The sequence below is a fragment of the Meleagris gallopavo genome, chromosome 25 (assembly GCF_905368555.1).
Source record: "Meleagris gallopavo chromosome 25, MGAL_WU_HG_1.1, whole genome shotgun sequence".
Lineage (NCBI taxonomy): Eukaryota > Metazoa > Chordata > Aves > Galliformes > Phasianidae > Meleagris > Meleagris gallopavo.
In genome coordinates this window covers 2,347,552-2,485,801 of record NC_139428.1, presented here as the reverse complement: position 1 = coordinate 2,485,801, position 138,250 = coordinate 2,347,552, and the positions used below count along the sequence as shown (strand labels likewise).

The window sequence follows — 138,250 nt, the reverse complement described above, 5'->3', positions numbered from 1 at the left end:
CATGGCAGCAGCTCACACACGTGTGCCATTTCCTGTGGTCAAAGCAAACCGTTCCCACAAACCATCGCTGTGTGGTTTTGGTTCTGGTCCTTTCCTCCTCCTCTCCCCCCTCCAGTGCTGGTGCTAACAACAACACGGGCCTTTTCCCCATGCAGGGCAGTTTGCACCACATCCCCACATCTCCCTTCTACCCATCCCACATCCTCCTGATCCCTGTGCTGGGTGTAAAGCTGTGGCGGGGGAGGGGACAGCATCACCATGTGCCGTAAGAGCTGACTACAATGTGGTCTTGAGCTTGCACCTTCTCCATCCTCCTCCTGGCCGCATAAAGGCCAGTGCAAGACAGTTTGCATCTGCTTATCCTCTCCCTCTGTGCTCTCATGCTGCACTGCAGGTGCACAGGTTGTACTGCAGCCGTGGCCCATTTGCTCCTTAACGCTGTGGGAGTACTTCTGCAGGTGCATTGCATTCCTCCATGCTGAGTGCTGGCTCTGCTGCTGGCACCAGGCGCGGGCATCCGTGTGTCCAGCAGGAGAGATGTGCTCAGAGCAGGAGGGGCTCGTGGTGCTCGGGAGGGATAAGCCGTGCAATGGTGAATTCTTTAATTTTCTGGCAGCTTCAGCTCCTTTCCAAGGTTTGTTTCTGTTATAGGGACAACGCCGGCTCAGATTTGCACCCACCCTAAAAATCCCGGACCAAAAAACATTGGTGCTAAGACTTGTTTTATTTTTTTTCCCCCTTATTTTCTTTTCCTTTTTAATCAGATGTTTATTTCTCCTGTGGTTTTGCTCATCATGCTGGGACTGGGCATCTATTGCTCTCCCTGAGCAAAAGGACAGAGCAGCCCCACACATGGGGAAGGAGAGACCTCAGAGGAAGGGAAGTGCTCTGGGCTCTGGCCAGCAGATGGGATGCAAAGCTGTCAGTGGTGCCATTGATGTTCATTCTGTGCTCCGACTGACCTGGACTCACAGCCCCCAGCGTGACCCACAGCCCTCACTTGGGGACCATGCTGCATTTCCTTCCTGCCCTCGTTTTTCATCTGCAGAGCTGAACCTATTAATACTTTTGTTGGCAAATGCAAAAGAAAAAAAAATAATGTAATCCTCTCCTGTAAAAACAGCTGATTCAGATCCGTGGAATCTTGATGTGGCAGAAAGAAATGAGTTACTGCACGTGGGCTGAGCTGCAACTGGGCTCTGGGTGTTCAGCACTGAGCAGCTGGGATGGAATGGTGCTGGGGTGCCATGGGGCTGTGCTGTAGGGCTGTGCTATGGGGTTGTCCTATGGGGCTGTGCCATTGGGGTTGTGCTGTAGGGCTGTGCCATGGGGTTGTCCTACGGGGCTGTGCCATTGGGGTTGTGCTGTAGGGCTGTGCTATGAGGCTATGGGGCTGTGCTGTGGGGCTGCCAGGAATGGTGCTTGCTGCCCACTGCTGTGCCAGGGAGAAGTCCAAGCCAGGCATCCCAGAAATGATCCCATAATCTCCATTCCTGAACTGGAGGATAGGGAGTAAAGGGTTAAAGCACCTGTGCATTCTCCCAGCCCTCAGACAGCATCAAGGAATGCAGCAAACACTGTGTTTAAGGGGTCAGAATTTGCCCAGGCTGTGCCACGAGTCAAAATGTAAAACAAAGTCCACCTGCAGAGGTGCAGTTGCCGATGTCTCTCCCATCACTGGGTGAGGAGGCTCTTAGAGCCGCCCTCGTGCATCCTCCTCTGCCTTTGGAAATGATCAGGGTCAGAAAGGAGGAGAGGATTCAGGGGAGGTGAGCACCAGCACAACCAGTTGGACAGGCACCAGGTGCTGCACTGCGGTACTGAGCGGGCAGGGATGGGCGATGCTGAGAGCAGATGGAAACGTGGACCCCCAGGTACAGAATGGCTCTAAGGTCCTCCCTGTGCACAATGCGGGTCGATGAGAGTTCTTTTCCTGCCCTGCAAAAGAAAGCAGAGAAGAGCCCCAAGCCATGAGATCCAATGGGGTTTCCATGCAGAGTCTCGAGGGCGGTGGGGGGGAAGCAAACCCGCAGCTCTCTGCAGATAGAGGACGGAGAAGGTGGGGAATATTTTTTAAAAACGTTCCGAAAACATTCCATCCTCTATAGGAATCAAAGCCCCATTGAAGGCCACAGAACCGCTCACATTCGAGGTTTAATGAAAACCAAACTTTTCGTGCCCCTGTGTTTTTCTTTGCGGGGATTTCCAGGGGAACACAACGGAATCGAAGGGGCGGATGGGGGGAACTTGGCTGCCATTCCTAGCATCCTGATAGGGCTCTCACTGTGCTTTTTGTTTCGGGGTTTATAGATAAGGCAGCCCACGGGTTGGGGGTCTGTCGGGGTGCTCTCAGAGCTGGGGGAGCGGGGGTGCGTGGCCAGGGGGGCCCTACAGCACCGCGGACCCCCCCGGGTTTTGCAGCATGTTTAATCCCCTCGTTAACGTCCCCCCATTAGAACAATTCATTCTTTCACTCCGGCTCAAACACCCACCTTGGCTTTACAGCTCATTTCATTTACGACTGAGAAATGAAATCACGGTATCGATTTCGCGGCAGGCAGCGAACAAACCCGGGTGTTCCCAGCTCTGCCGACCTCCAGAAACAGCAAAACCCACCAACGGCGACGGGCAGCGGCCCTCGGTACCCATCCCTGTGCCAAACTCATCTTAAAGAATTACATAGATGTGCTTCCAGGGAGCTGGGGGGGCTTTGCAAGTCGCTCCAATGGAAAGGAAATCCTCTGCTGGGCAGCGCTGGTGAAAATGTTCCTCCTGGAGCAGAGCCAGGGGCTGGATGGGAGCCGGGGAGGGGCCGGAGGTGGTGGGGACACCAACCCGCTCCAGGCTGCAGTTTATCCATCCCCAAAGGGCCACTGGTGTTGTTTCATCCCTCCTGTTTTGCTGCATGATGCAGCCATGGGCACCACCGCTCTGTGCGTTGGGGCCGCTGCCCCACGGTTCCAGCAGGGCTGGGCAGGAGGAGCCACACAATAAGCAGCGATGCCTATAGCTGGATGCACAGCCCTGCGAGAAACCGAGTGCCCAGGAGATGCAGGGCAGTGGCAGAGAGCTGCTGGGGGTGGTGAGGTGGTGGTGCTGCTGGGCACGTGTCCCCTGCCACGTGGACATGCCCCGTCACATGTGTGTGCTCTGCTCACACAGGCAGCTGTGTGCCCACGGGTACCCTTCTGGGCACTGCCTACACGCACACACACACTCCTCGCTGCCCCATCACCTCTCCCTACCCCAGACACTGCCTGCTCTCTCCATGCCTAACATGGGTCACACACCCCGGCTCCCCATCCTGCCCTGCCCTGTCTCTTTGCAGCCGGGATGCTCCCACTGATGGCAATTGAGGAGTCAGCATCCCAACAGTACCATCCCAACCTACAATTGCCTTTGTAGAGCTGAGCCAAGGGTGCAGAGTGCACAGATGTGCAGAGTGAGAGCGTATTTTAATGTAGAGCCTTCTGATCTCCCAGCCCAACCCAAGAGAAAACACCTTCCCCGCGTCCCGCCCTGCTGCTGTCAGGGGATGAACAGTTATGCAGTTGGCTTTGTTTGCATGACTTCAATAAGAAACAGTGTCTGTGATGAAATTGCGGCCCTCGTGTGGAGCGGCACGCTGTGCGCTTCGGGGGAAGCTCAGGCTGCAGTTAATGTGCTCTATGCAGCTGCTGCAGAACCGGTGTGTGCTGCTGCCCAAGGGCTTGGGGTGGCACTGAGACTCACACCCCAGTGACATGGCCCTGTGGGGCAGAATGGGGCTGGGAGGGTGATGGGGATCCAGAGCCATGGGGTTAGGTTTGGGGTCTGGGTAGGTGATGGGGATCCAAGCACATGGGTTTAGGTTTGGGGTCTGGGGAGGTGATGGGGATCCAAGCACATGGGGTTAGGTTTGGGGTCTGAGAGGTGATAGGGATCCAAGCACGTGGGATTAGGTTTGGGGTCTGAGAGGTGATAGGGATCCAAGCACGTGGGGTTAGGTTTGGGGTCTGAGAGGTGATGGGGATCCAGGGATGTGGAATTAGATTTGGGGTCTGGAAGGTGATGGGGAACCAGGGACACTGTATTAGGTTTGGGGTCCGGGGAGGTGATGGGATCCAGGGACATGGGGTTTGGTTTGGCAGTGGGAAAGATGCTGAGCTGCAGGTGTTGGGGGAGTAGTCACCCAGGCATGGTCATGCAGTGGGATCTGTGCTGGAGCCCTGTTTGTAGTACAACACACAATGGGTGATGGGCAATGGGCAGTGGGCGATGGGAGATTAGAGGTGAGTGATGGGTTGTGGGCAGTCACTGGGGTCAATGGGTGGTGGTGGGTGATGGGTGATGGGTGACAGGAAATGGGCAATGAGAGATGGGTGATGGGCAACGGACAATGGGCGATGGGTGATGGGTGATGGTGATGGGTGATGGCACCCAATGGGGGTTGGAGGTCCCAGGGTTCCTCACACCCAGCCCCACTGCTTCAAAGGGACAGGACTGTACTTGTGGGGCACTGGTTGCTGCCCTGCACAAGGCTCATTAATGGTTTGATGAGGGAAAGGTGTGGCCCTGTGGCATGGCACCACGGTGGGCTCCATCCCACCTGCCCTGCATCGCATAAAAGCTTTGGGGAAGCGAAACGATTATTTGCTAAGGAGGGAGACAACGCTGCCATTGAAAGAAGAGCTGGACTCAGGGTTTGGTGTGGAAGAACACAGCGCTGCGGGAGAGGAGTGAGCAGATGGGAGGCACCAGGAACTTGTAACCGTACGTTTATTATTCCACATGGAAAACCATTAAAACGATTACACGGAGGCCTGACAATATAATCATGTACAATGGATAAGAACATCGACACCAATAATGGAAAAGCAGAACTGACCACTTTGCTATGGCTTCGTACCAACGGCGAAGAGGAACCCGGCCATCCTCTGGAAGCCAACGCAGCAGCGACGTCCCCAATGACTTCACCAGGAGCAGCCCCTCCCCACCCCCACCCACCCACCCACCCACCCACCGCCCCCCACCCCAGTGACAAGTGCTACAGGTTAAAAAGATGGGCTACATATTAAATAGAGGGCATTGCCTTCAAGTAGGGCCGGTACGTTACACAACAACCACATTATTTGGTATCGCTAGCATTTCTTTTTAATGTCCATTGTAAGACAACATTAAAGAAAAAAAATCACAACAGCTTTGGCCTTCTTTATCTACAGCGGTCTCTGTTCTCATCTCCTTAGCTCTTCGTTGTCGTTTTACCCTGCATGTACAAGTATTAGAAGCATTCTTAAGAATCGGATCCTTCAACACATTTAAGAATTATATTATTATAACAAATATGACCAAAAATTAGATTTTATAGTTAAATATTCTTTGAGCCGGACAAAGGGGTTCATACTGTACAAGCAATTGTGCATTTTCTTTTTTTTTTTTTTTTTAAAAAAAAAAGCAAATTATAGTGCAAAGCAAAAAACATTGGCCTGTCTCGTGACCATCTGCATATCATAGAGGTGCGTATATTTACGCCTTCACATGACAATATGTCATAAAAACAACACCGTTGCTTTTCTTTTTAATTCACTACGAACAGTCTTAAATTAAGCTAGTCCTACGAATGCCTTGTTTGCTTGTGCTTTCAATCAGTGGTGCGATTGGATGATCAATATAAATGCATCCAAACACAGGCTGCTCCGGTCCAGTTTCTCCAGCTGGGAGCACCCAAAGGTGCCTGCTGTTGCTTAAGGACGTGAAAGTTGCAGTTTTGCTGGGGAAGGGATTTGGGGGTGGGATGAATCTTATAGAAGAGTTGTTTCTCTTGTTGCACGTTTAACTCACAAAGTGGTCATCGCAGCTTTCCGACTAAATGGGGACGCCTTGCTCCCACCTCTACATGGTAGTGCAATTAGAACTGATTGCTGATGAGCTACCAACTGAGATTTGGCAAGAGGTGCTGCTGCCGTAAGGGCATAAATTCAGGAGGGGAGGATGGGAGGGCAGCTGCTGGGTTTATGTTTTCTCTTGCTCGTGCACAAAGAGGCACAGTGCAGGTCGTGGAATCTTTAAGATTGGAGGAGATCTCTGAGGTCATCGTGCCCAACCACCAACCCAGCACTGGTGGGAATGGATGGAACCATGGTGTGCGTTGGGGCTCAGCAGAGCCCCCAATGGTTCCACGGTGACTCTGAGTGCTGATCCTTCAGCTGCTGAGCCAACACCAGCACTACAGGACACCTGGAGGAAAGGAGGGGATGTGGGGTGACAGCTGGCACTGCTTCACGACCTTCCCACCATTAAAGGGGCTGAGTAGGAAGCGCTCCTTTCTCCAGATCTCAGTTGGCGCTTTCAGCACACACTGATAAGATGCCAGTCGTTGCTTAATAAAACAAATCATCGCGTGTCCGTCCACTCCTGGTGAAAACACAGGAAAGAATCACAGCAGAAGGAGGACGCTTTGCCAGCAGCTGTGTGTGCAGGCATTCAGAGAGGATCAAAGGAAGACCCACAGACCCACGGCAGCGCAGTGCCAAAGGTTCCCAGCCCCACAGCAGCTCACGAGCTGGGAAGTGCATCTCACACATCTCGGATTGCCCCCAACACCGCCTTCATGTCACACACCACCATCATCATCGCTGAGATCTGCTAAGGGGAGCAAAGAATTGAACGGTGAGGTCAAGGCGAGAGAGCAAACAAAACACAACGCATCATGTAAAAAGTACATCTCGTATGTAAACATAGAGGAGAGGGGAGGGCCTGCCGGGCACGGGATCAGCCACGCTACTGCTTAAAAAACGACGACAGTGCACAGAAGTGAACAATACAACCTCTGTCGTCAGCAAGGAATAATCACAGCCCCATCACAGCTCCCGTTCGCGTGGCTGATGCCGACCCACGAGGGACACAGCCTGTAACTTGTGCTGTAAACCAGAGCTCTTTGCTGGGCAGCAGCAGCAGCCCTACACTGCTGGGAGGGAATGAGAGGAGACAAAGGTTTCTTTCCTTTTTTTTTTTTTTCCTTTTTTTTTTTTTTTTCCTTTTTTTCAGTTCAGTCTTTGTGCTTCGGCACAGAGATGGCTCGGATGATTTCCTGCTCTTGTCTCTGGAGCGCTTTGCAGAAGGGCGAGCTTTCACTGACTCCTGAATGCTTTGTGTGGGGATGAGGGTGCAAGTGAGATGACCAAGAAGTGTTCGGCAGTAAACAAACATCTGAATCCACGCATCTTTTTTTCCCTATGTACAATCCACATATTAAAACCATATGAAAAGAACCACATCAAGCGACAAATTCAAGCCTTGTGGACGTTCATCTTGAAATGTAACGTAGGTCCCGGCCCAGCTTTGCTTGATGTTTGCCCGTGGTTATTTATGTGTAGAGGATTCCTCCTGCTTTGCTTTTGGTTTGGGAGACTTTGGTTTACCTTTTCCCTCGGCATCATTTCGATGGGAAAGGAGTAACGTCACGGCGGCCGATCCGGTTAAAGCTCTCGGTGCCCAGCTGCCCTCCTCCTTCCTAGTAGGGTCTCCAAACCGACTCGTCCATCCTCCCAGTAGTCGTCATGGTTGTCGGTGAGTTACTGTGGCTCCCGTCCGCATCCACCCCGTCGTTCTGATTGCCCAGGTTGGGGTTCATTAAGTTGTTCCCCGCCGAGGCGCTCGTACACGAAGAGAGCATCCGGGTGGGAGAGCGTTCACCACCCGCCACCATGGAGAACTGATACGAACCCGACGACGTGCCGTAGTACAAATGGTAGGGAGAGGGGTTGGTCTGGAAGGGTCCGCTCTGGTTCTGCGTGGAGCCGGGGTAGGGAGGAGGCAGGTAGGTGTGGTGGAAACGCGTGGTGGTGGGCATGCTGGTCATGCTGATGCCCCCGATGCCCGTGGCTGAAGGGGTTGCGGTGTAGGGGAAGGCGGCTGACATGGCGCCGGGGTAATGCATCCGTGGGTCGGAGAACCTGGTCTCGGTGAGGGTTGGCAGCGTGGGGAAGGAGCGGTCGAACTGCCGTGGGTCCGAGAAGGGGCTCAGCTCTGATGTGCCTGTGGGGTGCACGGAGAGAGCGGGCGGTCAGAGCGCCGTGCTGGCAGCGTGCAGCTGGTGCTGCAGCCACGCTCTGCACGAGGAATTAAAGCCAGAGGGAAAGAACATCTCTAGGATCTGCCGGGGATGAGAACTGGGAGACTTAAATACAAAAATCCCGAACCCATCTTGTTTGAGTCGTTCCCATTTCCTGTCCTGAAATTTGTTGTTTCCCATCCAAGAAGGGACACGACTAAGCTGACTCCTCCAGGGGTCTATTTGTCTCTAGTAGATTAAAAAACAAAACAAAACAAAACCACCACCAACAAAACCCACCTCATAAACAAAGAAAGAAAAAGAAATGTTTAGCCATTACATCAGCTGTGTAGTAAATAGATGGAGGCAGCCCCAGACGGCCGCTCCCCAGATAGCCGTGCTGTGTACACACGCACACACGGAGCCAGGGAGGAAAAGCTGGAGCCCAGACTGGGCTGCTGAGCCTTCTTGTGGGTGGCCTGTTCGTGCTGATACCATCAGGGGATGGAGCTGATAAACACACGGCTGAAAACTCCCAAGCTAGGAGCCACAACATCCCCTCGCTCGCTTTGCTCTGTGTATTTTTCTCCATCCAAGAGGATAAAGAGAGTGAGAAATTCAGGCTTTACTCTGCTGGGGGAAGGGAGCCCTGGGTCAGTGTGGGAGATGCTGCCCAGCTCCCTTCTCGGGGGTATGGATGCACAGTGGGGCACAGCCCGGTGCTGTCGGGTCCTTCATTTGCAGGAAACCCAGAGGGAAGGGGAGCCCACACTGGCAGCTCCTGTTGGGACCTGAGAGGTTTCTGTGCCCACCCCTGCTGCCCTGAGACCATTTCCTTACACAGCCCTCTGTGCAGGGGGCTCTCGAGGCAGAGAGTTTTGCTCTCCAAGGAGAGATGTGAAATCCTGCTCCCCGCAGCTCAGCAGCCCTCACCAAGCTCTGGCAAAGGCTGTGCAGGAGGACACGGCCATAAGGGCCACCAGCGCACTTTCCTCAGCCTTTCCACACCACTCGTGAAACGAAAACCTCCAGGAAGAGCAGTTCCAGCACAGAGAGTGCAGCTGGCACACGGAGCTCAGAGCTGTGGCTGTCTGGAGGCAGCTCTCCCTCACTAAAGGCAGGGAGCTGCACCTTGATGCTTCGGGAGCAGAATGGCCTTTGGTCGTAGCGACTTTTTCTCCACGCTCACCTCCTCCCCGTGCTCTGCAGGACGAGACACGCTCTTCCAAACTACGGGGAAATCCCTGCAGTGTTTCCCCAGGAAAAAAACACCCCAGCTGCTTCCTTCTAGCTGAGCAGAGGCTGCGGCTCAAGCTGGGGGTGCAGATGGGGAGAGATCGGACCTGCACCCATCGTGGTCTGGGTGAGTCCTGCAGCCCTCGCAGAAGCAGGCGGTGCCCGCTTCCCACGCAGGCTCCACGCAGGAGAAAGGAGGAGTGCCTGCGTGGGGAACGTGGCTGCAGCTTTGGTGCGAGATAAGAGAGGAGCAGCTCAAAGCTGTCACGAATTGCAACGCGCTGCCGCCCCTCTGCGCACTGCATTGAGGGCTGTGTGCTTGGGGCCGGCTGGAAAAGCACCCACAAGTGAACAAACCGAGCTGGTTTCACACTCTGGTTTGCCTGCAGGATGCTCTGTCCCAGCGCAAAGCACACGGGCTCCAAATCCCCCAAAAAACGCAGTGATGCTCAGCTGCTGCCCCAGAGCCAATCATGGCCCCCAGCAATCGGACCGTGCCTCTCTGCTGGCTCCCACACACCCGTAAATGATACTCCAGAAAATGGAAATAAAACACGAGTGCTCAGGGCACATTTCCCTTTTGCTCCACCACACTCAAAGGGTCCTTTAAAAGCTCCGTTGTCTTGGCCGCAATTTGCAACACTTGGCAATTGGTACTTGCTGCTAATTGGGACACAAGAGTGTGAGAGCGCTAATCACAGCCGCGTTCTCATCCTCACCTTTGGGCTGAAGAACAAAACTCCATCTCTCTGCTATCCCCCACCCACCCCTACCCCACGAGAACTGCTCCGGGACGCTCGGACAGCGGCAGCCGCGGCCTGTCGGGCTTCTCGGGCTTCCATCCCCGCTGCCCTCCGTCGGTCCCGCGCCGCAGAGCAGGAAGCAGCCACTGCGGTCCGACTGCCGGCAGAGACACGGGGCCGCGATCCGAGGCGGAGGGGCCGCTAGAGGGAGCCGGGCGGCCGCCGGGCGCAGAGAAGCTCCGACCCGCTCCCCACGTCGGGGCTGCGCCGTCGGGGCTGCGCACAGATCCGACAGCCGCCCGAATTCCCCACGTCCGAAAAGGGACTCCTGGGGGAGGGGAGCGCTTAGGGACAACCCCAGGTGGCCGTAATATCCATCGCATCCACTTCACTCAGCAATAAAGCAGCCCTCCGGCTACGCGCTATGCAAACCCCGGAGGAAACTGCGCCCTCGGCCCCTTTGGCATAGCAGACAAAAGTCACGTCGGGTTGTTCCCATCCCCAGGGTTGTCCCCATCCCAGCACAGCCTTGCAGGGCGCACGCAGTGTGCTCTGCTCGCTCGCCATCCAACCCCCATTTGCTTTTTTGGGCCCTGGCAATCCGAGCTTTGAGTATTTCAGTTGTCCAGTTGCCAATCAAAATATTTGAAGGAAATGTTTATTTTCTTCTCGAAATCGCACCAGCTGCTGCACTAACTGAATAAGCCCATTTAGCTGTAAGAATTTAACCATTGTAAGAAGGAATTGAGCCCCCCCAACTACTCCAAAATCTGACCCAATCTATCAGCGGAAATGTCAATGTTTTGGATGGGAGTTTGGGGAAGTGAGGAATGTGTATTAAATAAAAGCCATGTAAAGGTCAAAGCCCTGATTAGTAATGCCACTGTCTCCTCATTAGGGCCGTGCTGCCCAGGGGACCACGGGGCCGGGGCACACCCTGCTATGTAATTGTGCAGCTGCAATATGCACTGTGAGAGGACCCCATATCCCCCCACTCCCAAAGCCCGATGGAAACAGACCCTCAGCCCCTTTGCTGATATCACAACCGCTCTCAGGTGTCACAGCAGCTCTGTTTTCACCTCGGAGGAGATGTGGACTGAGCTGGGTCAGTGCTGGTGGGTGCTTGCAGCAGCTTTGGGAGCCCTCGTGGAGCCAAAGCAATGTGATGCATGGAACCTGAGTGACTCCAAATCCCCCCAGGGACTCTCTAGTCCCTGCTCTGGAGATGTGGAGAAAGTGCAATGGTTTATCCCTTAAGTCAGCAACAAAACAGAGCTTGAGTGTACGCCACGCAGCAGCCACAAATCCACATAGCGTGTGGCACGCAGAGAGAATAAAGGGAATCTAAAGGGAACCTGATAAGGTGGAACTTTCCGTGTGTACAGAACACATAAATACCTGCAGCCTGGCCAAATATCACTGCTTTATTTATATGCATATACGTGCCTTGCAAAATTGTCATGAAAAATTTAGCCCGAGGGAAAGCAAGCTCCTTTCCTGCCTTATGCCATGATGATTGACGACAATGTAAACACTAATGATATTTTATGCTCATGTATATAATACGCAGTCGTGCGCGAGACGGAGCGGGGACAGAAATCCTCTCCCCATCTACACCTCCTGCTCTTTTTTCTCCCATCATTTCTATGATGCTTGGATGGTTTTTTGGCATCTTTCTGACCTCTCTCTGCCTCCTTCCCCTGCTCCCAGGGCTCCATCCCAGCACGATGAGGCAGTGGCCAAGGATGGGGTGAAGCAGCGCTGCAAGGGATGGGGGATGGGGTGCACTGAGCCCCCCGGATCCAGCTCATCTCTAGACAAGCATTGCTCTCCTGCCACCCACACACACAGCCACGCTCCCACGGCTCTGTCACACATGTGAACAAGTTCATTTGTTTCCCAGTCAGAGCCAACTAAAAAAGAAAACGGCCTCTTCCTCTCACCCCGCAGAAAATAGAGCGGGTTTTATTTTGGGGGGAAGGGGGAGGTGTTGAGAAAAAAAGAAAAAAAAAAATGAGGGTGTGAACAGCATCCGTTGTTACACACCCATGGAGCAATTGTTCTGTATCTGATCGAAGCAGAGCACAAACCCGGTGCAAATACTTCCTCTGCAGAGCCTGACAAAAAAAACCTGAACCCAAACACGGCAGCGCACGGCGCTTATCGCCAGGCACCACCTCGAGATCATCCAGCACCTCTGCTTCTTGCTTTTCTAACTGCAAGCCCAGCACCCTGCAGCCCAGCTCTGCTTTCTCTTCCCTCCTCTCCCCCCATTGCTCTATCTGGGGGCAGCCCCCAGTTCCCCCCACCCCACATCTTTTTGAGGTCCATAGGACATTTATACCCCAGCCCACCCCTCACCGCCCTCCCCCTGCCCTCCTCTCCCCCCCCTTTCAGCCCCCCCCGTTCTGTGCCACCACTGCTTACATCAGCTCTCCCCATCCCTGCTGTTTATGCCCTGGATGTATTTACAGAGCAACCCACTCTGCTCCCAGCCTGCCCTACGCTAGACTAAACAAGCCTGCTGCCTGTCCTCCCTGCCCCCCCAGCCCCCCTTTCCTCACCATCCCCGCACTGCCCCGCACGGCTGAGCCACGAGCTAACGAGCTAACAGTGCTAATTGGCAGGGCTGGGTGGGCCGAGCAGGAGCGCAGCCCACACCGCAGACCCCTCAGCAGCTTCCCTGCACTCTGCTCTTTACCTGCATTCAAAGAGTACTAAAAATAATAAAAACCAACCCGACAACAACATTAAAACAAGCCCTGACGACATAAAAGGGAGCAGCAGGATTTACAACCCCCCCCCCCGCACTCAGACCACCGCTCTGCCTGCACCCACAGCACGAGGGATGCTCCCAACCTGAGCCTCTCTGACCACCACCCCCAGCACCCATCACACAACAGGGGAGCTGCGTGGAGATGGGTGCATTTGGAGCCCGGAAGCCATCCTTGCAGTGTTCCTTCCTCCGAGGCTGAAGCCGAATCCCACAATATGTTTTCTTCCCACTAATGCTTGCCTGGCTTCCTTTGGAAACAATTTAGCCTCTGCCCACGGCAGAATGTTTTTATCCATTAAGAAACGGATATTTTAAAGAAACCATAAGTCGATCTGGACAGGGATTAGGAAGCAGCAATTCAGTGTATTTGCTGGGCCCATAATTCAGGACTTAACCTCAGAGCAGCCACGTTGCATTTCGGAAACAATGGGGCACTCGCTGGCTATGCCAAGAAGCTGCTTAAAAGTAATCTAATACTTTAAAATGTATATTTAAAAAGAAAGAAAGGGAGAGAGAGAGAGATTTTACTTGAACTGCATATGAAGTGCTCAGCTGCTGAGCAGCCTGCGTTAAAAAGACTGCATTTGAGAAACGGGTTGTTGAGAAATGGATCACAAACCCAACTGGTTCTACTGGGCAGCGTCCAGATGAGAGCTGAGGGTGTTCACCAGTAGGCACCAAGGCTGGGAGGGGAGGGATGCAGTCTGCAAAAGCATCCAGCAGACGGTGTTTATGGTGCTGTGAGGTCAAGGGAGCTTGGTTTTGCTGCAGCAACATGAAGACGTTCGGTGCATCAGTCACAACAGCTCACTCTATTACTGCAGAGATCATATATAAAATCACTTTGCAATTGGCCCCCTGTACCCAAGGCCCCTCTGTGCTGCTGGACAACGCACACAACTCCTCCTGAGCAATTGGAGATGTTTCCAGCACGAGGCCAGCAGGCAGGAGCCGGCCGCCTGGGCGGTCCTCCTCTGTTGCAATGGGAATAAAGTGGTTCAGATGGAGCTGCTAGAGCACAGGCAGGGCAGCGAGGCTGCAGGGCTGGTCTGGGTGCTCCCAAAGGATGTGCCTGTCAGCAGCCCACTTCCCCAGAGCAAGGGGCCCAAGAAGCAGCCAGCAGCAAGTTCCTTTAACATCTCTCTTCACTTTTGAGAGCTACTTGATTTTTTTTTAATTTTTTTTTTTTTTTAATTTTATTTAAAGCTCGAAGACAACAGTGGCAATGAAGCCAGCACGCAAGGCTCTGGCATCGCGTGCCCCGTAATCAGGAACCATTTTGGGCCGTCCTAATGACAGCATGGTGCCTCACTGCAGAGATGGGAGAGCCAGGATTTCAAAACCTCGGATTTTCCAGACCTCACTGGGGGAAAATTGGGCCAAACCCTCAGTGGATGCCAATGGCTCTGCCCAGCCCACTGGGTTTCTCATTTTCTCTCCCAGCACAGTGGATGTGGCCAATAAACTCGGCGTGTTCAGGGCTGCAGACGTCTGTTCCATCAGAACAGAATGGCTCCCTGCTCAGCTGCGAGGGGCAAGGCAAGGCTGGAGCCTCTGCAATGAACTGACGCTGGGCAGTGGGCACTGCACTGCTGGCACGGCCCTCAGAGCCCATCGGTGCTCTGCTGCTGGGAGGTGCTGCTGGGAGATGCTCAGCAGGAGATATTTATAACCCCCTGGAGCTGCTGCACCCGGAGTCTGCAAATGGCTGAGGGCCAATTCCTTTCCCATTTACACCGGTGCCCCTGCTGTGATCCCACCGCAGCCACAGGGGAGGACAGAGCAAACATCTCCAAAGGACCTCAGTTCATCCAAAAGACAAATCCCATCTCCTGAGCTCCTTTCTGCCTCGCAACCTCCACGTGCCCTGCTTGAGGACCCGGGCTCTGCTTGCCCCTCGGTGGCTGAGGCTGTTCTAAACACTCCAGCTCATCAGTTTGGCCACAAGCAGATTAGGGATCGCTCACACAGTGCGTTGGGTCAGCAGAACCAGGAGGTCACCAGGAGAGGTTACAGGGGATGGGGACAGGAGGACAAGCAGCACCCAGTGAGAGACAGCAGGGACTGACAAACTTCAGCCTGCCCCATCCATCCCTCCTAACCGGTATCTCATTATGCTTTTGCTAATCAGCTTCTCGTGTGTGTTACCTGAGAACGTGCCAAGTCGTGAGAATTACAGGCCTGTTAACTCCCGTGTTGTTCTTGGCATGGGGCAGCCTCCACTTGCTCGGGTAAAAATTACGATCTTTGTGAATAAGCTGTGTGTGTGAGAGCAAGAGAGTTGTTGTTTTTTTTTTTTTATGATTATTATTCTGCTTGGTTATAGCTAGCGCTGTGTCAAAAGGCTGAGATTAAAATCACCGAGTCCATTCTGCTCCTGGTTTTTAAGACGGTTCCTCCAATTTGGAAGCAGCAGAGCTGAGAGCGGAGCGCGCACGAAGCGCAGCTTTGCAGCATTCCTGGTCCTTTGGATGTGCTCTGCAGGAACCATTTGGGATGGGCTAATTCTGTGTGTCTCCACTCCTGCTGTCACTGACATTTGGGAATCTGGCCCAGGCGGTGACTCGTGGCCCGTTCCATTTGTCTTTCTGTATTTGTGTCATCACCTGATTCTTTGCTCCAAATGATGCTCTCTGGGTTTCTGGCACTACAGGGGACTGTGCTAATTTAAACTATTCCCTCCCAGCCTCCTCCAAAGAATCTCTATTGTACAGCCAATGAGATGAGTCTATAAAACTCAGCCTCTCTTTTTTTAAACAAAAATCAAATGATAATCCTACACAAAATGTTCTTCTCGCAAACCGCGCTGCTATCATTGGAAATTCCAAGCACAGACTTCTGATTTCAATGAGAAATAAATTAAACTTTCATTGTAATTTGGAGTTGGGAGGAGTGGGGCAGCTTTTACAATTCAGGTGACATTTTCAAACGTATTTTGGTGCTTCTGCCAACCCCCCCGGCCAACAAAACTGAGGTCATCAAACATCTACATCACTTCTAAAAGCGCAGCACGGGGGCTTTCGAGACTTTCAGCCCCAAACCTTCCGAGGGAGACAATTTCACACCAAAACTCAAAGCGCGCATCGCTTCAATAATACCCCATAGATCTCTGTTTGTACCTCTGCTGATTCTCAAAGGAAAGCAACAGCACGATTAAAAACGCACGGGAAGGAACTCGGGGGTACCGGGCAGATGGGAGAACAGCTCTCTTAATTACAGCGGTGCAGAGCAGTGCAGCAAAGCAGCCAGATCGCTTCGCATGCAATGCCTACACCTTGGGGACGAAACTCCAGCACACAGAATGGGCAGGCTGCAGTCCCAACCTCTTTCCTGGCAGCTGCCAGGCAGACACACGGAGCACCCGAGGGCTCAGTGCCACTGATAGCACTCATGGGAAGAGCAAAGGCTGCGCGTGCGCCCATGCAGGTGTGCATACATGTGGGGAATGAGGCTGGAGCGAGGCGGTGGATTGCTGGGCTTGGCATTCAACACAGCTCAACAAGATAAGAAACCATTTGGATTAGCATGTAAAGTGCAATACACCCTTTATAGTTGATGCTTAACCGTCTGCACAGTGCCTTCATATCAAAGGAGTGACTGGATTCCAAGCACGTTGCTTTGCTCTCCCAGCATTCCGACTGGAACTGCTTGGTTTTACTGGGTGAAACCACTGGAGCGTGCAGCTCGGCAGCCATCTGCTCACCCCATGGGTGTGGGGAGGCTCCCGGGGACAAAATCCCAACCCCAACCTTGGAGATGCACGCCAGCCTTACCTTGGATAGGAGTCTGAGCCTGTGACCCAAAGTGGCTCGGGGTGCTGAGGGATCCACGGGGGCTGGGTGTTGTGGGGGTGACCCTCATGGACTGACGCAGCCGTTCCAATTCCCCGTAGCGGTCGGCGAAGGGTTTGGTTTGGTCTTCTAGCTTTTGTCTGTGCCCTGGAAGGCGATAAGAGAGGATGGTGTCCAACCCATTCCCCTTTGGTAGGTGAAGCACAGCAGGAGCCCCCTGCCTCCACAACAACTGGGAAACCAGTGAGGGAAATGCTTGGTTGTAAGTGTTTTCTATTGCATTTCCTCGGTGCATCCAGGACAGCCCCTTGTCCCACTGCAGCCCCTGCCCAGCTCTGCCCATGGCACGGCTTTGCTTCGCTCCGTTCCTCTTCTCCTAGCCTTAAAGCAGCAGCTAAGGAGCATTTGCAAAGCGCTCCCAGCTCCTTAGGTAGCAGCTGCTGGAACGGGACAATAATAATTATTAAATTTATGCTAATAGGCCTGAGGCAAGAGGTGCACGAAATACACTTGATACATAACTTTCCCATTTTATTACATTAATCATTGCCGAACGGCTTTGCTCTCCCTGGGCTGGATTCCAGCCTCAGTTACAACCGCACGAAGCTGAAGGGCCCCACATCTGCTTGGCGTGAGCACGGTGTCAGCTCATAGCAAAGTCACAGAAGGTCCCCAGACTTTCCTCTCCTTCAGCCTGGCATCTGGTATCTCCCCATCTTGCCTCTGATTGGCTTGGCATGTGCTCCCAGGCTTGTGGAGCCTCTGGGAAGCTCAGCCCTGACTCCAGCATCAGCTCCAGCCCCGCTCTCTGATGTCCCCACGTTGTTCCCATGCACAACTCCAGCCCCAGTGCCAGTGTGCCGATGCCACAGAGCAAGGTGTGCTCCAAAAGGTCTCCGAGCAGAAAGCAAAACCTGGGGGTATTCTGAAAACGCATTTCCCTGCTGCATGAAGTAAACCAAGGAAACCTCGAATCCACACCATAAGAGATCTCTTCTAATCTCCCTGTGCCCCAAAACCTCAGGCATCTCCATGTTACTGGAGGGCCCTGGGAGACATGAGGAACATATGGGGAAGAGATGGGTGTGCAACGAGGTGTCTTGCTTGGGCCACATCTCATCTGAACACACAAGAAGAAAAATAGGTTTAAATAAGTTTTTCCTCTAGCACTTTTCTCAGGCACAACTTTGCAGAGGAGCCAAAAGGGCTGTGAAGACCAAGCTGCACAGAAATTCAATGGAAACGTAATTCTCTGCCCCTACCTCAGCCAAAATCCCATCCTGCAGTAGTATTTGGCACGTGACACAGAAAACCCTGAAGTGTAAATCAAGTGATGTTGTTAATGCATTTAAGTATTATTCAGCTGCACGACCGAACTGAGGGCTTCACACAGCCATGCTGTGCTGCACTGCAGTCCCTGCGCTGCCTCCAGTGCCCCTTGGAACAGGATGGTTTGTGTGCAGGCTCAGCCATTACCAGCAAAAAAAAAAAAAAAACAAACCCAAACCTAAGTCTGTCTTGATAAAAATAATGTAGAGAACTTGATGTGGATGCAAGCCAAAGCAAACACTGGGGTTGGTGTAGGAGGTGAGCAGCAGTGGGGCTCATGCCCTGGCCAGCTTCCCCAAGCCCTCCCCAGTGCATGTTGTCCATGCCTGACTCCATCCATGGGGCTGAGTTGGGACAGCGCTGTGTTGTACAGAAAAAGGAAGCGAATGAGTTAAAAACCAGCAGCCCCACGGACTACCAGCCCTGCTCGGTACAAGCTGTCTCCCCAGCATTTCCTGCTGCTTGTCACTGAGGGCTGGGGACGTCAGACTTTGTCACGCAAGAGAGAATTGCTATTAATGGGTTTCTTTCATCAGAACAACCTGAGCTTTTTTATTTCTGCAGCGGTTGGCTTCATTAAAAGCCCTTCCCCATCTGCCCACAGCTGACATGCAGAGGAAACCAGCGCCGTCAAACGAACAATAGCTCATACCTTAGAGAAAAGGAAGGTGGTTTCGAGCTTAACCCAGGGACTGACTCAAAGGCTCCTGAAATCAGTGGGTGGATTTTCAATTGACTTCAAACAGCGTCAGACCTCAACCCAAGAAATCAGTCAGAGGAGGCTTCAGCTCCCTGAATCATTTAACGCTGATACTCAGCGTGATGACGTGCAAATTCGGGCAGCCCACCTCAAATCCTGGCGTAAGAACGAGATCTGCATCAGCCCAGCAAACAAGCAATCCCATCAAACACCTCCCAGCTGGGAGAGCTGTGACACTTCGGCCAGTAATAGGGTTGCATCCTGCAAGTTTGGGGTTTTTTCTTGGAAAGCTGACAGCAAAAAGCCAGTGCTGCACCGAAGCTCAGGCCCTCAAAGCTGATTTAAAGGCATGCTTCTGCACTGAAAGATTCCAAACACCAAACAGACCCTACTCTTCTTGCCAGCAGAGCAACCTGTCATGGCTGCAGGGGTGTCTGCAGTGCCCAGCAAAGCACCCTGCTTCCCCAGCTGCAAATACAAAGCTGACCAAAAGTAGAAAAGGGACTCCAGGAACTTCATGGTGTGAATGATACCCAACTCTCAGTGCTGTTCAATTGGTTTTGGCCCAGTACAGATGCTGGGGAGCCCAGCCCTGGGTTTCTCTACATGTGGGGGCAGATGGAGCCACGGCCAGGAGAGGCAGGGGCTGGACAGAGTGCAGCCCTGTGCTACCAGAGGAAGGGGAGCAGATGGTGGGAAGTGGCTTGTCCCTCCCCGGGCGTCTTGCTGCGAAGCACTGGCAGCAAGCTGGAGCAAAGGAAGCACAGAGCATTTCAGCTCAGAGTGGGGGCTGTTCATTAACACATGCATTTGCAGATCATTTCCTTTACTCCACTGAGGAGGAGATGAGAAGCAGGAGACAGTAGCATGGCCAGGGCAGAACGCCTCAGCTGGGATGTGCTGTGGTTACTCCAGCTGAGCTCCAGCAGCTGTAGAGCCCACTGTGTGCCCACCAGCACTGCCACCTGCACTGCCAGGCCCAGCACGGCCACCAGCACCCACCTGCTTCCTTCCTCTGCAGCCCAACCAAGGAGCAGCCACGCAGCCTAACAGCTCAGCCTCTACATGTCCACGAGAATGGACTGGAAGAAAGCAATCAGCAGCGGATAAAATTCCATCTCAGTGCACAAAACACCTTCCACATCCCTCCCGAAGCCCTCAAAAGAAGTACTTCAGAGAGATGCTCCAATCCTTTACAGAGGGTTGAATTTTTTCCCAGTCTGAGCCTCAAGTCCCAGCATGAGCTCTGGGAAGGAGCCACACGAGAAGCGCCTGTGCTATGGGAACATCAGGGCTGTCCCTCGCAGCACAGGGCTCAGTGGTTTCATCTTTGCATACCTACAGTGCGGGATGTGAGTGCCCCTCCAGCTCTCCCCACACCTCCAGCTCAAGGCTCGCCATGGGAAATGCCCAGCCAAGAAGCCCACAGTGGGTCCCACAGCCACCAAAGGATGGGAGAAGAGGATGGGGAGCTCTGCAGAGCCCTGGCGAGCAGCAGCACCAGCCCACTGCTAAGAGGAAAAGAGGAAAACGTTCGCAGGGACCATCTCTTCTGCTGCCTAACAAAGTCAAGCACAGATAACTCATTATTCACATGCCTGAAGTCGGCCTGCTTACGCCATTTGGAAAGAGAATCAGTCACGGCGAGGCTCTGCTTTGGTTTCCTCTGGCTTTCATGAGACACTGCTGCTACTGTCTTCCTCCAGCTTTGAGAGCAGGGCAGTGTGTCGCAACGCAGAGGATTTACACCGACTCCAACAACGAAAGGAAAATAATGTTTAAGGGAGAGAATTAAAAAGAAAAAAAAGCTGCTAATTTCTAAAGCTTTTTTAGCCGGTGGTGGTCCGAGATGAATTGGCTGCCTCTAAAAGGCTGAAAATAAATATCCCTCTTTTTGAAGAAAACACGCTGGCTCACAGCCAGCTGGCAGGAAGCACGGAGATACGTTGCATTTACAGTGGGTTTTTACTGTCTGAAGCTGCAGCAGTGGGAGAGATGTTCATTATATGCAGACTGGTATTGATTAGCTGGTTTGCAAGCCCCTAATCTCCTCTCACTTGTGGGTTGGTCCCTTGGCTTCGCCTCTGCCGCTCTCCCTGCCCACCCCATGACAGGAGGCCACGCAAGCACACAGCTTCCGATAAACCCCATCGTGCTTGGAGCCCTGCTGACACCAGCACAGCCCCAAACTCAGCCCTCTGGGAGGAAAACAAATGTTGGATGGGACTTCCAGCAGCTCCTAACGATGCAGGAGCTGTGGCTCACGGTCAGGTTGAAAGGAGCATCACGTCCAAATCTCTGTGCAGGTTTAGTACAGACCCCTGAGGGACACAGGCTCCCCATTCCTAGGATTTCCACAGGACGGCTGATGTCTGGATGTGCAAAGGTATTAAAACACTTTGCCGTGCTGGTAGAACTGGTGGGAATCCCAGCAGCAGATGGAGTAAAGTTCAACAGGTCTTCCCATCCTTAAACACCCCTGAAAAAATCTGGCTCTGGGGCTGCAGGGTGAATCAGGAGGGATTTAAAGGTCTTGACTGAAAACTGAAAACTTCACCCGGCACGTTTGTGGGAAATCCTGCAGCTTTCGTAGCAAGGTGCAAAAAAAACCCACCATCCTCCCTCGCTGCTTCTGCTCCCATTTCCAGGAAGGCAGAGCTCAGCTACGGGCTGCCATCCAGTTCTCACGGAATTAGGCAAAAAAATCCCGATTCAAAGATTTCGAGGCTGGGTGCTGGGGAGGAAGCAGACAGATCTCAAGCACATCCAGCTGGTATTGCCTCAGTCGAGTCTGAGATCAGATTTCCAAGTGCATACATTAGCTGTCAGTGCACAGATCAGTGGAGTTCTGCCAGTTTGCAGCAGGCAGTGAGTTAATGCCTGCTATCTAACAATTCGAAATGGAACCTGCGTGCTACCAGTATAGCTGGTTTTTCCCACCTAATAACCTGTTCCATTAGGGCAAGCGCATCAAATTCCTTTGGGTGACACTGGTTAGGATTAGGATTCTCTGGCCTGGACAGGGAGGATCATCTGCTGGGTTCAAATCCGTGCAAGGAATGTGCAGTGTTACAGCTAATGCATACGAGATGTGCCCGATGCTGCAGGGCCAGGCAGCAGCCAACTGGATGCAGGATCTCCTGCACTCCCAATAACACCACACAGATCAGATCCAAACTTTCCCAAGGTTTGAGGATGCTGAGCCTTGGGTTTCCCCTTTGCCCTAGGACAGAGCTGGAGCAGAGCCCTGACATTTGAATGCTAATATCCCCCAATCCCAGGACTGAACTCTGAGCTCCATCTCCAGAGACTGGCTGGTATGTTGGATAATTACAGCTCCTGTCGAGCTTTGCCAGCACTCTCAATGCAACACCGTGAGAGCCCCAAAGCAACGTTACCTGCGTGGCTCCCTTAATGCTCTGCACAGTGCTCCTCCAGGGAAACAGCAGCAGAGCTGTGTTCCCACACCAGCAGCCCTGACAGGGAAGCACAACGGGATGCAGCCAACATCCCTGGTGCCATGACTTGGAGGCTGCAGCACCAGGGCTGCCCCCCGTTTCTGGTTTGTTGCTCCTCCCTCTCCCACTCAGTGCATAGATTCGCTGGAAAGAGTAAGATAAAAATCATACAAAACAGCATCGAAGCCCCTTCCGCTGCAGGATATGATTTATCTCTGCCAGATTTCAGAACAGGTGATGGGTCAGCGAAGAGTGGGGTCTTAGGAACTCAATTTCATCTCACTCTGAGTCAAATCCTCTTCCTCCCTCTGCCACATCATTGAAGCGATTGGTTGTGCTGATAAACCCTTTGAGAGGGAGAAACGAGACGTGTCCTGACCCGATATCTGATGCGATCTTGTGGTTTTGTTTGATAGTTTGGGTCCTTTAGCTGCTATCTTCCCTGAAACGAAACTTGCCTTTTAGCACCGACTTTCTTTTCAATCGTCGACCCTTTGCGCTGCCCTCCTGAGCTTGTAAATCCTGCCCACGGGGAGCAGGGCTGCACTGTGTCAACAAACACACAGCTCAACCATCCTCACCAACAGCCCCCATGTCCACGCTGTGCTCCCACCCCACTCGCTGCCCTCCGTGCTGTTGGATCCTCTTTACAAATCGCCATCGCACCGAATTGCAAAGCTCACAACATCCTCAATACAAACGTTCCTCTTCGGTCCTCGTGTGTCCCAGCACACACATCCCCTCCTGCCCCATCCCAGCTCATCTCTTAGCATAGACTCACACAGCCACATCCAGCAGAAATGCATTTCACTGTTTATCTGTACAATCCCTGCACGCATCTGAACCACCACCGATCCTTCTGGAAGCATCCATCCCCAGACCTCTGCTCCCCAAACATCCCCCATCCATCGGATGCTCCTTTTGTTCTCCTATAACCTCTTCCAAATGCAATATCGATGGCCTCATCTCCAATCCCAATTCCTTCTGCCTTTTGCAAACCCGGAGCAGAATCAGGTTATGCTCTCCTACAGCCGTACCCTGGGGTTTTCCAAAGCCTTCAAAAGCAGGAGGTGTTGCAACCAATCTCAACAAAGATTCTTTGTACACCAGGAGCAAAAAAATAATTTCCCTGCTCGACCTCCCGATGCTGCTTTGCTTAGAAAATATCGGTCGTTTTTAAGTGAAATGATTTTGCAGTTATTATGCACCGGGTGATTATAAAAGCAGAGGTGGAATGCACTACATGCAGCAAATAAAATAATTAGAGGAGCCAATTTACCGGAGCCCGTATAATTTGGGTTGCTTTGTTATTGCTTCTTTCAAGGCTGGGGTTACAGGAATGGGTGATGCAAACCTGCAGCCGGGGGACATTGCCCTCCTGGGAGGCTCTGAGGTCCATGCAATCCTCTACTCATTGTTTGCCACCCCTCGAGCTGAACCCCGACTCGTGCCTTTGCCCAGAAGGGGTTAACAGGGTAGCAGTGCCTATAAGAAATTAGAGGAGGTAGTTTAACATAATTGCCTGCCATGCATGTATCAACAGCAGTCCCGAACTGCCTCTGCAAGAAAACAATGCCCTGGATGGTCTCAGCAGATACCAAAGGGTTCAGATTTACCCGCTGGGATCAAAACACATTAGCAATGGGAATACAAACAGAGAAACCCTGCTCCACAGCAAGTACTGATCTGCAGGGACTCCTGCATGAACTCGGCAGCTCGGAGCTTTGCACTGGTTCCCTGCACCCCCAGCACAGCCCCAAAGGAGGGGGGCACTGGGAGAGCCTCCGGGACGCACACCGTTGTGCTGCCATCAGCCCAGCGCCTGCTTTCATTTTTCTCCACTTGAAGAGCAAATGGGACACTTCACCAATGCCACAGTGTGCCCAGAGCCCCTTCTGCTTCTCCAGGTTGGGATGGGGTGGGAATAGAGAGCGAAAAAACCCACCATGAATGGAGCAGAGGCAGCACCAGGCGGCCACGCGCCCTGGGCCAGAGTGGAAGCAGGAAATGGTCACTAAGGATTTCCTCCTCTTCCTCCCCAGGGAAGGGGACGGGTCAGGAGAGGTGGGAAATTGGCGTAGTTTAAGCACCGTGCTTGAATTTAGAACAAATTAAAGTGATTTTACAGTAGGCAAATAACTGTCCCAGAAGCGCTGAGGTCATCTATTTTTTTTCCTCTTCTTTTATATTTTCTGTTTTTTCCTTTTTTTTTTTTTTTTTTTTTAAAACAGTTCCCGGATAAACTGGGAAACGTTTGTTTATTTATATCTCGCTAAGGAGAAGCAGAGGAAAAACACAAAAGACCCTCAGAATGCCCCAAACTATCGCCCCATGGGAGCAGTTCAGCAACAAGCCTGGCTGGCAATGCAAGGACAGCTCAAATTCAAGTTTCACGCATCCCCATGAGAAACCCTTTTTGCCAAGATAAAGATCTGCAGTTGTACAACCCAGCTCACAGCCCAGCCTAAACGCAAGCAGAGAAGCAATCTGCATTTCTCAGAGGTAATCAGAACGTTCCTGGATGATCTTTCCCTCTTTTTTTTTTTTTCTCCTGCTTTTCTTTTTTTGCCTCAATAAAGGGAAGTCCCAAAGAGATGCTCTTTGCTAGAGGAACTGCCAAAGAGTCAGAAATTTCGCCAGAAATCATCCATGACTTAAAAAATTAGAAGTCAGCACAGAAACAACCACCTCCACTGTACAATAAATGCAGTTTTGTACTTTTTATGGCATTTAAGCCACGAAGGCATGAAGATAAGGTGCTGCAAAGAGTCAGCTTTGCACAATGCAGCTATGCCCCAGCATAAGGCAACACAAGGGGTGCACCCACAGCCCTAGATCTGGGGGGATAGGGGCTCAGCTTAGGGCAGGACATCCTGTAGGGAACACCTGGCAGCTCCAAGTCGTTACCATCACACTGGGGTCTCTACAGAGAGCTTATTCTGATGAAGAGCATTGCACGGATTTTCCCTTTCCTGAGTCAAGCAGGCTGCTGGTTTTGCTGCCTCTAGATGCAAATCTGACTGCTCTGCAGCTGTGGGGATGGGGTTGGGGGGGGAGGGGGATGTGGGATGGCTGTCCTCACCAGCACAGCCCCAGACACCCTCCTCCTCCCTGCCTCGAACTGGAGGACTCACTGAGAATCAAAAGCAAAACCCCTTAGAACAGATCCACCAGAATCTGGAAAAAAAAAAATAAAAATAAAAAATTCAGATCTTGGGAGACAAAAAAAAAAATAAGAAAAGCACCAAAGAGGCTTCCCAGGGTGGGTTGTGGGTGGTGAATTTGGGGCAGCGTGGTGTGCATTGTTACCATCACTGGAAGAAATGGGGCTGGGGACACCCATTGCCCCTTCAGGCAGATCCTCCCCATTCCCAGCTCAGCCTTTCCTCTATTTTGGGGGGATCTTTTTCCCCACCTCTGCCTGCAACCATGAGCCCCTCAATGCATGGGCTGCTGGAGTACAACCTCACACCCCCAACCCCCTCTCCTGGGGGGAGAGGTGTCACCAACACCTCCACCAACACCTCGCTCAGGCACAGAGAAGGGGCAGGAAGGAGGGTTTCCACCCTCTGCAGACTACAAGCTTTCCATTTCCCAGCTGAGAGCGCGTGGCTGGGCTGCAGCTCAGCCTGACGTCGCACACAGGGGACAGGCGGGGAGGGAAACCCTCAGCCAGGCTCTTGAGAACATCAAAGAAAAACCCAGCGTTCTTGGAAATGGCTCAGAAACGTGGGAGGTGAGAAGCTACGTGCGTGCGGGGTGCTGGGGCTGAGGCTGCAGCCCATCCCTTGTGTTCAGAGCTGTCAGTGCACACATCCAGCATGGCCCCAAAGTGTACTGGGGTCAGTTGGGCGAGGGAACCCCCATGTGTTGCCCTGCCCATCCTTGCTTTCCTTCCCATCAGTGCAGGAGAAGAGAGCATGAAGCTGCAGAGCAAAAGCACGCGGGTCCGTGCCCAGCACCCTGCTCCATCCTTATGTGCTTAAACATAGGGGTTAAATAAAATAATAATAATAATAATAAATAGAACACATCTCCTTCCCCCCAGCTTCTCCTGACCTTCTACCAAGTGGTCCAGCATTCAGCAGGGAAGCAGAGGGCTCTGAGCATCTCCACCTCCCCAGCACTCACAGCCTGAGGGGTGGATGTGCTCCTGGTGACACAGCTGCACACGTTGTGCTGCCCAACGGGGCTGTGGCTGGGTGATCCACTCTGCTTGGGCTCCCCTCACTCCTCACCACGGTGGTCAGAATGGGGTAGGAAGCGAAAGCACGGGGGTTAAGGGCTGAAAGGGCTGTATAAAGCTGGGGGAACGGGTGTTAAGGAAGGCTAAACAGCAGCAAAAAAAAAAAAAAAAAAAAAAAAGAAAAAGAAAAGACACTGAAAGGAAGAAAACAGGAGCTTGCAAAGAGTTCCCAGGAGATGGGCAGAAGGAGAGGGGAGGAGAGGAGGAAGTGGAAAGGGTTGGCAAGAAGTGACAGCAAGGAGGAGGACAGAGCTGTAGGAAGGGGAAAGGGAAGGCAGCCAACAGGGAGGTGTGAGGGGAGGCCCTGGAGATGCTCTCATTTATCCAGGAATAGACTAAACAGCCCTGCATAGCTCCCAGCTATTCCTTTCTCCACGTTCTGCCTCCTGTGGGTGGGAGAGCCTCTGCACGAGGACTGCAGTGCAGCAGTCGGGTTTCTGCTAAATGGAGAGCTGCAGAGAAGGTGGGGGGGGGGGAAGGAAATTCCACAGGAAGCTCAAATATTTTATTACTTCCTGTTTGCACAGAGTATGTCAACACTCGGCACCTGACACGCCATTTGTTTAGAGCTAAGGTGTCAACTTCAAAAAAAATAAAGATGTCCTCTGCAGATCAAACCCGCAGCAAAGCAGAGGGCAATAGAAAGAACGGAGCAAAGGAGCTGCGGGGCCAAGGCAGCGCTGGGAGTTCATCAGGGCTCTGTGGGCTCAGAGCTATGGGTGCCAGTGCCCAGCCTGGTGCCCCCCAGCCCTGCCATGAGCTCCTGCTGCAGCCTGGTTTGCTGTCATTTCTCACCCAACTCAACTCGATCTCCAACTCCTCAGATGTTTTCTGGGCACAGCTTTAGTGAAAAGAGTTGCTCAAGGGCTGAGATGAAGCGATGGGACAGGGGTGGAAGATGAATGAGAAGCTCAGAGGTGGGGCATGGAGAGGAGTCGCAGTTCTGGCCAAAAACCCCACGAGAACATTTGCTGGAAGAATTTCACTGCATCTGAGAAGATGATGCCCAGGGCTTTCCCAGGATCCCAAGACAAATGGCCAATTCTTTCCATATGAAGGATGCTTTTCTGCACAGTCACACCAACCCCAGCCCCAACGTTGCACCCAACACTCACCACGTCCCTCTCATTTGTGACACTGCTGCCAAGAAGGGCCAAAAAAAGCACATTTTCATCTACATGCACACTGCACATCTACACTCGTCTCTGAAGTACCTACACCATACACACACACGTCAAATAACCACAAGCCCTGGTGGCTGCTCTCACCTCCCAAAGCTGAGCAGGGAGGGCAGGGGGAGCCTTGGTGCTCAGCCAAAGCCCTGGGGCTCCTCCAGGTGAGCAGTGCTGAGCAGAGGGTGCTGTGCCAGAGCCCCCCAGTGGCAGCCGGGCCAGAAAACCACCTCTGACATCTCCAGCCCAAACCACTCTGCAGGCAGCAGTTATGCATCGTGGACGCACACACGGATGGATGGGGAGGAAGGGAGGGGCAAAAGGATTTTTTGTTTTAGTTTTAATGGCAGGTTCATTCAAAAATGCAAAGCAGTGAGTATAATGAAGGAGAAAACTACCCCCCATCTCCCCACCATTGATTTTCACCAAACATGGATCAAACTGAACATAGGTAAATTTCCTGCCTACAAATTTACAATCATCTGAAAAGGAGACCAAAAAAAAAAAAAGCTATAAAAAAAGACAATTTAGGCCTAAACTGCTCAGGTCATCGATTTGTGGGGGTACAGGGATGGGGTCCTGTGCAGACTGAGCTCATGGGGGCACCCAGCCCATGGTGGGGGCTGGAACTGGATGATCTCTACAATCAACTCCAACCTCAGCCATTCTATGCATATAACCCACAAGACAAAGGCACAACCGACACGTGAACACCACGCAGACCTCCTTAAGGAGCCGACATCTCCAGTACAGGTATGCAGATCAGAAAAAGCCAAAAGCACAGCAGCAAAGCGCTGACCTTGCATCCCAGGACAGCATCCCTCGGGCAAACCAAGCGAGAGGCAGGGCAGGCTGTTCCATGGCAGGTTTTGGCTAATTGTGCCAAACGAAGGCATGGCACCAACACAAACAGAGCCGGGAGAGCTTGCCCACAGCTCAAACCCACAGCTTAAACCCACAGCTCCTGCCCGGTGTGCCTCCATATCAGAGCCTTTAAATTAAAGATCGGCGGCGGCTGGCCCGTGTGTTGAAATGCAGGAGGAGGAGCAGCTGTGATTCAGCTGGGGTTTGGTGAGCGCGGAGTATCGGTGAAATCAGAGCAAACCAAACGCTAAGAGTAGTAACTATCTTGCCGTGTATTATTATTTATATATTCCCTGTGATGGTGATGATGATTATTATTATTAGAAAGGCAATCTGATGCAGCAGATAAGGGGCTGAGCAGGAGTCAGGAGGCCTGGTTGGTTTCTATTCCTGAGCTGGAGGTGTTGTGTAATTCCACACTGCCTGTCCTCGGGTTCTACAGCACCCACCATGACCTGCAATGCCCTCCACCTGCAGGGCTGTGCTTTGGTTCTAAGAACCAACTGACCCAGACCCAGCAGCGCTGCGTATCCTGGGTGCCAGCTTTGCAAACAAGCATCCCAACCCTGCAGGCTCACACGGACCCTCCAACACCCCAGGCTCCAAAATTAAAAACGAGCAAAGAAAAAAATAATTAAAAGAAAAAAGGAAAAAAGAAAAAGGAGGCATCAGAGGAGGATGAAAAATAAAAATCAAGAAGCAGCAATGCAAATAAAACCCTCTTACAGAGGGAACAGCCTCGACCTGGCCTGACATCAAGGGGTGCCGATGGCCCAGTGACAGCATCAACAGAAAATATTTTCTGAAGCATGTTTAGAAGGATCAAACTGCTTCCCTTCCATTTGGGCACCGACAGCTTTACACGCAAAGTGAATAAACTGTGCTTTATATCCCCGGGGTGGTGCTGGGTGAGCAGGAGGTTGGCGGGGCCAGGATGAGGGCACACAGTGCTGCTCAATCCCAATCCCTCTGAAAGTGGGGAACTCCAACCACCCCGACCCCAGAAATGGAACACACCGGGCTGCCGTCGCAGAGCCCCACTGCCTGCACCCCAATCACACTGCAGTTGAGCTGCCTGCTTGGTTTTTCTCATTCTCCACCGGCGGTTGCTGCCAGCTGTGCAACCCGAAAGTAAAACTGGCAGCGAGCAGCAGATGCCCCACAGGCAGGCAGGAGGCACAGGGCAGCCTGTGGGATCGGGGAGCAGCAATTCCAGCTCAACACCCCCAACCTGCAACACCCTGCACACCCCCAGCTGCACCAGCACCTCGTTAGCTCCGTGCTGCTAACGAAGCTGCGTCCTTCCCCTATGAATGAGGAGAGCTCAGGCTGCTGGCAACCCATCCCCTCTTGCTGTTGAGACCCCCAAATCCCCCCCATGCCAAACAAAGCACAGAACTCACGTCGTGGCTCCCGGGGTCCATCTACAGTGACTTTAATGGCTCGGTGGTACGTAGCGACCTGGGTGGGGTTGGTGAACACTGTGATCGTCAGGGTGAAGCTTTTTCCTAAGCAAAAGTAAAGGGAAAAATAAGAAAAGAGGATATTCGCATGGGTTTGGTTCCTTTGAAAGCAAATCGCTCCTGCTGGAGCGTGCTCAGACATAAATATTCACATACACCAAACTCCAACACTCATTTCATTTCAGGGATGTTATTGCTGAGCTATAAAGCTTGGCTGCCTCTGCCAGGACTCCACCACTGCAACAAAAAGCCCTGGACTGGCTTAGAACAGCCCTGACCTTCCTGGACAGCCCTTTGTCCCCATATCGATCCTCCCACCCACAGCAGCCTACCAGTGCCTCCCCACCCAGACGATTCCTTTTTCCCCCCACAGGAATTCAGCCCCAAAACACAGCACTGGACACTGGACCCTCCCCCCTCCTTCCCCAGGGCCAGATTTGGGTCCTGGTGCCCATGGGACGCTCCTTAGGAGCGATCTGCCAACATGGCACCACTGTAGACTCGACAGATGATGGGTAAAGCCACACCAAACTGCAGCATAAATGGGTGCTGAACCCAGCCCAGCTTCACCCAGCCAGGAGCAGCCCCCCCGTGTGACCCCCAGCCCAGGGGGGGGCTGTCCCTGTGCCCCTCTCCCCATCCCCATGCAGGCAGGGAGCAGGAACCTGCTGCCAGGAGACATTCCACACATCATCACAGGGGGCTGTACTGATGCTATTGAAGCACCAAGCTTGTTACCTTCATTACTGAAAAAATAATAACGATGGGAAAAAATAAATAAATGGGGGGAGGCAAGGAAGAAATGCTCTCCAAAGCCAGGTTCGGGAGTGCAGCCCCAGCAGAATGGGAGGGGATGGGAAGATAGCAGCAGCCATACACCCCCCACCCTGTACACCTTACAGCACTTGCAGCCCTCTGGGTCCGCGGGGGCTGCAAAGGAGCAGCTCCAGCTGAGCCCCCCCCCTCCCCCCCCGAGCACCCACTGCAGGATCACGAAGGCATCGGGTGCTGCAGAGCTGAAGGGTGAGCAGAATTCACCCCAAAGAAGCCACGCATCGCCCTCAGCCCTGCAGGGAGAGCCTTCCCCGCTCCATCTTCCCCTGGTTCAGGTTTCTCAGATCCCAGCCACCATTTGACACTAAGGACGGACCCGAGAACACCCACAGCAAAAAAAAAAAGAAAAAAGAAAAAAAAAGGCTATTTATACAGCTAGGAGGAGATAATAATAATAATAATAATAATAATTTCTCCTTCCATCTATTCTTACTATTATAGCCTTGAGAACACCCTGCAGAAGCGGCTCTGCAAAAACCCCAACCCGCAGAACAGCACCAAGCAGCGCTTTCAGTTCATTCTCTACATAAGAAGGAATTGTGTCGTCGTCCCCCCTCGCGTCCTCCCCACCCCCAGCCCTCACTTCGGACGCGCTCCGCAGCCCCACCGCACCCGCGGAGCGCCGGGATCCGCGCAAACCGCGTCCACAAAAAAGCCGACGGGAGCGGAGCTGTGGAACCCGAGCGCACGGGTGAGGGCTATTAAGGAACATTATTTTAAGAGGTATTTTCACGTGGAGAAGGGCATCGGTTGGTTGCGAGTCCCCGAGCAGAGCTGCAGCTCCTTGCTGGCTCTGCCGGCTCGGATTTATTTATTATTCCTTTTTTTGGTTGTTGTCGTTAAATTGATGCTCCTTCTCCAGGTGATCTTTTCCCCGCATTTTGATGTCCTCTCACACAACGACGGCTGCGACCCTCCTGCCTCTCTACCGGCTCTCAAAAATCCCTCCCACGAATTAAAAACGACCATTATTACTCAGCACCGTTTTGAACTCATTTCTCTCCTTCTCGGGAAACCCGGGCTGACGTTCCTCCTCCTCCTCCTCCATTCACCGCTCCCGGCCCCGACGGCCGCTTCCAGCTCCGTCCCGCACCCCGGCCCCTCAATGGGGCTCCCCGGGGGGCACCGCACCCCCCCCCTACCCCCCCCTCCAACCCCGGCTTTCGTTTGGGCACCACCGTACGAGCAGCAAAGCGGGCTGCTGGAGCACAGCGAACTCCCCCCCCACCCCCCAATGCCCGAGGTCCCCTCCTACTGTTTTACAGATGGAGATGGCGATGGGGAGGGGATGGGGGGGGGCGGGGGGTACGGATCTGCTCCTGCTTCTGCCCCCGGTGCGAACACAACGCCCAGAACCGTTCAGAGATCGCAAATCGAGAATCTCCCGGGGCCGATTTGAGGGCACAGAGCTCGCTGTGACCCCCTGGGCGTGTTTTCACACACACCGCATTTACACGAACGGACACACAGAGCTCTGCTCCAACAAAACACCGGGCAGTAAATTCAGATTTCCATCGATAGAAACAAAGCCGGAGCCGGGCTTGTAGGAATGAAACAGGAAGGTAAGAGCGGCAACCGGGATAAAAACCCAACCGGAACGATTCTGAGCATTAAATACCCCTCAGAGCCCCTCGGTTTGAGGGAAGGCACAGCCCAACCACCGACCAGAACAAGAGAAGAAAACAGCCCCGATCTTTGCTCCTCCTCAAGATGCAATGAGGACCAGAGGGAGGAAGGAGAGATGTGGAAGCTGCTCGCTTCCAACACGGCAGAGCAGAACAGGAAAGTTCCCAGTGCAACCAAAGGCAGAGCTGAGGTTGGGCTGAGTTTGGAAATTTGGGGAAGAAAAAAGAAAAGAAACAACAACAAAAAAACAGAAAGAAAAGAGCCGAAGGGAATAATTGATTGCAGAAATGAAAGCTTAATTCATAAAAGAAAAAACATTTTCCGCCCATCAACCTGCAAGCAGTTAAGCGGGGAGTTTTTAAAGAAACGGCAACTTGGAGAAGGAGCCAACAGGAAAAAGGAAATGTATGAAAGAATGTAAACTATTCAAGTTTCATAAAGAGGAACAAGTAAACAGTTATTACATGCAAATAATTCCTAACATCACTGCTTTTAATTAATGCAGAGAAGTCAAAATATATCCGACATCGTATGTGTACATCCAGAGACTGAGAAAATGCTACCAGATGGCCATTAATGTGTAGCATTCTGCTTTTTTTCCTCTTCGGAGTGAATTAAGTGGCTCAGTCTGCAGTGTTTATTGGTGATGAAATGCTGAAATGCTATTGACGCTGTCGGGAATTCAGGTAGGACGCGGCTGGGAGGGGGGAAGGATTTCCTTCCAGCTGTTTGCAGGGGATTCGTCCTGCTCTGGAGATGGCACAGATTCATTTCCTGGATGGTTTGCTGTCACAAACCATTCCTTGAGATCGGTGCGGGGCTAAATGACAGAGCCAGAAGGTAACATCTCCCTTCTGCTTTCCCATACAGCACGGGGAAAACAAGTGCACCTCTCCCACAGGGCACCGCTCGGCTCCCGCATCTCCCACGGCGTTAAGAACGGATCTCCCCGCAACCCCACCCGCACCGCTCTTCCCAGGAGAACCGCACCGCCCCATTTCCATCAGTCAACAACGAGCGGTCCACTCCTCCGACACCGCATCTCCCTCAATTCCGCAGCACTGAGATCGGGGCTTTCAGCCCCGCACCGGCCAGGGGCTGCTTTAACACACGCGAGCTTCGCAATGGGTTTTTTTTTCTTGCCCCTTCCCCCAACTCCCCCCCGAACATCTCAGAGAGGAGCGGAGCACCGCCGCAGCCCCGAAGGTGCGAACGACCCTCTGAGGAACCACTTTGGTGCCAGGGCTGGGGGGTTCCTCCCTGCACACCCCGCAGCAACACAACCGCCTCCATCGGTTCGCAAGAAAAACGCCGTTAAATAAAAAAAAAAAAAAAAAAAAAAAAAAAAGAGAGAGCTTTCTTCACTCCCCTTCACTCCCTCCCCCTTCTTTCTTCCTTTTTTTTTCCCCCCTGGAAGAAAATAAAACCCGAACAGGATGACCAACCATTCCTCGGCCGACACCTACCTCTGCCGCTTCTCCCGACAAATCGGAGGTCGTTAAACCTCGCCACTTGGTTTTTCATCACGGCAGAGGCGTTGCGGAGCTCCGCGGAGTAGTTCTCGTCGTTCCCCGCCATCACCGTCACCACCGTCCCGTCGGGGACGTCACCGAGAGCCACGACCTGAGGGCAGGACGAGGAGAATTCAGCCTGAGGTGACCGAGGTCTGAGCCGAACCGCTTCACGGCTCTCCTCCCCTCGAGATCGCCTCCCCCTCCCCAAAGACGAAGCAAAACCAAAAGCAATTCGAGTTCCCGAGGATAGATTTAAAAAAAAAAAAAAAAAAAAAAAACGAAGGGGAAGGGAAAAGCGAGCTTAGAATCGAGGTTAGAAAGCAGCGAGGGGCTCCAGAGTGCCGAGGCTCTGCTCTGCAGCAGCGGGGAGCCACTGTCTGGGAGGGGTCGATTCGACAGAACTGCGCTGCGGAACTCGGGGCGCAGCGGAGGAACGTGCCCAGGGCCGGGCCCCGCACTGCAGACTCTCCCTGTCCCGTAGGGTCCCTCGGAACCGCCCCCGAACCCGCTCCTCATCCCCGGCCCGGGCCGACCCGTCCGAAAGCACCGCGGTGCCGTCGCTGCGGCGCTTCGCCCTCCGCTCGCGGCTCGGCTCTCCCGTCCCTGCCTCTCTCTCTCTCTCTCCCGGAAAGGTAATTAACCTCCGCTCTCATTACACTTCAAAGTTGCCTGAGAGCTCCTAACTGTACGAAATATCTAAGATGCCGTGACCGGAGGGCAACGCGGAGACTTGATTAAAAATAATAAGAGCGGTTCTCCTCAAGGTGATGTCAGGAGCGAGTTAAAGCGAGAGGGGCGGAGGGAAAGTGGCCAGAGGGGGGAGCGGCACCCGGAGCCCCCCCAAGAAAGTCGCCCCTTACCTTGAAAGCGACGGGCAGCGTCTTGTTGCACCTCCAGTGGGACGGCAGCACGGAGCACAAGAAGTTGGGGCTGTCGGTGCGCACCAATTCGCCGGCGTGATCCGCCAGCACGTCCACGACGGAGCGCACCTCGGGCCGCGCCCGACCGCCCGCGGCGGCGGCCCCCAGCGCCCCGCTGTTCTCTCCCATCTTACCGCAGGGGAACGCCGTGGAGGGGGGTGTGAAGCGCCTGCTGGTGCTCGGATCTACGGGAATACGCATCACAACGGAGGGCGTCAAGGAGCCGCCGCCGCGGCCGGGGGGAGCGAGGAGAGCGGCGGGGCTCGCCGCGAGCAACCGGGCCCCGTCCCGGTAGATCCCCGTTCTCGGCGGGGCGGTGCGGGGGGCTGCTCGTTCCCGGCCCCAGGGAGCGCCTGCGGCGGCCTCGCCGCTGTCCCGCCCGCCCCGTCCGGGGAACGGCAACACGGAGCCCCGGCAGAGCCACGTCGCGGCCGGGCTGTTGGCTGCTCCCCTCCGCCGGGCGGCCCCGACAGCAACTCCCAGTGCCGCCGCGCCGCCCGGCACCGTATTTACTGCCGGCCCCGGTGGGGGGGCGGGCCGGCCGTGAGTGACGGGGAGTCTCACCAATGGAGGGCCGTTCCCCTGCCCCCCCCGCCCGGTTCCCGGGAGGCAGAGGGGTGTGGGCAGTGCCGAAAGGGGCGTTGCCGCCCATAAAGTGGGCCAGGCCTTACCGAGTCCCGCCCCGTCGGTGCGTACGGGCTGAGGGAGCGCACGTCGGGGTTTCGGGGGCCGCTCACCGGCCGTGCGCCCGCTGTAGCTCAGCCGTCGCGGGGCGGGGAGAGCTGCTGTTCTCCGCCTCCGGACACCGCCTCCACTCTACGGCGGTCCCGGGGCGTCCGCAGCGCTCTGCGGGAGCTGCGGCAGTGGGCACGGCCAGACCCCACCGCAGTCGTTAGCGAAGCGACCGCGTATGCGGGAACGAAATGGAGCCGTCGGTCTCTTCGTGGCAACGCCGAACCGGGAGCAGAAACGCGCCGGAGGCGGATGGGGGGCAGCCCTGGGGGGGACACGGAGCGTCTGCCCCTGTCTGAGGGAGTCCGGCGGGGCGGCCCGCAGCTGTGGACACGTCGGGAGCGGTGCAGAACGCAACTTCCCTTCTTTTTTTTTTTTTTTTCTTTTGAAACTTCTTTCCCTGAGCTCCTCCGTCAACGAATACAACGTTGTTCTCCCCAAACCGCACCGCGTGGAGGGGGCCGAGCCACGCTCCCATCCCGCAGAGCCGAGCAGAGGACAGGAACGAAAACAAAAATAACCCCGTGTTTGCTTTTTTCTGTTTGCCTTTTTTTTTTTTTTTTAAGACGTTCTGTTAATAGGGAGCAGTGCGGGAAGAGCGGAGGTCCCCTCGCCCTTTAAGCCCCGTCCCGCAGCTCTCCTGCCCTTTTTAGGGGAAAGCTCCCCGCGCACCGCTGCGCTCAGCGCTATTTTCTGCCCCCGTTTAGAGGCGGGGGGGAGGGGAACGCTCTCCCTCCTCCCTCCCCTCCCCGAGCCCGGGACACGCTGCGGGAGGGCCGGTCTTGGCCGAAGTTCGGTTCCCCCCCCCGTCCCCGATCCCCGTGGGATTCCCCGGGGGTGGCACGGAGACGGTGTGAGCGTGAGGGGGGGGCACACGGCGCCTGCGCAGTGCCCCGCGGGCGGGCAGCGCTGCAGTGCGGCCGAAGCGCCGCTCGTTGGCGCCGCGGTTCCGCGACGGGGCGGGCGGAGGGGGCAGCGGTCCGGCACGGCGAACCCCCCGCTCGGCTCTCGCTGGCTGCCGTTCACGTCTTACGGCCTTTAGGCGGTGGAACTGCGGTCCTGGGCTTCCCTCAGCCCTCCGTTCCCCTCCACACACCCCTAACGGGCCCATCCCGAGGCTGCGGGTGGAGAGGTGGCACGGAGGTTTCCCACCTGTTCTCCATCACCGGAGCGGTCGGGCAAAGGGAGCAGACGGGACCGACGGAGCCGGTGCAGTGGGGCAAAGGGAACATCGCTGCAGCGAGGCACAGTGCCTGGGGTCAGCACGATGCTCGGTTCCAGGTTTAGTGGCTTTACATTTCCTTCCTTTCCTGTCTCTTTTTTTCCTGTCCTGCTGGGAACCTGCCTTTAAAGTGGCTCTGCCTAAAAGCCCACATCCCTGCACAAGCCGTAGTGCGTCACCTCGGCCCCTTCCTCCCAACCTGCTCCCCACCCGCTTCCCTTCCTCTTCACAGCAGCCACCGAGTGAGAAGATGATCCATCCATGGGTGTCCAGGAAAGGCCTGAGCACCCGATGTGGAGCTGATGTTCTCAAATAGGGCAGGGAGCTCGCATAGGGCAACCCATGTCCTATGGGGCAGCCCCATCCCACAGTGGGTCTCAGCCCTTCTGTACACCCCTGGGAAATCCTCGGGGGTTTCACAGCTGCTGGTGCGGTGACACACGGCTGTGCGCAGGGCTGGCTGAGCGCTGCCCTCCCTAGAAGGCTCTTGCCTTTCATTAAGCTTTATGCAAATGCATTTTGTCTGGCCCAACTCACTGCACCTTTCAGTGAGGAGTGGCGATGCTGTTCAGAGAGAGGACACAACCCTGGGTGCTTCCTTCATTCCATCCAACTGCTGTTCCCTCCTCGCCCAGGTGCGACAGAGATCAGTGCCCACACACAGCCCTGCTGCCCACAAAGTTCTCCAATCCCTTTTTATACCAGTTTCGTCACCTCCGTGTCCTCAAGGTGCTATATAAGTAAATGCCACCCCCAAATACCAGAAGTCGGTCCCCGGGGGGGGAGTATTCCCAGGTGCACAAGTTGCTGCATCCTGCCCATCCCCAGCAGCCACCCTACAGCCACCCTCTGTCCTCCCCCATTGGCTTTTTCCCCTTCAGAGCAATGGAGGTGGACTCACCCCCACAACCCAGTGCTTCATTTTGTGGCCCCACACTTCCTCATGGCACTGATGCTCCCGTTCACATTGCGGGGAGGTCAGCGGCTCTTTAAATCATTACTTGTTAGGATTTGCTTCCCTCACAGCCTCCTCTGTAGTTGGTAATTCATTTGAGCTGCTATTTAGCAGCAGAGCCTCTCGCTTTGACGGGTGCAGGGCCTTATAGGAAGCTTTCTATTAAAAATTCATCGCAAACTCTGTCTCAGGAGCACAGTGCTCAGTAGGGCCATGCGGGTGTCTGGATCTGTTTTGTAGGGAAGGGATGGGGATCTGAGAGCAGCATGCAGGGAGGGAGCGTGCTATTCATTCATAAATCAAACAGCAGATGCTCGATCCAATGGGGTGTGCGATGGTGACAGTTTTAACCCCTGAGTGTCACCGACAAAACGGGTTTCTCTCGAGGCAATTACGGGAGCTGCAACTGGAGGATCTTGCAGGAGGGAAGCTGCGGCGCTCGGGGGAAGAAATAGGGGGAAACTGTGGGGAGAAAAGGCAGCGTCTGCCCCAGACAGAACTCACTGGGAGGGCTGGGACCAGCTGTGTGCCCCGTCCTGCTGATGGCACCAGCGGGGCTGCACCAGGCTCTGCCACGTGGCCGCTGTGCCCTGGGGACAGTGGGTACCCGATGCCTGCAGCACCTGCTGCCACGGCCACAGCTGCCACCAAAACCTGAGCGGGGACATCCATTAACCCCATCACACCTCGCTGTCTGCAGCAGCAGCCTTGGATCAGGCAGGATCCTCACACGGAGCAGCTGGAGGAGGAGGAAGGCAATGCTGGGAGCTTGGGCCCAAAATGCCATCACTTCGGAAATTCAGTGTGAAATTCAATGTGAAATTCAATGTGAAATTCCCTCCACACTGTCCGGGGAGGGTTTTGGTCATTGCTGTGCACTGTGCTGCAGGGTGCAGCCTCAGCAATGCTGCTGCTGTTGGCACAGAGCATGCAATGAGAGCCAGGATGCACTTCTCTCCTTGCACCATCCTGCAGGCGCCATGTGCAGCACCAACACCCACACACCCATGCACACCCAGACAGGATGGGCTGTGATGCACAGAGGAGCACGAGGGCCATTGACGTGAATCCTGTGGTTCTGAAGTCATGAAAGCACCGTTCTACATTGTTCAGAACCACGATTCTCTTCTCCCCACAATGGCAGCAATGAAGAGCGTGTCCGGGGCGCTCATCCTCAGTGCTATTGATAGTGCATGGCAGAGCCTTGTGAGCATGGGTCCCATCTGCCACTTCCACTCCTTCTTTAAAAGATCCTAATGACTGTCAGATCCTTTTAGTTCTTAATTAATTTCAGAGTTCAACTGCAAATAGGAAACAAGACAGCTTTTGCCCTTACGCATATGAATATTACTGTTCCATTTAATGTGGTTACTGGTGGAATGCTGTTATTCATTCCTGCCTGCAATAAAAGCCACATGTTTTTAAAACTTTGCACTTGAAAAAAACTTTTAGGAAAGAAATCAAGTATGTTTTGTATGCATGGCATGAGATAAAAACTGGTCATAAATATTCAAAGAACAGTCAGAGCTTTATGCTTGATTTAAACAAGTGAACAGAGAAGCGCGATGGTTGAAGTGGAGAATGAAAGCCTGATGTTCCTTTAAGAATGTGCTTATGCAGAGAAAAGGATCCATTCATGCAAAGGTTACGGAGCACCTGAGGACATCCCATCTCCAAAAACGCCCCAAGGTGGGTAACAACTGGAAGCACAGGGCTTTATTCAGAGCTGTTGGAGTCTCTGGCGGGGGTCTTGTTTGTTTTGGAGGGGCTTTGAGGGATGTGACCCTATGGAGATGGAGGACATGTCTCACCCGTTCCCAACCAGAGGAACCATGGGATGGACGCGCTGCCCGGAGCCCTTCATAACCTCACAGCACGACGGGGAGAAATAAAAAAAATTCCAAAGGAAAGAAAAAGGGGAAACGTCTGGATGGTGGAAAGCGGAACCGAAAGGCACATGACGGCGAGAAAAGTACGGCGGGGCCGATGCAAAAAAAAAAAGCACAGTGTGATTTGTGAGCTCGAGGAGAGCGGCTGTCACGGAAGGGCAGCACCCTCTCCCTGTGCCGAGCGTGCAGTGGTGTTTCCCTGCACGCATTTCCCAACGCATGCTGTGATGCTGGGCATCAGACGGGCGTGCGGTGCTCCCCCCGGGCTGCTGGGGAAGTTGGATGTGAGCAGAGAGAAAGCGGCCGCTGGGAAGTGCTCACGTTCCCCACTCTCACCTACATCCCCACTGCAGGCCGTGCTCGGGCTGCAGGCTCAGCTGTTGCTGTCTTGGGGCTGTGCTGGCTGGGAATCCCCCTGGGGTTGGTGCAGACAGGGGGGCTCAGGGACGGCGGGGGGGCTGGCGGTGCACAGCAGGCGCTGGTTGGAACTCTCGTCTCTCTTGGCTCAGGTCTGGTAGAGCATCTCAGTGCTACATCTTGACAAAACCAGCTTTAGAGGCAGGTGCAAACATGCCATGGCTAAGCTGTAGCTTCTCTGCAGGACATCAGCGTTGCACAGGGAACCTGCTCTGCTTGCCCCACGGGCACCCCGCAGCCCTTCAAGCAGGCAGCCAACAGAGCAGCTCTCTGTGGTGGCCCTGTGCATCATTCCACAGTGCATGGTGGGCTCCTGCTCCCTCACCCTGCTGACCCCTGGGCAGCAGAGATACCTTGCAGCAGCTTTGTTAATTTCCAAAGCCCTTCCTGGAATATCCTCGTGCTGGAGATGGGAGAGCTTCCCCTAAATTTCGACCACGTCCGGCCCTCTTCCCCACCACCTGCTTTTCCCCATCCGCTCCCAGCAGGGAATTGCTGCCTGGGTTGGGCAGAACCCCGATGCACAGAGCCAGCAGCTGGGAGGGATGCACATTGCAGGAGCTGCTCCAGGAATACGCGGTTTGTCAGCAAGCCCAACCCAACTGCTTTCATCCAGGTGAGGGTTTCCCCACCTGTCTGCAGGCAGATGGCTGCAGTTAGCTGCACAAGCACAGAGTGGTGGTGGTCATCCAGCAAGAGAACAGTTTGGAAAAGCCTCACCAAAGCAAAAAAAAAGCAGAGGTGGCAGACAGGAAGCACAGACAGATTGCAGCAGTGGAGCCTGAAGAAGCTGCAAGGTGCGCGGCAAGCAGGTCACGTCCGGCTGCAGGAGTGCAACAGGAGGGCAGCAGCACATCTCTGCACCCCGCTGTGTGTTGTTCAGTGCAGCACGAGCAGACTGCTGCCTGCGAGCATCAGCTTGGCCCCAGGGGCAGCTCCCAGCTCTCTGCATTTTGTTGCTGCCTCCGGTCGATGTTGCAGCTCAAGCTGCTCGCCCAGCACCCCCACATTTCTGGGGTCCTCCCAAGGACAGTGCTGAGCACAGGGGGCTGTCCCACCTGGTGATACACCTACACTGGGGACACACCAAACCCCCAAGGAGATGTCACATGCACTCAGAATCACAGCTCTCAGCCATTCCCTGCAGATCACATCAGTTACAAAGGAAGAGTGAAGTCACGGGCGAGCAGCTCAGTAATGCCACCCCATAGCTTAGGGCAGGTGATGCACATAGAACCCCTTTGCAATGCCACTGCCATGATCACGCCCTGCACGCTTCCTTGCAACACGTTGGCCTTTTTTGCACAAAATGAGCAGCTTCTCCTGCACAAATTGTTCCTCATCCCCATGGGATCAGCTCCTGCTCTTGGCCACGTCCACAGACTGTGGCATTCTGCAGTGGCATTTCCCCACCAGTGACACAGCTCTACCTCAGACAGCCGTCAGTGGCCAACACACAGCGAAGTCATTCAGAGAAAACCGCCCTGTGCTTCCAATAGCAAATTGTCCTTCACGCTCAGACCGTTTTTTTTGTTGTTGTTGTTTTTTGGTTTTTGTTTTCCAGGCTGGTTTGCTTTCTGCAATTATTCACCAGTTTCACTTCTACGAATAAGGCCGGGTGCTGCGCTGTCACTGCGATGTCACAGCGGGGCTGCGGTCGGACAGCTCTGACTCGAAGGGCTTTGGGCAGCACAGCTTCTGCTCCTTCCTCGGATTATTTTTTCCGGTGCAAATGCTCTCTGTTCGTATTTCTAGTGGAGATTCTCACTGCCAACAACCCACCCCCCCCCTTGGCTGCTAAGTGGGATGGTGTAGAATGGCTGCAGAAAAGAAACCCCAAAGCGGGCTCAGACCACACCTCGCCCTATGCAGGCACCCAACAAAAAAACCCCCCTGGCTTGAATGGAATTAGTCACAAACATACAGCTACACAGAAGGTACTTTTCTGGTTTCTGGCTATGAATTCAGATAAATCAAGTGCAGCGCTGCTTAGGGGATGTTGTTAAGTCACTGTTTGCTGCACATCCATCTCCTGCAGCTTGGGAAGGGAACCGCTGCCTCCAGCCCTGCAATGAGCTCCTTTTTGCAGAAGTTTCTCAGCAGTTTGGAGCTGTCTGTCTGCCTGGGTCAGCTGTCTGACACGGCCGAGGCCGCGGGCCGGGAAGCAAAGCGGTTCAGCAGCAGGTTAGGGCTGGAACCCAGAGAAATGGAGAACTTGTCCAGACAACTCGGTCGTGGCTTTGGGTCTCGCATGAGCAGCCAGCTCTGCGGGGAGAGCGGGGATCTTATCTGTGAAACGCAACCTCAGCTGTTTCCTTGGGCCGGAGCCATTCTGCATCTGGCTGAAGGGACTGCCTGAACCTCCAAAACTGGAAGAGCTCGTGTGGTTTTGGAGAATATTTTTACATTTTCTCCTAAAACTGAACAGAGGGCCCTTGCTGGCAGGAAGCGCGGGCTCCGGGACAAGACATTGGCGGAGGAAGCAAGTTGTCTGGGTTCAATTCGCAGCTTCACCGCAGCCTTCCCCAAGGACCCCGGACAAGTTGCTCGTGGGCTCCAGCAAGTGCTGCAGCTTCCATCTGCAGAGCAGCAGCGATGGTGTTTGTGCCATCCCCCGCATCACAACCTGCTCCACACCGCTGCCCCATATCTGGCCTCGAGGAGCACCCGACCCCCATTGGGGTGATGCTCCTTCAAGGAAAGCAGTGCGAGCCCCAGCAGGCTCACATTCTTGACATTTCAATCTGCTGTGCCGATCAAACATGCACGTATGAGCCAACCCTGCCAACAGCGAGCGCTCTCAACTTCCATTTATGTCAGTGGGATTGCGTTCTCGCAGGATTGGGGCTTTTGATGTCTCACTGGCTTTGCTCTCCCACTGAAATGCAGCCACAGCCATGGTGAGGTGGTGGGGATGGGCGGTGGAATGTCTGCATCCAAAGTCTGGGGACACAAAGTGTGAATTCCCCATTGCAGGAGCGCATCCCAACCCAGCCCATCATCACAGCCCTGCCATGGAGTCACAGAATGGCTGAGGTTGGAGGAGACCTCAAAGATACTCCAGTTCCAAGCCCTGCCATGGGTTGGGTGTCCCCACCAGCTCAGGCTGCCCAGGGCCCCATCCATGGCCTTGGGCACCTCCAGGGATGGAGCACCCACAGTGCTGTGCAGCAGTGCCAGTGCCTCACCTCCTCCCTTCTTCAACATTAACCAAACCCATTTTTTTTCCAGCCTGTCAGGTCCGACCTTGTTTCTCAAAGCTGAGGCTATCCCGTGCTGGTTGGGCAAACCAGGAACTGTTTCATTGGTGTCTGTTCCCCCACTGACCTAAGGAAGGCGATGAATGGGGAGAGCAGCAAGTGGGAGAGCTGAGGATTGAAGCACACAGATTTGGCTCTCAGCGCCTTCAGGTCTCCCAACCGCCCTCTTCATCTCTCATAGATCACAAAACACCTTTGCAACTCTGACACAAACAGACCCAAATGACATAAAGAAGCCTGTGCCAATGGGTTCCATCCACCCCAGCGTCTGCAAAAGCAGTGAAGCCCCTGTTTGCCATCCCAGGAGCTGCCACACACAGCTCCACCAGGGGAGAGCTGGCAAAGCAGAGCTAACAAGGAACAGACCCATGAATTTTAGGGGGGAAAATAAAACAAACAAGGGAAGTGCAGCTCCGTGCCCAGCTCAAGGTGCAATAATAAACAGGCTGCACTAATGTGGAGCAAATGAGGGTCTGACATGCTGTGCCACTTAGAGGCCCCTGTAAGCTGCAGAGGCAGGGAGAGCTTGAAGCACATGCTTGGGACTTTAATGCCAGTGGAGCTCTCAAGGTTGGGGCTTTGATGTGGGAGGTGGGGACGGTGCCAGAGCAATCCTCACCACCCCAATAGGGACCTGGCTGCAGCCCCACCGCCATGCTTGGGGCCGGGGCTGCTGCTGCCCGGGCTGGCACTTGGGCTGAGCTCATGGAAAAAGTGGTGGGTTTGCTCCTTTTGTGAGATTTGCCAAAATGACCCAGGGTTAATGAAAGGAGGTGTTTAATTATAGGGTTGAAGGTAATTGGGCACAAAAGCGGGCAGTAAAATGCAGCCGTGGTACAAAGGAGCTGAGGAACAAGGGCTTAATCCTGGAACAGCACATCTGATTTACTCTTTAAATTCCCTGGCCAACGCTTTCACCCTCTCCTAATGAGGGAAAATGGCACAAATCCCCACTAAGCAGTTTATTCCTGACTTCGAGTCACCAAAACCATGGCACTGTGCTCCGTCCCGGAATGATCTCAATGCATATGCTTTGAGTTTAAAGGGAACAGCACAGCCCACATCTGCAGCTTCACACCTGCCAGGTTGCAAAGAAGTGACCACTGCAGCTTTCTATGCATGGGATCAAGCATCCATCTGCAGTGCAGCACACCATGCATCCCCACTGTGCTGGTAACGGGATGACCCTGCAGTGATCAGCAGGGAGCAAGCGTGCCTCTCCCATAACAACCCACGTGCTCATCCCAGGGATCAGAAAGCAAATGCATCCATCTGTAGCATCCAACTCACCCCACGTTGTGACCACGGGCACCAATGGCACGTGGAGCCCATCTGCCCATCCCCATGCTGTGGCCCAGAAGGTACAGAGGGTGCAAGGAGCTGGGAGGGCTTTGGCTCCAGTGCAGACTCTGGTCCAAGGGCTGATACAGGTTCAGGGTTGTGCTGCTAACATCATTCCTACCGTTTTGTTTTCGTATTTTATTGTTGGTTTTTTTTTTTTTTTTTTTACTTCTTTAGGAGCTATTTTAACACAAACCATGCTGCGTTGTGAAATCACAGCCTGATATAACAGACAAACACACACAACTGACAAAAAACGTCCTGCCCAACCCTTGTCTTCCCAAACTGAAATATGGACCCAGAGCCTCTCCTCTGCAGCCCTCCCATCCAGGATTTGGCCATCTCAAAGGCAGAGGTTGGGCTCCTGCAGGTCCCTCCCGCAGAACAGGGACTGTTGAAAAAAGCACATTTTTCTGTCTCCCTTCCCCACTGAGGACGGCTTCTTCTTTAAAAAACAATCTCTCTGCCTTCTCCTATTTTGGTTGTTTTTATATTTTATTTTACAATAGCTTGTGTAATCCATTCCTCATGTTCCAAAGGCACTCGCTTCTTCCAGCGGGAATGGAAAATCATTGTTTCTTTTTATTTTCCCTTTTCTTTTAATATGTTTATGTTATGGAAAATACCCCCAGACTGCAGACGCATTGACTGTCCCACTCTCTTAAAAAAAAAAAAAAAAAAAAGAATAAATAAGAAAATAAAATTTAAAGGATTTTCAGAAATGGAAGAGCCAAGGAGGATGCTGCGGTTGAAGCCCCCCCCAGGAGACCCCCACAGTGTCCCACTCCCACTGCAGACATCTTGCATGAGCACAGAGGAATTTTTCTCGTCTTATTGCATAGAAAAATACAAAATGCCTCCCTCAACCTCACAGCAATCCCAACCCCACGACGGGGTGGGCAAAGCCAGGATGAATGGTGGTTATGCACCACATTGGATACGAGAGGCCAATGGAAGAAGCCCAGGTGCCCCAAGGGCACACTGACAAAGCCTGTCTCTAAATCCGTGTTGGTCCAGAAACAGGGCAAGGCTGATGGGTTTTGGCCAACAATTAAAACTAAATCTTTTGAAAGCCAGCCAGACTTGGCTGGGAAGAGCATTTGCTCCAGCATCCAGCGCGGTTTCTCAGGAAGGCATTGCAGCTCACACCATTGACTTTCAGACTGAGTGATGCTTTCTGCACAGGACAGGAAATGTTGTGTGAAAGTGGTGTGAGCTCTAAAATGGAAAAAAAAAAAAACAAAAAACTACCAAAAACAGCACTAAGGAACCCTGACCGAAGGGATGACCAAGGCTTCCAAGGGACTTCAGCACTCAGAAGAGAAGGGATGGGAGCGCTGGTTCAGCCCATTTTCAGCAACAATGACCCCAAACAAACAAACACGACCCCAACAATGACATTTTCTCCCCACCTTGGCTGAACGTGGCCATAAGAAGAATTGGGTGTGAATGCAGCACGCAACAGGAGGAAAAGGGAACGTGAAGCCACGAGGCTGAGCCCGGGGCCATCCCACTGGGCTGCTCCATGTGCTCCTGCTATCAGCTCCATTTGGGGATATTTACAGCGTGGCCGTGGCTCAGCCTCACTGCTTCAGATGGGAAGTCACATTCTTGCTCCTAATGCCAACCATGTGTGGATCCAAACGCACAGCTCGTTCTTTGTTTCCCAAACTGTACGCGGCCAAAACAGTGGACCGCAAACGCTGACGACGTATCAGAGGAGATCAAGTCTAAGAAATCATCATGAATTAAAGTGCTCAATACAGGGAAACGCCACTGTCTCCCTACCCCCGTTAGATCATAACAAGGTGACGAAAGACAATGGATTTATACCCGTTCCCTCACCCCAAAACACACAAACAGAAATATATTATATAAAAAATAATAAAATAAAAAATAAAGACATGCCACGAGCCAGCAGGGTGTCCTTGGAACAGGCAGAGCCTCTGACAGGCAGTCAGAGCAGCAAACAGCCTTCCCCAGGAGGGGGGGATGAATGGAGACAACACAGACTTTATGGCCCCGGCATGCAGCTCAGACTCCCTAGATGGCCCCCAATGGGCCACACCATTGGAGAGCAGAAAACTACTTTTTCTTACCAAAAAAAAGTGTTTTGAGACTAACTAGGGGATACCTCTGGGGGGTTTTCTTTTCATTCCTTCAATGTTTGTGCAAACAGACCTCCATTTTCATGGATATTACCAGAAAAGTTAACAAAAAAATAGGAATAGGGTTGAATCCAAAATGGCCATGAGGCATTTAAGTGAACGTTCATGGCTGTTCTGCAGTGCTCACCCACACATAGCTGCGTGCAAAGCTGGGGATTCAGGCTGGATGTGAGGAAAGACTTCTCTGAAAGAGTGTTAGTGCGTTGGCGCTGGATGCTTGGGGAAGTGGTGGGGTCACCATCCCTGGAGGTGTTCAAGGACCATGGAGATGTGGCACTTGGGGACATGATCAATGGGTGGTGTTGGTGGCAGGTGAACATTTGGACTGAATGAGCTTCAGGTCTTTTCCAACCTTAATGGTTCTGTGCAGGAGAAGATGCTCTGAGTTCCGCAAAGAAAACCATTTGTCCATATTCCATCCTTGGAGCAATCATTTAATCCTCCCCCTTTTAATAAAAATTATGTTTGAAACAAAGATGTTTATTGCTTTTATGAGTTCCTATTTGTATGGAAATTGCATACAAGACGTGATCGTTCTGTTTCTTGCTCTCTTTTTATGTCTGAATGAGCAAGCTCAGTTAAACCTCAGCACTACTTCATCTGGCTTTGGAGGCAGAAGTACGGCTTAAAAAGAGCCATGCAAATGTTTTTTATAAGCTTCTCTTATTTCCTTGCCACGGGACTGCCTTTAATTATCTCCATGGAGCACAAAGGACACATCTGTAGTGGCACCATCCCTGAGTGCAGGGCAGCAGGACAGATGTGGTCCGTGTGTCTGTTTGCCAAACTCTGGCTCCTCCTGTCCCTGCCCCACACGCAGTGCTCAGGAGGACACAGGGAACCTCTCGGTTCTGCAAGCTGACCCCATTGATCTGCCTCAAAAGCACACGTAATGTTTGGTATTCTCAGAAATAGGCCAAAATCCGGTCTATGTCTGATGCATTTCTTGTCACGTAGCCAGATGGCCCCACTGAATTACAGCATCTGCTGTTCTGCTTCTTCAGTAGGGATGGGTTTGGGATCACTCTGCCCCATTCTATTCAGTTTCAGTCCAACCGAACCATCTGCAGAACCATTGCTCGGGACCTGGGTCTTCCTGGCCTTGATCAGCTCAAGATTTTGCTTGTTCTCCTTAACTACAGCTGCAAAGCCAGGATGGCAAAAGGCAGCAGCTCACAGAGCTCTGCCCAACTCTTCACAAGCATTGAGCATCCTCCCAAAAAGGCCTCATCCCACATCTTGCAGCCACGCTCCTCAGCAAGAGCTGTGGGCAGCCTGGATTCCTCACACTGTTCCTTCACTCACTGGTTTCAAAATCAAGAACATCACCCAGTGCATGCCCAGCAGCTCGCCTGCACAGCATTCACACTCCTGTGAGCAGCATTTGGAATTGCCCCATCCTTGCAGATACCCCAGGACAAGGGATGGGGCTCTGAGCAGCTCTGGGTGTCCCTGTTCACTGCATTGAGGTCGAACCAGATGACCTGCAAGAGTCCTCCAACTCAAACGATCCTATGGATCTCAGCACAGTGCAACCTCCTTGCTGACCCTCCATTTCCCAGCGGGAACACAACCAGTGGGAAAAGGAAAAAACAAACAGGAGGAAACCACACACCAAACCTGCACCAGGACGGCAACGGCGCAACGCGTGGGGAAACCAACAGAACACCCCGGCGAGGAGAAGGGAGAGGAGATGCGCAGCAAAGCTGCGGCACGGCCCGGTGCTGGTTGGCTCCTTCACAAGATCAATAAGCAAACACAACCCCAGCAGCGTTTCCTGCTGCACTCACCACGCAGGAAAGTGGAGGAGTAGGAGGCGAAGGAATCGAAGACGCCGTTGGAAGCCATCCCCTCACCCTGCAGTCGGGCTCTCCTCGAGCAGCTGCAGGAAGAGGAGGAGGGACAGGGAGGAAGAGGAAAGCCTACAGCAGCGCAGGTAGCCCGGCTCACTCGCGGCGTTGTGGTCAGGAGAGCAGCATCACCTGATCTGTGGCGTCAATGGCCCTGATGGTGGATGTGGTGGCCAGGCTGGGCTTTTTCCTCTTTTTTAATAATAATTTTATGGCTTGCGTTCGTTGGTTCGTGGTGAGCGGCAGACGGGAGCACCGAGATGTTTCTTCTTTAATTAATCATACTGCTGCTTGAGAAGAAACACAGGAGAGAGCCCATGGGTTCCTAATTGGGTGATTGAAGTAACGGCCCATTTACAGGCAGTGGTTTTCTCCTTTTAACTGCCTCTTCTCCCACTCATCCGCACCGATGTTTAGAGCTGTGCTTTCTGACTCCTGGCCCTTGCAGACAATCACTGGTGCTGAGACGGCTTCCATATGTGTAGATGGGTGGTTCTTCTTCACAGGGATTTTATGTGAATTAGCATTAAGCAAAAATCTGAAGCACATGCGGCAGAATAAACACGGCTCTCCGCAGAGCAGAGACCTGATGTTGTTGCTTTTGGGGTTGTTTTGGGGTTTTGCATCTCTTTCCATGCAGAAAAAGGGTGGGAGGTTCAGCCCCCATCTGGCTCAAGGCCCAGTAGCGTTGCCAGGGAGAAAAGCAAGGCTAGGAGGTGCTTTTAAGGCTCTATTTCTGCCCTTCATCAGGTGCCAGCTGGGAGCTCTGATTTACACACATAGCAAAACACCATCAGCTGTGCTACCTGGGGAGCTTTGCAGGGGATTTTTCCTCTTGGTCACCCTCCCACCACCTCATTTTCCCGAAATCATGACTATGCCATCCCCACAGACACAGCTGGGGCTACTAGCCTTGGCCATTGCCCCTCTGCAATCCACAAAATGGGTCTCTATCCTAAGATTTCTTTTCCAGCCCTTTGGAATCAGGATATTTCCCCCACAGGTGAGGCTCTCAGTGCTCCAATTTGCTTCCTGAGATGTAAGAGTTTATTCTGTGGTCTACAAAGCAATGGCTATTCCCTTGCTATCTGTATGCTGTACCTACACAACGCTCCCAGTGTGGGCCGTGAAGATCAGCACTGCTTCACTGTGTGCACTGATTGCATTCGGGTGAGAGCAATGAGCACCTCCAGCAACCGGGATGGAAATGCATGGAAATCCAAAATCCCTCCCCAAAGCCCTATAAGAAGAATTTGTAGGAGAAAACCCACATGAAATCCTTCATCTGTTGCATCCATTGACAAAAAGAGCCAATTAAAAGTTCCCATGCAAATAACCCATCTCTTCCATGGTCTCCTCTGCAGAGCTGAGCACGCAACTCTCCCACCAACATGCTCCTGCAATACAGGAGAAGTCCCAAGCTGGCTGGAGGCAGCAGACGTGCTGCAAGGGATTGTTTTGCTTTGGTTCAGTGCTTTATCTCAGCCTCAGCTGCTCACTGCGCTCCCCAGCTTTGCAGGGATGCAGCAATCCCAGCAGATGCCCAAAGCCACGGACCCAGTGCGAGTCTGGGAGGTCCATCTCTGTTTCTGTGATTCTGTGATTTCTGTGACCTCCTCTGAATGCTCAGAGAGATGCAGCAGGCCAGGCTGGCAGCACCACCCCAAACCTCTCCGCTGCTCCAAAGCTTTGCATTCACTTTCCAGACATTGCTGCTCCCTCCCAGCTCACGTGTGGTGCAGCAACTGCAGCGCTGCCCCAGTGCTGCAAGCTGCAGGAGCAGCCATGCACTTCCAGGTTAGAAAACCCAGCGTTTTGCCCTCCTCTACTCAGAAAGAACTGACACTGACTGCTGCAAACAGGTTGCCGTAAGCACACTGACACAGGGGCTTTACCAGCCCGTTGACTTCCTCTATGGTGCTGCTAAAACCGCGTCTGTCTGCAGCCGCCCTCCTCTCCTGCACCGCAGCTCTCACCTCTGGGAACAGCACAACCAAACCCGGCCCCAGGGCTGCAGGACAGCAGCCCCAGCACTGCTGTACACACATAAATGTGCACCCAGGTGCCGAGCAAAAGGCAGAGCTCAGGGTGTCAGCACTTGCTAGTTTGGTCCATAGGAAACCACCGCAGCATGCATCGTGCTTCCCAAGCACAGCTGCAATTGCAACAAGCGAGGTGGGATGATGGTTTGATGTGGGAAAACGAGGCATGGGGTGATGGGGATTAAAACCCTTCTTCATTTGAGCTGAGAGCAGACAAATCCGCGCCCTTAGCCCTGCAGTGTGCCATCACCTTTTGGAAGGTTGCCTTTAAGCTAAAGCAGCTGTCAGATGTCCTGAAGCCACAGTTCAGCTTTGCTTGCCCCATTCCCCTGCCTGGTGGCCATGCCCCGGCAGCACAGCCCTTCCCCATGCCGGCTGTGGCTTCAGCCGTGGGAAACAAGGCATGTGATCACCTCCATCCCAGCTATCATCCTCAGCCTCGCTGGCGCCAGGCTGCTCTTCGAACGCCACGCACTGCCAGGACCCTCCTTGCATGCGCCCGTGGCCGAGAGGCACAATGCTGCCATTATAACCCCGATGCTTTGCTGATCCCGTGGAGCACGGACTGGCCACGCGGTTGCTCCTTTCTCTGTGCGTCCGAAGGGTTAAAGGAAAGCACCCGAGTCCTGGAGCTATGGGACGAGCTGCAAGCAGAGGGAATCTGCAGTGGGTCGGGGGATTGTCCAGAGAAGGGACCGCAGCCCTGTGGTAAGGAGGGAACAAGGAGAGAAATGCATAAAGTGCTTTTAGGAAGAGGCCAGGAGTCAGGGGCAACGTGCAGACACTTAGTGCTGCCTTGAGGCACAGACTCTGTGCCTATGTGGGGGTCTCTGGAGCCCTGGGGATGGGTGCCCTGGGGACACCGCCTGGCCCTGGGGCCCCTCTCCCCCTATCAGCGAGAGGGCAGCCCCGCAGGGCTTTTATCTCTCCTTTCATTATCGCAGGATTGAGAGCAAAGTGGAGAAATTGCAGCTGAGTGCACTGCAAAGCAGCGCGCAGCCCCACACCGCCGGGCACCTGGCTCTGCTCGGGGCGGTGATTGCACCACCACCGGTCACACCACGGTCACGCAGTGCCCTCTACCCGACCCTGGGATCACACGCTGCTGGCACCTCCGTGGACCACATCCCTGTCCTGTGCACTCATCTCTATAAGCCCCAGCCCCTGTGCGCTGCCAGCACGGCGGCGATAGGCTGCAAGGTCCCTTCCAACCCAACCATGCTGGGATTCTTTGATTCTCTGATTCCAGGTGCAAGCAAAAAAGCACAGGGGCCAGCAGGTCCTCATGTGTGCAGCCGTGGGATCAGACAAGGGAGAGCAAAGTGGGACGGAGGAGATGAACAGCAGAGCTGCAGGGATAGCTGCATCAGGGGGTGCTTGGGGTGACTTGGAGGGGAATGGCCCCCAAAGGGGAATCACACCCCCACGTGATGACAAAACACCTTGACTGCTCAGTGGCATCCCCCAATGGTGCCACACCATGGGCATCCTGCGGCTGCTCCCTGCGGGGCTGCATCCAACCACTCAGAGGGAGAGAATCTAAAAATACGCCCAACCTCAACCCATCCGCAGAGCACAAGGAAGGTCCCTTTTCTCCCCGAGTTTTCCCATTACAAAATAACAAGGGGAACATACAAAAATCGCCCATCCATTTTAACGGCTCCTCTCGCAAACAGCGATGCAAAAACAAACAATTTATGGCAAACAGTGTGAATTTTTGTGTCTGGTCTGTGGTCTTAGAGCATACGTTACACAAGAAGAGCTCTCTGCAGAAGCCAAGGAAACCAAGGCGGCTGCTGGTGGGTTCCCACTCCATACATCTTCCGTCAGGATGAGCAGAGCAGCAGTAACCCCACTCTGACCAGTGTGGAGGAGGAGGACCGTGGGAGAAGCCCTGAGGTCTGTGCCCCACCACACAGCCACACCACACACACAATTAGCCCTGATGTGGTGGGATGCATGAGGTCTAAATCAGGAATAAAATGAGCCCCAAAGACCAAAGGATGGCTGTGAGTCTGCGCTGTTTTTTCTGCTGAGCTGGTTCCAGTCCTACAGTGTTGCCACATGCATTCCCTACCAGGGCATCACCTGGATTCATCCACACACATCCTCTTCCAATCCCACCTCAGTGTGTGGTGCGTCTCCTGCTTTGGGGAAAGACTTTTGCCATCTTCTCTTGTCTCCTCGTGCACTGCAAACTGCACACCTGGCAGGATGGGATCCTGCTCTGCTGACCCCAGAACATGGCTGGATCCCATACAAGCAATTCTTAAAGAAACAGCAGAGCAGCTGCAGAGCCCCACACTTTTCCCTTCCAGGCTGGGGAGGGCAGAGGGCTTCTGGGGTGGCCAAGTCTGGGGTTTGCAGGGAGATCTGGAGCTGCCCCTGCACCCCTCTGCATTCATATTCATTTTTATTTAGTTAGAGAGTTTAGATAGCAAAGCAGCGGCGTGACCGCCTCGTGCCTCGGATGTAGGGCAGCAGACGTGGGAAGCTGCCTGGTTCAAAGGCTCACGCATGCCCTATGGATCTGGACAATCCAGCCTGCAATAAAGTGGCTCCGTTTGGGATTGGCATCGTGTAAATCTGCAAAAGAGGTGGGAAGAGCAGCACTTATTGATCCGACCCCAGAGCCTCTGTGATAAAAAGAGCTGCTCACTGCAATGTGAAAGCCACAGGGCACAACCAGCAGCTGACCTGGCACCCAGGGAGGAGCTGCCATCTCTCCCACACAAACTCTGGGGCCAGAAGTGAGGCTCTCAGGACAGTCCTGGCATTGGGATGTGGCCCCCAAGAGCAGTGTGGGCTGCAGTGTGCCAGCAGGTGATTCCTGAAGAAGCTAGAAATCTGAGTGCTGTCCCACAGCCTGTTGTGGGTAGAGTTAGGGTTAGGGTTCAACCCCCCCAACAGGGGCTATGCACCCACAGAAGAAAGGGAATCCCCAGACATAGTGTTCATCCCACCCTCCTTTGCAACTTCATCCCATCCCACTTTCCAGTGTCATCCCATCCTAATGCCCAACTTCATCCCATCCTATTTCTTGACTTTATCCCATCCTCCTTCCTAACTCCAGCCCAACCTACTTCCCAATATTATCCCATTCTCCTCCCCAGTGTCATCCCACCCTCCTTCCTGAATTCATCCCATTCTCCTCCCCAATGTCATTTCATCCTCCTTCCCAACTTCATCCCATCCTACTTCTCACTTTCACCCTTATCAAATCAAAGGGCAAAGAGGCACTACTTTGATCCTTCACAGTCCCAAAGAGTAGAAAATACATTAACATCATCACAAGAATTGTAGAAAAGAGATCCTGGGGAGTCACCAAAGTCCTTCTTAGGGCACATATGTGTGATCTGGGATTACAAATTGGACTGTCAGCCCAATGCCTCACTGTGGCACTAGAGGCACTGGGACAAGCTCTGAACTGCAGCATCTCGTGCTATAGAAAGGATTCAGCTCTGTTTTCCCTATATGTCCCTCTCCATAGACCTGTCCTGCCCTTGGGTACACAGGGACCAGCAAATAGGATCAGGGGCAGCCTTCTTCTTTCCTCTTTCCAAAGGCAGAACAAAGCTACAGACCCCCAGGCACCAGATTGCAAGGCAAATCAGGGCTGGCATCTGCCTCTCCAGATCACTTTTTATCCTGATAGCCCAGGAAGATCCTTTTGCTGCAGCCCACATTTACTGAGAACAGCATTTTTCAGTGGGATGAAGGGATGCTTTTCATTGAAATCCAAGGGCTGGCTGCATCCCTGGGCAAATGCAGCCACCAACTGGGTGCAGACGTGTCGGATCCATCAGCTGCCACGTGCAGCTGTCAGCTCCAAAAGAAACCATGAAGAGATTGGTGCCCAACATGGGGAGGGACAACTACCAACAGCCCCCAGCCAGGTGAAGTGGATGTTTGATGGATGGTGGATGTTTGATGTCTTCCATTCAATTTATGTTAAATTGCTGTGTTTTCTGGTTGCTGCCTTCTTCATCCTCAATCTCAGCCCAAGGCAGAAGCACCACAGATCCCATGGCTGCAGGGATCAGCTCTAAATAGATACTGGGGCAAAACCTGCAAACCAAAGGCACTAAAGAAGCGCTTCAGAGGGGAAGGCAGAGCTCTCTCCCTGAGGTTTCAGGGGAAAAAGAAATTGCTCCCGAGTGCTTTTAGTGATGGGAACAACCTGGGAGGAGAACCATCTGCGTGCGCAGGGAGGCACATCCACCTCTGACAGCCCATTGCGAGAGCAGGGCGTGGGAAACTGCCTCCGACTGCGGTTTCTCTGGGCTGAGGACTCAGTGTCGGCGCTGCCGGGTGAGTCACAGTCAGAGCAAGAGAGAGGGGAAAGAAAAAAGAAAGAAAAAAGAAAAAAAAAAAAAAAAAAAGCAACTCAAAGCCCAGCGGTGGCAATTAGCGCCTCAGACCCGGAGCACGGAGCAGTCACCTCCTGCTCAGAAGAATGAGGTCAGATCTTTGAAGAAAGAAAGATCCAAAAATGGTGTTTGTTTGTTTTTTTTTTTTCCTGTTTTTTTTTTTTTAATTTTTTTTTTTCTCTCTCTCTCTCTCTTCAAACCAGGAAACAGCCCCTGCCTCGAATAAACCAACAAACAACACCTGAAATCTCCCCTCTGGAGAGGTAGAAGGATGGGCAGAGAGGGTCTAAGGCACTCCCAACCTGAATTTACCCTTAGCTGGAGTAGCTCAGGCTTTTGAAGTGGCACTTTTCTGGATGAAAAAGACACATTTCTGGGTCTCCCACTGTCCTCGTGTGTGTGCCATGCGGGGTTCTTCACTCTCCCCCAGCTCCAGACCCTGGGAGTGGGACCCAGTTCATAACACTGACCTGCTCTGGGATCCCATAGGGGAGGGGGCTGCCCCTATGGGAAATGTCAGCATGGAGACATCAGCGAGGTCACAGAGGCTCCATTGAGTGCTGCTGACGTGCGCTGCTGGGGGTTGCACCTCCCCACAGGCATCAGTAGATCTCCTCATGAAACGAAACCGCTGTGAGATTGAAGTTTTGAATTCTTGTAATTTGTTCTGAATCATTTTCAGATTGTTTCTGCAGGTGACTCAACCTGAGAGTAAAAAATAAAAATAAATTAAAAAAAAAAAAAAATTCACGAAACCGCATTTCATTCATGTTCGAGAGGCACTGGCGGGCGGGGAGCTGTCAGGGCACACAGTGGGGAGATGTTGGCTGCATGGAGGGGCCCAAAGCTGTGGATGAAGCCCTGGGCAGCATGAACTGGTGGGGGGCAGCCAGGCCATGGCAGGGGGTTAGGGGTAAGGGGCTGCAAAGACCCTTCCAATCCAAACCCAACCATCCTACGGTTCTTGGATCTTTAAGGACCCTTCCAACCCAAAGCCAAGCCATTCTATGGTTCTGTGATCTTTAAGGACCCTTCCAACCCAAACCCAAGTCATTCTATTGTTCTATAATCTTTAAGGACCCGTTCAACCCAAACCCAACCCATTCTATGGTTCTATCATCTTTAAGGACCCTTCCAATCCAAACCTAAACATCCTACGGTTCTTTGATCTTTAAGGACCCTTTCAACCCAAACCCAACCCATTCTGTGGTTTATGATCTTTAAGGACCCTTCCAACTCAATCCATTTATGGTTCTATGCTCTTTAAGGACACTTTCAATCCAAAGCCAAGCCATTCTATGGTTCTATCATCTTTAAGGACCCTTCCAACGCAACACATTTATGATTCTATGATCTTTGAGGTCCATTCCAACCCAACACATTCTATCACTCTATGATCAAGTGAAGGATGGAAAAGCCTTCACCAATGAAGAAACATCTCCTACCCATGCAGGAGGTATTTCTATGGCCAGCATGCAGCGGTGTCCCCTCACTTGTGCTGTCACATCGCTGTCACATCGGACACATGTCCATCCATGAGCTTCCAGAAGTGCTTTGTCCTGGTTCGTTGGCACTTCTGAGCTGCAGGAGAAAATATCAAGGGCCCATCTCAACACAGTGGATCAGAAATGGGGGAAACAAAATGAGGCCTGCATTTGGTTTGGGAGGAAATGCTTCGCTTTTTAGGCTCAATTTTCCCCCCCCCCCTCATGTTTTAATTTAGAAAGTAAAAACTTGCATTGCTGAACCTACTTCCCACCCAGGATGTCTCTCCAAGTTAGAGAGGAATCCTGGCTACAGTGTGCAGAGCACTGCTCTGGTCTCAGCAGGGACAGGCATGCTGAGATGGCTGCACTGCAGGGAGCTGAAGTGGGATTTTGGGGGCAGTGGCAAAGAGAGGTGCAAGGAATAGGGACAGTGCAAGGAGCAGGGAACCACACGAGGACCAGGAACCACACCAGAACAAGGACTGTGGCTCTGGCTCTGCACTATTGAAAGGATTTGAAACCCAGGGCCCTGCGTTGCCCGCAGACACTTTTGAACTCAGCAGGAACCCTGTGGTGACAAAAAGCCACGGGCCTGAAGTCACCTTATCTGCGACCCAGATAACTGATGTGAAACCATCCTGATTCTGGGACTGGCTGGGGTCTGTGCTCACACCACGGCATCCGCTCCCCAAACGCATCCCCTAATGATAGCAAGGGCTGCAGCAGCCCCAACCCTCAGCCGGATACCTCTGAGGGGTGACACCGGTGCGGATGCAGGATGGCTCAGTGATGGCTTTGCACCACCCCAAACCTCTGGGACTGCAGGGATGAAGGGGAGGTGGGTAAAGGAGCACGGCAGGATGGGGGCACAGAGCCTGGAGCTGAATATTGCCCTCCCAGGGCTGACACCCGCCATCACCTGCGGCCGGGAGGAAGCGGAGGAGGGCGTTTTTCCCTCCCCCCCTCCCCCCCGGCAGACAAAGCTGCTGCACAAACTCATGAAATGGCCTTTTCTCAGCGGTGGAGCAGACACAACACGCAGCAGCTTCCGGCCCTGGGGGGGCTGCGGCAGCGGCTCACGCACCCCAAGCAGAAGTCAGCGCCGCGTGGAGGAAGTCGCTGGTGGCCGATGGCCCCATGGCGGTTTGCAGCCCCCATTGCACTGGAAGGGGGGTGGGAGGAGAAGGAGATGTGGCTCCCAGTGACCCCCCCAAATCTGCAGCTCTCTATGCGATGCCGCACGCTCTACAGGCATCGGTCTTTCTAGCAAGGCTGTATGGGAAGTACCCATTTCTCAGCACTTCGCTGTCCCCCATCCCCTCCTTCTCTCTTGGCTGGAGAAATACGACCCCCGCTGTGCCAGCAGGATGCTCCTCTTTGCTGCAGCAGCCCCACACAGAGCCCAGCTCCATGCTCTGTGCACACCCAGAGAGCTGCAGCCACTGCCTTAGGAATAATGCACAGAGAAAACCCCCATCCCATAAACACTCACGACCACGGCCACTGCATTTCCTTGATTACCAGTCCCACACTTTTCATTAGGAATTACTTATTAAACAGGGATCTAACCTTTCTCCTGGCTGGTAGCAGATAATGAGGGTTTTATTAAGTTGTCATGAGCAATCGGCGGCTAATGCAAGCTGCATCCACTTCATCCTAGGGCTCTGTGCTTCATTAGCGATGGGTTATTATGCCATTTATAATTAAACGTTCAGTGTTCTGAAATACAGTGCAGTGAGTGGTGGTGGTCACCTGTTGGGGACTGGGGAAGCATCCCACAAACACCGAAATGCAGCGGGTTGTGCAGTGATGGGTCACAGAGTCATGGGGAGGAACTGATATTTGTGCCACGTTTTGTTGCCCCGTTGATTTTTGAGTCTAACACGAATCAATGACTCCAGATCTGGGGCTGGAAGTTGTACCTGGAGCAGCATTTGCAGACCGATGACCCTTTTGAGTCTGGAACACCAACAGCCGCACAGCAAAGTAGAAAATGCCAGCACGTGCCAGAGTAATTTAAGAAGAAATAATTAGGGAAAGGAAATTTGAATATGCAAATGAGCTTTTCTCTTGCCTGGGAATAAAACCATAAATTTCAGCAGAGAGGATGAAGTGCAAATTGATGAACAGCTTGTATTGCTCCCATATTTCAGCCATGCCAAAGAAAGAGGATATACGAGAAGGGATGGGTTTTCATGACGTTTTTTGGGGCAGGGAAGGGAACAAACACTTCCTTGATGGAAACAGAGCTGGAGTCGGAGCACGCAAGCATTTGCACTCAGCCTAGCATGGAAGCAAAAGCCAAACCATGAGTGAGACCCCATGCCAAGGCCAGGTGAAGTGCAAGGAGCAGCAGGAAGGCAGAGCATCGGGACCACCGGGCTCCTTTGGGATGCTAGGATCTCATGGGCTGATCCTTCCACCTCCCTGCTCTTGGGAAGCTCCCTCCTGTTTTCTTCATTGGGGAAACTGAGGCACCGCAGCCACCTTGTTGTTTTCCTATGCAGCATCTCCCAAATTGCCTCTCAGCCCAAAGGAGGAAACCTCTAACGAAAAGAATAATTAATGGATGGCTTCGTCACTACGTCCAACGCCAATAATTGAAACCCAATGAGCGAGGAAAGAAAAACCACACTCCCATTATTTCAGACTCTCTAAGTTTGGTCAGTTGGGTTGTGTTTTTTCATTAGCCCGCTCTCTGGCAATAAGTAATTTTCCTTAATGCCTCGAATCACTCTTGATACCGCTGTGGTGTGCCTGTGGCCAATGTGAAGGATGAGGAGGTCGCAGCCGGCGTGTCTTCGTTGGGATGGGGTTTCATTAAATGTGAGTGACCACAGAATCCAACGGTGGAGCCCAGCAGCACTGCCCACTAATTGCTTTAGCGTGCTGCTGGTACCACCACAATTTCCCCTCTTCGGCACTGGGATTTGTCTGCTTCATCCAATGCCCTCCACCAGGACTGCCATGCAAATACCGCTTTTCCTTCGTCTTCAGGACCTTTTCAGCACCAAGGGCATCAGGCACCTTGGAGGCAATGGGAGCTCAATGCCCCACAGGGTCCTTCCAAAGCATGGGGCCAACCAAGTGTAACCCTAATGCAGTTGGGAACGCTGTGGCCGGAGCGAGGGCCGACACAGCAGCCCCATCCTCATTACTGAGCAAACACGTGGCATTACGGCTCGTTGTGCTTTAACTAATCCAAATCTGTCTGCGTTATTGTGCTATTCTATTCCTAAATCTTGCATTAAAGTCTTTTAAACCATCTGCACAAAAGGACTCTCTGTGGTTTCTAGGGCATTTTCTGTTTAACTTGCATTAAAGTGTACCAAAGAGCTACAAGTGCATTAGCGGTCCTGCTCCCAAATTGCTGTTATAACCCTTGCCCTCAGTCAATCAATCTTGCTGACACCCATTAAAATGAGCTCATGGTGCTGTTTTTATGGCCGGATTAAGTGGTGTATCTGTAGCTCAGGCGGTTTGGTAAGGGCGTCACACTGCTAATGATTTCTTTATTGATCTTTAATGATTTCCTACATTAGTACAAGCAACATTAGCTTCAACAACATGCTCCGGGACAGACTGACTAAATAATTCACTGCAGCAAACTGTGATCACATAACTGAACATTCCTCTTTTGTGTTAAGAAAAGAGGGAAGGAGCTGCGTAATTAGATCCTCTGATATAATGGAGAAAGTTGTGTCCTCCCCCCAGATTTCTCCCTGCCTCCCTATCCCTGTGCTGCTGAACAAACTGTCCCATAAGGGGTTGGGGATATGCCCCAAATTACTCACTGGGAGAAGCATTCAGTGGCGTGGGTCAAATTCTCCATGGGTGTTGGTGCAAAGCCAGATGAGGCTGGGCATGCCACAGTCTTCATTAGCGTAACTGTTTGCAAACCACAGCTCTTGACCTGCAAATAGAAATGATTTCTTCATTAATGGAGATGTCAACAGTGGGGAACCTGTGGTTTCTAATGACACAGCCATTATCATCAATAGTACAAACTGTTAGGAAAACAGAAAATTGTGGCCTTCTTCCCTCTATCCCGACTTAATGCAGGAGTGTTGGCCTGGAAATGAAATGCCACACTTTGAGGTCCCGAAGAGCAGCTCCTTCCTATAGAGACGTTGTGTTAAACGTCATCATGACTTTCCTTAGCCTTGGTTGATGTTATCACCAGCACTTCAGTGATGGGAACGGCTTCAGGACAGCACCTGTAGATGTCACAGTATGGAGGTCCCAAAGGCTAGAAGAACATGGGATGGTCAGCATGGTGGCCAATGTGGACGTCCATTCCTGGAGATGCCCAAGGCCATGGATGGGGCTCTGGCAGCCTGAGCTGGAGGGGGGCACCCAGCCCATGGCAGGGCTTGGAACTGGATGGTTCTGAAGGTCCCCTCCAACCTCAGCCATTCTGTGATTCTATGAACACGGGCTGCTTTGGGTTGATCTGTTCCTAACATGGCATTTCACAACGCTCCCATCCCAATTGCCCTCCTCTATCATCCCACCGGATGGGGGGCACTGCCTGCAGACCACAGCACTCCTGGTCTTTCAGGGGATGTTTCCAGGTGTCCTCAAACCCACGGCCGGCACCGGGTGCCAGGGAAGCGACGCAGGAGGAGGAGGAGCACCGCCTCCTGTGCCCTCCCCGCGGCGTTGCTCGGCTGCTGAGCCCGCAGCCCAGAGTTCCACTGGGTGAGCTCAGTGCCAAGGGAAAATGTGCCAGAAAAAGGGTTATTTTTTGAAGCCCTGGCACAGATGGGCTCGCTAAGCAAATGAGGCCGCTCGGACGAGTCCAAATTAGAAGCCAGAAAAGACAGACCACGGCCCTAAACAAATAAACAAACTAAAGCAAGAGCTCATTTGCATCCCTCAGCCCTCAAACAAACCGCAGAGGATATTCTCGGCAAAAACGCAGCGGCAGCGTCTGACACCTGGCCCAAACCGTGCTGTCAGCAGCACAAAATGCTGTGCCAGCCCCGTGCCCCACGCACCGCCCTCCTCCTGCAGCCTCCAGGTCCGTCCCCCCCCCGCATCCCTCCTGTCCCGATGCCGCAGAGCAGAGCGTGTGCTCGCCGCCCTAATTATTTCCAGGAGCCAAATACCGCCGCCGCAGCGCTCAGATCGCGGCGTGCCAACGGCTGAGTCGGCAGAACGAGAGTTTGCACAGAGCTGCGGGGGGAGCCGAGGAGCTCAGGTGAGAGGCTGAGCATCTTTGCGACGGCTCGGAAAGGAAAGGAGCTGTCTGGCCCCGTGGTCAGGGGCAAAAGTGGGAAAAGTGAAGGAGAAAGCCTCAGCTGCGGCTGACAAGAAGCTAACAAAAAAAAAAAGAAAAAAGAAAAGAAAAGAAAAGAAAAGAAAAGAAAAGAAAAGAAAAGAAAAGAAAAGAAAAGAAAAGAAAAGAAAAGAAAAGAAAAGAAAAGAAAAGAAAAGAAAAGAAAAGAAAAGAAAAAAAGAAAAAAAAGAAAAAACCTGCTCGTTGTAATTTTCGGGGTGATTTTTTGGTTTTGTTTGACGGCCGTCCCTGAGTGGTTGAGGGTGAGGGGTGGCAATGCTGCAAGGTTGCATCTCTCAGGGAGAGAAAGCGTGTTTTCTACCGGGAAGGAATAGATCAAAAGGGGAGAAAAGGTGCAAACAAAACCACAGTGAAACAGGGGGTGGGATGGTGGAGGCTCAGAACTAATCTTGTGCTCTCTGGGGGAAAACTGCCTCAGATTCCAAAGGGGAATTGACACAAGGAGCTCGGGGTAGACTCAATCCCTGGGTCTCAGTTTCCTGAGGTTCATGATTCCATAAAACACACTGCTGGGAAACGCTGCTCTGGTTAACTGATCAGTAGGAAAGGTGTAAAGGATGTCCTTACAGGATACAGCCAACAGGTTAAGACCTCAGCTGGTAGAAGTTGGTGTAACCCCTTGAAATCAAGAAAGTGAGGTCACATTTGGCCAGCTGAAGCCCTGCACTGACCCACGCATATGGGGCAGCAGTGCTGGGAGCACAGCAGTGGGGTGGCCGTGTCCCCAAGAGACAAAGCTGGGGGGTTGGAGGGTGGTAGCAAACACCATGTCCTCACGGGGGGAGAATAAAGAGGGAAATCACATCTAATCACTTGAGCAAACAGAGAGGTGGAAGGAGAATCCCCTTGGAGGAGCAGTTCTGAGTGCAGGATGCCGTCCTGCCCAGTGTGGGAGTCCCTCTCACACCGGCCAACAGAAACCCAACCCCACTATTTCCAGTGTTTCAGGCACCGGGGCTGGTGAGCAGGGAGCTGCGTTCCGGCCGTGGTAACCCCGGCCGTGCTTCCCATTTGGCTGCAGAGCCTCTTGCTGCCCGTGGCCGGTGGCTCCGATGGCGAAGCCACAAATGGTCCCGTCTCCAACCCCCTTAATGCCTATTGATCAGCGGAAGGCGCTGCCCCACGGGCCGCATCAGCGGTTGGGGACATCGATCGCCTTCACAACGCAGCAGCAGCCGAGGCCACCCGGGTGGCACAGAGAGCACAACCCGGGCACCGCACCACGGGGGAAAGCCCGATGCCTCCGCGTGTCCCGGTGCCACCCTGGGGCGAGGAAGAGGGGAGAAGGGGGGGGGTGACACCATCTGCCGCACCCAGAGGCGCTCGGCTCACCCACAGACCCCCCCGCAGCCCTCAGAACCACCCCAGCCCCACGGCAGCTCTCGGGTGAGGCCGGAGGGATTCGTCCCCAGCGGTGCGGGCGGTGGGATGGGGATGTCCGTCCCGTGGGTCGCACCCGGCCCCCACCCCGCACCCCGCTCCGCAGCGCGGGGCTTTGTCTCCCTCTAGCGCACGGAGCTCCGAAGCGGCTCCGCAGCGGCCGCAGGTGTCCGTGTGCCCTGGGTGTCCGTGTGCCCTGGGTGTCCGTGTGCCCTGGGTGTCCGTGCCCTGCGAGCGTCCCTGTCCTGTGAACGTCCGTGTGTTGTGGGTGCCCATGTGCCATGGACGTCCCTGTTCCATAGGTGCCCCCGTCCTATGGATGTTCGTATCCCAAAGGTGTCCTTGTTCCATAGGTGCCCGTGTCCCATGGGTGCCCCCATCCCATGGGTGTCCCTGTCCTATGGGTACCCGTGTCCTATTGGTGCCCTTGCCCAATGGGTGTCCCCATCCCATGGACGTCCCTGTTCCATGGGTGTCCCTGTCCTATGGATGTCTGTATCCCAAGGGTGTCCTTGTTCCATAGGTGCCCATGTCCCATGGGTGTCCTTTCCCAGTGGGTGTCCCCATCCCATGGGTGTCCCTGTCCCATGGGTATCCCTGTCCTATGATGTCCTATCCCATAGGTGCCCGTGTCCTATGGGGGTCCTTGTCCCATGGGTGTCCCCATCCCATGGTTGTCCATGTCTGGACCGCACCCCCAAAGCAAAGCTCAGAGGAGCACCTGCCATACAGCAGAGCTTCATCCTGTCCCCACACCTTCTGTATTGACTTTCCCAGTTTGTTCTGTTAAACAAATATTCTGGCAGGGGCATAGGGTGAGTTATTATCTTGCATTACAATATCCTGTCCGCTGATATATCTATTATTCATTTATTTTCCTATTATTCATTTATTCGCCGGGCGTTCAGAGGCAATCAAAAAGGCACTCTTGGTCATTTTGCTATAAAAGCATTTTTGATCCTCTTCTCTGCCAACTCAAACTTGTCTCTCTCGCTTAAAATACATTAATGACCCATTACAGGGGTGGGATCTGATGCCCTGCTTATATATAGGAACGTCTTTGGAGATTTTGAGATTGATATAAATAAAGCGGGGCTTGTTGTTAATGTGCTCATTAAGCAAGCAGTGGGCTGGGATGAGGAACACTACATTTTCCACTCCAGATTCCCCGGGGGCTCTCCCATCGTAGATGGTGATGTCTAAACCAACTGACACGTCGGGCATTCATCTGTGCATGTATCTTCCTTGGTTTCTGGACTCTCGCACCCTGACCTTCTCTGGGGGAGATGTCACTGCCCTACAGGGTGCAGAGCAGCATCAGCACCTCTGTCCTGCACCCTTGAGCTGTTGGCAGCCAGTGTCACATTTGGGGACCCCCAGGGGCTTTGGGTCCTTTCGTAGCCACGTTTCCCAGCAGCTAACAGGATGCTTGCCGTGAATGATGGGATGTGGAACATCACTGCCTGCCACCAGGCAGCTCTCAGCTGTGAGATGTCTCATTTCTGTTCTCCTCCCCATGACACTGTGGCCATTCCCAGCAGCGGTCACCCCCTGATGTGGCCTTTCCCCACTTCTGCCTTTGTTCCCAGTGTGGGACATGGTTCTCCAGCCCTGCAGACTCTGTGACCCCATGGCTTCCCCATCCCAACTGCTCCTTTTGACATACAACAAGAGCACCCCACCCCCTGCAAAGGGTTTCTCACCCCCTTTGTGCAGAACTGGCCCCAAGCATCACCCGCCGCACAGTCACCCTTGGGGTTCCACTTTGAGATGGAGCCAGACGAGGCGGTTTGCTGGTGTCCTACTTCTTCTTTAAGGTCTTGACTCTTCTCCCACTTCCATAAGTGATGTCTTTCCCCATACAACCTCTAATCCTGGGGATAGTGGGTTCAGCAAGCATCTGGACCCACAGCCAGGCCTTCCAGGAAAGCATCTCACCCCCTTCCTAGCCCCCAGGATTCCCCCACCCTGGAGAGAAGAAAGAAGCAACAAAAAGAGGGCTTGGATGGAGATCTCCCACCTCTTCCCAAGAGCTCTGGGTCAGACATCCACCCTCCAGTTACCACCTCCATGCTCCCATGCCAACTGCAGACACCAAATACCCAACGCCTCCATGCCCCAGGGCTGCAGCAAGCCCTGCGATGGGCACAAAGCCCACAGTCAGAAGTCGTTAATTATTACATCAGTGACAAACATTATAATAAATAGAAAAAAAGCAAATAACTCGACAACCCCCCAACCCCAAACTAATTGCACCAGCATTACAGAAAGGAAAAAAGCAAAGTTATTACTGGCTGCGAACATTCAGGCTCCTGAGCAAAGCCTTTCATAGGTAATTTCTGCTGTAATTAACATCTCTGGGGTTAATGGATCCAAGTTTCAGGGGATAAAGGGACGCATTGTTAGCAGCCCATGCTTCTGGCTGCGTCCTGGCCAGGCTGGGGGTGCCCTGACCAGGAACTCACAGCTTTCATCTGCCATTAGTGTCAGAACAGCTGTTATAGCCCGGAAATTAAAACTATTCACTGTAGTAAAGTTTTAATGTCCACGGTTTTATTTGACATCCCATGACTTATGGGCTGGATTGGATCCCCCTGCTCTGATCTGGTGGATTTATGGGCTTGGAAAAGGCACTGAGCCACTCTTTCAGTGCCGCAGCAGCCAATGCTACAGGCAAGGGACGTTGCTACAGAGAGATGGAAATCCGCTGTGCTTATCAGCCCGGCCCTAACTGCCCCACACATCTTCCTGCATCCTAACCTTTAGGGTGGATGGCACTTTGCACTGTGCCTCTCAGCACAGGGATGAGGAGCTGCATGCTGGCAAAGGGGAATGCTGCAGCAGTTGCACCCTGCATCGCAGCAGGCGAAGAAACGCTTCACAGATGGATTTTGCATCCATCCTTGTGGCTCCTAGAATATCTTCATAAGCCACAATGTGCCCTTAATCCCACAACAAAATCAAGTCAAAGAGCAATTAATATTCTGATACCTGTGGCTAGCTGAAGTGATATAGAGCTGAAGATTTCTTTTTCCATTTCACTCCAACTGTGGTTTTGTTTTTTTCCAGCCGTTCTCTGGTCAGTGGTTTTAGGGGCACCAAGGTTCACTTTTGTGGGTAACCTCCACTGTTAGCTGTTGATTTAATTAACTCAGGCTCCTCTGCTTTCTTGACCATACCAACCCCAGCAGGGCTGGATTTCAAGAACAAGCCTGGAGTATTTCTGCTTGGCAAAAATGAGGGGTTCTGGGAAAGCAGAGGGTCAATTTTGAAGCCAGATGGACAAAAAAATAAAAAGACAATGCTGAATAACCAGACCGCATGGCACGGGGAAGGGGAACAAGGAGCAGTCCACAACTGAACGGCACTGCAGATACTGCAGGTCTCAGCACAGCAGGGTCCTCTGGGACCCCTACCCCAGGATGGCAATATTGCTTAGCCCCAGGTGTGATCAGCAGCAGCTCTTCATGCCTGCTTTATTCTGAGGCTGAGTGTAAATGAAATGGTTAACGGCCAGCACTCAAGGCACAACCATGGGCCCACTCCAGGACACAGCACTGAATGGAGCTCCTGCTGCCCTGCAGGGACCTGACTGCATACACACAGCCCAAAAGATAAGAGTTTCTGTGCAGGCCAGGTCTAGAGATGACCCAGACACCAGGGATGGGACCCACGTAGCCCCAGAGCAGCCCTATAGCTGCATCTCTGTTGGCAGCACCTACAAGACCATGCCCAGGTGGGTTGTAGAGAAGCCAAACCCTTTGGGTTAGGACAACGGGCAGAAAGCAGCTACCTGCTGCCCCAACAGAAGTGATCAACAAGGTCATCCACCTGGACCCACGTGAGAAACACAGCCCAAGAAACCCAAGCAAAACCTGGGGATGTCCTTCACCACCTGCTGAACTCCCCTGACCTTCACTGGCAGCTGAAGCCCCATCCGAGTGATTGGTCCAGGCAGGTGCTGCCTTGTTTTTAGCAACATCATTGAAATTTAAATTGATTTGTTATTTATCCATCTGACAACAAAGAGAGAAAAAAAGTCATAATTCTGTGCGCTGGGGAGATTGGGTTCCTGTATCGCTGTCAGCTACATTAACTTACTTCCTGGATCTAAATTCAATTAGGGCAGCATTCCCTAGCATTAATAAATCAATACCAATGCCATTTTGATATATTTTGAATGTCTTTCATTATATATTTCAGGGCAGGGATTAGTGCTGAATTAGAAGTTAATGGGACGTGACAAGGCAAATCAAGTTGGGTAAGTAAAACCTTAGAGCCGTTAGCAATAATTGCTTTATGATGCAAAAGGTTGCTTTGGTGAAACAATGAGTTGTTGAACTTCTCTTGTTGGAGATAATCCCAGCCAGGGGGACTCTCTCTTTGCGATGGGGGAAGAGAATCATAGAATCATTAAGGTTGGAAAGCACACTAAGATCATCCATCCAACCATCATCCCGTGCCTGTGACCATATCCCTCAGTGCCACATCTACCCTTTCCTAGCAAACCCCCAGTGATGAGCAGTTAAACATGACCAGAAAGTCACTACTGGGGTTTGCACTGGGATAATGTGACAGCATCCTTGGCATTGGCATCCTTAAACCTGGACATCAAAGGAAAAAACCCAGATTTAACTGGGGTCAATCTGACGCCCATAAGATAACCCAGCCCTGATTTTGGTTGTGTTTCTCTGGGCAATAATCCCATAAGATCTCCTCATCCCCTCCTGGCTGCACGTGAGCCAGCTGCCTCTCAAATTGATCAGGACAGTGCTGATTGCAGATTAAGTGACTGGCTATCAGCGACCTGAATCCTGCCCATCAATCACTCAGTTCGGCCCTTTGCAAAACATTAGTGAAGCCATTCATCAGAGTGACTCTCCCAGACTATAAACCAGGCACCTCACAAAATAGAGCGTGCGACTGTTAAAGGTCTTAAAAGCATTTTCCCGTGATGAGTGGCCTGAAGGGAGCCATTCCTGCTGCATCTGGGGATGAATAAAGATGGAAAATAACAGTACGTCAATGGTGGTGCAACTTTGCTGTATGCATCCTTCAAGAATTCAGGTTGCTTGGGGCTTCGAAACAGGTGTGGCACAAGAAGCCCATGGATTTTGATGTGTCAGAAGCAGAGCAATTTAGTCTGAGATTTCCTCTGAGCCATCACCACTGAGTTTGTCACTGTTGTGTCTCCTAAGAGGCAGTTTCCTTTGAGTGTTTCCTTTGCAAGGCAAGCGAGCCCCAAGTCGCATTTATGCTGTACATAAAAGTCAGAATGTACCATTAAGAGCCATTCAGAGTCAGGGTTACTCTTTGAAACCAGGTGTTTCCACTTTCAGGGGCACCATGAGCTGCGAGAATGGGATGTTTATATGGATTTTCCATAGTTGGCTTGGAACAAAAAAAAACAAACCCACACAGAGCCCACTAAAGCATAGCCCTGAGAAAACAGGTACAGCTTCGTCCTTTGCAATTCATTAGGTCCTTCCTCTTCCAGCAGGCAGGTGCTGATCGACCCCGTGGGTTGGATGAGGGAAAGAGGCATAAAAAGACAGCATGCTTTTGATCAAAACCATTTAGCCCGGACCAAAAAAAAACAAGTAGCTCTTTTTCCTAGTGGACTCCAAAGCCTCATAAAAGGGTGCTGAAAGCTGCATGACCTTATAAAGCTCAGCCTGCAGTGTGCTTGGACCCAGGTCTGGAGGCAGGATCCGGCCCTTCCACCCAGCACGGTTTCCAAAATGCCCCCATGGGGGTTTGGCTGCTCTGAAAGTCCTTTTCTCTGTCAGAGCTCTGTGAAAAGCCAGAGACGTTTTGGCCACATCTGCAGCTTTCCAAATTAAACAGGGCCTTTTCTGCCCACTTCTGAGCGACTATCGTGCAGATTTATAACTCCTGGAGGGCCTGGAAAGTCAGCTATCGTAGGCTTGGATTTAACTTGGCCATGGAGACTTAAAATTAAGAAAACACATTAATTAACACAAGCATCGATGAGGATTTTTCCACCTTGGTCACAGGCAGCACTCTCTTCTGGACAGACTCCTCTCGTCAGTTCATAAAATCATCGAATCATAGAATAGCCTGGGTTGAAAAGGCCCACGATGCTCATCCAGTTCCAACCCCCTGCTATGTGCAGAGTCACCAACCAGCAGCCCAGGCTGCCCAGAGCCACATCCAGCCTGGCCTTGAATGCCTGCAGGGATGGGGATCCACAGCCTCCTTGGGCAACCTGTTCCAGTGCCTCACCACCCTCTGAGTGAAATGGCAGCAGCTAAACCTGGACAAAGCACACCCCAAAGTGGGATGCTGGCACTGCATCCCAAGCAGGGAAAGCCTTGTTTATCCACACTTGCACAGCCATCCCGTGCATGAATGGGTTTTGTTCACCCCAAATTTCCCTGGCTGCTTGCACATGTCCAGCCATGCCCTCCTCTCAAAGGGTTCTTTAACTCCACCCGGGATGAGCTTGCTCAGCTCCTTGCAGCTCTCCCTGGATGTGCTGAAGGGATTTGTGCTCCACCAACTCTTGAATCTCGTTTTTCAGGCTCCCCCAAACCTTGCACATCCCCAAAATGAGTGAAGCAGCCCCACAGCTCAGCAGCACACCTGCCTGCTTCCCCCACCTTCGTGCCCACTGGGACGCCGACAGCAGCCACGATCAGTGCTGGTTTCCAGCAACTTCCCCATCTCACCCTGCAGAAGAAGAAGAATCAAGAATTGCTTTCCCCAGATGCATTGCACAACCTTTAAAAAAGCAGAAGCCCCACTTGCAGAGAAATCTGCTCTGGGCAGCCCAGACAAACCCCAAACCTCTTTGCCCACAGTCTTGAGCAATAACTTATCCCAGCCGTGATGGGGATCCTCTCTCCCCATCCTTCATCTTGCAGAAACAGCCCCGTGCTGCTGGCCGGCTCCTAGCCTAGGGAATGAAGGAGATGAGAACTGGAAAGCTCCAAGACCCCACATCTACATAAGAGGTGTTTGATTTTTCCTACTTTTAAGCAATCACAGATGTAAAGTCAACAGCCCAGGCTGCCGCAACCCAGAGCTGATGCAAACTCCCATTTATGTATGTGAAAATTGGACAAGGCGTTGGGTGACCCAAAGGGGAAAAAGGAAAAAAAAAAAAAGAAGAAGAAAAAAAAGAAAATGTTTCAAACATTCCAGAAATAACACAGGCAGTTCCTGAATTACCACTGCATTAATGGAGACTGTTCCACTGGCAAGCCATCGAAATCTACCGTAATCCCACAAAAATCGATGCAGCCAGAGCACTGCCAGCCTGGAATTATTTATGCATCTCTTTGGGCTCCTGAGCAGCATTTCTTCAAGGAGGCTCAGATGCAGCAAAGATGGGGGTAGCATTGCAAATAAGCACAGCTCCATTGCCATGGAACTGCCAGGAGGTCAGGAACCCAGAGGGACCGTGGTGCCCCATCCCTGGAGACACCCAAGTTGGGGGGATGGGGATCTGAGTGCTGATGGAGCTGTGGGTGTCCCTGTGCAGGCAGCTTTTAAGGACTCCTTCCCACTCAAATCATTCTATGAACAAGTGCGGGCTGAGGAGCACTGCCGGATCAAAAGCAATCAGATGTGGGAATGAACAAAGCCAGAAAACCATGCACACCCCATGTTAAGGACCATTGGACCAGCACTTCTCCTTTTCCACCCCAAGTAAAGCTCTTGTTTCCCTCCCTGGAGAAATTCTTGAGGCTCCTTTTCACCAGGAGCCCATCAGAAAGAGAGCAGGACTCATTCCATGAACATCTCCCCCTACTTCTTCCCTTTACTTCAGACATGACCTTTTGATTTCTCGGGTAGAGTGTAAATTACATGTCGCCAGCATAAAATATTAAATCCAATTTATATTTAATTATTGATGTTATTATGTATTCCATAGTAATGGCAGCAGGAAAAAAAAAATCCACACCACCATTAAATAGCTTGGTTGCATTAGCAGCTTCTTGAGGTTAGAGATCTTCCTCCGTTCCTTCTTAACGGTAAGATTGATGGGTATGAGGAAGTTTGTAAATAGTCTTCCAGAAATATTTTATCTGATTATTGTACCTATAAAAGGGAGCAGGGAGGGGGAGAAGGGGACTTTTTAAACCGCTACTAATTATTTGTTCAGATAAAGGGCAAACAGCTCGGCGAGCTGCAGGCAGCTAATGCTCTCCAGCAACCCCACTGGAGGTCGGTGGCTCCAATCGCCCCCGTAGGCAGAGATGGGGCTGGGGAAACCAGCCTGGGTTTAAGAAAAAAAAGGTGGTGGAGAACCACAGTGGTTTTTTCCAGCTGAGATTTAACCAGTGTGTTAAACTGGAGTTCGACATTTTTACTAAAATATTAATTGATGGTGTTTCGACTTGATTAAACTAATTTTCTCCCCATATATATTTAATGCCACGGCGACCGAAGGTGCACAGAGCTTTGTTGTGTAGGTTTGGCTCCTGTTGACCTCACGTGGGATGGAAGGGATTTGTGGACACAGAGCACATCCCACCGCCACGGATGGATCACTCTCTGTGCCACAGCAAGGGCTGATCCTCTCTGAGGAGCTCAGATCGAAGCACTGAAGACGTTACGTCTTTATGTCTACATTGCAGAGATGTGGGTTCGAAGGGTGGACTGTTGGGTGGATAAGGAATTGGTTGGATGGTTGTGAGGGTTGTGGTCAATGGCTCAGCATCCAAGCAGAGGTGGTCACAAGTGGTGTCCCTTGTGACTTCAGCGACTTCAGTGGCTTTATCAGTGACACAGATGATGCGATGGAGAGTCCCCTCAGCAAGCCTGCAGATGGCACCAGGCTGAGGGGTGCAGCTGACACCACAGAAGGGAGGGATGCCATGCAGAAGGACCTGGATAGGCTGAGAAGTGGATGCTGACACTGCTGGTGCCCCATCCCTGGAAGTGATTTACGGGGCCCTGACCTGGTGGGGGCACCCAGCCCATAAGGTGGGTGGGACAGGGGGATTGTGAGCTCCCTTCCATGCAACTTCCAGGTGCCGTGGAGCTGAGCTCCTCTTTCAGAGCCCTTCCCTCCCACTGGAGGGGTGGCTCCTGCACAGCACAATTGAAAGAACACCTCCCTCCTTTGATAGACTAAATGGAGAGAATCCGAGTCAAGAAATATAAAGAGAAAAAACTAATCTGGTGGCTGGCAGCAGTGTCACCACACTGGTGACAACCTTGGGAGCAGCCAAGCTATGGAGGCAGCTGGGAAGGGAAGATCCTCCTGCCCAAGTATGGCACGGAGTGGAGCCCACAGGACTCAGTGCTGCTCTCCAGCCCCCACCGACACCCTGCCAGCACCAAAACCAGCCACAGGTTTGCAGTCTAAAGGAATGCAAGGAAAGGGAAAGAGACCCACGGGGATCACAGGGAGCAGACGAGCAAACGGAGGAGGAACGTGCAGAAAGCTGAACTGCTGCTGCATCAGAAATGGGGCGGTTTGGTGAACCTGCACCCAGCCAGCTTCCAGCAGCCAAGGGAGCCTCCTTCCTTGATATCTCTCCCCACACACATTTGGACAACTGACAGAGCAGCTCAGCCCCGCATGCTGTCAGCAGATGGGCGCAGCTTCAGGGGGAGCATCTCCATTAAACCTGCGCTCGTAGGGACATCAAAATGCTCTGCGAGTTCCATTCCGTTTCCTGAAGTGTCATCTTAAAAGTCAGAACTGTCAAACGCGTTGTGTCAGTGCTTCAAAATAAAGCACACTCGTTTGCTGATGGGAAAGATTTTTTCACTTATTTAGTTTTTTGTGCTTAGAAATGTCCCTTGGCTGCCTCTTAAAGTCGTCCACAAGCCTTTTGCAGACAGTCCAGAAGATAAAAAGTCAATTTTCTTTTCTTGATTGGGTTCGTGAGGAGCTCTGTGGGTATTTCCAGGGAGGAAAACACAAGGACTGCACCCACCCCCAGCAGGACAGAGACCAACACGATGCTGCCAGTCCAGGGACCACAGTGGATGACCCCATTCCCCCTCCAGAGCCCAAGCAATGGGACAGCCCCTGGCAGCTCCAATTTTACCCTTCTGCTGCTTTCCAGCCTTTAACTTTCCCAGGGCTCAGACACCCCATTAGAAATGTGGGCACCACAGCAGCCCAATAGAACAACAAAGCTTTAACAAGTGTCACATTTCCCAAAGAAAACCCCAATTAACCCCCAGTTGCCCCAACCCTGTGGGGCAGCTCAGGTGCTGGGCTCTGCTCCACATCACCCCCCATCCTGTGCTCCACTTCTGTGGGATCACAGGGATCTGTCACAGAGCTGCTCCTTGCTACATCCCCTTGATTTCAGCCCATCCCTCTTTTCCATTCCCAAGAAGGAAGCAAATGTTGTGCTCTGCTTCCATGGCCACATCTGCGCCCAGCTTGCTGCCTTCCCAAGGAGCTGCTCTCAGCATTTCAGGCTTTCAAGTGATGAGACCCACTCCTGCTTCTTCTTTTAGGCAATCATGTTTTGCCAGGTTTTGTTTTCCCCTAATAACACAGCGCTGTGCCCTGGGTCCATCACTCAGCAGGTGGAAAGGAGTTGAGTCCAGGTTAAAAAGTAATTACTTTCCTTAACAGGTTGTTAATTCCATGCTACCAAAGGATGCTCCGGACACAAGGAACAGTGTTAAATATCACCCTGAGCCCTGTGCTGGTTATTCTGTGCCTCCCCAAATCACAGCCATGTGCTGAGATGTCTGACATGGGGACAGAGCAGCCTCAGTGTCAGCTGCCAGAAAACCAGAGCATGGTGGGGTTGGAAGGGATCTTGCAGACCATCCAGTTCCAACCCCCCAGCCATGGCACGGCTGCCAACCTCTAAGTCAGGTTGCCCACCATTAGGTCAGGTTGCCCATCACAAAGTCAGGTTGCCAACCACGTGCTGGCCTGGGGAAGCACATGTTGGTTATTACCATCCTCCTGCTAATACACATCAGGTTTTTATTCTACTGACTTACTCCCTTTGACGCCTAAATCACTTCCAGCCAAGTTGTCTGTCAGGCTCTCCGATCTGGCAGCACAGATTCCCGAATCTATGCAGTCCACATCTAATCCTAATTTGCATTAATAGATGTTTATATAGATAAAATAGATGAGCTACAGCCCAACCCATGGCATTCCTCACAAATATCCCCCTGAGCTCTGGGTACACCACAGCCCCGCACTGCGACTTCTACACCTAAAACCATCCCACCCTCCTTCCTTGTCCCCAAAAAGACCAAAATTTGTGGTTCTCTGCTATGTCCTACACACACACAGAGCGCATCCTGGTTCAGATCCAAGCTCAGAGGGAAACAAAGACAGCTCATCCCTCTCCAGAAGGAGGGATGCAGAGTGCGACCGGCGCGGAGCTCTGCTAATTTTACCCGTGCTGGCTGCAGCCTGCAGCCACTGCTTCTCGTTACGCCTCCCGTGGAGCAGCAGCGCAAGCACGCAGCATTTTTGCAAAGTTACGGGATAGCAGAAATATCCTCATTTTGTTTTTGTGCCTTTTTTGTCTTTTTTTTTTTTTTTCCCTTGGCCGCTCGGTCGCTGCTTCCAAAGTTGGGAAAAAAGAGCAAGAGAACAAAAAAATATAGAGCGATAAATAGTAGACAAATGTGTAAATAAACTGTTTTGTTGGGGGGAAGGGGTGGGTCATGCTGCAGAGTGGGAGAGGGAAGGTGTTTAAAATGCAGAGAATGGTTTTTTTTTCCCTTTGGATGTCTATGGGATTGGCAGCAAGGTGGGCGCTGCGGGAGGAAGAGGTCCCGAGGAGCTGCGCCTGGAGCTGCTTAGCGCGGCGCTGGCGAACACATGTCACCAAGCTGAGAGCCAAATGCAGAAGGAAACAGAAGGTGACAGGAAAGATACCGTGACTAAAGGGATCTTCCAGGGCTCAGAGAGGAACCGGCTGTGCCTGGAGGTGGTCGGGGCTCTGCCGGAGCCGATACCGTCGCGGTGCCACGCAGGTGGTTACGGGGCGGCGGAGCAGGAACACAATTGCAGAAGTGACTCTTCCAGGCTCACGGTTCCTCTGTTTGTTTCCCAGCACCGAAGCCCGAATCCAACCCCAGATCTGCACGCTCAGAGGGTTTCCAACCCCAAGCTGAGGCCTCAAACCGGGCATCGCCTCTCAGTCCTGCAGCCCAACGCATTCTAACCACAGCCAGATGCACCGGAGGTTTTGCATCAGTGCATTTTTATATTTTGGTGCATTCATCACTCTGCACTCATGGTCCCTCCCAGAGCAGAAAGCAGTGCACCCATGTGCAGAGGATGCTCCGAGCACCTCCTGCACAACGACCACAAAGCACTGAATGGGCCACAGCTCAACAGACTCCCAGCATAGGAGGGGCTGAACCTGAGCTTGCATTTCCCTGCATGCAAACCCTTTTCATGCACACACGCAGCAGCTCCCAGCTCTGCACCTCCATGAGAGCCACGCAGAGCCGTCTCACCCGCAGCCCCTCTGCTCCTTTCACCAAAGTTTCACCATATTAAGCAGCTGAACTGCATCATCCAAAGAGTGTCAAATTGGTTTTAAATGGTTCTAATTATAACCAGGAAGTTTTAAAGTGTGTGGGTGGAAAGGAATGCAGCAGATTAATTTAATAGCAGTTACCACGGCACAATAGTCCTTCAATTAAGAGTTCTTTCTGGCTGGGCTTTTTTTTTTTTTCTCTCTCTCCCTGTTAATAATAAATGTCACAAATGAGAATAGACATATTACTTCATCAGATGCTTTGGCATATCGTGTCGCCGAAAGCCTTTAGTGCAGAAATAGTAGCTGAAAGAGTAATTTTATAAGGCTTAGCACTCACTTAACACTTTAGAGGCCAAAATCAGCCCTCAGAAGTCATCCATTCGGCAGCACCTGTTGTATCCCAGCAGCACCCAACACTGTGAGCACAAAAAGGAGCACTCACAGAGCAGAGGGACTGCAGCCCCAGTGTGCTGTACTGGGGGGGAACTGGGAGAGCTGTGCTGCTGATGGACCACAGCTCGGGGTGAGGTGCTGCTGCTTACCAGCACTGGCTGTCCTTTAATATTTAATGACAGCTGAAGTGTGCTTCCCATGCAGGGGGGTCACAAGAAAGCGATAATCAGACGGGAAGAGCTCAATCTCTGCGGTGGCAAAAATGCATCAAAATGAACATCAGTGCTCATTTGCAAACAGCAGATCAGGGGTGAGGGGCTGACGGCTTCCTCACATACCATCAAGTGATGGAAACCAGTAGAAGTTGGCTAAAATCCCCCAAATCCAGCTTCATCTTGGTGATTTGTGCACAAGTTTGGAGGACGCAGTATTGAGCAGATGCCCGGAGGGACTTTGGTACAGAAAAACAACGCTCAGGAGGTAAACAGGGAGATTTATTCTTTTACTTTTGTGGTTTTGAGATAGTTTATGACAGCAGGCTAATAACTCACACACCAAAATGTGCATCGATCCGGGATGATGCGACGTGACCCTGCAGCCCTGCAGCCACCTTTGCCTATGGGACAATGCCTGGAGCATCACAGGCTGGGGATCCCTGTGGGTTGCAGGGAGGAGCAACTCCAAGGTCCCATATCCCCCGGGTGCTTCCCAATGGGAGTGCCCTCTCCGTGCTGCCCATCACCCCCCCTTCCTTATTCCAACAGTAGGACCACAGGTTCCATCCTTCCCACTTACTGACAGCTAATTAATTGCCACTTGTTGTGTTCCCCCAGAGGAGCGCCTGTCCCCACTGATGGATCCGTGCTGCCGCATGGGGACCCGCAGTTATCCCCATCCCAGTGGGGCCCAGCAGTTCCTCCTGCATTGGCTGCACAGAGCACGATCCCACTGAACAATGAGGGATGTTCAAGGGCACATGGGTTGGCTGTTCCCAATCTGAGCCTGAAAAGGGGCGAAATGCTGCTGAGCAGCCCTGTAGCTCTTCTACTGTTCTGCAATGGCATATTTCTTTGATATATACTGTAAATCTGCTTCATTTGAAATTCACAGTTAATGACTGAGGTGCTCTCATCCAGGAAACTCCACAAGGTTCCGGCTTTTAAGGGAAAAGATGTAACTGGGCAGGAGCTGAGCAATGCAGTGAGCTGCCCCGCTCTGCAGGCACTTAAGAAGTCTCCAAAAGAAACATCACCCCCCCATGGAAACACTGCAATTTACCAGCAAAGAGAAGGCAAGGGGTGCTCCTGTACCACCTCCATGGGATCCTGAGACACAACAGGGGGGCTTTGGGAGCATCAGAGTGCTGCAGGGTCAGCATGGGAGGTGGTGGGCCAGGCTGGGGCCAACAGCAGTGGGATGCATCGCTGCTCCCTCCCCTCTCCCTTAGGGCTGCACTGCATGTCTCCCACCCCAACATCCCATCCTGAGCTTCAATCCCAGACCGGTGCAATGTGAAGGAAGGGGACTTTGGGCACAGCTCACCCACTGTCCCCCATTGGGGTGAGCCTTCCACTTTGCCCACCCAGTAGCATCAAATGCAAACCGTCGCCTTCATTTGAACTATATGATCAGGAGCCTAATTCAATACAATTAGGATCATTGTTTGAGGGTTGAGCATTTAACTGAAACCCTAAGCCGGCCCTGCAGTAATTTGGCTGTGGAGGAATTGATTTTGACCATCAGCACTTTCTCATTTTCAATAGAGTACAAACGTAACCAGGTTAATTTCTGTTAAGCACATTACCCAGGTACTTTTTGCTCTCCAGCCCAATGATTATGTGTCTGATCTGAAAGATTATAATTGCAACCCAATAGGACACAAACTGTAGTCTATGATTGAAAGGAATAGGCCTGAAAGAAAACCAGTTTCTATTCTCCCTATAGAACAGTCTTCACTTTTCCCCTTTCCAAATTTCTTCATGGCTCGTGTTCTATGTGCGATACAGCAGCACATTAGATCTGTTTTGATCAGTAAATACATCCTGATTAGTCTTATCTTCAATCATAGAATCATGGAATGGCTGAGGTTGGAGGGGATCTTGAAGACCATCCAGTTTCAGCCCCTGCTATGGGCTGGGTGCCCTCCACCAGAACAGGCTGCCCAGAGCCCCATCCGTGGCCAAGGACACCCCCAGGGATGGAGCACCCACAGCTCTGAGCAGCAGTGCCAGCACCTCACTGCCCTCTGAGTAAAGCATTTCTTCCAATCATCTAACAAATATCTCCTCTCTTTTAGTTCAAAGCCATCCACTTGTCCTGTCCCTATCAGACTGTGTAAAAAGTCAGTTTCCCTTCCACTGGCAGGCTCCCTTCCAGTACTGGAAGGCTGCAGTGAGGTCTTGATGGATCCATCTCATTGAATCAACGATTTGGTCCTATGCAAGTTTGAGGCCTGATTTCCTCTCCTTCACCCAACACTCCTGCTTGCAAAGGGCTTTGCATTGTGGCCAGGCAGGAACACTGCAGGCACAGGGTGCTGCCCATACCCTGCTGGCCCCATGCTGCAGGGAAAGGATTCTCCCACCCCTAAGGACATCCTTCCCCCAGCACTGCCACCTATCACAAGCACCAGGACCGGGATGAGTCTTGTCACCAGCCCTGCCTGTACATCATTCCTCCTGTTCATCAGAACGTCCTTCCGCTTATAAAGCACCTTTCATCACGAAACAGGATGGAGTGCAGCAGCTGTTGAACAGCACGGAGCTGTGCTGTGCAGGGCCGGGCAGGAAGTGGAAGCAGCTCCAGCAGCTGCTGGGATGGTGCAGGAGAGCTGTGCTCACGCCACCGCATGCTGGGGCCTTATCGCATCCCCCAGCACGCTCATGGCTCCCTCCTGACACGCAAGAAGCCCATGTGGCACATAGCTTGTGACAGCACCGATGCAACACGCAGCAGCTGGGGAGCTGCACCCCACAGGTCGTCTGCAGGACAGAGAATAGCAGAATGGTTGGGTTGGAAGGGACTCCAAAGCCTCTCCAGTCCCATCCCTGCCCTGGGATGGGTGTCCTCCACCAGCTCAGGCCACCCGCAGCTCTTTCCATGGCCTTGAGCACATCAAGGACGGGGCCCCCACAGCTCTCTGTCCCTGCAACCCGCAACAGTGCTCACACCAGGAGCAATGCCCACGTGCTGTAGGGTTGACCAGCAGCTCCACGTTGTGGCTGTGGGACTGGGTTGTGGTGACACACACACAAACCGTGGTACAGCACACCAAAGACACAGCAGTGCACGTCCAAGCTGAAGCATGGTAGATCCGGCTCCCAGCAAACCCAAAGCACAGCTCTGCACATGCAGCTTTGCCCTGGGAGCTGCAGCAGATCAGCCCTGCAAGGACAGAGCTGGAGGCAGCACTGTAGGGCAGAAGCAGCACTGCAAGGCTGTCACTGTGGGCAGGGATGCTGACCAACACATGGTGCCCCAGCTCAGGAGAATGGAAGGGTTTCAAGCACCACCTGAGCAGAGAGAGCTGGGCATACAGCAGCACCTCTCTTAAGCCACAGTGTGTGTTTTTCCTCCCTGCATAAAAACTACTGCAGTTGGAACCTTCCCTTTCTGCCTCTCTGGCATGAAGACGAATGGCACAAACCCTTCTGGGCTCAGTCCTCACGATCTCCATGACGCCAGGAGCAGTGGCAGCCTCCCAGGGCTCAGCCGAGCCCTGTGAGTGGGAATTGTCTTCAGATCCAGGGCTCACTACCTACAGGGCATGCAGGCTTGGCTGCATCCTGGGGAGCGCGTGGTGGCCTCTGTCATGCTGGAGCCACTGCTGTTTTTCTGAGAAACAGCTCCACATACTGCTACCCAGACTGCTGGAGCAACCCCAAGAGCTCCATGCTGTGAACACACCAGGGTGCACACACAGAGGGCACTCAGCTCTGCACCCTACGGACCCCTAATGACAACTTCAGGGTTGCTGTAGTGGGTGGGAGATAATTGATGCTGCTCTCCCACCACCTCTCACTCAAACAGGACCTTCCCCTTTGAAAAAGACAAATATAACCAAGATGAGTCAGTTCCTCCGAGCTCCCATCCCCTGTACAATGTGTAACTGGAATTTTTCATTTCGGCACTGCAGGGGAGGCATAACTTGAGAAGACAATGGAGTCAGCTACAACCCAAAAAAACAGTGCCAATTCTGTGCGCATGAGAAATAAAAACATTTTTGAAATCTAAAAATAAATTAACTGTAAATGACAGCGAGAGCAGATCTGCATGTACTCACTGTCAGCCTGCGCAGGGCCCGTCCCCTTGGGTGCATTCCCTGCTCTTTCAAGCCAGGCTGTGATCTGCAGCGGTGTCATCAAGCCATGGACACACTCAGCACCTGCACCAGGAGCTGGGCTCCCTCAGATGGAGTTGGACCTAGAAGTGAATGCGCCAAACAAACCAGGAAAACCTTTTGAGTTTCTGCTGTAACTGCATGATGGAAAAGAGAAGGGAAAAGGGCTGCACTGAGCTCGGGGTTTGGCTGGTTCAAGGCACTGCACAACACACAGAAGCCACTGAGTTTTCTGTGATTAAATAAAAAGGAACGGCCCCGCTTTGCAGAGGGTCACCCTCTGTTATGGGGCTCAGCCGCCTTCCTTCCCTGCTGCTCAGCCTTTGTTATCTCCTGCTTGGAGGAGGTGAGGAGTGACCCAGAGCTCAGGTGTCACAGAACATTTCCTGGGTGCTCCATAAGGGACATCTTGTATGGGGGAGCTGCAGGGCCTGGCTGACACACCCCCCTAAAAGCTCTATGATCTGAAACTGACGGGCAGTTCTCACATGTGGTGGGGATGGACGTGGCCTCTGAAGCCAAGCACCAAATTAGGGCACACGAGCAGGACCAGATCTGCCATTCTCCTGCACAAGCCCTGGAGATGCAGTCAGTGGGGCCATCTACGAGATGGCAGCTCCGTTCACAGCACCGTTTCCACCACGTTGGGTTTCCTCCCTCTCCTCCTCGCCGTGTAACGCTGTGTTTGATATTTTTGATCGCTCAGCGTGAACCAGAGTTTGCCAATGGCAGAAACTGACGTTAAAAGAGAACAGAGATGGCTGTGTGCACTAGAGCTGCCTCCACATCCACAGCCATCACCGCCGGTGCTGTGTTTCCCTCTGCTGGAAGGAAGGCTGAGCTCAGGACATCGATGTGTAACAGCTCTGAACTTTCCGGAGTTTGGAGCTTCTGGCTGTGCAGTGCTGCACACAGAGCTGTGAGCATCTCAATACCCCACCAGCTGCTTCCTCACAAAGCTTTGCATCACCCCACTGATTCCCCAGCAAGGAGAATATGTATATATACGTTGATTTAGCCGTGTTCATCAAACACAGAGTAATTTCGGGCTGCCTGCCCGGCATCTATCGGTGCCTGGAGCACAGCAGGAATTTTAAGATCGCCGGCCAGCTCGCACCACGACGAGGTGACGAAGCCTTCAGTCCGCGCTTCTCGCCGCACAACCCGATCCTGAGGAAAAGGAACCAGCCCGGCCGGGGCGCTGGTACCTCCCGCCCGCCGTGGGGCGCTCGAGGACAGCCCAAGGGAGACGTGTCGTGGGAGGAAGCGGAAGTTGGTGCTGGGGGCGGAAGCGGAAGTGCTTGCAGTGCGGAATGGCGGCGGCCGTGTCGGCTCTGGGCGGTTTGGGGGATGTCGGTGACGGGGTGAGGCGGCGGCGGGGGGCTGGGGGCTGGGCTGCCGGCTTTTCTTCCTGCCGCTGGCTGAGCGGGGTTGTTTCAGGGCTCCTCGGGCTCGGAGGACGAGGCGCAGCCCAGCGCGGCGGCGGCGGCGGCGGCGGCGGCGCAGAAGCGAGAAGAGCGGCTGCGGAAGTTCCGAGAGCTCCACTTGAAGCGGGTACGAGCCGGGCCGGTTACACGCGTGCTGCCGGTGTTACGAGGGGAAGCAATGGGGGAACGGCCGTTTCCAATCCGGTCCGGTGTGGGTCGCTTGCGGCCGCTGCTTCCCTTCAAGGATTCGTTCCCGATGGCCGATTCGGTCCTTCCCGTGTTGGGGGCGGGATTTTGTAGCCTTTTGTTAAAGCGAGCGCTTTACCTGGTGTGCTGTGTCAGGAACCGGGGCTCAGAGCTCACACACGTGCACTCACTGAGCCGCTTCAATCACCTGGGATCTGGGTTTTGTTGTCTGTAGTCATTTTTGTGTTCACGTAGTGCTGCGTCATCACTGGTGTTAAATGTTTTGTTCCTAGAATGAGGCTCGCAAACTGAATCACCAGGAAGTGGTGGAGGAAGACAAAAGGCTCAAGTTACCACCAAACTGGGAAGCCAAGAAAGCTCGACTGGAGTGGGAGTTGAAGGTAGAGGAAAAGAAGAAGGTAAGAAGAGTGTATTGTGGCTTTTTGGAACCCTGCAGTGACACTCCACTTTCAGTGACAGAGTCTGGAGAGCTTTTGCTGGAGTTTCCTCACTCCGCTTTCCCTCAAACTAGGTTCTTGAGGATGTATTTATAAATTAGTTCTGCACTAGAGGCTGACCGGATTGATCTGTATAAGCTTTGAGCTTAATCCATGGGCATTATATTGTTGCTTGGTATTTGTGCTCTATTAGGAATGTGCAGCAAGAGGAGAAGACTACGAGCGAGTTAAACTGTTAGAGATCAGTGCTGAAGATGCAGAGAGATGGGAAAGGAAAAAGAAGAGGAAAAATCCAGATCTAGGATTCTCAGGTATGTTTAACGACACAATCGTCTGTGTTTTTAATGAACTTTTGTTAATATTTCAAGGTGAATCATGGAATAAAAGCCTTTACTTTAACAGCAATTTGGTTTTTTCCAAAGATTATGCAGCTGCTCAGCTGCGGCAGTACCAGAGGCTGACCAGGCAGATCAAACCCGACCTGGAGCAGTATGAGAAGCTGAAGGAGCAGTAGTAAGTGCCACTTCAGTCATCTGATCATCAGTGCTGGTTTTATAAATGACTACTAAAGACTTAAACAAGTCTTTCAGCACATGTATGTTTTCATATGTACTATTTTAAGATGATTCTGAAATGCACAACCTATTTGATAATCTAATACTGCTACTCTCTACTTCAATAGGTAGAAGACAGCACTGCAATTTATGAGGTGTTTTTTCTTTTCAACCTCACAATTACTTGCTTTGATGCAGCACTCCTGTCTGTGAAGTTATTTAGATGCACAAGTTGTTTGCTGTTTCCTAGTCGTATTTGTTTTCTTTAATGTTTGGGTGCTTTTATTTTTGAAAGTTCAGCAGGTTTTGATATTAGAAATTCCCATATCTGCTTTCAAATGAAGATTTTAGTGCTGATTTCTGTATCTTGTATAGGCACGTTATTAAGTTTATTAATAGCTTAGGATCAGCATGTTCTCACTGCATCTTCAGCTCCTACAGTTAGAAGTTAAATGTCTTGCAATATTAAATTAAAAAAAATCAATTGTATCTTAGTACAACTTTGTAAACTGCTGCTCATCTGCTGTTCTCAGTGGTGAAGCACTCTATCCAACATCTGACAGCCTCCTCCACGGAACTCACGTGCCAGATAAGGAAGGGATTGACAGAATGGTTGCAGATCTCGAAAAACAGTGAGTAAATGAGATAATTCCTACATGTGGCATTTCTTAAGTACACAGACCCACCCACAGGTCACCAAACATTGATGCTTGTCTTGCAGAATTGAGAAACGTGAGAAGTACAGCCGGAGACGTCCTTACAATGATGATGCAGATATTGACTACATCAATGAAAGAAATGCCAAGTTCAACAAGAAGGCAGAGCGCTTCTACGGGAAGTACACAGCTGAGATCAAACAGAACTTGGAGAGAGGAACAGCTGTCTGAACTGGGACATCCAGCACAGAGCATGCTGCAGCCCTCCTCTACCTGTTAAAGTTCAGTATGATTTATCAATTTTAAATCTTACCAGAAAAATATTTGTAGGCCCCCATGAAGCAATTTGTGAGACCACCAGCATGTTTCATACAGTAGATTTGCACAGTGTATGCCTGCAGTTGTATATAAGCTTTACTTGCTAAGCAGCCAGCTCCTCCAGTGTCACGTTCTAAATAAACTCTCACTCTGATTTAAAATGTGTCAGTATCTTTAATTCTGTAGAAATAAAGAGTATTAAAAGAAAAGCTTATGGTGATGGCTCCACAGGGCAGCCAGACATGCAACAGATTTCCATTTGCAGAAGGGTATCCACCACAGTTACCTACAGACCCTCAATTTGCCACAGCTTGGACAAGAACTACACCAGTATGAAGGTCTATTTTCAAGATGACCTTCAAAATTATCTTGTCACATCTTCCAATAGTAGCTAAGTGAAATTTAAACCTGGAAATAACCACTTAGAGGTAAAAATAAAAGCCCAATACTTGACACACAGATGCCAGTGCAAAACTGAAGTTTATTTACTTGAAGTAAACAGTTACACAGTGTAATTTAACTGTACAAATTAACAGCTACTGAGCTATTCTTTAGAAAAAAATTACCCACCTGTTAAGTTTTAGTCCATTAAAGCAATACAAAAATATTTACAAATATACACAAGATTCCATCTGTGGCTTCTGGATCACTGTGCTTTACATCTGAAAGAGAAACCTAAGATTCCAAAATTAAAGATATCAAAATAAATACTCAACATTAACAAACCCTCAAGCTGATCAGAAAACTTCAGACCTCACTACCCAGGTGTTGTTATACTGCAGTCTGAGAAGAGTGAGCTATCCTAGCGTGCTCGGAACAGCGTACATTTGGGTGAGAAGTTTAGGAACTTTTTCTCCTCCTTCTTGACAGGAACCCACTGCCCATAGGGACTTCCCTTTCTGTCATCTTCTCTTCCTGGAGAAATTGATGGTTCTTTAACAATATGGCTCGCTGGCTTCTGTTGTACTGGTTTTGCCATTGTATTCTGGAAAATAAATTAAATTTTTAAACACTAGAAAGATAAAGAATGTACAAAGACCCAACAACTTCAAGAGGTTTACTTGTATTGACAACACACCTAACCGATCCAGAATGCTGAATAACCACCCCACCCCAGTTCTGCATTAGTAAAACATAACCAAAGATGCAACTTTCAGTGTAAAACTGAATGCCAGAAACAAAAAGTTCACAGGCACTGAACATTATGAGCACAAGTGTCTACATCCACTTTAAACACTACTGTAGTACATTTACAGTACTGTAGTGCTGCAGTACTGATCCAACTCCTTCAGGAAAGGAATTGTGAAACCCTTCCAGTGTTACCATTACTAAGATGTTTGATTTGGCAATCACTGCTGTGGAGACTGATAGAGGAGGGATCAATTATGGGACTTCCATCTTTGGAAACCACACTTACATTAGGGCTGAAAGAGATGCTCCGTGCAGTTGCTCTCTCCATTCCACTTTTGGTTATGACTTCTGTCAGTCCTTTGGGTTGCTAAAGAAAAGCACACAACACTTCAGTGGCAGGATACACCACTCTCTGCAAGTTAAGGCAGCCTTTAAAGTTAACAACTTTCTTTACTGTTGTTTCAGATATTTACAACAAAAGTAGCCAGAAGCTACCAAATGTGCCAACAGATCAGCACTGAGTTCAATTTGGAAACCAGTATTTTTAATCAAGATCCTTGTGCCAATTCAAGGACCTGATATGACCTGAAATCCATGCCCCAGTTACAGTCTTAAAGAGTGTTCAAATGATTCAAAGCATGGAATGCCATACAATGAAATGTAGTGTCAGAATAAGTCGCATGAAGTTCTGCACGTTAATCCTGCAGAGCTTTGGATAACAACAATAAACTTATCTGCAAGTGATGCAGGCCTCTTCTTCTGTACTCTCTCAACATCTGGAATATATTGCATATATTATGAAAGGGATGCCTGTACCATTTGTCTAAAACCTTTAGCAAATTTACTTCCATTTGAAATAGCAGCATTGGACAGATGTAATAATTACTGTTGTTTTGTACTTAGTATGAATCAGATTAACACAACAGAACACAGTCAAACTAGAGCTCAGTTTAAGATGCTGAAGTTTCTCCCTCCCTTAAATTCACAGCAGCTACAGCCCACGAGACCCTTAATTACCAACAGATTTTCTTCATCATGTCTGGAACCATAGTCATGATTTCTATAAGACAGAAATAAAGCATGTAAAATGCATTGTGTGTTTGGGTATGTAACTTCTGGGAAATAGTTTATTACACATGACAAGCTTTTAACTGTTAGAAAAGGTAGGAAAATTAAGAAGAAAAAAAATAACAGGTTTGCTAAGGAGTCTCCTTGTTTTAGGTTGAGAAAAAAAAATAGTTTCTGTAATGAGCAGTAAAATACTACCATCAAGAAGTTGGAAGAACTACAATTCTCTCCCCTTCCTAATGTTACAGCACCAGGGGAAAGCCTGCATGTAGCACTGAGCCACAGCACAGCCTGGGTTGGAAGGGACCTTAAAGATCACCCAGCTCCAACCCCAGCCACAGGCTGGTTGCCACTGGGACCCCATCCAGCCCAGCCCTGAATCCACTGCCCTTCAGAATCCAGTGTACTTGCAGTGAAAAGCAAAGTCTACAGTGGTTTCTACAGCACTTTTTAGCATTCTGGTAAACTTCAGTTCTTTGTTCAGGAGTTTGAACTTGTAATTACCAACTCCCCAGTAAGGAAAAAAGAACCGTGGCACATCCATGCAGACCACAAGTCCTTAAGTGATCACCTTTTCACTCACAACACTCCAGTTCATACTTACCTCATCTGAATCCCCAGAGTCTTCATGTTCTTTTTTAATATTGCTGCTCTCCTTAGCAGCAGTACGGATCTTCAAGCTAGCAGGCAAGACTATATTTTCTGTTCCCAGAGCTTTTGCAGCATTAGCCTTTGCAATTTCCAGAAGTTCCCTCTTTTCTAAAAGAAGAGTGATATTGATTTTTAACATGAGGTATGCATACATTCAATACAAACCTAAAAACTGCAGCTATTCTGCCTCTGCACTGAAGCATCAACTCTGATGGATTTTCATCTCAATTTGGGAGATTTAGCTTCAGCTGAAATACAGATATGCTCTGATCTGCTTACTGTTCCCCCCCCCCAAATACATTTTTTATAGATGTACCAAGATTTCCTTGCAATTTGCTACCACCATTTATGCCCTATAAAGCAACTACAGAGACTGCAATTTATCTAGTTAATAAAAGCCCTGTTTTCAAGTGCTCACACCCAAAGTCTCACATTACCTTTCTCACTCAGGTGCAGAGGTGACCTACTCCGAGACCTTGTTCGTGACCTGCTTCTCCAGCTCCTGTAAGCCTCAGGATACACCGTCCTCCCAAACCCATAGCTTCTTCTGCCTCTTGAACATGACCTGCTTCTTGAATAGGACCTTCTGAAATAGGATCTTCCACGGGACCACGACCTACTGCGCGATCTGTACCTCGGAGGGGTGCGGTGGTACCTCCTGGAGTGCCTGGAGTGGTACCTTCCTCTGTATCTCGTGTAGCCACGAGATCTCGAGCGGCTTCTGGAATAGGAACGGGAGTATCTTCTGTACCTTCGGGATCTGTACCTTCGATCCCTAGACCTGGATCTGGACCGGCTCCAGCTCCTGGAAGAAGCTGATGAGGACGTACTGGAACTGGACTGTGAGCTGCAGGAGGACCGACTGGATGACCTCGATGATGACCTGTCGCAGCTTCTCTTGGATCTCAAACAATTCTCTGTTTTCTTTGGTGAATTGAGAGTCAAATCATCCATGAAGTTCGCCATATCGCTGTTCTTCCTGGTCATCACTTCTTCCTTGCAGGTACTTTCAAAACCCGATTCTGTTTTTATTTTTGTTCTGCAATATCCAGTCTCTGTTCCTGGGCAAGGGAGAGAAGAGAAGCAAATGAAGAAGCAAATCATTTACACACAGCAATTTCCATATACACCACCACCAAATATTACGACACACAGCACACAAGGAAGAAGTTCAAGGAAGTTCAAGTTAAACGCTGACAATTTTTCCTGACAATTATCAGGATGTTTTAAGCATGACATTTTTTAAGCAGCATCATTTCCTGTTCTGTGGTCAGACTTCTGGAACACGCTGTCCAGGAAGTGGTCAAGAAATGTTTACATCTTGTGCTGAAGGACATGGTTCAGTGAGGAGCTACTGGTGGTAGGAGGATGGTTGGACTGGATGATCTTAGAGGTCTCTTCCAACCTTGGTCATTCTATGATTCTGTATGAAAGTTTAAGAAGGCTTTAGTGTAAACCACGAGTAGTTCTTCCTGGAATTTTGAAAGGTTTGTGCTGGCTTTAATACCCTTCACACAATTTCTGTTAAGAAGATGATAGTTAGTATTATTTACCCCAAACAAAGTTTTCAAGGTATTCAAGCTCCCATCAATTCTAAGTGCAGGAGGTGCAAAACAGACATCTGCCTTCCAGGTCAGAACAGACTTCATGCTTTACCTCCACAGTTCTATGTAAGTACAACCAATGACCACAACCACATCATACTACTAAACTACACCTGTAAGGTCTTACACATTCTACACACCCTGTGAAAAATACAGCTAAGAGACCAAAGGATGTGACTTCTTAAGGGAATAAATAAAAACAGCTTCACCATTCAGTACATCTATATTATTAGCATTGCGTTAACGCTCAAAGTTTGCCTGCTGAACCACTGACCTTGGATTCATTATTTACTGCCAATAAGAGCTATCAAGCCAACTGTAAGAGCTGATTAAGCTCAACGCTGTTCCTCAAGCAAATGAAGGAGGCTCCAGAGAATCACAGAATGGCCAGAGTTGGAAGGGACCTCAAGGATCATGATTCTCCAACCCCCTGCCACACGCAGGGCCACCAACCTCCACCTTTAACACCAGCCCAGGCTGCCCAGGGCCCCATCCAACCTGGCCTTGAACACCTCCAGGGACGGACGGGGCATCCACAGCCTCTCTGGGCAGCTGTTCCAGCACCTCACCACTCTCTGTAAAGAACTTCCCCCTGACATCCAACCTCAATCTCCCCTCCTTCCACTTCAAACCATTTCCCCTTATCCTGCTCTTATCTCCCCTTTCCAAGAGTTGATTCCCCTCCTGTCTGTAGGCTCCCTTTAGGTACTGAAGGCTGCAATGAGATCACCCCGCATCCTTCTTTTCTCCAGGCTGAACAAGCCCAGCTTCCTCAATCTGCCTAAGCAGAAGCCAAGGTCATGGGCACCGCTCATGGCAGGGGAACACCCCAAGTATCTCCCCGCCGTCCCACACCCAGCTCAGAAGCCAAGCAGGGCTTCGCGTGAAGCCACAGCCGGCCGCTTACCGCTGGGGGCCGCCGGACATCCGCGCTGCTGACTTCCGTGGGACCCGACGGCGCTCCTGCAACGACACAACGGCGAGTGAGTTCCGGCCGTAGCGTAGCATAGCATAGCACAGCTCAGAACAGCCCGCAGCGAACACCGCACTCACCCCCCTCACCATCCCCTCCCCTCTCTCCCTTCCTCCCTACTCACCCCCCCCTCCCACCCCCATCCCGCACACCGGCCCCACGCAGCTCCTCGCCCCCCCTCACCCGCTGCACGCAGCCGCGCCCCCCCCGCACGGATCCTGCTCCGACGGCGGCGCCCGAGGTGACAGCCCCGCTTCGTGAGTCACGCCCATAGCGAACGGCCGAGCCCGGGGAACGAGCCGCGATCCGAACCCGCAGACCTCCACGCAAACGCAGCCACCCCAACAGCGAGCGGAGCGCCGACTGAGAGCGGCCTCGAACCTTCCAGAACGTCACTCCTCGCTTACGTAACGGACGGAACGGCGCATGCGCGGGCAAGGCGCCGGCTACGCGCACATGCGCACTGCGCGCAATCGCCCTCTTCTCCCCCTCCCGCCCCATGCTGCGGTGCATGCGCAGATGTCCCCGATTTACGGCGTCCTGCGCGCTACGCGCGTGCGCACTGCCGGCGGGGAGCAGCAGCTGAGCGCCGCGCCTGCGCACTGAGCGCGTCGGCGGAGCGTCGGGCGGCGGCAGCCGTGAGGTGAGCGGCGGCTAGTGTGAGGTGAGCGGCGGCTCCGTGCCTCCCGTGGTGCCGGCCGGGCGGTGGGACCGGGCCGTTCCCCGTTTGAGGGCACTGAGATGCGGCTATGAAAGCTGTGAAGGATTTTTCCAGTGACGGAAATGTGATGTTTTGTTGTTTTCTTGCGTTCCTCAGAGCGTTGAAAGATGTCCGGCTTCCTGGAGAGCCTGAGGTGCTCGGAGTGCGTGGACTGGGGGGAGAAGCGGAACACCATCGCGTCCATCGCCGCCGGAGTGCTGGTGTGTGCGGCTGTTAGCACCGAGCCCCACGGCAGAGTGCTGGGCATGGAAAGGAAGGCTCCCCGTCACACGGCTGTGGGGCACAGGGACCACAGCCCACCCCATAGCCTTCCCCTGCGCTGGGCTGGCTGCTGAGAAACCTCCGGGTGTCAGCAAGGCGTTGGTGCTGCCATCCCTACAGGGGGGATTGTGGGGTGGATGAGTGGAGGTGGGCTGAGAACTTACAGAGAACTTACAGAGGGATCTGGACAGGCTGGATGGCTGGGCTGAAGCCAACGGGATGAGTTTCAACGTGTTTAAATGCCGGGTCCTGCCTTTGGCCACAACAACCCCAGGCAACGCTACAGGCTTGGGGCAGAGCAGGTGAAGACTGCATAGAGGAAATGGAGCTGGGCTTGCTGATTGATGCTCGGCTGGACGTGAGCCAGCAGTGTGCCTGAGAAGGCCAATGGCATCCTGGCCTGCATTAGAAATAGTGTGGTCAGCAGGAGCAGGGAATTGATTTTCCCCCTGTACTCTGGTGAGGCTGCACCTCAAGTATTCTGTCCAGTTTTGGGCCCTCACTGCAAGAAAGCCAGTATTCAAAGAAGGGCAGCAAAGCTGGTGAGGGATCTGGAGCTCAGGCCTTATGAGGAGCGGCTGAAGGATCTAGAAGTGTTCAAGGCCAGGTTGGATAGGGCCCTGGGCAGCCTGGGCTGCTATGAAATGTGGAGGTTGGTGGTCCTGCATGTGGCAGGGGGTTGGAGATTCATCATCCTTGGGGTCCCTTCCAACCTAGGCTGTTCTGTGATTCTGTGAAGGAGCTGGGATTGTTCAGTCTGGAGAAGAGGAGGCTCAGGGGAGACCTTATTGCTCTCTATAACTACCTGAAGGGAGGTTGTAGTGAGCTGGGGGTCGGCCTCTTCTCATATAACAGTGATAGGATGAGAGGGAATGGCTTCAAGCTGTGCCAGGGGAGATTCAGGCTGGATGTTAGGAAATATTACTTATCTGAAAGAGTGGTCAGGCACTGGAATGGGCTGCACAGGGAGGTGGTGGAGTCACCACCCCTGGAGGTGTTCAAGGAACATTTGGCAGAGCTCAGACCTCGCTGTTCCCTGGGGTCAGTGCTCGGTCTGGTCCTGATCAACATCTTCATCAGTGACCTTAATGAAGAGATAGTGCTGATGGTAAGAGGCTGGGAGGAATGGCTGACACACCTGAAGGCTGTGCTGCCATTCAGAGAGTCTTGGACAGACTGGAGAGCTGGGCAGAGAAGAACTAGATGGGTTTTAACAAGAATATTGCACCTGGAGAGGTGTCCACGTGTGGAGCCCCCAGTACAAGAAAGACAGCTGTTGGAGAGGAGGTCACAAAGATAATCAAAGGGCTGGAGCACCTCCTCTATGAAGACAGGCTGAGGGAGCTGGGCTTGTTCAGCATGGAGAAAAGAAGCTGCGGGGTGACCTCATTGCAGCATTTCTATACCTAAAGGGAGCCTACAGGCAGGAGGGGAGTCAGCTCTTGGAAAGGGGAGATAATTGCAGGACAAGGGGAAATGGTTTGAAGTTGAGGGAGGGGAGATTGAGGTTGGATGTCAGAGGGAAGTTCTTTACAGAGAGAGTGGTGAGGTGCTGGAACAGCTGCCCAGAGAGGCTGTGGATGCCCCGTCCATCCTTGGAGGTGTTCAAGGCCAGGTTGGATGGGGCCCTGGGCAGCCTGAGCTGGTGTTAAATGGGGAGGTTGGTGGCCCTGCCTGTGGCAAAGGGGATGGACTCGACGACCTCTAGAGGTCCCTTCCAGTCCCTACAATTCTGTGATCTCTTACAGCAGCTAAATCGTGGGGTTTGTGTTTAGCTTGTACCTAACTAAGCTGATAGCAGAGGCAGTCATGCTGTAATTTATTATTTTTTTGGTCAAAACTTTTCTATCTGTGTTTTAAACTGCTACTTTTGCTTTTAACAGTTTTTTACAGGTTGGTGGATAATCATAGATGCAGCTGTGAAGTACCCTACCATGGAAGACTTCAACCATTCATATCACGCCTGTGGGGTTATAGCCACCATTGCATTCCTAATGTAAGTGCAACGTCTTGATCAGAGCTGTGTACACCTAGAAATTTGGTGAAATTCAGAATTTTTTTTAAAATGTAGTCTTTAAATCGGGAGATAACTGAAAATAACAAGTCAGGGTCTGAGCGTTGCTAATATTATGGAATGGTTTGGGTTGATGGGGTTTTAACAATCACCTTGGTCCAAACCCCCCACCATAAACTGGGACACTTCTGACCAGGCTGCCTAAGACCCCCTGCAGTTTGGCCTTGGGCACTGCCTCTGTGCACCCCCAGCTCTGGGCAGCAGTGCCACGGCCTCGTTGCCCTCTGAGTGAGAACATTTCTTCCTAACATCTCATCCAAATCTCTTCTTTTAGCTTAAAAGCATTCCCTTTTGTCCTATTCCTGCACTCACTGAAAAAGGGTTCCTTCCCTTCTTACGGTGGGGGCCCCAGAGCTGAATGCAGCACTGCATGTGGTCTCATGAGAGCAGAGCAGAGGGGGAGAACTGCCTCCCTCGAGCTGCTGGTCATGCTTCATTCGATGCAGCCTAGGATCATGTGCCTTACATTTGTCTGTGGTAAGGAGCCATTAGAAATGGAGTAGCATACAGATCAAAGCATTAAAAGTGGAGCAACGCGTTTAAGTTTTAGCATTGTTCCGCATTCTGAAAAAATAAAATACATCTAAGAAATGCATTACTGTCTAAATGAGTTTCTGAGAAGTTTCTCCTCCTGTTTTATAAACATTTTCCTTCTTGCTTTATTTATCTTTACCCTCTGTCATCCTGTTTGTCACATTCAGGATCAACGCAGTGTCTAATGGACAAGTGCGGGGTGACAGTTACAGCGAAGGCTGCCTGGGACAGACAGGTGAGTGGTGTGCACACAGAAATACATGCAGTCAGTCATCCTTGGAAGAGCTGTAATAGCTGTACCAGGGTGTGCACTGGTTTATGGGCATAGCTGGAGTGGGTCGCATAAGGTGCTCTGAAACTGAAGCATCTTGAAAGTTACTGGTGTCTGTACCCAGGGATGGGCACAGAACATCCATGTGTCTTTTTTAAGGTGCTCGGATCTGGCTCTTTATTGGCTTTATGATGGCTTTTGGCTCTTTGATTGCTTCCATGTGGATTCTGTTTGGAGGATACGTCGTTAAAGGTAAAATACAACATGAAGCATGGCCTGACCCTTTCTAGTTCTTCCCTATCCATTTTTTTTCTTTTTTCTAATGTCTGGAGAATTTTAAGATCCCATTTCTGTTATTTAAGCTCATGTCAGTCTGTTTTGTAGGGCACAAACCTTCCAGCTAGCCTTAGTAGAAACAGAAGGCTGAGTCAAATGGGGAACTGCACTGAAGTAATTGAACTGCTTACGTTATATAGGAATAATTCTCAGCAAACACCTATTTCCAGAATTAAAGTGACCCATTTTGTTGTTCCCCAAGCCTGTACATTAAGCCAGCAAACTGCTTGTAGAAGTTCACACCTTACTTTATACCATGGTAATTTTATGAAGACAAGTCTTGAGAAAGTCATAGAAACTGCAGCAGGTTCCTCTTGGCAGGGACACATCAGCAGACATAAAGCTGTTGCTCAGCCCTGGATATGAATTTCATGCTCATTTAGGGCACAGTGGTTGGGTTTTAATTTATGTTCTCTTTAGTCTTGGCATTGCTCAGGTCACGGGGGATTTTCAGGGACACCTGGGCACACTGATTTCATGCCAGTGCTCCATTCTGTGGCTTATCATCACAGAGAATGCGCACATGTTTCTGTATCACTTTACACAAGTGCACTCCAAAAGTGGGTGTGCAATCCCACACGACAGTGACAGTCTTCACGAGTGTTAGATCTGAATGCACATCCTTGATTATTGTTTCAGTTATTTGAAAAGCTGAATGAGTGAGGGGGAGGCACAAAAGCCATTGAAATTACTTTGCAGTGGGGGTAACAGATGGGAGGGAACCATCTTGTCAGAGAATGAAACATGCAAAAGGTGCACAGTGCTCTCTTAATTCTATGAGATAACAACCCATCTTAGGGCAGATTTGTTCTGTGGTAGCAGCTGGACTCTGTTGTGAGATGGGGTCTCTGAAGAGAAAAGGACTTCTGAAAAATTAATGGAGTGTTTTGTTTTGTTTGCCTTTAGAGAAAACAGTCGTGTACCCAGGAATTGCTGTTTTTTTCCAGAATGCATTCATCTTTTTCGGGTAAGCTTCTCATCCTTTGTTCATTTCTTACCTAATTGGTTTTTAATGATCAAAACCAAAGCTTGCTGCAGTCTGGGTTTTATTTCAGCTCTATTTTTTTGCAGCTAGATGTGGGTGAATAAAGTGCTGCTGAGGGCACTCAGTGATCTGCCTGTGTAGCTTTTGTTGCAGGAACAGGACGTGGGTTCACAAATACTACAACTTGCTCCCAAAAATAACGCATTGAAAATATTATTTGGTATTTAATCTGCCCCCTTATGTGCTCATATGGCTTTCTTGTTTCAAACAGAGGACTGGTCTTCAAATTTGGCCGCACAGAGGATCTGTGGCAGTGAGCACACACTGATGGAAGCGCATTGGCCATGTCATTTTTTAACTGTATTCTGGAAATTTTGTAAAACCATTTTGTATACAGTGCCCTTCAATTGTGTCTAAAGGTAAAACATGGAGAAGTGAAATCATAGCACTAAAAATCCTGGTTGTATTATTATTATTTTTTTTTTTAAAGGAAAAAATACCCTAAAAACAGTTATATTGATTTAAATGTTGTAATGTTTCTGACATGTAAAACTGCTACAAGTAGCAGTGGAAGTCACTTTTGTATGATGTTTGCTATAAGTAAATAGAATAGTGGAAGATTAATGCATTTAACCATGTAACACTTTCTATGATATTTACAACCCAAGTCCTACTTGCTTTAAAACAAATTTTTAACATATATTTATTAAGTATTTCCTATATCTGGACAATATAAACAGTTCTTCACTTTCAAATCTGACTGGTTTGTGTTTTTTCCTGCATAAAGCTGTGCTGCTTTGGACTTTGTTTTTCCCTGAGTGGTTAATACAATGATGGTGAGGGTAGTGAACAACTCACTGTTGCTGCAGACACTGTGGAGGCACAGGTTGAAGTTATGTACTGGTTCTGCTGTAAGGAGCTCATCCACAAAGCTTGCTGTAAACTTAATTCCTAACCCCAATAAAAAGAGGGAAGAACGCTCCTCAGCTGGAGTTAAACCAGGGACAGGCCTTGCAAGAGAGATTTCTGATCCATATTCATTTGAACTCTGAGATACAAGAGGAGCTGTTTTGCCCCATCCTATGCACGCATCTGGGTTACTTGCTCAAGAAATCAGGGAGCAAAGAGATGTGAGAGAAACAGAGGAATGAACCACTATTCCTTACACCACTCCTGCTGGAGGACAGCAGAAGCACGTAAGAAGTTACGTTCATTGGGTTGCTGGAATGTAGGGGACTGAAGGTCACAAGTTCAGCCTGGATTACAGTACTGCCAGGGCAGTAATGTGCTAAATGTGTGATAAGGAGGCATATAAATGTGTAGGTATCTGTGCTGAATGGCACTGTCAGCTGGTAAAAGCTGCATTGCAGCTGATAAATAAGTAGATCGCTGGCTATTTTGTGAAATAAACAGTGACGCTTCCTCTACAAGTTACTTGGAACTCTGTCTCAGCTTCCTTTAATTGCAGTACTGCTTTGTTTATTCCCTAATGAACAAATTAGATGTCAGCAAACATTGCAGCGACCATCAAATACTCCACCTCTTGTTTTCAGTGTTACAGTTTGCCTCATTCCTTCATTTTTAAGCAAGTGTGATGAGTAAAAAAAAAACAGCCAAGGTTTCACTTCTTTAATTATTAATAATTAAGCAGTTAAAGAAAAAAATGTCAACTATTTTGAAATGAAGAAAAAGCTTAGGACCACCATCCATTTAAAAACACGTTTGCACAGCCTCAGACTGAGCAGGCTGTGCCTCATGCACCAAACCCCTGCATGCAGGAGTTACTCTACAAGCACGTATCTGCTTTAATTCATTCAAATCAAAGGTAAGGCCTTTAGCTGGCAGTGTTTAAGGAACCATTTCCAGATCTTTTTCCAGGCTGACCACCCCCCAGTACAAACCCAGGAGGTTCTGCTTGTCATTTTTTGCCATCAGATCTTCCAAATCTTGGTTGAGCCAAGAACAGATTTTTCTGATAACGCGATTTCAGTCTGGCACAGTGTGGAGTTCTGGCTGTGATCTGGCTCAGTCATCAAATCTTTGCTTAACAAGGCCTTCACCAGAACCTAATTGAACTTATAAACAAGAACTTCAGTCTCCACTAGATCAGAGTAAGTGCATACTGCACAGATTTGGACTTTTAAACCCTAATACAGCTTTAAATAGCTTCCAAGCATTTTAATGGATAAGCCACGACAGCAGCTTTCTGTACACATACTACAAAAATATTTAAGGTAAAATCATCAAAACGGAAAAGAAAACGGGTTATACATTCTCCATCTGTAAATATATGTGCTAATTGTTCAGAAATAATGAACATTTTGTTGCAAATTTTTCACATGTCCATTGGGAAGGCTTTTTTAAGCGTGCTAATAATTAAGTGGTGTTTCATCATAGTTACTCATTTTCTTTAATGACAAATATACAGATCTTGGTCAAGTCTTTCATTTAGGTTCATCCATTCAAAATCCAACAGCCAGATGAGGAAACTGTGAAGACAGACATTCTTGTATCAGAACATTTTATCAATCAACATCAAATCAACACATGGTGATGCAGAACCGTATTCCAAATTCCATGGTTCTGTAGAGGATCACATTCAGCACCTAAACGTGCACAAGCTCTGTGTTTATGCACTCAATGCCCAGTGAAGGCCAGGAGTTTTCATAAAAAGAACCTTCCATCCATAGAACTGCTTGTAAAAACCCTATTCTTTGACACCCCAAGGGACTGTCTATGAAACATAGGTTGTCTGAGCACGGATATTATCTGTTACAACAAAGATCATAGACTTAGCCACGTGCCCACCAACAGGAATGCTATCTGAAGAATACATACTTTTATAATACTCAGGCTTCAGACAGCTGAACAAACGGGGCATTCAAATGTACCCTGGAATGGATGCTCTGTGTACTGCCACGTGGTGAATCTCACATTGAAAAGAAACTTACCTCCCAATACATCTGGTCTTCAAAATACTTGGAGACAGGGATGGGCTTCAATAGTTTGAGGTTTAGGATTAAACCTGGTTGTAAAAACACACATATTGGATATACATCTACGCATGTGTCATGGAAAGGGGAAGGCTGTGTAACTGAAGGCTTCTTGATAACACACATCCAAATGTGACATCGACTAAAACACAACGTCAGAACAAAACACTTCAGCAGAGCCCTGTGACTCGAGTTGACCTTAGGAACAGAGAAGCTTATAGGTAAAAACTCATTAAACAGCCTCCCAGATTCTAAGGATACATGAAAAGTCTTTAACTTCTCACGTGAAAGCTGCGTGTTTGAAGCAGACAGGCTTAGCAGCACTGTTAGTTTGGGTTTTCAGTACATGTAACCACTGAATGATTGTTTTAGTTGATCATTTTTTAAAAAAAACCCATCAGCTCTTAACTACACTTGAGCTAATGCAAAGTTGCAGATCAATTAAAGCATTTTAAAAGATCGTTTTAGAGCATTTTTAGAGCAGCTTTCACCTCAAACCAGAATTAGCAGCTTTAAAACGACTGCAGCTGCCATAAAACCAACAGTATGTCATGTGAGGAACACATGAGCCTTGATGATCCCAAAGCCCCAGCAACCAAAGGAGCAGGGTCTGCCTCATGCAAGCTGCTGACATGAGTGGAAGTCTGCAGATTTACAGCAACTGGCCTAAGAAGTGAGAAGCTCTGGGTAGCATTTTTCTGTGGCCAAGACAACACCAAAACATAAATGTGTTTTCTTCCTCACACATCTCATGTCTGTAATCTGAAGGCAGCTGTTAAACATCTGCAGAATACATTTCACCAATGAAAAAAAGTTGCTGGTAGGTTACGTTGAATACATCTCTTCTTCAAAGCCTATCCAGAAGACTTCATGGTGTTCATGTTTCCAGCTGTTTCTTCTACATAACTCCTTATCCACAGAAGCACACATTAGCACCCCAGTTACACTGGTGTCTTTTTGCAAAGGACGCTGACACAACAACAGCTGCAATAGGAAGACACAGCCCTTGCCCCAAAGGAAAATGTGGAAGATGTTACTGAAACGTGGTTTTCGTGCTTACCTGTAATAAGACCTGTTATCAAGGCAACACTGATGGTGAAACAGATGGCACCGATGTTCAGTATGACCTCGCAGTCAAAGCTGAAAAGCAAAACAAGTGTTTCACCTTTGACAGTTGGTGACTCCAACGTTCAGCCTGTGGGTGTGTCTGCCCCAAGTGGTCCCTGTGCACGGATCTTCTGTCAAAACCTCACATCACTGTCACCATTTTCAACTCTATACAGCTGCAGGTGGATGTTTTAAGAGAGCTGAGCAGAAGCCTACAACCAAGTTACGTTGCGCTGTGATTCATTCCTGTGTAAGCTGAGAAAACCAGAGAACTTCTTGTATGATACAACATGGGCTTGGTTTGTGAAAAGGAGATGGTATTGCCAGGTCATGAAATCCTATGGAGAACTGTCCTTCAGTGAGCCCTCTGTGTGGTGTTTCCCCAAGCATATTTCCAGTTGGGTGTCCAGACTGGTGTCAGCCCTTGCCTGTATGTTAAAGACTCTTTTGGATAAAATTCATCTTTTTTTTTCCTCCCTTGTTGTAATAGTATACAAAGCTTTCCCAAAACACCTGGGAAGGATGCACTTTCCCAGCCTTCATCTCCTACGTACACTGCTCTTAAGATAAAGGACCAAATTTAGGACTAAAACCTAACATAATATGATTTATTTGTGAAGACTTCCAAGCCTTCTGTATTTATGAGAATTCCACTCAGGGCACCCTCCAGTAATGATTAGATAAACTTATTACACTTAAGGACAAACATTTATGTACCTTAGTGATTTAGTCTCGATTACACACAAAAGAACTTGGGCAAGAGCTCCAAACACAGCAGGCAAACCAAATGTGAAATGAACTCCAGATGCATCATGAATCTTGAGAGTAGGGTGCAAGCAGCTCTGGGAAGAGGAAAAAAATTAAGTGATACTCAAGAACACGAGTTGATAACTGGACACTGTCTATCTTAGAGTTAGGAAATGAACTTTGGTCTCTTAACTTGCAATCCCACACCTTGGTCAAGACTTCAGGTTTAATCTTCTCAAAAAAGAGGTTTACCTTGAGGTATGTCACGTAGGAAAATAAGTTTACAGAAGTTATACAAAAAGGAATTTCAGGCTTTGAGTGCTACCTGTAAACAGAGAGATCCAAGTATGCTCATCACACTAGCAAGGAGACCCAAAATCATTGCAATCCAGGGATACTCGATACTCTCTGCTGCATAACCAACAGTAACCCCACCAGCTAGTGCTGCACTGTGGATATGAGTCTGTAAAACAAAGTAACAAAAACAGAGAGAATTCAGTCACTGCTTGTTCTGTAACAGTACATGAGGGTGATTTTGGACTTCTGTATACTCTAAGTTACCATCAGAGAATACCATTTCTAACTTACAGTTTCTTCAGTCTTCTGCTTGGCAGCCTAATGATGACTGCCAAGCTGAAAACTCAGATTTGCTTTTATTTAATAGCTATTATACCCTTCAACATATTACTGAGAGTAACAGAAGAATAGTTTTTCCATACCATGATTTTCCCTCATGTCTTACCATCCTGAATTTTCCATCCTTTGTGATCAGACCAGATAATGCAAAGGCAGTTACAGCACTCACTGCAAGTGCTAAGCAGGTGTTAAAGATCACTTTGTGTTTTTCCACAATCAGTGCAGAATTGAAGCTTGGCCAGAACACCCAAAGAAAGAGAGTGCCTTGGAGACAAAGACAAGCAATTATTATTACCTACCCTAAAACACAGTGTATCTACCATAGGCTGTCTCTGGATGATTCCAACCCATATTTCTGCATTCATTTCAACTTCCTCATTGTGACCAAAGAGTAGTTCCTGTCCTTTGCAGTGCAGACAGCCCCAAGAGCTGCCTGCTATACCAACATCTTCCCCAGAAACGCGGTGTTGCACACAGCACTGCAATGTCATACGTACAGCCAGACCATGTGCCTGCTTCTATCCTGTTCCCCACCTTTCAGCAGGTTTTTATCTTACCACTCACAGGACTAGGCAGGGACTGCATTTTCATATCACTGTACAGCACCTTGATGTTAGCAAACAGCATTTCAGCCCCACATAGGAACTCTAAGCACTACTGAAATACAAGTCATAACCTCAGCGCATGGCTCCCTGACCAAAAGGTCCATACAAGCCCCAAAGAGACAACTTAATTGAGAGAGGGCAGCAGTTCACCTGCAGTCATGCTTTCCTCTTGCTCTCACTGCAATCTCTTTTCCCAACTGAAACATTAAACCAAATGCCTCACCCAACATTGACAGTAAGTCCGATTTCGGAGTACTCGCATTCTTCTCAGCCCTTGGTGATGGCTCAGAGAAACGTGAGGAGACAGCCAGACCAAAGTATGCCCCAAACAGGTGAATGTGCATTATGCTTACATGATTTGAGACCTGCATCAGTAGATGAATTAAATTTGTAACCAATCATATGCCACAGGAACCCTTCAGTGCAGATTCTGAGATAGTTAACTCATGCAACCTCCCTATGAAGAATTTGTCAAAACAGTCACTTGGTTTATAATTTAAGCATGGGTTTTTAATGCCACATTAATTTATCTGAGCTCATAAACACACAGTTCGTCTACAAAGAGCTTGGAGTACATTTACACTGTGTGTTAAATGCAGCTCTGCCTCTGCTGTCCACGGTGAGCTCGTGTATCAGTCAGTGGAAATAGCAATGTTTCCAAAGGCTGTGAAACTTTCACCCCAGTTACTGGGAAATCATACTACTGTACCTCCAGGATATACGTGTTGATCCATCTGCTCATACAGAAAACTATTATCTCTACAATTGTCATCACAATTGATTGCATGGGATTAGTCTTCCCAAGTACAGCTCCAATGGAGATGATCACAGCAACCATGCTCATAGCAGCTTCTACTAGGCTGTAATGAAAGGAAGGAAAGAAAAGAAGAAAAAAAAACCAACAATTCCATGTTGGGACCATATTCAGGCAATGAAGAAAGAACAACAGACAGCAAAATGCACTTAACCCTCCAAAAAGTCTGCAGATGACCATGTTAATTCACAAAACAATCATTGCAGCAAGGCATTACCCCAGAATAAAAGGCATCAGCAGCTCCAGGTGATTCCAATTCTAACAAGAACTCATTACCTTTCCAGACTACCTTTCAATTTTCCTTCTTTCAGGAAAACTGATACGTTTTGCATCAGAAGGGAGAACTGGACACCAAGCACGATGATCAGGAGGTTGAATCCCACGCTGCTAAAACTGTATCGTTTCAAAAACATCAGGAAAAAGCCAAATCCAAAAATCAGCATGTGGCTGACATCCTGCCAAGCTGCGTGACAGAAAAGAGCAGAAGAGCAGTGAAGTGATTCAAGCAGACTGGTTTTAAAAAATGACAATTAACTAAGAAATCTTTCCATTAAAAATTGGGCACCATTATTAACTAGTTTTAAAGAAACCCAGAGCTTGCTTTCTCATCCATAAGGAAACAAAGACGATACCATACTCAAATTTAGTTTTACAATTGTCTCACATGCTGAGACCTTACAGTTCTGCACTCAGAGCACTGCCTGTCCTCAGAAGTTTGAATATATACACGTAGAGACAGCAGAAAACAGATGAGCAATGCAATTTCTATCACGTATGACTTTGTTGACTGCCTTTGCTTTCATATAAACAATGATGAAGAATACAAGCAGGGCAGCAGAAGGGCAGCACAAACGTTCTCACTAACAAAACACAAAACCATCCATCCCAACTCCACTGCAATGCAAAATAAAAGCGTGCATTCAATCCTTCCTTTCACAGCAAGGTGAGCAGTCTTACCTAAGCAGGTGATCGTACGATCTGAGTAGGAGAGTATATGCCTGTCTGAGAATAAAAAATAAGAGAAGACGATGAAGACAGCTTCCAGAGAAAGGATCAGCCACAGCACGCTGCATCGGAAGCTGAGGTAAGTTGAAGGCATTGTGCACCAGATGATACTTAGGCACAAACACCTTAATACTTTCTTCTATAAACAAAGTTTGTGTCGCCTCAAACCAACAGTTAAGGATGAGGGAGGGGGAATAAAAGAGAGATAAAAAACCCGAGAGGCATTGGCAACGAACATTCCTTATCTGGTGCACGTCAGGAGCCCACACTTAGCTGACATGGACTAAACTCAAAAGTACCCACAAACAGAACCATACCAAATGGTCCGTAGTGTAATTCTGCAGGATACCATCCCCACGGTGCTCCAGCTGCTGTGGCTCCTCACGTATCAGCTGAACGGCAAGAAAAGCATGCAGACTTGCAGACTCACAGCAGTGGGATGCTGAAGCTCACGGAATATCATTATTTCTTTACATTGCTTGTAGTCCAGACTACTCCAGAACCGAGCCCCTCCACCACTACCTCAGGAAATGCCCTGCTGAGATTCCGGTTGTGGTTTTCAGCTTTGTTAGGCTACAACACAACACCCACATCCCCATGGGTAACCTCAGGCCTGGAAACTGCAAGCAGACACACTGCAGGCTTTGAACTGAGAACCAACCTGATTGCTTCAGACCTGACCTGCATTCAGAAACGCATCAACTTCTATTGCCACAGCGTGGCTATAAGGCACCCAATGCTTTGTGGGTTCTCAGCCTCTAGGTTGGCACATGCTTTTTCTTTAACTAAGCAGCCACCAAAGTGAACATTTGGGGCACACAAAGGGCTACATGGCAGAAGCTGTTATGTCCCGTGGAAGATCTGATTCCAGCTCCTTTTTGGGGGGATTTGGTGGCCACGTTGGGAAACTCGGATGTTGCTCAACATCAGCTGAGCTGCTTTGGAACACCTATAAGGTGCAAACAGAGCTGGTGGACGCAGTGACTGCATGTGCTCCATCTCCCATCTGCAGTACAACCACCTGGGAACCACACTGAGCATTCAGAACTCCAGCCTCCATTCTGCATGAGTGAAATAAACAAAATCACCCTTTTTTTTTTTTTTTTTTTTTTTGGACATTTGTGACCAAGTCTCCTGCCAGCACAAACACTGATAGAACACACGCCGAAGGCTGTAGCATCACCGCGCCTTTTTGCACAGGACACCTCCTGGGATCCTCCTGCAAATGCTGATTCTGGGCTTTTTGCCTCAAAGTCCCCCATGAACTGAACAGGCTTTAACACCACAGCAGGGCTGCGCTCCTCAGCCCGAGCCCATCCATCCCAGTCAGAACGCATAGGGCCCGCACACAGCCCCGGCAGAGGGGAAGAAGCCAGGCGCGGTTCGAAGCCCCACTCGCACTCCAGGTCGCCACGCAGCCCCGCGCAGCTGCAGCACGAACTGAGGGCGGGGCCGCCCGTGACAAGGCAGGCCTAACCGGAAGGGGCGGAGACAACGGAAGTTCCGCTCCACCTCCGCTTTCCATTGGCTGAGCGCCCCCCCCACCCACAGACCCTGCCTTAGGGACGGGTTTCCCATTGGCTAGCAGCTTTCCTGGGCTCTGATTGGTCCATCTCCAAACACCGTCCGTCTTTGGACCGATGGGATATGGGACAGCCGCGTCGCCCCGCCCCTTCCTGCCCCGCCATTGGGCCGCTCTCCTGCCACTCTCCTGAGTGTGTTTCTTTGCTGCAATCGCTCCGCTGTTTGGTTTTCTTTTTTTTTTCTCCCCCCTCCTCCCTACCTCCTGTGAGGCGTCGGGACAGGGCTGCGTTGTTACGGAAGAACAGCGCTCCCCGAGGATTACGATAGTGATTTGTCAGCGAGGTTGTCAATCAAGTATGAAGGGCGGCCCTTCAGAGCTACGGTGACAGAGGAAATTAAGCCCTCCTTTTTCCGCTTCCGAATGGATAGCTGAGCTGTCCTTTGAGTTTTCCTCCTCTTTCCCATTGGGCAGCCTTGCTGTCAATCACAGCACGGGACGGGAACCAGAGCAGACGGACAGTAGGCGGGAGGAGAGCAAGAACTGCTTCGCGATTGGTTGAAGTGCCATCAATTCACAATTCCTATTTTGCGATGGGCTCTCGTGACCGTCAATCAAGGGCGTGGGTAGGCCGTTCGATGACGCGGGGCGGGACGAATATCGTGGCACTCTCATAGGCCTCGTCGGCCGTCCGTCTGCCTTTTTCCGCCGCCGATTGGTGGAGAGAGCCGTCATTCTTGCGTCACCAGCCGCCCGATTGGACAGCGTCAGGGAAGGCGGGTCGTTGCGCGGCGGCTGCGCGGGGGGACGCGGCGGGGAGGGACCGACCAGGAATTATTTTTATTTCTTTGTTTCCCGGGGTTATTAAAAAAAAAAAAAAAAAAAAAAAAAAGAGGAGGGGGGGAGAGAAGAAAAAAAAAACACAACAACAAAAAAAAACAAAAACGACGGCAGCCGCGCCGCGCGAGGAACGCGAGGGCCGCATGGTGCTGCCGTGAGCGGGGCGGCGCGGGGCCGGAGGCGGCGGGAGGATGAAGCGGCGGAGCGCGGACTGCAGCAAGCTGCGGCGGCCGCTCAAGCGGAACCGCATCGCCGAGGGCATCTACGGCAGGTAGCGAACGGCCGGGGGAGGGCTGGGAAAGGGGGGGGGTAACGCCGGGAGCTCCGCGGCTCCCCGGCCCGGCCGCGCCCCGCCCCCGCCCTGACAGCGGGCCGAGCGACATGGCGACCGGCGCCCCGCTGCCGGACCGCACGTGGGGAGCGGGAGAGCCGGCGGTGCTGGGCGAGGTGAGGCGAGGCGGGGCTCGGAAAGGAGGGCGCGGCGGGGGGGGTCTGGCTGAGCGCAGGTAACGGCGGTGGGGGGAGAGGTGACGGCAGCGTGGGCGGTGCGGGGGGAAATTGGAGCGGCGGTGAGCCGGTAGGGCTGGGGGTCGCGGGGGTCACCGGCAGTGGGGAGGGGGTTGGAAAGGAGCGGGTTTGGAGCTGAGGGACGCGGTCAGAGCGGACACAGGGCAGTGGTTGGGCTGCGTGCTCTGAGTGGCCTTTTCCAACCTTGCCGGAGGTATAAAATCTATACAGACTGACTTGTGAAAGTTGTCCCGTTTCTGCTTCCAGCCCGGCAGAGGTTTGGCTGTGCTCTGAGTGGAAACCTTGCACGCTGCGGGTGTTTGCTGGGCAGGAGGAAGGCAGCTATGACAGGTGTGGGGATGTGCTGCTCTGCTCCTCACGGGTCCCTGCCTGGGAGAAGGGAGCATCTTGTTTTTGGCTCCCGTCGTTGAGAAAGCAGTGCTCGGATTGTTACGGCGATGCCATCCGTTGCTTGGAAGTTATTGTGCGAGGTGATTTGTCTTAGTGGAACGGTTTGAGTCAGCAGTGGGAATTGCGTGCTGCCCGTTGCACGGGGTGGGAAGGGGGGAGAGAAAAGGGAGAGCTGGGAAAGGTGTGGAGCAGCACAGGGTGAGTGTGGTTGGAGCAGCATGCAGAGCTGTTGGAGATGCCGGGCTCTTGCAGGAGTTTCTCCTGGAATGTTTTGTATCAGAAATGGGATTTTCAGCCTTTGTTTCACGTGGGGCTTTGATGAGCAGAAGTACTGGGTGACTTTGAGGTGTTGTCCCGCAGAAAGAGAAGAGGAGCTGGTCTGCAGGCTGGAAGCGGGGCTGGGGGCATTTCCCTCCTGGACTGTGGGCTCCTTTCCTTGTTGCTTTATTCTTTTTTTTCTGTTTTGCTTTTTTCCCTCGCTTTCTCCCCATAACTTACATACAGGCAGCGTCTCTATAACGATAGAATTCCAAATCATTAAAATTACTCTGGTTACTGTAGCTATTTACTCAACTTATCTTAATTGCTGCCATCAGCTTACACAGACCCAGTAAATACAGTTATCAGGAGGCAGCACCGCAGCGGTACAAATAGAGCAGCTAGGCTGAGCAAACAGCTTGATGAGCACACTTGAATCTTTGCAGGATTTGTGTTTGCTTTTTAATTGAAGACCAATCTTCCCAGCCTTGTGCCAATCCTTCAGTGCAGAGAGGGGTGAATGTGGCTGAGAGTTGCAGTGCTGAAGAGTTTGGGAGCAGCTGCCCTTCATGCAACCAACCTCTCCCAGCAAAGATGCAGCACCTGCCCTCCCTATCCTTGAAGCTGCTTTTTGCACTTTGGGTGCCATTATTTCCTGTCCTGCAGAGTCCCAAGCTAATATTACGTGCAAAGCACAATGAAGACTTGAGCTACCTACAGGTATTACCTGTGCAAAGAACGCTGTGATCCTTAAAACATAACCATGCTTTCAGCAGGTCTCCAAAACCACGCAAGGGTTGGTGAGCGGGGCTCAGAAGGTCTCCTGTTGTCTCCACAGTTTACATTCAGAACTTTGCTTTATGCCTTTTCAGCTCTCTGTTGCCATCATTTTGCAGATAGCATCTTTTGTCCTTGGCACTACACGTGCCTTAGGACTTGGGCTGTTCATGGAGGTATTCGTGGCAGCTTGTTGTTGTCGAAGCAATTGAAGTTGACTTGTTGCTGCTTGGTTCCCACTCCTCATCCTTGATGTATTTTGCACCCACTCTTCTGCTGCTGACGCTGCTTGTGTGCTCCTCCCACTGAGTCCCACTGGTGGTACAGCAGAGGAGGACCCTTCCCACCAAAGCTCCATTCCATTTTGTTGCTGCGTGAGCTCTGAGTAAAGGAGCTCCTGCTCACACCTGACCTCAATTCCCCTCTGTTGGTGTAAAGCTGCTCCCCAAAAAAAGAATCCTCCTCCTCCAGCGTTTTACATGTGGGTCAGAAAACGGATTGCCCAGATTTTAGGCATCAGCGGGTGTCAGAACTGCAGGTGTGGGGTCACAGAGCAACGCTGTGCTCTGGGCTGTGCAGCAGTGCGTGGCACAGAGGGACAATAGAGGCACCAGAGGGAGAAGCCGGGCTGGGAAGGGCTGATACAAAGCAGGGGGAGGGAGGGGGCTGCTGCTGCGTTTGGGCCGTGGTTTTATTCACATAATCTCATTTGGAGGGTGTCAGTGTGCCTTTGTGGTCGGGATCTGTGTGCCTTCCGAGGATCCCCGCCAGCTGCAGCGTGCTGCAAATACACCCTTTTTGTGTTTTGTTTCGTTGTTTCTTTTTCCTAAATGGATGTATTAATTTGAACGTAGATGTGTTTAAATATACCCCTTTGGCAGCTCGGCATCAAAACACTCTTCCCAATGGCTGTAGTTAAAGGCTTAAAATATACCTTCATGTATTTGGCGATGCGGTTCGTGCTCAGCAGACAATGAGAGAACATCTGCGGTGTGAGGAGGGGGGAGGCAGAAACATCTCAGCCCCGAGGATGGGGGAGTGCGGAGCAGGAGAGGAGCACCGCAGCTGTGGCAGTGTCTCTGTTTGCCAGGCTTTGCTTTGTGCAAATACACTGCAAAGCAAAAGGGAGCTTGAGGCTGAGCGTCTGGTCAGAGCAACGCGCCTTCATTGCTGCTCTAACAATAAATGCAGTTGAGCAGAAGTCAGCTGTGTTAGACAAGGCTTGATTTTAATGGAAGGCGGCCTGTGGTCTAATTATTTTGTATGAAATCTTCTCTCCTGTATTGCAGTTACCGACAGTTTTTATTCCCGACCTTTTAATTAATTAAAAGCAAAAAGTTCATAAGCTCGTACAAATCGTTTGCTTCTTTTTTAATCAGTCTTTGTATTGGAAATGCTGACTGAGATCACTTTTCTTTTTTCTTTGCAGTACTTTCCTGTACCTGAAGTTCCTGGTGGTGTGGGCACTGGTACTGTTAGCAGACTTTGTCCTGGAGTTCAGATTTGAGTATCTGTGGCCCTTCTGGCTCTTCATCAGGAGCGTTTACGATTCCTTCAGATACCAGGGCTTGGTGAGTACAGCACAGGGCTGCTGTCCCTTGGTGGGGAAGTCCTGTGAGGTGTCAGGGTAATTTCCACGTTCCACAGCTTATTTAGTGGCACTGATGCTCACTTCCACAAAAGGAGCTGTCGGGTGGCAAGGTGACTTGTGCTCAAGTCTCTTCCTTCTCACGTTGCCTCTTTAATCTGTGGCAAGTGGAAGTGGAGCACATCACTATCAAATAATTCACTGTAGGCAGATAGCGCTTGAATTCCTGAGATAAGGGGATTTGTTTGGATCCCCCTCTATTAGAGCTTCCTTTAAGCCCTTGCCTGTTTAAATATTTACCACTTGGGGAGAGTAAGTGATGCTGCTGGTTTTTATTTGTAGTAGAATCTTAATGATAGCACTACATCAACACTGTATGTCAGCGATCTTCAAACAAAATAAGGTGTAAATGCAGCAGCCTGGGGACTTGCAGGAGGAGTGGCTGGGGCACAGATATTCTCAGGCTGTACGTGTTGGCTCATGGATGGACAGATCTGTCCTGCCATCAGCCAGGCTGCTCTGTTTGGTTGGACTGGGTGATCTTAGTGATGTCTCCCAAGCATTCAGGTGCAGTAATTTCTTTACCCTGGGTATAAGTAACACATGTTTCTGTGCTGGACTCACTGCTGATGTTTGCTGGAATAATCTGAAACACTTTTCTTTCCCTCCTTTTAGGCTTTTTCAGTATTTTTTGTGTGTGTAGCATTCACATCAAATATAATATGTCTGCTCTTCATACCAATACAATGGCTGTTCTTTGCTGCCAGCACGTATGTGTGGGTACAGTATGTCTGGCACACAGGTAGGTCATTGTACTTTAACTAAAACATACTGATTCGAATATGTATCTTAATTAATTAATAACATGCAGAATCCCTCTTCTATTTGTTAGATTTGCTTTAATGTACTTTTTATACAGGTAAGAAATGTTCTTTTTGTTGTCCTTGGTATCCTTATCCTTATCTCTTTGTACATCTTGTGGTTAATCATCACTTAATGATTAACTGCTGGAACTGAAGGTCTGTGAGCAGGAGTTCCTGACTTCAGAACGCTCCTGCACAGCTCAACAAGTACTGAGCAAATGCAAGAAACAATACGATACCCTTCCCAGTGCTCAACTACTATGCTGTTCAACTGGGATATCACCATATATCCCACTTTATTTAACTCAGGAAGATACCTTGCTTTGCTTAAAGGCAGCTTTTGGTCCCCCAGGACATTGGTGTCCGGGACTTTGGTAATATTTCTGTGTTAGTCTTGCAGTTAGATGATGGGAGCTTGCAGGATAGCATGGATTGCTTCTCAGCTTGCTGGTGAAAGCAGTCATCTCCCTGACAAGTTACTCATGGGTAATAATGACAGCGTGGGAGTTCATGGAAAAGACTATGAACCAGTTGCTGCCCAATATAAAATAGGTTAAAAAAAAAAAAACTCCAAACCTGGGTTTATTTTTAGGGTTGTGTTAAGATGTCAAAGCGTGATCTCAAGTTGTTCTCAGAGTAAAGGCAGCACCTGATGCGTCGGGTTGAACTTCAGCTGTTTAGCTCTGCTTCCCTGCAACCTTAGGAATTAATCTTTCTTTAATGCTTATTTAAGTTGATGGGAATTTGCTCTTTTTTTTTTTTTTTTTTTTTTTTTTGAGAAAGTGGTGATCTTTTTAGGTAGTGCACCTACCTACCAGAACCATCCCTTGTAGCACAGGGATTTTACCAGAGCTTTCCAATTTGCGTTGAAGGAAGCAGTTCAAGAGAGACCAAAAGTAGAGAGCATAGTAAACAGAGCAAAGCAAATCACATCAGGGCCTCAAAATAGCACCCACAGCTCCAAACTGGAGACCTGTTTCCAAATAAGCACACAAGACGTTGACGTCGGCGCGTAGCCAAGGACTTGATGAAGTTTGGGGCACGGAGCTGTAACTGAGTTGTGGAATTCTACAGCAGTAACACAGTCAGCAGTGGTGGCTTCCATTGACCAAGAGGGCTGAGAGCTGAGCTGAGCTGAGCTTTGCTTGGCTGCTGCAGGGAAGGATCCGTGCTGTGCCCTCCGTTCCTCTGCCACGAGCGGTTCTGGAGCCCATCTGCTCAGTGCTGGGCCTGGCAGATCCCGAACGTGGGGTGGGGAAGCAGTTCTGGCTGTGAGGTTGGCAGCTGTAACATGAGCTCATCTCCTGCAGCTCCTTCCACTCACATTCCTGGTCTATATACGGCGTCGTGCCGCGCTGTGCAGTTTGCTCCACCTCTGCTGGTTCTCACTGGTGCCTTGTAGCAGCAATCAAACAAGATAAGGAGACAGAATTCAGAACCACCTTAAAGACATCCTAGATACTTTATCAAGCAAACTCCCAAGCTCTTACAATTCCATTTATAAATGTCTGAAAATTGCCCGCTGTCTTTTGAAAACCTTTAAAAATGGCTTTTGGTGCTGAGGTGTTTCTCTCTCTTTTTCTGTCTCTCCTTCCCTCTCCCCTCCATAGAGAGGGGTGTGTGTCTACCAACAGTATCACTGTGGATACTTTTTGTTTATATCGAAGCAGCAATTAGATTTAAAGATTTAAAGAACTTCCACGTGGACCTTTGTCGTCCCTTCGCAGCACACTGGTAAGTCCCTTTGCTCATTAACATTTCTTATTAAGCATTTATTATTAAACCAGGGGGATTGATATCCGGGGCTTTGGATGTTGGTTCAGGCTTTGGCTGCTTGATTCTCCCTCTCACAGCTGTCCTTAAGCATTCCATCCATAACGTGTGTTACACATTAACCAAGTGTGGTTGTCTTGAAGGTATTTGTGATATTTTTGGAAGTTCTTGTCATCCATTTACAAATCCTGTACCTTCGTAACGAGTGGAAGGCAAAAGTGACATAAAAATATTTTCACTTGTGATTCATGCATTCCATTAAGAAGATTTTCTCTAATGAAGAATACCTCTCTGTCCAGAGGTGCACTTCTCTACCACGAGTTTGTAGTGTACCACAAGGCTGTGCTGGGTTTAATGTGTCTCCTCTTTTGTTCCCGGAGTGTTTGGCCCATTTCTCCATGGGGCAGCCCTCGTTAATTTGGCATCTGTCATTTTCATTTCTGTTGTCCACGCTGCGCAAATAAACCCCTTAAACACAAACTGAATTCTGCTCAGGTTACAAAAACAGTTCAGGAGCTGCGAAGAAAAGTCTTTCTATTGCTGAATTAGATGCAGACATCTCTGCTTGTCATCAGGGTTTTCAAACTGGAGCTACAGCTGGCTTTGCTCAGCATCACAAAAGGAGCACTGGCAGATGCATATGCAAATGGTTCTTGCATTCTGGAAGCGTACTTAGAAATGCAGATTGCACAGTGCTGTTACTGAGCAAAGAGTGGGAAGACTTCCATGGTTAATGCAGTCATCTAGATGGGAGTTTTCCCCAGTGTAGGATACCTTCTGTGTTCAAAATGCAGATTCGTGGTGCTTTGTTACAGTGCTTGCCAAAGACAATGTATTTTTATATGGAGATGTTTGCATGGCCCCTCAGGACCAAAACTAGATTGCAGTTGGCTGTTACCTCCTGGAGAGATGCACGGTTGCACCTTGTGCTTGTCCAACAGCTGGCACTGCTATGCACCATGCAATTGCATTGTTGTAATCATTTATGTTACAATTAGTCTATCTGTAACGAGCTGTAGCTTGGTAACAAACTCTCTACATTCTTATCGTAGCATAGCACAAAAGTTCTGTGGGTCACTGTGTGAAAAATTCAGATGCGCTCACAGCTTTGCAATTCATTACTTTACATTTGGAATAATAAAGTTGCTCTTTTCTTTTTCTTTCCCCCCATAGCATTGGTTACCCTGTCGTCAGTTTGGGCTTTGGCTTTAAAAGCTACGTCAGCTACAAAATGCGTTTAAGAAAACAAAAAGAAGTGCAGAAAGAGAACGAGTTCTACATGCAGCTCCTGCAGCAAGCGCTGCCCCCGGAGCAGCAGATGCTGCAGCGACAGGAGAGGGAGGCAGAGGAAGGTGAGCTGCACCTCCTGCTCTGCGTGTGCCACCAGCACCTCAAAGTTCCGCTGCTTTCATCCCTTGTGATCCTAGAGGAGGGCTGAAAGAAATCTTTGGTTTGGTTTGGTCTTATCCTAGAGTGGCCTGGGTTGAAAAGGACCACAATGAGCATCTAGTTTCAACCCCCTGCTGTGTGCAGGGTCACCAACCAGCAGCCCAGGCTGCTCAGAGCCACATCCAGCCTGGCCTTGAATGCCTGCAGGGACGGGGATCCACAGCCTCCTTGGGCAACCTGTTCCAGTGGTCACCACCCTCTGGGTGAAAAACTTCCTCCTCATATCCAACCACCATTCCCCCTTGTCCTATCACCACCTCCCCTCCTGTTTATCCGCTCCCTTCAAGTACCGAAGGCCACAATGAGGTCTCCCCGCAGCCTTCTCCTCTCTGAGCTAAACAAGCCCAGTTCCTTCAACCTTTCCTCACAGCCCTCTGATCATCTTAGTGGCTCCTCCAAGAGCTCCACGTGTTTCCCATGTTGGGGTTCCCAGCCCTGATTGCAGCACTGCAGATGGGGCTTCACAAGAGCCAATTAGAGGGGGACAATCACCTCTCCCTCCCTGCTGGCCACCCATTTTTTTCTTCTTGGGTTTGGGTTTGTCTTCTTTTTGCTAAGCAGACTCGTAATGATTGCCTTCAGCAGAAGAGATGGTTGTAGACTCCATTGTTTTTCTTTGTGTCATAATATTGATTGATTTTTAACAAACTAATTTATTTTTTTTTTCTTTATTTTGGTATTGCAGCCAAAGGATTATCTGAGATGGATTCCTCGATACTTTTGCAGCACAATGGAGGCATTCCAGCCAATAAAAAATTATCTGCAACGTTGCCAGAGCTAGAATATAGAGAAAAAGGGAAAGAAAAGGACAAGGATGCTAAGAAACACAATCTCGGAATAAATAACAACATTTTGCAACCTGTAGACTCTAAAATACAAGAAATTGAATATATGGAAAACCATATCAATAGTAAAAGATTAAATAACGATCTTGTAGGAAGTACAGAAAACCTCTTAAAGGAGGACTCATGCACTGCCTCATCCAAAAATTACAAAAACGTCAGTGGGGTTGTGAACTCCTCCCCACGTAGTCACAGTGTGACCAATGGGAGCATCCCCTCAGCATCCACTAAAAATGAGAAAAAACAGAAGTGTCCAAGCAAGAGCCCGAGTGCACATAAGGACTTAATGGAGAATTGTATTCCCAATAACCAGCTCAGCAAACCAGATGCGTTGGTGAGGTGAGTTTCATTGGAATGCAGTCTAACAGCCTCTCGTGGTGCCGGGCATTGGGTATGTTTGGGGTTTTGTTGGTTTTTTTTACTTGGTCTTCTAAGGGAAATGTAATTTATGATCTCATAAAGAGGACAGAACTGGTTTGTAATGGGGTAAGGCAGGCAGGAGGCAGCCTGCTGGGGTTCTGTTCCTGACTTTTGCCTCCCGTTGGCCACGTAATCTTCAGCAAACAGCTTCCTGTGTCCCTTAGGATGTGGTCCTCACCGACCTCACGGGGTGTTGGGAGGCTCTGTGGGTGGCTGTGACAGTCATTGGAGGAAAGACATGAGGGAAATGTGGAGAATGCTCAGTACAGAGCTCAGGGGATGTGTTCTTGGCAAACATTCCCGGGTGGTTTTTACATCTCCAGGGAATTCAGAGGGGTTCGGTGGTACTTGGGCAGGTTTTGGTTTCTCATCTGGTGGTGGGGTCTCTTTTTTCCCCCTGAAATGTTTGGCTTTTGCTTTCAATTCACAAATACAGATGCAATCATCAGCTGCCCTACGACTCCTTGAAGCGATAACCCGAACTTGCTGTGTGCATTACTGCTAACAAACCAGTTTAAATGCAGGCCACAGCACTTTAACAGAACTGCAGAGATGGGAGAGGTCACATCTTGATGTCCACTCGCCTGAAGTTTGCCCTGAGGAGCTGCTAGCAATGGCACAGCACCCACAGCAGAACTGCAGTGCTGCATGCTCACACTGGCAGCAGGGGCAACGAGAGAGCAAAAGAAAGAACAGCTCTCTTAGCAAAGCACTCTGGGTCATGTAGAACTTCAGTTTTTGTAGCCAGGTGGTGATGGAGCAGTGTAAACAAAGGGACACACCATTCATCAGTGGGTTATGGATGGCTGGAAGCAGCAGCCTGAGCTGGCTTTGCCTTCCCAAGGCAATAAGGGAAATGGTCCATCTTGGAGGGGACTGCTCAGTCATCTACTTTGTTACTGAGATCAGTAATGATATGCAGCAGTGCTTAAGAAAAAAAAGAAGCATATCTGTGTTTCTAGTAATGAGAAACTGAAAGAAATTGGCACTGGCTCTGTATGCACAGAAGAGCTTGGACTTGCTTTTTTACAGCAGAACATTTGGGGGCTGAAGATGAGCACGTGGCTCACACCAGAGAATGCAAGAAGTGCACTTCTTTATTTTTTTTTTTAATGGGAAATGAACTTTTTTTTAATGAATTACCACTAATTTTGGCAGATCTGATGTCTTAATGAGAGAAACCAGGCAGGAAACATTTGGTCCTTACACTGTGATGGATTACTGGCTTCCTAACTCGTATAGGGAGGACACTTTGCTGCTGTCTGATTGTCACGATGGAGCTCAAGGTGTTGAAATAACTTGTTGTCCTCAGCATGAAGCATTCATTTGCTTTGTGCCATGACTGTTTGCTGACTGTGATTTTTCTTCTACCTATGCGTACATACACGATGTATTTTTTATTCATTCTTTTACTTTAAGAGATTTATTTCAAACATGTGTGGAACACAAAGCTGAGCAGGGGGCCTCTCATTACAAACTGGTGTCTCTGTTTAACCCATTTGAGATGAAAATATATTAATAAATAAGCTTCCATGACTTGCTAAGGCTGCAATTAAGTGTATAGCAGATTCTCTCAGTTCAGGAGAAATTGAAACTAAATTCACCGAGTCCTGAACTGTGGATAACATAACACATGTACATTTTGTACTTGGAGGAACCATGCTTAGTGAGAATTCAGGAGAGCAGAGCATCACTAACACCGCCTTAATTAGGTGAGAAAAGCAAAAATGTGCTCTTGTGGTCACCTGTGAGCCCTGGGGGTTTCTGGGGGGGTTTCTCAGCCTTATCAGTTTCATTTCTGCTTGGAGGGAAGGAGGTGATTCCATCAGGTGTTCCGCAATGCTGCAGTGCGTGGAGGGGAACAGAATTCCTGGGGGTGTTATGAAAAGTTTGCACAGCTGTACGTAGAGCTGTACGTGTAGAGTTACCTAAAAAAGGGGCATCATTTCTGAACTGAGCATCTGATGCACTGGAACCTTTGGGTAACGGGGAAGTGCAGTCTTTGAAACTGAGCACTGTCTTTTAAAATTGTCTGTCTTAGGTTGGAACAAGACATTAAAAAGTTAAAGGCTGACCTGCAAGCAAGCAGGCAGATCGAGCAGGAGCTGCGTAGCCAGATCAGTTCTTTGACCAACACAGAACGGGGAATTCGGTCTGAGATCGGGCAGCTCCGGCAGGAAAACGAACTGCTCCAGAACAAGTAGGTGCTCTGTAAAGCTGTGTGAGATGATTGCTGATGGCTGGAGTTTGCTGGAGGGGGAAATACTGTGTTAAGACTTGACAAAGTAGAAGGTGCTTGCAAGAAAGCAAGACTCGCTTGGGACTTGTGACAGCAATTTATTTGTAGTAAGTGAAAACCTGTGCTAAACCCCATACCTGTTGTCTTCCAGATTGCACAATACTGTACAAATGAAACAAAAAGACAAGCAAATGATCAGCCAGCTGGAGAAGAAACTAAAGGCAGAGCAAGAGGCAAGAGCCTTTGTAGAAAAACAATTAATGGAAGAAAAAAAGAGAAAGAAGTTGGAAGAAGCTACTGCTGCACGTGCTGTTGCATTTGCTGCTGCTACAAGGTATGTGGTTCTGCCCCAGAAGGAATATCAGGTCCAGAAAGTGTCTCAGATGATGAATGCACTCTGAGTTTATAAAGATGATCAGGGGGCTGGAGCACCTCCTCTATGAAGACAGGCTGAAGGAGCTGGGCTTGTTCAGCATGGAGAAAAGAAGCTGCGGGGTGACCTCAGTGCAGCCTTCAGTACCTAAAGGGAGCCTACAGACAGGAGGGAGTCAGCTCTTGGAAAGGGGAGATAATAGCAGGACAAGGGGAAATGGTTTGGAGTGGAGGGAGGGGAGATTGAGGTTGGATGTCAGGGGGAAGTTCTTTACAGAGAGAGTGGTGAGGTGCTGGAACAGCTGCCCAGAGAGGCTGTGGATGCCCCGTCCATCCCTGGAGGTGTTCAAGGCCAGGTTGGATGGGGCCCTGGGCAGCCTGGGCTGCTCTGAAATGTGGAGGTTGGTGGCCCTGCGAGTGGCAGGGGGTTGGAGATTCATGATCCCTGAGGTTCCTTCCAACCCTGGCCATTCTGTGGTTCATTCTGAGATTCTGTGAGTTATCAGCTGTACAGTGGCTGTGCTGGCAGAGAGCTGTTGTGCCCTGTGTGGGTCAGTCCTCTCAAAACAGAATCTCCTCTTTCACATGGGGGCTGTGAATCAAGGTTTCATGCAGTGACCTTGGCCAAAATGGCCTTTATGTTGCTCCTCAGAAATATTCTGCTGTAGCCACTGACTGCCAGTGCTCAGCACAGTGATATTTCAGCAGGTGTAAGATGGAATGGTTTTGAACATGAAAATGTGATGCAGGTGACAATGATTGCAGTGATGCAAGTGTCTGAAAAGCATTATTTCGGCTTTTCTGTTCTCCATCATTCATAAACGTCCCAGGCAACTTCCCAATCCTCAAGATGTAAAATTGGGTAACTGTGGAGTTCTTCATTGTTGCCATAGGGAAAAGCTCCTACTGAAAAGAAAAAAGTTACCTTTCCTTTCTTATCCATCAATACTGATAGTGCTTTTCATGTAATAAGCAATCCCGGGCTGACAGCCTCCTGCTTTTATTCAGTGTCTTCTCTCTCAATGCTTTTTCTGCAGAGGAGAATGTACCGAAACTTTACGGAATCGTATCCGAGAGCTGGAGACAGAGTGCAAGAAGCTGAGCATTGACATCAAGCTGAAAGAAGATCAGATACGAGAACTAGAAATGAAAGTTCAGGTAAGAAGAAAGTGCCAGGGCTTAGAGCAGCATCACAGTGAGTGCTCTCAGACCCTTGAGACTGCTGGATCTACACAAGAGGCAGTCAACACCGTCAAGAATTGGTCTCTTCAGATGTCCTTCTTGCATGTCTTGCATCAGAGTTTGTGAGAAGATGGGGATAAGAAAAGTTACAGGTCTCAGCTCCACACCATTCCAATGTTTAAATGGTTTGGGTTGGTTTTCTTTTCCCCAAGCCAGTGGTCAGGATAGACTGAGGAGAACATAACCCCCACTACACCTTATGTCCTATGTGAAGCCTTGTTGCCAGTCTGTGTTGTTTTAAATGTTGGCAAGTAAGGGATTTAACAACCAAAACAGCCCCCAACCATCTAGAAATAGCCATTCCCAACCACAAGGTGACTGACTTCCATGCAGTACTCGCTCCCTCCTTTTCGCTTTTCTACATTTCTGGGTTTGCATCAGTTTGGTTAAACGTGAAAAGCATGCGAAGATGAAGAAATCCCTCCCATCAGACAACTGAAATAGCTTACAGTGCAGTCAGTCTTTATTTAGTATAGCTTCAAACTTCCTGGTAAGGGATTTGTCCCCATTCTAGCTGCTTTCGTATTCCACAGCTTAGTTCTTTGTGCAGCTCTCAGCTGGGAGGGATGGGTGGAAGTTCTCAGTGGTACAGACAGTAAGGAGCTGAGGAGCAGGGGAAATAGGACCTTAAGTTCTTTACAGAGTAAGTGGGGAGGTGCTGGAACAGCTGCCCAGAGAGGCTGTGGATGCCCCGTCCATCCCTGGAGGTGTTCAAGGCCAGGTTGGATGGGGCCCTGGGCAGCCTGGGCTGGTGTTAAATGTGAGGTTGGTGGCCCTGCATGTGGCAGGGGGTTGGAGCTTCGTGATCCTTGAGGTCCCTTCCAACCCTGGCCATTCTGTGCACCTGCTCACTGTACTGCAACTGCTCTTTGTACAGTATGGCTTTAATCACTTGTGTGATGGTCATTTATAATGACTGCAGGTGATATTACAGCGTCCTCAATTAACCATCATTTTAATTTGACTGTATTAATAGCAGGCCCAGTAGTGCGCTGCAAGAAAGGGAAAGACTTCTCAGTCCAGCTCATCCATGAAACCTACAGGAATAATATTTGTCCTCATTGCTCCTCCAGGAACTGAGGAAGTACAAGGAAAATGAGAAGGATACGGAGGTGTTGATGTCAGCACTTTCAGCCATGCAGGATAAAACACAGCACTTAGAGAACAGCCTGAGCGCAGAGACGCGGATCAAGCTGGATCTTTTCTCTGCATTAGGAGATGCGAAACGGCAGCTTGAGATCGCCCAAGGTAACACAGAGTGGTGGGAGGGTTGGAGATGGGGAATCTTGTGGTCCCCCCAGCCCAAGCCGTCCTGGGATTTCCTCCATTTTTATAAATGGTTTCCTCAAAGCTGGAGAACTCCTTTGAAAGAGCTAGAAGATAAGATAGCAGTGCTGTCTGTTATCCCTGTCCTTCAACCTCCTGAAGCAAACAGACCAAAATGTGGGGGGAAAAACCCCAAAGTCCCCGTCGGTAAGCAGAGGGGTGTTGGAGTGCCACCAGGGGGAGCTTGGAGCCAGCATTTAACCCTGCTGGGCTGACTGTTAGCTGGGCAGGCCCTGCAGCAAAAGAAGTAAACTCTTGGTTTAGTAGCTGTCGAATTTCCTCGAAGGAGTTCGTTTGCAGGAAGGCTTTCTTAGAATGAGAATCTTTTTTTTTTTTTTTTTTCTGTGCACTTTATGTGGTTACATAAAGTAATGAGTTTGTGAGTGTGGGGGTGGTGTAGAACGTGGGGGGTGTAGAGAAATGGTGTGGACAGCTTTGGAAATAAGGGGAATAACGTGTTTAATAACCCCCCCATGGGGTGGTTGTGACAAATGGGACAGTGCAGAATAAAAATCTCATTTTGGCACTGCGCAGTTGTGGATCCAAACAATGCAAAACAGAATAGGAGATGTGATTGTGTGATGTGGTGCTGTAAACATCACTCATTGACACAGAGGGGCAGCTGCGCCGAGTCTCCTTTTGCTGTTACGATATCAAAAAGCCAAATCCCTTCTGGGCGTTTGGCTTCAGCAGCTCATCACAGAACTGGAAGGTGAGAAGGTGCAGCTGTTTCTCAGCGACTCTTTGCCATTTCAGGGCAAATCATTCAGAAAGATCAGGAAATCAAGGAGCTCAAACAGAAGATTGCCGAAGTGATGGCAGTAATGCCCAGCATAACCTACACCGCAGCCACCAGCACGCTCAGCCCCGTTTCCCCACATTACTCTTCCAAATTTGTGGAGACCAGCCCTTCTGGACTCGATCCCAATGCCTCTGTTTATCAGCCCATGAAGAAATGAATGCCAACTCTGGTTTTGCCCGGTGACGTCGCCGTGCTGAAGGCTTCACACAGGAGTGTCTCTTGCAGTCCAAGATGAAATTGTATCGTGTGAGACTGTTATTTGTTGTCATTAAAAACAGGAGAAAAAAAAAAAAAAAAAGAACATCTGGATCGACTAGAACTGCCCATCAGTTTTTCTTGTAAATTTTTAGAAAACCTCACAGAACTTTGCAATTTATTTTCCTTGGCCAATGCATTAAAAACAATTCTTGGTTTTCAAGTAGCCAATTTTGCCTTCTTATGTACTTGTGCATGGTTTCCTCTTGAAAATACAGGGCTTTGCTTGATTTTGAACCCTTTCTTCTCCCGTTGTTTTTATTTTTAAACAATCGAGTTGAATTTGCCAATCAGATTCACTGAGAAATAGTGAGGAAAAACCTTTTGTTTTGACAGTGAAAGGGTTAAATAATCCAACAAAGCTTTGATTGATAGATGTGTTAAATACAAATAGAAGGTGTTGAGGAAGAGAATTTAATTCCCCCGTCCAAGGACCAAACAAAATTCAGGGGTGTTGCTTAAGGAAAAGCAGGAGGAAATGGGTGAGGATGCGACCGTGGTTGTTGTGTGAAATATTTATGCTCCCATTGGTGTCTCTGGTCATTGAGAACTGCTGACAGTCCTGTTCACAGTGCCTTGGGAAAAGACATTTCAAGAGGAAACTTGATAGTTTAAACTATTTTTCCCCCCTTCGCTGTCATCTAGCTTTATATCAAGCTCATTACAGAGTCTGCTGCAAATTGTACATGGTAATTTGGATGTTCATCATAAACCAAGGTTACATCTTCTGTTTATTTCGATATAAACTCAGCAGTGTTCTGTAACTTGCCTTGATGATACAGCATCACAGAAGGCACAATATTAACCCAGGAAGCGTTGTGAAGGCAGAGCTGTGCAATGTACTGTATACAAGAGACTGTAAAGCTGGCTAATAAAAGCTGCAGTTCTGGTTTTTTATTATTATTACTTTTTTTTCTATCACCTCATGTGTGCAAACTTAAATGGAGCTGAATATTTTTTCAGCCGTTGTGCCAAGGAGGTTTTTAAGGAGTTTTTTAAATTGCAGAAAGGTTTAAATTAAAATGTGTGCTGTAGGTTGGTAGAAGAAACGCTGGCACTGTTGACATCCAAAGGGCTGCAGATTATTTTGAGGGTGGTGGTTGAAAGGATGGGAAACAAAACTGCATTGGGAAGGAGCAGAATAAACTCAATGTTGTGGGTTTGCAAACATGGAGTCTGGAAAGACAAAGTGCTTCTGAAAGGCTTTTTGTTAAGGCTTCCTGCTAATTGGTGCAGCTCATTTGAAAAAAAAAAACAAAGCAGGACACACAAGTAGTAAAAGTATTAAAGTTTCATCATTTCCAGCACAGATATTTTATTCTGGGATAAACTTGGAGCTTCAGCCAGGTGTGCACATCACTGTCAGCTGCATTTTTGGTTCATCCTTTGTAATTCTCACCAACACTCACCACTGATGGAGGTTTCCCATCGTTGCGCAGAACTCTTTGAAAGGGTTGGTAACAGCAGGACAAGGGGAAGTGATTTGAAGTTGAGGGAGGGAAGATTGAGGTTGGATGTCAGGGGGAAGTTCTTTACAGAGAGAGTGGGGAGGTGCTGGAACAGCTGCCCAGAGAGGCTGTGGATGCCCCGTCCATCCCTGGAGGTGTTCAAGGCCAGGTTGGATGGGGCCCTGGGCAGCCTGGGCTGCTCTGAAATGTGGAGGTTGGTGGCCCTGTACGTGGCAGGGGGTTGGAGCTTCGTGATCCTTGAGGTCCCTTCCAACCCTGGCCATTCTGTGATTCTGTGAACACGAAATGGCATCACTGACCTTTTTTGTGCTGAGGTTTCCCGTTTTGCTGCCTCCTTCGGCACCGTTTGCAGTAAGTGCTGAGGTTCCGGTATTCGGCCTCGGCTGCGTTCTTTTCCCTGTGGGGTTACAGCTGTTAGCAGATCCGCGTAGAACCTTTTGCAGCCAACGTGAACGCGGGATACAGCATAAAGACAGGCCGCCATCTCCTCACCTCAGAGCCCAGCTCAGGGCCTGCGCTGGCTGCTATCGGAGCGCAGCCACATCTGCAACCGCTTAGTGTAAAAGAATAACCCCGGTCTGCATGGGCTTTATAGGAAAGGGGAAAAAAAGGGCGAAAATCCACTTGCACTGAATCGCAGCGGCACGGGCTGAGCGCCGCGACCAACGGAACGACCGGAGTGACTGCGGCCTCTAAGGGCCTCACGTCGCCTTGCGTCATTACGTCACGTCACGTCGTTTTGCGTCATTACGCCACGTCGCATTGCGTCACTCTGCGTAACGTAACGTCACGCCGTCGCTCTGTGCTGCCCCCCCTACCCCCCTCTCAAGCCCCGCCCCCGGACGCGCGGAGCGCAGCGAAAGTTGCCGAAGTGGCGCGGCGGGATGGACGCGCTGCGCTCGGCGGGACGCGCTTTGCTGCGCAGCCCCAGCGTCACCAAACCGCCCTGGGCCGGCGGCCGCCACCAGAGTGAGAGCCGCCCCGCGCCTCCCTTCGCCTTCCTTTCCTTTCCTTCCCTTCCCTTCCCCACCTTCGCTCCCGCACCGTAGCCCGCGGGGTTCGGGCCCGGTTCTGCTCCCGGCCCCCTGGGGGGGTGGGGTGGATCGGCGCTTTGGGTCCGAGGCGCCGCCCGGCTCGGGCTGTTCTGCGGGCTGCGGGGATCGGCGCTGTACGGAGCGCCCTATGGGAAGGCGAACTTCCTGGTTCTTCTCATCCCTGCTCCTATTCGTAAGGATTCGGGGCCGGCGGCTGCGCGAGGTGAGGCGGATCGCCCCCCCGAGCTGTGCCGTGCGGCCGCCCGCGGGGTCGGGCTGCAGAGCAGCTGAGCTGCAGGGATGTGGATTCGCCCACCGCTGCTGCCCACCGGCCGCGGGGAGCTGCATCACAGCTCACGTGTGCGTCGTCTGCGGAGCGGCACCTGTCCGACGCCGCACGCTGCCCGCGCTGCAGCCTGTTGCTGTGCATCCAGCCCGGTGGCTCCTGTCTGCAGCCCTGTGGTTCCCACGCTGCTCTCCTTGGTTCCTCCCCTGCCTGAGTTACCTCTCGCTGCAGGCGGTGCCAGGACAGGTCTGTCGCACTCCACCAGCACCTGGTGAGATCCAAGCTGCAGCCGGCCAGCAAAATGCAGCGCCCACCCAGTAAGCTTTTCTTGTGTGTTTGGGACCCTGAGCTCCTCTTTCTTGCCTCATTAGAGCTCCCAGAGAACTGGACGGACACCCGAGAGACGCTGCTGGAAGGGGTGCTGTTCAGCCTCAAGTACCTGGGCATGACGTTGGTGGAGCAGCCGAAGGGTGAGGAGCTCTCAGCAGCTGCTGTCAAAAGGATTGTTGCCACTGTGAGTATCTGCAGATGCAAAACTTGGCAGAATAGCCCCGCGTCACCTTCTGTCACTTGGGGATGATTTTAAAAGCTGCAAATCTGGAGGCAAAGTGCTCTGTCTGCAGACTTGGGAGCATCAGGGCTGCAAATTCCACCTGTTGAGGTGAGCAGGGCCTCTCTGCAGCATTTGGCACTGCAGGTGGAAATGCAGGGCAGCACTGGGAAGCCTTTCAGGCCAGCTCTGGTCTGTGGGGGGTTGTGCTGCAGAAAGCTGCTCGTGTGTCTGGGTTCTGGTGCTGCTTGATAAGCTTGGCTGACCCTGGATGTGGAAGAAAGCTGTGACCTGGGAACATCAGGCTCTCTTCATGGAAGACAGAGGCAGTGTTGAGTGCTGCCAGCACGTGACCAAGCTCTGGGCCTGTGCCTGGTATGCATTTTTGAGTTTTCTTCCCTAGGATTTGGAGAACTCAGAGGGAGAAGAGAGCAGCACAGTTTGCTCCAATTTGCGGACAGTGCAGCCATCCATCCTGCTTTAATCTCTGGTGCAAGAGGGACCGATTTGCAGCTGTCCTGTGTTAGAGCCTCCCCAGTGCCCCTGCTCACTGGGCTGTCCAAGTAAAAATAATGCTTCTTTAATCCATCATAAAACTGAATGAGTCAGAGACACAATTGTGCTGCTAACTGCCATAAGACACAATAGAGTGGTGAACTGTGCTGGGTAATGACGGATCCTTTCTGATTTATGCTGAGCTGTAAGGGAGGGGAATGCTCACATGAAATGGGAGATGCTGGCAGAGCCCTTCACATTTGCTCTGAGAGTGAGAATGGAGCCTTTAAATAAATACCCCGGGGCTGAGCCCACCCCTGGAGGCAGGACTCACCATCAGCTGATCTGGCACAGCTCTGGTGACCCTCCCATTGGTTCAGGTCTTTGGGCTGCCACGAGTTGGCTATTTTTTTGGAGAGAATCAGCAATAAGTTATGTATAGCCTAACTCCTGAAAGCAGAAGAGTAGTAAATAAAAGAAAGTGGCACTTGAGTCATTACTTTTTAAGCTAGCATCCTGTCCTTGGTACAGAGGATACCTTGCTGCTTGAACAGGATGTGGTAGTGCATCTCGGAGCTGGCTGTCTGCAATCTCACATCCTGCAAGGCTGCCCTGCTTCAGCACAGCTCCCATGTGGGCTGGTACCCTCCTGATTCCCTGAGTTTGCACTGTTGCCCCCACAGCTCTGGAGTTGTCCCTAAAGGGAAAACTCCCAGAGGTTCCACCAAGCACTCGCAGCTTTGCATAGCTTGGCCAGAGCAGCTGTGGTTTTGTGCTAGTGATGTCCTTGTGGTGGAGGGGCTGGACTGGTTCCTCCCCACAGTGTGGAGTAAACATCCTTCTCTCGCTAAGCAGAAGGGAAGGAAACATTTTAACAAGTGCCTTATCATACCTGGTAGTAAACCCAGGCTGCAGTACTAATGGCTGCTAGTAGTATCTCTTGTCTATTTAGAGTTACAGATCGATTGTGCTGGTATAGCTTTGGATGTCTCTGCTTAAAGCCTGTAATTTTCCCCTCCCTCTTTTCCTTCCAAAGGCAAAAGCAAGTGGAAAGAAACTGCAGAAAGTTACTCTGAAAGTCTCACCCAGAGGGATCGTGCTAAATGACAGTGGAACTAATGAGCTGATTGAGAACGTCTCCATATACAGGTGTGTTATGGGACACCCTGCCCTGAGCCCTCCTCTCTGCTTGTGCCCAGAGTGAGGAGCCAGTCCGTGCTGGCATCTGAGCTCTGACCTCCATCAGGCCTGAGCTGACATCTCTCTGGCCATCACATCCTAAAGCAAAGCAACGTGGTTGCTAAATTTAAGAGAAATAGATGTCTCCTGTGTTAAGTGTGTCCAGCAGTGGGGTAAGGAAAGATGTGATGATCCCAAATGTTTTGAGTGGGCATGCTGCTGATGTGTAGCCAAGCACCCCGTGGCCACGTGTGGCATTGCTGAAGAAATGCTGAAGCAGGTAAGGGCAGGAGGTGGATATGAGGATGGTCAGAGCATTGCTAAACAGATGAGGATGCAAGCTCTGGGGCTGGCTGCTGCGTGCCCTGCTTTTTGCCTCTAATGTGTTTACATCACTCTGACAAAGAGCAGGGCTTAGGCAGCTGCTGAGACCTAATACCAGTGTGGGAGGGGAGGGTGAGACTGGATTATCCCATATTCAATCCTGGATTTTGTAAGTATATTTTCAAAGAGTACGTGGTTGGAGTCAGATGCAGGCTTGGAGGAGCAGAGCTAAGTTCAGATCTGTCCATTTCCATCACCTCTATCCATTCTCCTTTCACTCTTCACACACTCCACTTTCTGTCCTTCACGTGCTTTGCCACTTTGCTAAATGTGACATGGGGAACTCTAGGCTGGGGCACTCTCTAGCAGGACTATTAACCTACTTGCTTACTAAGCATCAACTGCAGTTACCTCCCTCAGAGATAAAACTGCTGCTAAAGAGTGGAGCTGAGTGAAGCAGCCCTGAGCGTGATCACACCAAAATCAGAATTGCTGCGTGGTGTAAAACCTCATGTGAGCAGAACTGTGGGCCTCAAATGTTCAGAAGCTGCCTTAAATTCTGCTCAGACACTTTCACAGCCAGCAATAAAGCTGTTCCTCCCCATCAGTGCTTGTAAATGAGCATCCCTTTGATTCAGTTGGCTGAAGTTGGTGTGGGGACTGATGCTGCTCCCCAGAGCTGCTGGCAGGAAGGAGTGAAAGCTGGGATCTGTGTACGTGGGAGCCATTCCCTCACTCTCCCCTAGTACCCTTTCCAGGGAGATCCTCTATAATACCTCCACTGTCTTCTGTTTGGCAGTTTTACCTACCAGGGAGATGCTGGGTCTGAGCACCCCAGATTGGGTGCTTGGGCAGGCAGCAGGACAAGGTGGCAGCAGCCATCTGTCACTGGGTGTGCTGCTGCAAAAGGCCTCGTGGTTATAACTGGCTCACTCCAGAAATGAGTGTGAGTTCTTTTTTCCCTGAAGATTAATCTCTGTCATATAAAGAGCTGAACACTGAGGTTTGCAGGAAAATAGCCACCTGTTTGTGCAGGTGACCTTTCACAGCTTGTGTCACCATTATTAAAAGAGTGGAGATGTTTCTTCGGGGACAAGTGGGAGAAAGGAGTAAAGTTCCAAGTGCCTCTCTAATCCAGCTCAGCTCTGCTCACAACACAGGTTGTTGAGCAGAGATGTCCCCATGTATAGTGAGAAACTAATGCAGTGTAAAGAAATACAGAATGTGCCTTTTTAAGTCTCAGAATCTGCTGGGAACTTGAATGTTCCAGTCCCTTCCCTGCAATGTCTTTGGAGCAGTGAAAACATGAGCTGAAAAGGCAACGCTGGGCAATAGGAGAACCTTGGTGGAAGTGTTCTATTTATCTGTTGAGTTTTCTCTCTCCAATATTACCTGTTAGATCTGCTGCATGCCCAGGGAAGAGGCTTTGCTTGTTGCTAGCACCTGCCTCCTTGCTCTAAATGTCCAGGGCTGCTCCAGCCAGTGCTTACTGCCTTCAGACAAAGTGCTTGGTCCCACAGCACCTGGTCCAGAAGGTCTATGGGAGATGGCAGTGGCTGGTGACAAGGGACATGCTGCCCTGCAGAAGGGAGCTGAGCTCTTGGTCACAAGATCTCCCTGAACTGCTCAGCCTGTTGCTCTTTCAGAGCCTTGTTGAGTGTTCTGGAATAAGCCCTGCTGGGGGACTGGGAGGGATGCAGCTGTCCCAGGGATGTTCCCACAAGGGATGCTGAGCCTCCTTTGCTCAGGGCTCATCTGCAGTCAGGGCTCTTGGAGCATCCCACGCATCTGCTGCTATAGGTCTCAGAGCCTGAATTTCAGCCTTTCTGACAGCTCCCGCTTCAAGTTTCCTCCCCTGATTCAAGAAAGCATATGGGAACTTCAAGAACAAGTCCTTTTCTCTCTTTGTAAGCTTGTTCTCCAAGGAAAAAATTGCGGAGTCTCTGAAGGCAGAGCATTTGTTAGGGGCAGTCCCAGACTGCTACACCGCAGAGTCTTTACTTGCCTTCTTGAACCTATCCTTTTCTGGCAAGGTGAAATGTTTTCTGTTCTCTCCTACCTCTCTGCAACATGCACAGTTTGTGCTGTGCTGTGGCTGGCTGCAGAGTGGCCAGCAGTTGCACTGAGCATCTCTTGCAGTTAAACCAGTGGCATTAACTCCTCTGATGCCTCAAAGCTGAGGAATGCTCCTGTGCTCCCTCTGCCTTCCCTGCTTGGCCGTGCTGCTTGAAGACCTGGTGCAGGAGCAGGTTTGTGGAGGGGTTGGTTGATCTGTGCCCCAGACAAGACGTTTCGTTCTGTCTTTCAGGATATCCTACTGCACTGCAGACAAGATCCACGATAAAGTGTTTGCCTACATTGCCCAGAACCAGCTCAATGAGAACCTGGAGTGCCATGCCTTCCTTTGTACCAAACGGAAAATGGTCAGTTCAGAGGAAGAAATGGGGATGTGGCTTTAGGAGGAAGAAGCAGAGGGGCTGCCTCAATAACAGCTTTGTGCATAGTTGTAGTGAAGACCATGGCAGGGCACCCGTCCAGGTGCTGCCATGCCCTGATGCAGTGCTACCACCTGTTTGCAGGCAGTTAACGGCTGCCCAGGGACAAGCAATTGGTCTCCAGAGGGACCCAGCACTGCCATGGGGCAGATGCAGGGAGGAGGGAGGCAGAATTCAAGGCTGGATTCAGCTAGTCTCACACAGAAAGGAAAAGCCCTTCTGCCCCCAGGATCTGGGGTGAGAGCAATTGACCTGAAATCCTCCTGCCTTGCTGCAGTCCCAGGTTCTGGGATTCTTTTCCCTGCTTAGCAGCTACTTCCCAAAGCTGCTGGAGTCTGGCTGTGCTGTGGAGAGGCAGGTGAGGAAGTCTCCAGGAAGGCTGGTAGCCTGGGGCTGTCTTGGTGATGGGAGGCATTTAGCCAGTGGCACTAAGCTTACCATGCTGTTTTCTTTGGTGTTTTTTTTCTTTGTTCGTTTGTTTTCCTCACTGTTTATCAAAACTCCCCATCCATTTCCTAGTAACATCTCTGCAGTCAGTTGTGTCCTCCCTGTAAGAATGCATTAGAATATGCAGTGCACTGCATGCCAGTAATCATAGAATGGTTGGGTTGGATGAGACCTCAAGGATCGTCTAGTTCCTATCTCCCTGCAGTGCCAACTGCTAGATGAAGCACCAGATCAGGTTGCCCAGGAAATGAGGGTTTGAAGGAGATACCAGTTTCTGGTTCTTGCTTTGAACCCGCTTCTGGGATTTTTTCCTGCTGATTCAGTGCATCTTGAGGAGGGAAGGCTCTCAGTTGGGCAGTGATCCAGCATTCTGCAAGCTAGCAGGGGAGAGAAGTGGGTCACTGGGCACAGTCCCCACATAGTGACAAGGGGAAAGCCCTCAGGGATCTCAAGTAGAGCAAGATCTGGGTCTGGCAATAAATGGCAGAAGAGGGATAGGTCGGACCCTTTGACCCCAGCAATCCTTCCTCTGGAGGGACCTGTTGGGCCTGAGCAAAGAGCTTAGATCTGCTTCCTTCCTAGCAGGGAGGCAACATCCCAAGAGGCTGCATGAGCTGTTCCTCTTGGTGCAATCCTGAGTAGCAATCCCTGGGACCTTGTGAGCATCTGTCTCTGGCAAGCCAAGGACGCCACTCGTGCCCAGTTCGTTCCTTCTCTAAGGAGGCAATAATGGAAGCTACAAGTTGTATCTCCCATCTGTGGCATGTGCTCCTGTCCTTGTGTGGTGAAGATAAACCTTGCTCTGCAAATTGAAATTTAACTCTCTCCACTTGTAAAGGAATTACCTTGGTGATACATCAGCTGAGTACATCTCCTTCCAAAATGAATTTCTCCAAGATCTTTTCAGGCAAAAACTAGAAATACTTTTCTTCTTTGTCTATAAAATGCATGAATGTCATGCTGGTAAGGTGCTGTCCTGCTCCTAGACCAGGACTGTCCCTTCCCCAGGGCAGGGTCCCTGAACATATGCATTACTAGCAGTCAACAGCATATAATTAGTCTGTATTTTTAGTTCATGAGTAATTCTCAACAGTAGCTGGGTCTATTAAACTGGATTCAGATGTGACAGCTTAAATTGTAAACAGCTGTGAGGAGTTTCATACTTAATTACCATATTTACGTTTTTACCATAAAACATTTGCACTTTGATGAAAGATGTAAATAGCTCTGACATTCAAATGAGCTCTCCTGTCTTGCGAGGCTTAAGTGGCACAGATAGGTTTGCTGTGACTCCTCTCTTTCTCCCATGCTGGAGGATATGGCTTTTGGGAGGAATTTCTTCTTCAGTGCTCCCCCCAAACCACAGGGGGCTGTGGGTTACACTCCAGGATCTGGGTTTGTTTAGGTTGTAACTTCATAAACTTATGCCTCAAGGCTCATACAGCATTCCAGCCTTGCTATCTCCTTGCACTTTAAGCTGCCAGTGAGATCTGCCTTCTCCTAATGAAACTGGCAATTATGTCACTATTTATATATCTCAAGCAACTTGGGTTATTTAAGGTATGCTTGGTTGCTGTTTTTTTTTTCTTAATGCTGCTCAAGTTCCCAGCTGGGGGAGGAATGAAGGGACTGAAGGTGAAGGTATCCTGCTGCAGCCCTGGCTGTGTGTGTGTCCAGCTCAAGGCTGTTCCAAAGCAAACCTGAATTATTGCTTTAAGCCTGTATGGCCCCAGTTTAGCTTGGGGGAAGGGAAAGACCTCACAGGTCTCCTGCTTCCCAGATTGCTCCTGTCCAGCAGCATTTTGCCTTTTGCCTGCTGCTCTCATGCATGTGGTCCTGCACAGTGCTGAGGTGGGATGGGTGGACATCCTTCCTTGGCTCTGGCATGTTCTACTGACAGCAGTGTGGTCCGGGCTGTTTGGGTGCTGAGTCCCTTGGCAGAGTTGGTTGCTCTGGTGGGTGATGCTCTGCAGTGGGTGTTGCACAGCCTGGCCCCTGTAGCCACGAGCACAAGCCTGCAGCCGTGCAGCAGTTGTGTTTGTTGAAATTGTGTTTAGGTGTGGGATGCATGAAGAGCTCTGTGCCCTATGGTTGGGAGGGGCTCTTCTCTTCCTGCTTGTCAGCTCGATGCCTCTGACAGCCATCTCCCTGCCTCCTCCATCTTCCTGTTACAGCTAAAGACGTGTCTACGATGGGCTCCATGTCCTACATAGAGCAAGTCGCTGTTCCCATCAATATTTTGTCACCCCTCCACAGCCAGGCAGTGGGAAAGTGCACGGAGCAGAGGACTGGTTGGATCCACGTTCATGTCAATCTGCAAAGCAAAACCCCATCTACTAACGTGCTGCTTAACCACTCTCATTTCAGGCCCAGGCAGTCACCCTCACTGTAGCTCAGGCATTCAAAATAGCATTCGAGTTCTGGCAAGCCTCCAAGGAAGGTGAGTTTTATTCCTTCTCCAACTCTTCACATGAAAATTCAAGGAATGACTTTGAGTTTTTCCAGCTCCAAATTTCCAGGCTGCTGTTAAGGTTGGTCCAATCTCTGAAATGATTTAAGACATCATCCAGGTTTCTGTAGACAGCCTTGTAAATCAGGCTGAATTTTGGCTGTGCTCCTTTCTTGCAAGTGGGGTTTGGAGAGCTGAGTGCTTCTCTGTGGTACCTCATAGCCCTACCGCTGTCGATATTTTTGCTTTTACCTTCAGCAGGTTATAAAACACTCAGACCTGGGCTGCTCTGGGCAGAGGAGACCTGGTGGCCTGTCATAGCTCTCCTTGCAAAAGGCATGTGGGATGGTGCTCTGCGGGCAGTGATGGGGTCTCCTTCTTTTGCAGAGAAGGAGAAACGAGAAAGGTCCATCTTGGAAGGAGAAGGGGTGAGCAGCCCAAACTCAGCTGCCCCTGCTTGCCCTGATGCATGTAAGTCACCAACAGCAAAGGTTTTCTTCAGCCTTGGGGATGGGAAACAGCCTAATGTCTGTGGGGCTTTTCCCTGCATGGGCATTTTCCTAAGAGGACTTTAATCAGTAAGAAGCAAACACTTTGGTTGTAGCAGAGCTGTTGCCCTGGACTCAGTGTCTGCCTGTCAGATCTTTGTATCTTCCCTTTAAATATCTCTTACATCCCTTTACACACAGCTGTTGTCACCCCAAATCTGTTTACTTCTGCCTGAGGCAAATTGGCTGTAATGTCTTTGCAAACTTTGCATGGATCCTCGCATCCTAAGTTTAATTTGGGTTTTGTGTTGGACCTGAAGGACTTGCTGTTCTGTTGGCTGCATGAAAATAAAATAAATGGCAAAAGCTCTCATAGTTCAGTGTCTGGCCATGGGTCCTCTGAAATGCTAGATGCATAGCCAGGGAGAAATGGGACAAAAGGCTAATCTCCCTTCTGTGCTGGCTGTGGAGATAAGAGGATTTGACACAGAGGAAAATAGCATTAAACTGGGCTTAATCCCAGACTGGCGCATCTCATTCTTTCATATGAAGGCCCAGGACTGGAGGAATCTGTCACAAATAGTGGCAGATCAGAACAAATGAGGTCCAAGGCTGCAAGTGGTATAGAAATGGGCTCTCTTGTCTGCCTGGCCACATGCTGATGCTTTGCAACTGGGGCACTTCTGCATCTGCCCATATCACCAGGTTATGTGGGATGATCGAAAGCTTCCCTGAAAGAACACAGCCTATGGTATACCAGCATCCATCAGGCTATGAACTGCTCTTCACCCAGTGCAGGATTTCCCCTTCTCCTGTGGAATACAGATGCCTCTTTGCAGGATGCTGAATTGAAGCTATGGGCTGAGCTGAGGATGTCGCCCAGGTTCCCACCCTGTGGCTGCTGTTCCCAGCCCAGCCCTGGGCTATGAAGCTTTGGGGTGGGATGTCTCAGCTTTGCAGAGTCTGATCCTTACCCATTTTGAGTGTAAGCACATACCCAGGAGTCTTCCCTGATGGCTGATGGAGGGACAAGCTGGCTGACTCCTCTGCATCACTGTTCAGGGGTCTTGGGTGCCTGATAGGAGCATCTTGAATTATGTGGGTGGAAACCACAGGCTTAACCAGTATGAATGCAGCTCCTCCTCGCTAAAATTCAGGGCTGTGCTGAAAGGAATTCACTGCCTCCCCCTGACTTCTCCCCTCAAGGGAAAGCAATTGCTGCAAAAAAGGCTTGGTTTTGTATTACTTTTTTCCTCCCCTGCCTCATTCCCTCTCTTCTCTGTTCACAGCTGCAGCCACAGGGAACTTGCTGGATTTAGAAGATCCTGCCAAATTGCTCCTTACCAGCAGCGAAAACCCCACACATTTAGATAACAGCATGTTTGGGCCCAGCTCCTCTGTAAATAACAACGTGATGTGGGTAAGTTTGCCCAGGGCACCACTGAATCTGCTGAGCTGGCAGGGAGTGATGCTACCTCAATCCTTGCGTGCTCCAAGTCCTCTTTTGGTACTGTCTCTTGGACAAGACCCTCTGGGAGCTCTTGGGCAGCTGAGCTGTTTATTAAGGATCTCAGACTTGCCCAAGCGAGCTGGGTTTTGGCGTCCTACTAGAAATGATTGCTTAGTGTGTGAGTACTTACAGCCCTCTTTAGGGTCGGTAAATAAATTAGAGCAATTGAAAGCCACTGTGAAAAAATGCTTCTGTCAGATAATTGAATATTACTTACTCTTGCATAGTGCTTCTCAATGGTTTGTCACTTAAATGAGAGACTGCCTAACTATCCTATCCAGGGGAAAAATCCACTATGTTGATGGCTTTTGTTTACTGTTCACGAAAACCTGATTGTGTTAATGTTTGTTATTACTCTTAGTTTTCCCTTCTTCTTGTTTGTAACTCTGTCTTGCCTTGTGAACATGGATGGCTTCTCTAAAATGTCCAGAGCCATCTGGCCCAGCTGCTTCATGGACCAGTAAGAGAAAAGTAACAATCTAGGTGATGTATCTGGGTGTGCATCCATGGGAGAGTCTCTTGCACACCAAAATGCTACATCACCAACAGGGCAGGGAGCTGATCTTGGGGATGGTGGGGGTTCCAATCTGTGGCCTGGGCCCATCCATGTTTTCTCTCTGGAAACACACTGTTAATATTTGGGAGAGTTGAATGATGATGGCCTTTGCATGGCGCCTGTTTTTTGAGTCTGCCTGGTCTGAGCCTGAGGCTTTTCAGGTTAAACCTGAAGATCAGTTCCAAAGCCTGCAGGCTTATCAGCAGTCTCTGATCCTCCCTTCTTGTAGAGTTCTCATATTTTACCTATTACATCATCTGCCAATGCCTCATACAATTTTGGTCATAGTCAAGTCTGTCCATAGCAAAGCCCTCTAAAGGGCTGTCTTCCTGCACAGGAAACCTTTCTCCCCTGATCAATTCAAGTGCTTTCCCTGGGAACCCTTCAAAGAGCAGATCAGAGAAAAAGGGATCACAGAGTTGCTTTCAAACAACGCAGGTCCAGCCCTTTGCTGGTACACTGTTGCTTTCCAAGTTCTTGATCCTTAAAAGCCCTAGGGAGTGCCCAGAACATCTTGCTGAGCTCTGTCCAGGTTCATCCTCCTGGCAAAAACATACAGCGTGTGCCAGTTGCACGGCAGGAGCTGAGAGCCATGGCTCCCTTTGCTCAGTGCTAGGTTGCTGCCTATCAGCTTTGCCCAAAATGTTTTTCTGCATAAAGAGCAGACAGATGCTTTCAGTCAAAACAATATCTTCTGCTTTGCATTGAAAGCAGAGCAGGCTGGGGTTGGTGGAGGGCTCAGCGTGCAGATGCTTTGGAACCAGCTCTTAACTTGGAGCATGGTGGCAGTTTCCAAGGAAGGAGCTGGGGGGCATTGGCTTCTTTAGAGGGGTCTGGCTGACCCAGATGGGAATCTATTTCGTCTTACAGGGCAGATCCAGCATGTACAGGCAGTGAGGTAGAATTAGTCTGGTCTGGAGACAGTGGGAAAGGGCCAATCCCCTCCTCTGTCCCAGAGCTGCAAGGGGAGTGCAACATCCCCAGCCTAAGTCCTCAGACCTGCTCTGAGCAAGCCTGGGCCACCCAGAACTGCATCTTTTATGCCATGGTTTGTGTGGAGAGTGAGATAAAGCCTGCTTAAGGAGGCAAATTGCTGATAGGAGTATTGCTTTGGGTGCTCAGAGGTCCATATATACGTTTTTGTCTGCTGTGCTGAAGTCTGGAGCCAGATCTCTAAATACACTTTTGTGCATTCCCTTAGCAACTACTTCTCTCTCTTTTTATCTCTTTGAAAAAGGAAATGGATGATGATCTCGACGAGGCATTTTCAAGGTAATTCTAATAACACCCTTTACAAGTTCACACCACTGGGGACTAGCCCAGGGGGGCCTGTTTTTTTTAATAATGCTTCTAATCTAATCAGCTGTCATGATCTAACCTAGGCAGCAGCCCCATCAGTACCTCAACTCTTAATTGAAAGATAGGCTTTGCAGCTGGCTGATAAGCCATACATTTTGACAACCTTTTAAGGATGGAGAGAGGCTGTATGTGATAGGAAATCTAATTCCCTGAGCAGCCAGCATGTCCACCCTTGTTTTTCAGGGATGTTTGAAGCAGCTTGTTTCAAGCCTTTGTGATAGGTGTGGCATTGCTGGTCCCAACTTCTGGTATGGGGATCTTTACTCTCCTCCCTCTATGAGGTTTGGCCAAATCCTGGTACCTTGGTCTTATCTTTCCCCACACCAACAGCAAAATGCTGTAGGCAACATGCCCCCTCCCTGACAAATCCTGGGTGCCTATTGCAGCTTGGTCACATCAAGGCAACTCTAACGCAGCAGTTTTGAATTGACGTACCTGAGCACATTCAGAATTTATGGCTATAATGCCATGTGGCTTAATTCACTTTCTAGTCCAAATTAAGATCTGCCCTTGAGGTGTACGCCGAGCAATCCAGCAATGTTAAACAAATCCGTTTTCTTTCAGGTGAGTTATCCTGTCTGCTCTCATGCAAGCAGGCTTGTAAGGGTGACAGGCACATGGCCAAGTGAAAAAACTACTTGCTTAGCCCTAAGGAAATGGAGCTCTCTGTCATGTTCAAGTTTTGGGAATGATTTACAACTTCCATTTCCATGGCAACCCCGTCCCAAGACCTGTAAAGGGACTGCTTGATGTTGATGTAATGTCATCAGTTTTTCTCAGCTCTGTTCCTTGCTCTGCTTAACTAAAGTGGTGGTTGCAGTCTTTTGTTTTGCATTGCTGGATGTGGAGCTGTCACATTACCCTTGGCCTTTGGGTAAGGCAGTATTTGAACTGAGTCACTGAGGCTGCTCCTTTGGTCAACGGAGATAAGATCCCAGTTAATGATGCAGCCTCCAGGAAGAGCTCAGAGGAGGAAAAAGGCACTGTTGTGTCACACTGTGAATGCATGGGATGTCCAGACTGCAAATTCCCTGGATTTTGGGTGATGTTAGGATAAACAAGCAGAAAAGCTGCAACAAACCCGAGAGAGCTGCAAATGCTGTCATCTCTCCCCTTGTTGAAGTACTTCTTTCATTTGGAGGACTTTGAAGTTTGGCTTTGGCATTACGATTGCATCAAGCATCTGAGCTGTGAACTGCATGCATTTGCATTCTTACTTTTTCTTTTTCTCCCCTCTTAGACTGGCTCAGTCAAGAACAAACCCTTATGTTCTCGACACAGGACTGACAGCTCAAGACATCCAGAGTGCAGAAATGCTCTCGTCTGTAGATTGGAATAAAATCGATTCAAGTACAGGCGAGAAAGATGACCTGTTCATGTTTTGAAGTCAAATTCATCTAACAGCTGACAATAGAATAACCACTAAAAGTCTCTGGACTAAATCGTGCTCTTCCAGGTGCTGTATACAAGGGATTCTTCCGAGGGGTCTTCACCAAGTCAGATGAAGTTACAGCACAGCTTAGACCAAAGTTTTAGACATCTAATGTGGATTGTTTTTTTTTTTTTTACCTTGCTTTTATCTAAACCATGAGATGCTCCTGAAGATATTTATTCATAGCTGTTACAGTTTACATATATTACAGAAAAGTGTGTAGAGCATCTACAGTATCAGGTGGCAATATGCCATCAGTAGTGCCTGTTCCTCCCTGATAAATACTATGCAACACCAAAGTTCCTGTGTATACACATTTCTAGACAAAGGTCCGCAGATGGAAATGCAGTTGAGTGCACAACTGTTACTAAAGCACAGATTCTTGAACAACACGACACCTGCTTAGGCTGAGGGGAGGAGAGTTGCAGCAGCTGCTGTCGGTGCTGAAAGAGGTAGCAGAGATCTTGCTTTTGTTATGAATGTGATACTCTCAGTTGTCAATCACCCATACATGTTCTGGCTTTTTCTTTACCAGCTTCTTAAGTGAATTGACACTTCTTATCCAAAGACTGTGTAAGTTTTGCACTTTAAAACTTGAGCTGAAAGTAATGGTCCAAAATAGCAAAGTAAGCAGTGCCTGTAACTTCTCTTCAGAAGCTCTTTACCTCCCCACCCCCCAAAAAGAAACCAACAGTGCTGCAGCTGTTTCAAAACTGATTGCTCACACGTATTGTTTCTGTTATGACTCGAAATACTAAGGCTCAGTTGCATGGTTGGTTTAAAAGCAAAAAACAGCAGGCAGTAATAATCTATTTTTCTAAAGTGCGTTGGAAGCTGCAGGTTGTGTAGCACAATAGATTTGTGTTCTTAGCTCTGCTAAGTGGATTTGGCTGTGCATGCCTTTTTACAGTTTCAGGAACATTTGGCAGTTGCCTGCTCAATAGACTCGAAGGGAATTGGATTAGGCAAGGCCAATACCTGTATGTTTAATGAGCAGAAGGTGTCCCTGTCAGTGGTGCTCCAGTCCTTTTCCCCTGACAGCTGCATCTCCCGTGAGGCTTGGGAAGCTGTCTTCATCTGCTCCTGGAATTCAAACAAAGTAATGGAAGTATAAAGCTTATGCCAATTAAAAGATTAAGTTTAATGATCCTAAATAGTCGTACTGACAGTTTGCAGTGTTTGTGGCCTTCTGTGAAGTACACTAAGCTGTTTTATAGATTTGTAACTCGGAACTTTGTTTTGAAACACTAATTCGTTCCCCAGACAGCTCTTTGTAACTGCTTGCAAACAAACAAACAAAAATCTTGGTGGGCTATAAGAATTTCTTAGGAAACAGTTAAGTGACACTAACTTAGGTTTGATTATTTGCCAGTTACCATGATAAGGTATTGATGACTTGTGAAGCCAACTCATCACAACTGTTAGTAATTTTGCAGGCTAAACAGGGAACACGTTCTGTGTTCAGAGCAGTCCTCAAACTACTGTGCCCATGCCTTGATGTCATGTGGAGCATCAGCCTGTTGTGATTGAAGTTTGCAGAGGTGGGGACGTGGACACATTGCAGAAGCAGCGTTAAAAGAACAGAAGTGGTGGTAGGAAACACCTTGTGCTGAGCTCTGGGAGTGCTCATCTCTCTAAGAAATTGTATTGCAGGATTGGACTGTGAGGCTTTCTCTGTACAATGATATTTTTTTCTTTTCTAGAGATTCGAGGAGCATATACTGATATACACAATGCTATATATGTATGTAGATATTTTTTAAGAAAAAAAAAGAATGTATGGAGAAAAATAAAAGTTCTACTTTTTTTTTTTTTTTTTGGAGTGTTTGTGCTGGTTTGACTTTACTTTTTACGACAGTTTTTTTTTAGCGCGTAGAAAACTTTGTATTTCTATCTGGTTGGGTTTTCTTTCTCCCTGGGTGCATAGCAGGAAACAACTGGAAACAACTGGAGAAGAAGAGGTCGTTTGCAGAGCAATGCAGAAAAACAGTGTCAGTGGTTACACACAAAATAGCATATTTTGCTGCTGGATGTGGCTGTTTTTCCCCTTTGAAACGAGCCCTGGGTGATCCCATCTCCTTGGGGCTCTCAGCCACTCTGCAAGCTGAAATGAACATCTCCCACTCCGTGCTTCTGAGGGTTGTTTCTCTTTCCAGCCGTTGCTATCAGCAGTTTCATCCTCAGCAAAAACTCCAGTCTCAAGCAGTGCGAAAGGAAAGCATCCCAAGATGAAGTTTTGTCACTGCCTGCAATCAGCAAAGAAA

The 138,250-nt window shown here is 50.3% G+C and overlaps 7 protein-coding genes and 2 long non-coding RNA genes across 17 annotated transcripts; 5 read left to right on the top strand and 4 right to left on the bottom strand.

The window, feature by feature from the left end:
• Positions 1-5,107: 5,107 nt before the first annotated feature.
• On the bottom strand, positions 5,108-48,603 carry RUNX3 (RUNX family transcription factor 3). 2 transcript variants are annotated; one of them, XM_085208661.1, is made up of 6 exons: positions 48,479-48,603; positions 34,645-34,889; positions 33,737-33,893; positions 29,751-29,855; positions 16,561-16,725; positions 5,108-8,016 (listed from the first exon to the last, which is right to left on the bottom strand). In XM_085208661.1, exons 1-6 carry the CDS (start codon positions 48,534-48,536, stop codon positions 7,493-7,495), a joined length of 1,254 nt encoding a protein of 417 aa, XP_085064787.1. In that variant the 5' UTR covers positions 48,537-48,603; the 3' UTR covers positions 5,108-7,492. The 2 variants fall into 2 exon arrangements, with proteins under 2 accessions (XP_085064787.1, XP_085064788.1); XM_085208662.1 differs by lacking the exons at positions 34,645-34,889; positions 48,479-48,603 and adding an exon at positions 34,318-34,566.
• LOC146542801 (uncharacterized) lies at positions 31,963-33,618 on the top strand. The gene is made up of 2 exons (XR_014879600.1): positions 31,963-32,956; positions 33,141-33,618. It is a non-coding gene; the product is annotated as an uncharacterized LOC146542801 (long non-coding RNA).
• A 32,924-nt stretch (positions 48,604-81,527) lies between the features above and the next one.
• Positions 81,528-84,072, top strand: SYF2 (SYF2 pre-mRNA splicing factor). The gene is made up of 7 exons (XM_010723408.3): positions 81,528-81,676; positions 81,753-81,866; positions 82,219-82,344; positions 82,577-82,694; positions 82,806-82,896; positions 83,471-83,569; positions 83,659-84,072. Exons 1-7 carry the CDS (start codon positions 81,626-81,628, stop codon positions 83,822-83,824), a joined length of 765 nt encoding a protein of 254 aa, XP_010721710.1. The 5' UTR covers positions 81,528-81,625; the 3' UTR covers positions 83,825-84,072.
• Positions 84,073-84,372: 300 nt separating this feature from the next.
• On the bottom strand, positions 84,373-89,765 carry RSRP1 (arginine and serine rich protein 1). Its single transcript, XM_003212513.5, has 6 exons — positions 89,522-89,765; positions 89,273-89,328; positions 87,199-87,822; positions 86,715-86,869; positions 85,329-85,409; positions 84,373-84,896 (listed from the first exon to the last, which is right to left on the bottom strand). The coding sequence occupies exons 1-6, from the start codon at positions 89,608-89,610 to the stop codon at positions 84,714-84,716; spliced, it is 1,188 nt and encodes a 395-aa protein (XP_003212561.3). The 5' UTR covers positions 89,611-89,765; the 3' UTR covers positions 84,373-84,713.
• A 79-nt stretch (positions 89,766-89,844) lies between these two features.
• Positions 89,845-95,275, top strand: TMEM50A (transmembrane protein 50A). 2 transcript variants are annotated; one of them, XM_085208704.1, is made up of 7 exons: positions 89,845-89,981; positions 90,156-90,259; positions 92,204-92,316; positions 93,096-93,163; positions 93,359-93,451; positions 94,442-94,502; positions 94,792-95,275. In XM_085208704.1, the coding sequence occupies exons 2-7, from the start codon at positions 90,167-90,169 to the stop codon at positions 94,835-94,837; spliced, it is 474 nt and encodes a 157-aa protein (XP_085064830.1). In that variant the 5' UTR covers positions 89,845-89,981; positions 90,156-90,166; the 3' UTR covers positions 94,838-95,275. The 2 variants fall into 2 exon arrangements, with proteins under 2 accessions (XP_085064830.1, XP_010721712.1); XM_010723410.3 differs by having other exon boundaries at positions 89,864-90,002.
• Positions 95,276-96,134: 859 nt separating this feature from the next.
• RHCE (Rh blood group CcEe antigens) lies at positions 96,135-104,406 on the bottom strand. Of its 5 annotated transcripts, none has more exons than XM_085208697.1 (11): positions 104,211-104,406; positions 102,380-102,965; positions 101,699-101,885; positions 101,318-101,468; positions 100,832-100,973; positions 100,110-100,267; positions 99,693-99,830; positions 99,338-99,462; positions 98,574-98,653; positions 97,472-97,545; positions 96,135-97,009 (listed from the first exon to the last, which is right to left on the bottom strand). In XM_085208697.1, exons 2-11 carry the CDS (start codon positions 102,519-102,521, stop codon positions 96,983-96,985), a joined length of 1,224 nt encoding a protein of 407 aa, XP_085064823.1. In that variant the 5' UTR covers positions 102,522-102,965; positions 104,211-104,406; the 3' UTR covers positions 96,135-96,982. The 5 variants fall into 5 exon arrangements, with proteins under 5 accessions (XP_085064823.1, XP_019478391.2, XP_085064824.1 ...); XM_019622846.3 differs by having other exon boundaries at positions 102,380-102,424; positions 102,745-104,403; XM_085208698.1 differs by having other exon boundaries at positions 102,380-102,424; positions 104,211-104,403.
• A 316-nt stretch (positions 104,407-104,722) lies between these two features.
• MACO1 (macoilin 1) lies at positions 104,723-120,810 on the top strand. The gene is made up of 11 exons (XM_085208693.1): positions 104,723-105,060; positions 108,172-108,313; positions 109,006-109,132; positions 110,804-110,927; positions 112,140-112,318; positions 113,101-113,596; positions 115,719-115,877; positions 116,068-116,250; positions 117,326-117,446; positions 118,604-118,778; positions 119,613-120,810. The coding sequence occupies exons 1-11, from the start codon at positions 104,981-104,983 to the stop codon at positions 119,813-119,815; spliced, it is 1,989 nt and encodes a 662-aa protein (XP_085064819.1). The 5' UTR covers positions 104,723-104,980; the 3' UTR covers positions 119,816-120,810.
• On the bottom strand, positions 119,911-122,196 carry LOC146542800 (uncharacterized). The gene is made up of 2 exons (XR_014879605.1): positions 121,875-122,196; positions 119,911-121,779 (listed from the first exon to the last, which is right to left on the bottom strand). It is a non-coding gene; the product is annotated as an uncharacterized LOC146542800 (long non-coding RNA).
• On the top strand, positions 122,191-137,808 carry LDLRAP1 (low density lipoprotein receptor adaptor protein 1). 3 transcript variants are annotated; one of them, XM_085208696.1, is made up of 9 exons: positions 122,191-122,351; positions 123,074-123,216; positions 124,784-124,896; positions 127,559-127,673; positions 130,560-130,632; positions 131,029-131,112; positions 132,419-132,549; positions 134,433-134,467; positions 135,795-137,808. In XM_085208696.1, the coding sequence occupies exons 1-9, from the start codon at positions 122,267-122,269 to the stop codon at positions 135,937-135,939; spliced, it is 924 nt and encodes a 307-aa protein (XP_085064822.1). In that variant the 5' UTR covers positions 122,191-122,266; the 3' UTR covers positions 135,940-137,808. The 3 variants fall into 3 exon arrangements, with proteins under 3 accessions (XP_085064822.1, XP_010721714.2, XP_010721715.1); XM_010723412.4 differs by lacking the exon at positions 122,191-122,351 and adding an exon at positions 122,406-122,973; XM_010723413.4 differs by lacking the exon at positions 122,191-122,351 and adding an exon at positions 122,593-122,948.
• The last annotated feature ends 442 nt before the right edge of the window (positions 137,809-138,250 follow it).

Bases quoted from the DNA above. Each gene is read 5' to 3' on its own strand.
- RUNX3 (XM_085208661.1), bottom strand. From the start codon at position 48,536: ATGGCTTCCAACGGCGTCTTCGATTCCTTCGCCTCCTACTCCTCCACT. The intron at 34,890-48,478 runs GTGAGTGCAGCA...GTATTCCCGTAG, and splicing joins CTCCTCCACTTTCCTGCGTG to ATCCGAGCACCAGCAGGCGC. The intron at 33,894-34,644 runs GTAAGGGGCGAC...TCCTGCCCTCAG, and splicing joins CGCTGCCCGTCGCTTTCAAG to GTCGTGGCTCTCGGTGACGT.
- SYF2 (XM_010723408.3), top strand. From the start codon at position 81,626: ATGGCGGCGGCCGTGTCGGCTCTGGGCGGTTTGGGGGATGTCGGTGAC. The intron at 82,897-83,470 runs GTAAGTGCCACT...TGCTGTTCTCAG, and splicing joins GAGAAGCTGAAGGAGCAGTA to TGGTGAAGCACTCTATCCAA. The intron at 83,570-83,658 runs GTGAGTAAATGA...CTTGTCTTGCAG, and splicing joins GTTGCAGATCTCGAAAAACA to AATTGAGAAACGTGAGAAGT.
- RSRP1 (XM_003212513.5), bottom strand. From the start codon at position 89,610: ATGGGCGTGACTCACGAAGCGGGGCTGTCACCTCGGGCGCCGCCGTCG. The intron at 89,329-89,521 runs GTGAGGGGGGGC...GTGTCGTTGCAG, and splicing joins GGCGCGGCTGCGTGCAGCGG to GAGCGCCGTCGGGTCCCACG. The intron at 85,410-86,714 runs GTAAGTATGAAC...GCTTTTCTTTAG, and splicing joins ACTCTGGGGATTCAGATGAG to CAACCCAAAGGACTGACAGA.
- TMEM50A (XM_085208704.1), top strand. From the start codon at position 90,167: ATGTCCGGCTTCCTGGAGAGCCTGAGGTGCTCGGAGTGCGTGGACTGG. The intron at 90,260-92,203 runs GTGTGTGCGGCT...TGCTTTTAACAG, and splicing joins CCATCGCCGCCGGAGTGCTG to TTTTTTACAGGTTGGTGGAT. The intron at 93,452-94,441 runs GTAAAATACAAC...GTTTGCCTTTAG, and splicing joins TGGAGGATACGTCGTTAAAG to AGAAAACAGTCGTGTACCCA.
- RHCE (XM_085208697.1), bottom strand. From the start codon at position 102,521: ATGCCTTCAACTTACCTCAGCTTCCGATGCAGCGTGCTGTGGCTGATC. The intron at 97,546-98,573 runs GTAAGCACGAAA...TTTTACAACCAG, and splicing joins GATAACAGGTCTTATTACAG to GTTTAATCCTAAACCTCAAA. The intron at 97,010-97,471 runs GTAAGTTTCTTT...CTGTCTTCACAG, and splicing joins AAGACCAGATGTATTGGGAG to TTTCCTCATCTGGCTGTTGG.
- MACO1 (XM_085208693.1), top strand. From the start codon at position 104,981: ATGAAGCGGCGGAGCGCGGACTGCAGCAAGCTGCGGCGGCCGCTCAAG. The intron at 112,319-113,100 runs GTGAGCTGCACC...TTGGTATTGCAG, and splicing joins GGAGAGGGAGGCAGAGGAAG to CCAAAGGATTATCTGAGATG. The intron at 113,597-115,718 runs GTGAGTTTCATT...TGTCTGTCTTAG, and splicing joins AAACCAGATGCGTTGGTGAG to GTTGGAACAAGACATTAAAA.
- LDLRAP1 (XM_010723412.4), top strand. From the start codon at position 122,565: ATGGGAAGGCGAACTTCCTGGTTCTTCTCATCCCTGCTCCTATTCGTA. The intron at 123,217-124,783 runs GTGAGTATCTGC...TTCCTTCCAAAG, and splicing joins TCAAAAGGATTGTTGCCACT to GCAAAAGCAAGTGGAAAGAA. The intron at 134,468-135,794 runs GTAATTCTAATA...CTCCCCTCTTAG, and splicing joins CTCGACGAGGCATTTTCAAG to ACTGGCTCAGTCAAGAACAA.